General features: G+C 47.9%; 1 protein-coding gene across 1 annotated transcript; it reads right to left on the bottom strand.

The window, feature by feature from the left end:
• Positions 1 to 23880: 23880 nt before the first annotated feature.
• LOC119454610 (phenoloxidase-activating factor 2-like) lies at positions 23881 to 92173 on the bottom strand. The gene is made up of 9 exons (XM_049668130.1): positions 92033 to 92173; positions 73422 to 73614; positions 68644 to 68793; positions 60115 to 60260; positions 58204 to 58260; positions 49718 to 49814; positions 34739 to 34913; positions 30495 to 30652; positions 23881 to 26177 (listed from the first exon to the last, which is right to left on the bottom strand). Coding segments are annotated over exons 1-9 (1170 nt in total). The 5' UTR covers positions 92035 to 92173; the 3' UTR covers positions 23881 to 25985.
• Positions 92174 to 144179: the final 52006 nt, after the last annotated feature.

The following is a 144179-nucleotide window of genomic DNA, read 5'->3' as shown; positions in this document are numbered from 1 at the left end:
ATGTGGATGGTACAGAAGGCGTAAAAAGAAAGGTGGTGTCAAAAACAAAAGACGGTGCACGGCCGTACACGAGGAAAAAGGGGCTGTAGTTTGTTGTGCGTTGAACGGCAGTGTTATATGCAAACGTGACGAAAGGAAGTATAGTGTCCCAGTTTGTGTTGTCGGTTTTCACACACATGGAGATCATGTCGGACAGAGTTCGATGGAAACGCTCGGTAACACCATTGGTCAGGGGATGGTACGCAGAGGTCCATGGTCTTATGAATGGTGTTTGAGGCTTGCAGGACTTCAGCAAGAACATGGGTAAGAAATGTCTTGCCACAGTCACTGTGGCGCAAGATAATGGCTTGCAGGACAAACTCGGCGACCTCAGAGGCAGCACTAGAAGGAAGAGCTGCCGTCTCAGCGTAGCGAGTGAGATGGTCCACGGCGGTGACAATCCAGCGGTGACCCGCGGGTGTAAGCGGAAGGGGTTCGTGTAAGTCGATGCCCATGAATTCAAAGGTAACGGACGGGCACGGCAATGGTTGTAAAGGGCCGGCGGGAAGAGAGGTCGAACGTTTTCGATGTTGGCATGACGCACACGAACTGACGTACTTGGCAACACTAGTAGACAGGCCAGGCCCGAAACAGCGAGTCTTAACGCGGTCGTAGGTTTTATAAAATCCTAAGTGCCCAGCCGTTGCGTCGTCGTGAAAAGCTTGTAAAATTTGCAGTCGAAGTGAGCGAGGGACGACTGGGACCCATCAGTGACCGGTAGAGTGGTAAACTTGCCGCAATAATGAGCCATCATGAAGTTTAAGCCGTGCCAGTTGTCGTTTTAAGCGGCTGTTGGGAGGACGGGAAAAGCCAGTGAACCGGTCGATAATTGTGCGGCAGTACGTATCTGCATGTTGGAGGGAGGCGAGGTCTTCTGAGGACAGAATGTCGACCGAGGTCACGAACCGTACCGGGGCCATGGTTGTGGTCGGTTGGCTGGGCGGTGCCGAACGGAGGGAAGGTGAGACAGGGGCATTTGGCGACAGCGGGCAACGAGATAAGCGTCAGCATCTTGATGTTGCCTGCCAGACTTATATGTCACAGTGTAGTCGCACTCCTGCAAACGCAGAACCCAACGGCCGAGGCGTCCGGACAAATTCTTCAGGGAGGACAACCAACACAGAGCATGGTGGTCAGTCACAATTGTGAATTGGCGGCCATATAAATAGGGGCGAAACTTTTGTATGCCCCATACGATGGCGAGGCATTCTTGTTCGGTGATAGTATAGTTTCGCTCAGCAGGAGAAAGAGTACGACACGCGTAGGCCACGACTTGCTCTTCAGACGAGTGGTTCCGCTGCAGCAGGACAGCGCCTAATACATGCCCACTTGCGTCAGTGTGGAGGATAGTAGAGGCTGTGGGATCAAGGTGACGAAGCACTGGTCCTGATGTGAGGCATCGCTTGAGGGTCTGAAAGGCGTCTTCACATTCATCCGTCCAGGTAAAGCGTGTGGTCGTCGTCAGGAGTTTATGAAGAGGAGCTGCGATAGTCGCGAAACCACGAACAAAGCGGCGGAAGTACGACGCTAATCCGAGAAAGCTGCGAAGGTCTTTAGGTGTGGTTGGTGTTGGGAAATGCTGTACAGCAGCGACCTTGTCGGGATCTGGCTCAATGCCGTGCTTGCTGACCACGTGACCTAATACTTTGATGCTGCGGCTCGCAAATAGACACTTCTTAGTATTGAGCTGGAGACCGGCCTTGGCTAGACACGTGTGAACGTCGTCTAAACGTTCTAGGTGCTGGGAGAAGCTGGACGAAAAGATGACAATGTCCTCCTGGTAACATAGGCAGGTTTTCCATTTGAGGCCGCGTAGTACGGTGTCGATCATTTGTTCAAATGTGGCTGGTGCATTGCACAGACCAAAAGGCATTACATTGAATTCGAAAAGGTCATCAGGTGTTGCAAATGCCGTCTTCTCTTTGTCGGGCTCATGCATCGGGATCTGCCAATATCGAGAACGCAAGTCGAGGCTCGAAAAGTATTCGGCACCTTGTAAAGTATCCAAAGCATTGTCAATACGGGGAATAGGATATACGTCCTTACGGGTAATTTTGTTTAGTGCCCTATAATCGACGCAAAAGCGTACCGAACCGTCCTTTTTTTTAACTATGACAACAGGAGACGACCAAGGGGTTGCTGAAGGCGTTATAACGTTCCGTGCGAGCATGTCGTTGACTTGGTCTTCTATAACTTTCCGTTCAGCAGACGATACACGGTAAGGGCGGGGACGAATGACGCGGGATCCTTCGGTTTCGATGTGATGATCGGCCACGGTTGTTTTACCCAAGCCCTCCGAACACACGTCAAAGCAAGGTTGGTGTTTCCTTAAGATGGTCAGCAAGGCATCAGTCTGAGTTGGGCTCAGATCTGAACTCACAGTGGCCCTGAGAGCACTGGGTGAACCGTCCGTGGGCGTACACTCGGCGAAGGAGGAAACAGGCGAAGCAGTCACGACACATACTGGTGATGCGTCGATAAGCATGGCAATAGTGGACCCCTCTGGTAGCAGAAGTGGCTCTGACGTCGTGCTGTAGGCGGTCAGACTGGCGCAGCCGCGTGAGAAACGCACTAGGCAAGAAGCGATGGCGATTCCCCGAAAAATGCAGCGCTGAGAAGGGGAAACCACTGCGTCGCCGTCGATATTTTCGCTAGATTTAATGGTGAGAATGCGGGCTTGGTCGGGTGGAAGAACAAAATCTGCCGCTGTGACAAGGTGGAGCGGCGAGGAGTCGGCAGCGTCACAGAGCTCGGTGTTCGTAATATGTATAAGTGGTTGTCCGCACGAAATGACAGCAGATGCAGCTGACAAGAAATCCCAGCCTAGGATGATCGGATGAGCGCACGACGGAAGCACAGTAAACTGTATATGATGGTGAATTCCGTCGATGAGGACACAAGCAGTACACTGTCCGGTAGGGTAAATCGGACTGTCATTGGCGCCACATAAGACCGGACCAACATATAGAGTTTGCACTTTTCGTAGACGGAAGCATAATGCGCGATGAATAACAGAAATGGCGGCGCCAGTGTCAATAAGAGCGTCGACAGAAACACCTTCCACACAAACAGCGAGTAAAGTAGTCGGTCGACCAGGAGGAATTGGCACAGTTCGCAAACAAGCAATTTCTCCTACAAAAACTGCAGCGTCTAGTTTTCCGAATGATTGTCGAAAGAAGTGGAGGCAGGACGCAGGGGCGATGAAGTACGGCTGAACGGAGACGGGGAACGACGACGGGATGAGCGAGAAGACTGGGACATGTTTTGGGACAACGGAGGTGAGGGCGAGCGACGTGACGACGATTTATAGGGTCCTGGAACGTAGGAGTCCGATCTGGGCACATAGTCTCTCTCATAGGCGGAATAGCCACGTCGTTCATCATGCTGGCGCCGGCGGCAGAACCGAGAGATATGACCACGTATGCCACAATAGAAACATACTGGGCGGGAAGGGCGCCAGGTAGAGTCGTATGGTTGCACGGGGGCGTTCGCTGCCATCGAGGCCAGGTGGTCGCAGACAACGGCGGCAGGTGCAGATGGAACTGGGACCGCAGGCCGCGAAGCAATCTCGGCGTTAAGAAGGTGCACAAACAGGCGCAGGGGACCGGGCATGTGTGACACTTGGCATGGATGCCTGTTCTTCTTTGATGATCTCGCGCAAATTGGGCGGAGGAGTGCGCAGAGACGCAATGGCGGTGTTGGCTGGACCATGGCCGTGAAGCTCCTCTCGAACAATGATGCGGATGAGCGCTCGCAACTCGTCGTTGTCGGTAAGGTGAGCGTCACAGGAGGCGCATGGGAGACGAAAGACGCAGATCGTGGCAAGGCGTTGGCATGTCGTGATGATGTCAGTAACTGAAGTGGGGCTCTGGACTACAAGAGCGTTAAAGGCAAGGAGTTGATGCCCTTCAGGATAAGGCGGATACGTCCCCCTTCGGGCATGTCACTCTGAGCGCGACGGCAGAGAGCCAGAACGTCTTCAATGTAACAGGTATAGGATTCCTCGGCTCCCTGGATGCGGGTAGCGAGCTTCTGTTTCGCTACTTCGGAGCACCCAGCAGATGTGCCAAATATCTGTCGCAGCTGCGCAGTAAATGCTGGCCAGTCAGGGAAGTCGCGCTCATGGTTGAAAAACCAAGTTTGGGCGACCTGCCTCAGGTAGAAGGCAACGTTGCGCAGCTTAATTGTTCGACTCGTCCCAATGGTGGCAAGCGCTCACCCTGTCGTACTGGTCAAGCCAGTCTTCCACGTCCTCGCTGCGAAGGCCAGAAAAAACCTGAGGGTCGCGTTGCGGTGCGGTGACGGAACAAATAGGCCCAGCTGGCGGAGCTGAGGTGGTAGCAGCAGTGGATGCGGTGGTTTGTGCCATGACTGGTGTTGGCGAGCACAACCGTCGACCAGAGCGGAGCTCCAGGGGTTACCGGTAGAGGAAGAGGACGGGGATATCAACGCACGCTCCACCACTTGTGAGACGACGCCCGGGACGAAGGCAGAGCTCTTCTATTGTGACACAGCGCGAGACAGCCCACGAACACCAACGCGACAAAATGATGATGATTATGAGGATGGGTATATACACATTAAGACGATGATGAACTGCACAGTTAGCGCTCACACTATAAACTCGTGTTTGCCAATAATACTTTCACATCTTTTATCATTTTCTGACACATTGCAGATCTATGACAATATGCCTTTTTTGGCTGTACTGTTGAAGAATTTTTTTGCTGTATTTTTAGTTGTGACATCGCATGTATTTTTAGCTTCGACGCATTTGCAAATCATTTCGGAAGTGCTTCGAAAAAGAATTGCTGTAATAATTATTTTTTAAATTATTATTGCACATTTAATGATTATATGTTTACATTACAGTTTTCTTGCAATTCTTGCTGTATTTGTTTAGTTTGTCTTTAGGCTTAGTTCTGTATGTTATGAAGTTGCGCTACCCTGTTTATTCATGGCTGTGTCCGCCCTATGTAACGCCTTCCGATCTTTTAGGGTACTTGAATAAATGTTCACCAAACTTGTTCTCAGCCAGGCTCACACGAATTCCGATTCACCGGACGGTCCAAGCGTTAGTGCGCTTTACGTTTGAGTGATCCATGTATACATTGCATGATATTGAAGTTGTGACTTGTTCGGTGCATAAACAAACATTGTATAGGAGTCCGTGTTTCATTGTATGAAACATAAGAACAACTGTACACATTGCAGTTTTCTAGAACCCAAGTGGCCGTTGCGGGAAAGTTTCGCCTCATGTCGAATCTAACAAGTTCATTGGGTCTGAATCATATTGTAACGTGGCAAAGAGGAGATAGAAGAGGAGGGGAGCGAAGAACTCAGCAGCAGCCACGGCTACACTTCGGTGGCGACATCATGGCGACCTCTCATCCATCCTAGTCTTCACCTGTGAATAAACATCGATCATCCGTAGCAGTTTTTGGTGGAAGGTGCTGGGTACCCCCGACCACCACGCAACACGGCCAACACGGTTCTCCAACCTCCTGATCTGCGTCGAAGCCGCCGAATCGCTGGATTTCCCGCATTACTTCCGGTGTCTCAGTTGTCCCACACCGAAGCCAACACTCGCACGGAACCAGTGGCATCTTCGACCCAAATAATGGCTAGTCCGTGGCAGCGCCAACATCTGGTAGAGCTAGCAGTTACCGCGACTGCGATGTAGCAGCTACAGACGCTGTCGCATTCCGCAGCCGGCCACTCAACCACTCAAGTGTGTTCAGTCTGTACTTATACTTAGGCAAATTTTATTGTCTATATCTTAATTTTTTATTGTTGTCTCCTCAAAACTCGCCGCCGGGGGATCGTGGAGAACAGACGTGTCTCACATGGGCTCCCTCTTTTCGTGCTTCTCACGCCGGAACGAGGCCAGTGACGAATCCAAGTTTTGCACCGGTGCAACCGGCAAGACGAGAGAAATCGCCGCACAATAGCATATTTCGGGTAAGTGGACTCTATTTCAAGATATCAAGTCGACCGCACACCCGCCCGGTTAAGCCTAACGCCAAAGCAGCTCCCGCAATCCCATCGGAGGAAACGCCGCTGCGGCGCACGCCACGTGAGCACGAGCGCACGAGCAGACGCTCGTGAGGAAGACGCCCACGCTGCGGCGAAGAGCCCCTACGATGAGCCGAGAGGCTGCTGCAGCAAGCAAAATGTCAAACACACAGAAAGAAGAGGAAGCAAATGTATTCCGAACGGACACTACGATGAGCCGAGAGGCTGCTGCAGCAAGCAAAATGTCATTGAACCGGAAAGAAGAGGAAGCAAATGCAATGCAAGCGGACCGGAGGGAAGAAAACACCGCGGAAGATATCTGGAACTATGACGCAGAAAGCGGCAGAACAATCGAAGCGGAAAGCGCCTGGCTCAGGAGAAGCAAAAAGGCAAGAAGGACACCAGGAATATAAAGACGCCGGCAACAAAATCAACTAATGAGCAGATGTCCACTCCAGCATCGTCACAGCAACAACGCAGACCCAGGATGTCGCCCCGGCCACTAGACGACCTTAAGATCGTCTACCGCCCGCAAGCAGGTCTCGACCTCGCCAAATGGAACACCGTTGCAGTTATGCACGCCACGTTATGCGGCCGAGCGAGTGGACTATCGCAGCAAGACTTCAATGACAATGTACGCGTGCAAGTACAGAGAATCCAAAATTTAATCATCGCAAGCACGGCTGACAAGGAAGACGTCAAGATGCTGGTCAGCATCAACAAAATACAGCTTGGAGGCACTCATCACAACGTCAAAGGCAACATACGAACCCCTGACGATGTCTCCAGAGGCGTCATCAATGGCCTCATACCCGGAACGAGTACCACAGAACTCATGGTAGGAATCCGAGCACCGCCAAGCTACACCATTCTTCACGCCCGAATGGTGGGTCAGTCGACCGCGGCAGTCGTATTCTTCGAAGGACTGCACGTTCCCTACTACATTATCTCATCTGTCCGACCTACATTATGACATTATCGCTATCTGTCCGAGACCGATCCCGGATTTCTGCTACAAATGCGGCAAGACCGGACAACCACAAAACTTTGATTGGGAACCAACCTGCAAGCTCTGCGGAGAAGGGCATGAAACTGCAAGTACAGAGTGCAAGAAGAGACTGAAGCCAAACCCACCACCCAACAATATACGGCAACAGCGCCTCAACAGGCTCCAAGAAAGAGACAACCGCTGGAGCCCCAGCAGTGTAAGAGTTCTCGGAGCTGGGCACCTCGGCCTCCAGCTCGAGCAGAATCAGTGCGGGCAGCTCCCCGAGGCACAGCAGGCCCAAGTCAATAATGTGAAATGCCTCGCCCTCCCGCTCTCGCTCGCGCTCCCACTCGGTCAAGTGCGCGAGCTACGCCGACGTGGCAAGTGGCTCGAGCTTCTCGAGTGGTACGAGCAGCTTGGACTCCTCGTTGACCGAAGCCACAGCCATACGGGTCTTCGGAAACAAACAGCAGTACCAGCAGAGCAAACTGCAGAATCAGCACAGCCAATTGCAAAGCCCGCAAAACCTCATAGACAGACTACTCCGCAGAGACAGCAAGAGCTCACCGACAAACTGCTCCAAAAAGTTGTCGCAGTTTCACCTGAAAGGCGAAGCATCAATTGCGATAGCAAATTTGAAGACAGCTATACGGAGTAATGATAGCAGCTTTATCAGCTGTATAAACTTGGGCATGCAGCAGCACCGGCAACACGCAGAAGTGTTGTCGATGCCGTCGGCGTTTTGCCCGCGTTCGCTCAAAATGCGTGCGGCGTTGGTGACTGTTGCCGGAACCTCTGATATAAATAGGCACTTGGTGCCGCAGCTAAACGTCGCCTCCCTTCCCTCCCCCTCCCTCCCCTCCCCCACGGCCTCTCACGCGTCGGAAGAAGGTACGTTTACTCGACATATATGGTGATTGTAGAGGAGGAAAGAGACGCCTACTTCTGCAGCCCTTAAGGGAGCACAGCGCAGAACGCACGTTTGTTCTCCGCCGTGCGTTCACTCCCCGTGAAAGCGCGCGTCCCTCGCACCCTTTCACTCGCACATACAGCGTTCGGCGCGCGGCGACGATTTCATCTCCATTGACGTCATACGGAACCTCACGGCGACGGCGACGGCGACGGCAACGGCGACGGCAACGGCGACGCCGACGGCAGAAATCTGCTTTTGAGTGTCCATATAATTGCTATCGCAATAAAATGCAAGGAACAACAAGAACTCCCAGACAAGCTGCGTCAAAAATGCCAGGAGCTCGAAAACATAGACAGTCGGGAACGACGCTTACCAAGGCGGATGTCGAAGCCATAGTACTACTGATGCAAGGTGCCTGATATTTCAAGAAGCCTTTATGAACAACATTCACGCCAAGATCGATGGGATCGCGCCACGGCTCAACAATTTTATCGCGCATGTAAAGAGTAACTACGTCACCAATGCACAGCTCGACAATTCGCGCCACACGACTCGGAAGAAAGCGCGGGCGAACAGCCACCCTCGCTCCATCTCACCCACACGCGATCACTGACGGGAATTCGAATCCATCGACGATGATGACCCCTAACCACAAGGCGAAGAACGAGCATTCAACTATACGCATATGGCAATGGAACTGTCGATTGTACCGCCCTCGACACGCCAGCCTGCAAGAATTCATCAAGCCGATTCAACAAGATGTCATAGCACTACAGGAAACTAACACACAGAATTTCCGACTGCAAGGATACACCACTTATGCACAAACCCAACGCACTGTCATACTCGTCAAGAAAACTCTCACAGCGCATGAACACGACATAGAGAACACCTAGACAGAACGCACCCTAATCGAAGTTTTACCGGAAAGAAAGACGCTGAAAAGTCTATTCCTGGCCAGCGTGTACAGCCCCCCTCGGAACAGGTTACGCGACTTCGATCACTTTGTAGGAAAAATCAAGAAGTCCACGAATGGCCACCACGTCATAATAGTGGGGGACTTCAACGCCTCGCACACGGCATGGGGCTATCATACCACCACGAGGAAGGATGCTAGGGTGCACGATGCCGCCCAACAACACAGACTCACCCTCTGGAATGATCCTCTCCAGACCACGAGATTTGGAAACAGCGTCTCCAGGGACACAAACCCCGGTCTTACCTTTACGGCGTACGTCTCGTGAGCAAAGTGGAGTCGACTTCCGGAAACCCTAGGGAGCGATCACCATATCCTCCAATCAGATGTAGCACACACCCGCAGACAGACCAAGACCGGAATTGCACGACTAACTGGATGGAAATCCTTTAGGGACAATTTAGATTCCGGAGCGACTATAACCGACATTGACGAGTGGCACAAAACTCTGCTAGATATAACAGAACGCTACACCAAGGTCATAGAACTCGATGCCGATACGCCTGCGGTCGACGCGCATCTCCGCCACCTCTGGGAAGCAAGAAGTGCCCTCCTCAAGAGATGGAAGCGATAAAAGCTCAACAGAAATCTAAAGACACGCGTCGCTCTCCTTACCAACCAGGCTCAAGAATATGCAGACCAACTCGCCAGGCAGAACTGGCACGCTTTCTGTGACAAGCTACAGGGTACTCTGAGCACCAAAAGAACCTGGCACCTCCTACGCGCACTCCTAGCCACGGAACCTACTAAATCGGAACAGAAGCAACATCTCCACAGAGTGTTCCACAACTGCGGCGGATCAGAAGAACACCTTCTCCGAGAAATACAAAATAAGCTCTGCGGAGATGCACCTCCTCGCGCGTCAACTAGCAGCAAAGCATACGCTGGAAAACCGAATGTAGAACTCGACCGCCCCTTCACGCAGGCCGAATTCCACGTAGCCCTATCCAAGCTGACTAGAAATACCAGCCCCGGAAAAGACCGGATTGCCAACAAACATCTACGCAACCTACCGCAGCAGGCAACTGCAGCTCTCCTCCGGTACTACAACGAGTGCTTGGAGAAAGGAGAACTGTCTGCTGTACGGAAGCACTCGGAGATCGCCATGATACCCTAGCCCAACAAACCTCTCAGCTTGTAGAACCTACGTCCGCTCTCCCTCACCGCGTGCATGGGAAAGCTCTTGGAACATATGGTGCACGACCGCATTACCCAGTACCTCGAAGATATCGGCCACCTACCGGACACCATGTTCGGCGTCAGGCAGCACGTTTCAACGCAGGGCGTACTCTTGCAACTGAAAGAAGGCCTCCTCGATCACCTTAACAATCGAATCAAGTACTGCATACTGGCAGTCGACGTCAAGGGAGCCTTTAATAACGTCAGCCACGATGCGATCCTCAACAACCTCGAAGGCACCGGCTGCTGCACTAGGACCTACGCGTACGTCAGAAACTTTCTGACCGACCTCCGGGCAACCGTCGGGATCTGTAGCATCCGCAGTGAAAGCTTCCAACTTCCAAACAGAGGCACCCCGCAAGGGTCGGTCATCTCACCGCTACTCTTCAACGTGGCTATGATGAAGTTACCCAAACTCCTCGAGACCATACCAGATCTGCGTCACGCGATGTACGCTGTTGACATCACGCTCTGGACCGGAGCTGCGAACATTGGAAGGCAAGAATACGTCCTAGTAGGAGCCGTAAACACCATCGAAAGCTACCTCCCAAGCTGTGGCCTCCGCTGCTCCCCAGAAGTCTGAGCATCTCATCCTGAAAGCAAGAACGAGAAGCAGGCCACCCAGCTACGAAGAGCCCGACCCCTGCGTCACCCTCAACGGGACGCCAATCCCGAAAGTCGATACGCTAAGAATACTGGGACTCCTCATTCACAAGGACGGATCCGGAGCGGCCAGCCTATCAAGACTACAACGCGCCCGTTTGCAACTCACGCACATCGCCAATAGGATCTGAAGCCAAAGAAGTGGCCCCAAGGAGCAAGACACGCACTGCTACTATATACAAGCACTGCTCACCAGCCGCCTCACATACGGCATGCTATACGTGGCTTTAAAGAACGCATAAATAGAAAAGATCAACATCATGATAAGGAAAGCAATCAAAGTCACCCTGGCACGCAACACGGAAACGGCGGAAGAAGCGGCAATCACCCTCGCCACCGCAACATGCACAGACGCAGCAGTCATTTTCACCGACTCTCAGGCCGCCTGTAGAAACTTCTCGAGGGGCCGCATCTCGGCTGATGCACTCGTGGTACTAAAACGACGTCGCACTCCGCTCCCGTACACCTGCGTAACGTGGGTACCCGGACACGAGGGACTAGAGGGGAACGAAGCGGCTCACACCGCTGCCCGCGAGCACGTCAGCCGGGCTCACCTCACCCCACACGCTCTCCGACCCACGGCAGAAGAGGCGGAAGCCGTAGCCAACAACTATTCGGCGATATTGCAACACTACAGGCTCGAGCGCCGCGTGTACGCTCCACCGCACCCAAACCTCGGCAAATTAGAAAGCGTGGTCCTCAGACGCCTACAAAGCAATACGTACACTCACGGAACTATATTGCACCGCCTCCACCCGACGCTCCACGGCTACCTCTGCCCTCTCTGCAGCGTTCCCGGCACCCTGGCACACTTGCTCCTGGAATTCCCGTGGCATGAAGACAGCGAAATGCAGCCGGAAACGGACGCGAACCGAGCACCACAAGCAAACGAAGACCACCTAGTCGAAACGTGGGAGGCCAAGCTCGCCTTCAGGGACCTGAAAGACCAACAACTCGTCGCGAGGGCCAAGAGGTAAGTCAAAGCCAGAGGGTTCCTGGACTAAGGAACCTTCCCCCCTCAAGGTGATACCGGGCCTCGCTCGGGACACTGTTTTAACAATAAACGTTTCTTTCTCTCTCTCTCCTCAAAAATTTGACAGTGCTTGGATTCTGTAACTTGCAAACGTAAACAGTTTTATTCTATTGTTGTAATGCAGTGAGCTCATATAAAAGCTTAACACTGTGTTTTTTCGCCCCTTTCTTTCTTGAGTAAGGACGCTGAATTGCCGATAAATACAACCTTCAAATGTCGCAAAAACTAGCCCAACGGTTTACGCTTCTGCAACCTAGTTAATGTTTGCTGTGGGGCTACGCCACCGCACTACGTATTGTAGCATATTAATTTAAGCTTCTCGATACAGGTTCACAGCATACTAACAACGCGAGACACAGGACCTTTAAGTAGACGACGCCCATGTCTGTTAAAGTGCTATGATGCTTCGTACACAAGTGACGGCAGCTCCTCAAAAAAAGTGTGTTGCCGGCTTTTACACATTTGAAAATATTCAGACTGGACTTCGATACATAATTACAGTACACGCGCAGCAAAGGACCAACTAGGTTAGCGCTAAGATTGAAGTTAACAACACAAATTCTATTCGTCATTCAGTAATCAAGCAATTATCATTTCCGGCTTCCTTCGGGGGCACACGTGCGCTTTTGGAATCGTGCTTGCTGTTGCCTTTGGTGCAAGAATACGATTAGGAGCAGGTACCACTTACGAGAAATTACAGACATAATTTCTTCAGAAACTGACGCTTAGCACCGGCAGCGCGAGCGTCTTATTGCGCTGACACGACGAGTTTGCTGCAGCCCAATTCATCGTTACTAGAACCAACTCAGTTTCGCAGCTTCGCATATTTTCCAGCGCAAGCATGCGGCGGTGGTCGCGCGAACTAAAGGCGCTCCATTGGAGACCGGCTACCCGTTGGCCGCGTCGGCTGCTGCTGAAGCGGCGCATCAGCTTGGCATTGCACGCGTTCGCTCATGTGCGTCGATTTATTACTCCACTGAAAAGCCATACTGCCTTCGTAATTACAGTTCATGGTTTTCACTGTGAGTGACAGCTTCGCAAGCGCAGTACGACTCCTAAGGGCGACGTTAACGTTTCAAATTCAACGGCTATATGCTATACTGCGAAGCTACTCCGACATCAATTGTAAGTGAATGTGCCCGCCAGATAAGGCAGTTCGTAATCGATAATGGGGAGCGGGTTAAAAGTAGGATACCTAATGAGGGAAGAAGGAAAAAAATAGAAAACTACCGGATAGCATGAAAAAGCTTCAAAAGTTATTGTTTATTCGGCTTTTGCAAATGAAGAGTTCCCTTACATCCTATACAGGGCGTCCCAACTATGATGCACCAACATTTAAAAATATGTAAATGCCACATGGCAGGATAGAACCAAGGCAATGTTTGCCCTCACTCGGATACACTCAGATTATCTTTTGCATTCCGCCTAAATACATGGTTAGTCTCAATTAATTAATCAACTTGTCAGATATTATAGCAGGATAAAAAGTGTCCGAAGATTGTAGAGCAACATGATCAAAATCCCGATGCAGCTTTCGGCTGCTCAATAGGTGCTACATAAATTGTATTCCGAGCGTTAAAGAAGCCCGTGAATACACGCAAAATTGCCGCGTGACTGGCCACTGTGATGTGTGGTGCGCGACGGTGATGTTTGTGGTGTGCGACAAGGTGCGTTGCATTTCAAACAAGAAGCAGACGACAAGGAGAGCGCGCGCCGCTCTACCGCGCCGCGCCGAAAACGACGACGCCGAAGACCGTCCAGCGCGTGAACACGCGGCGCAAGAAAAGAAATCAAAAGAAGAAAAGCCAATCCAATCACAGAAGAACACGAAGCCTCGAGCAGCCAATCAGAAATCGACGAATCGACCAGAGCAGCAGAAAAGGGAGCCGCGCTGGCAGTAGAGGGAGGAGTTCCAGAAGCGGCACCAGGACAACGTCGGCCACCGGATCGGGAGTTGAAGACGGCCGTCGGGTTCCGGACCCGAGCCACCAGGACTTCACCCGGCCGGGGCCTCCTGCCAACCCGTTCCTGGGCGCCGCCACTCCATCCATTCGAGAACTGCTGCCCGAGGCCGGCGAGCGTCTGCGCCCGTGGGCAGAACGAGAGCAGTCGGGCTACGGGCCCGAGCTCCACGACCAGCTGCCCGGCCAGGACGCCGCCGCCGTCAAGCCTTGCTGCCAAGCCGCCTGCCTTCCCGGGCATCGCCACCCTGCCCGATTGTCAACTGCTGCTGCCCGAGGCCGGTGAGCGTCTGCGCCCGTGGGCAGAACGAGAGCTGTCGGGCTACGGGCCCGAGCTCTACGACCAGCTGCCCGGCCAGGACGCCGCCGCCGTCAAGCCTTGCTGCCAAGCCGCCTGCCTTCCCGGGCATCGCCACCCTGCCCGATTGTCAACTGCTGCTGCCCGAGGCCGGTGAGCGTCTGCGCCCGTGGGCAGAACGAGAGCAGTCGGGCTACGGGCTCGAGCTCCACGACCAGCTGCCCGGCCAGGACGCCGCCGCCGTCAAGCCTTGCTGCCAAGCCGCCTGCCTTCCCGGGCATCGCCACCCTGCCCGATTGTCAACTGCTGCTGCCCGAGGCCGGTGAGCGTCTGCGCCCGTGGGCAGAACGAGAGCAGTCGGGCTACGGGCCCGAGCTCCACGACCAGCTGCCCGGCCAGGACGCCGCCGCCGTCAAGCCTTGCTGCCAAGCCGCCTGCCTTCCCGGGCATCGCCACCCTGCCCGATTGTCAACTGCTGCTGCCCGAGGCCGGTGAGCGTCTGCGCCCGTGGGCAGAACGAGAGCAGTCGGGCTACGGGCCCGAGCTCCACGACCAGCTGCCCGGCCAGGACGCCGCCGCCGTCAAGCCTTGCTGCCAAGCCGCCTGCCTTCCCGGGCATCGCCACCCTGCCCGATTGTCAACTGCTGCTGCCCGAGGCCGGCGAGCGTCTGCGCCCGTGGGCAGAACGAGAGCAGTCGGGCTACGGGCCCGAGCTCCACGACCAGCTGCCCGGCCAGGACGCCGCCGCCGTCAAGCCTTGCTGCCAAGCCGCCTGCCTTCCCGGGCATCGCCACCCTGCCCGATTGTCAACTGCTGCTGCCCGAGGCCGGTGAGCGTCTGCGCCCGTGGGCAGAACGAGAGCTGTCGGGCTACGGGCCCGAGCTCTACGACCAGCTGCCCGGCCAGGAAGCCGCCGCCGTCAACTCGTGCTGCCGAGCCGCCTGTCTTCTCCCACCGAGCCAGCGCTGCCACGCTCTGGTAGCCTTTACGACGTTCCGACACGAGCTTTGGTGAGACCAACACCGCTCATCTCGTCGTCTCGTCTCCGCTACTCCGCGTCGAGACTATAGCACGCGCACATGCCCGCTTCCTGCCCGAACTTGCCCGATATCATTAGGCGTTCTAGCTACATGTTTTCATTTTATCTTTGTGTGTTTGGTTTATAGTTTTCTTTTCGTTCTAGTTTTAATTATTAAAAGTTTGTGTGTTTCTCAACAAACGGCTTTGTCCTCGATTGGGTTCTGGGAGGCTCCGCCTCAGAGAACCGCCAGAAAACATTAACACGAAAGAACCTGCTCATCACAAATTGGCGTCCGCGCGACAGGACAAAGCCGCTTGTTTGGATTTTCTTGTCGATTATAACAGCTTGAAACCATGGCTAGCACGCGAGAGCTGTTAGCTTTAGCGGAACGCATGGGGCTAGAGGGAGCAGAGCTAAAAGCGTGGTTCACCGAGCGGGAGGCGCGAGCGCGAGAAGAACGCGCTGCGGAGCGAGAAAAACGGGCTGCAGAACGAAAAGAACGGGCCGCAGTACGAGAAGCGAAAAGAGAACAGATTGAGCGCGAGGCACGTGTTTTGCAGTTGCGTCTCAAGGTCGCAGAGGCGGAACGGGCACGCTCCCTGAGAGAGATTCGCGAGCTGGAGTCCCATACAAGCTTTATTGAGCAAGCGTTTGACGCGGGATCCAGGCTCAGCAGTTCGAAATCTCTGTCTAGGGAGTGCCCCGAACGCCGTCACGGGTTTTTGTGCACTGAACAAGAGGGCAGCAGAGAAATGAACAGGATAATAACCAGCCTGGAGGCTGAGGATAGCTCAGGGAGCAGACAGCAGGCAACTTCTCATGAAATCGAGGCACCCATGCGCATCTGTGCTAATAAAAGCACCTTGAATAAAGAGGCACAAATGCCTTCAGAAAGCCCCATTGACTGGGCAACGGTGCGCAGTGGTAGTGACCTCAAAGAGGACACCACCGACAAGGAGGTACGCTTGCGAACCAGTGCAGTTGAAAGCACATTGCATAAAGAGGCGCAGATGCCTCTACAAAGCCCGACTGATTGGGCAAAAGTTCGCAATGCCAATGACCTCGAAGAGTGCGAGGCGAGTGATGAAATGCTGCCCCACTCTTCCGGTGTACCCCTTGCAGTGGTGACAAGTGGCCTCGTCAGGTGCGAGGACCACCCAGATGAATCACCTCAAGAGAATTTGAGCTTGCCTGACTGCGTCCCTGAAGACCCGATAGGTCTATATGGAATGTACAAGAGTATAGAAGTACTCAGCCAGGAGACTTGTACAGAGTCAAATGAAAAGGCCAGTTACTTTAAATACAAGGCCCATAGCATGTTGGTACTTAGTGACAACGCATGCACGCAAGGTCGGTACAAGAAGGGCCTGCTAGCTGAGGAGGCCTGCAACTTTGTTAAAGAACACTCTTCGGAGTTCCCTGATACACGTCCTAGAGAATGTGAAGGGGAGGCATCGACTTTGCATTTCCCCATGAACAAGGAAGCGGAGAAGTCCTCTCTTGGGTTAGGTGGGGTAATTTCCGCTAAGACACGTGCTAAATGCTTGCGCGACCAGATAGAGTTCGGCGTTTCAGCTAAACGTCCGAGTCAGGTCTTTCGAAAGAACAGATGTTCGCCAGTTCGAAAACGCGTTGCTATGGCAACACTGGTGTCTTCTCAAACGCACAAGTGACGAGCGATTCGCCTAATGTGGGTTAGAGTAACCTGACGATGCTGTAGATCCCCGGTTGGATTTTTTTTTGGATATCTGACCCTGGACTGAATAGAACTTTTTTAAGTGTATTGTACTTTTGCTTAAGCACGGTTCATCAAAACTTTTAAGGGCTTTCGCTTGTTATGAGCATTCGTGGGTGATGTGCTTGAATGCCTCGTGAGCTTCAATTTAAGACTTGAATTTGTGTGATGGACCCACAGTGAATGTGCCATATAGAGCATAAGTGTGAACTTGTCGCGCACCGACCGGCAGTTTTTCCTGTGGAAAAACTTGTCCCAAAAAGGGGCTTATGTGATGTGTGGTGTGCGACGGTGATGTTTGTGGTGTGCGACAAGGTGCGTTGCATTTCAAACAAGAAGCAGACGACAAGGAGAGCGCGCGCCGCTCTACCGCGCCGCGCCGAAAACGACGACGCCGAAGACCGTCCAGCGCGTGAACACGCGGCGCAAGAAAAGAAATCAAAAGAAAAGCCAATCCAATCACAGAAGAACACGAAGCCTCGAGCAGCCAATCAGAAATCGACGAATCGACCAGAGCAGCAGAAAAGGGAGCCGCGCTGGCAGTAGAGGAAGGAGTTCCAGAAGCGGCACCAGGACAACGTCGGCCACCGGATCGGGAGTTGAAGACGGCCGTCGGGTTCCGGACCCGAGCCACCAGGACTTCACCCGGCCGGGGCCTCCTGCCAACCCGTTCCTGGGCGCCGCCACTCCATCCATTCGAGAACTGCTGCCCGAGGCCGGCGAGCGTCTGCGCCCGTGGGCAGAACGAGAGCAGTCGGGCTACGGGCCCGAGCTCCACGACCAGCTGCCCGGCCAGGACGCCGCCGCCGTCAAGCCTTGCTGCCAAGCCGCCTGCCTTCCCGGGCATCGCCACCCTGCCCGATTGTCAACTGCTGCTGCCCGAGGCCGGTGAGCGTCTGCGCCCGTGGGCAGAACGAGAGCTGTCGGGCTACGGGCCCGAGCTCTACGACCAGCTGCCCGGCCAGGAAGCCGCCGCCGTCAACTCGTGCTGCCGAGCCGCCTGTCTTCTCCCACCGAGCCAGCGCTGCCACGCTCTGGTAGCCTTTACGACGTTCCGACACGAGCTTTGGTGAGACCAACACCGCTCATCTCGTCGTCTCGTCTCCGCTACTCCGCGTCGAGACTATAGCACGCGCACATGCCCGCTTCCTGCCCGAACTTGCCCGATATCATTAGGCGTTCTAGCTACATGTTTTCATTTTATCTTTGTGTGTTTGGTTTATAGTTTTCTTTTCGTTCTAGTTTTAATTATTAAAAGTTTGTGTGTTTCTCAACAAACGGCTTTGTCCTCGATTGGGTTCTGGGAGGCTCCGCCTCAGAGAACCGCCAGAAAACATTAACACGAAAGAACCTGCTCATCACAGCCACTCGAGGCACTTTGCGCATATTCACGGGCGTCTTTCACGCTCGGAAATACACTTTTATGTAGCACGTATTAAGCAACAGAAAGGTGTATCGGGAGATTTTCATTTTTCTCTACAATTTACTGATTTACAGTTTTAATTCAATTAAATTTGGAAAGTTGATTAATCAATTACCAATTATCTAATTAGACGGAACGCAAGAAATAGTCTGAGTATCACCAAGCGATGACAAACATTACCTTCCAGCTACGTGGCATTTGTACATTTCTAAATCTTGGTGAATGACAGTTGGGACACCCCGTATGAGCTTCTTCTTCTTTCTGGAGTTTCACGTGCCAAAACTAGTTGTGATTATGAGGCACGCCGTAGTGGAGGGCTCCGGATTAATTTTGACTACCTGGGGTTCTTTAACGTGCACTACAACGCAAGCACACAGGCATTTTTGCATTTCGCCTATATCGAAATGCGGCCGCCGGGGCCGGGATTCCAATCCCGCAACCTCGTGCTCAACCTGAGCAGTTCAACGCCTTATCTGACTGAGCCACGCCGGCGGATATGCCCGTATGAGCTATTTATTTCCTTGGAGAAAGTTACAGTCGTATTGCGTGCTGGCCCATCCCCAAGTTTCATTTAGTCACCCCTACTATATGCTTCCCCATGCATTTTCTATGGAACCCTATGTATCCCTATGAGTATTCCATCTGATCAATCTTTTAATTGTTCCTTATCTCTTATAAAGCTATCAAAGATCTACATTCATATTATTATAATGGTTAAACATTCGAAGTTGGCAAATTACGCATTTTTGTGCAGATACAAGGCATTACACTTTTCACGTTACAGACCTGTGGTACTCGCCACAGAATGTTTACACATTAAAAGTAGCGCTTAGCTGTCGGCTTGTAGCCGCTTGTTCAACCCGGTGCAAAAGACGTCAGCTTATCGCATGCTGGACACAAGCCGGCTTCATACCGCAGACCAGCGCGAGCTCCTAACACTCAAACCTCCGAACGAACTTCTGCAGGACACAAAAAATGCGCAGCAACAAAACAACCGCACGGGACGCACCCGCAGTATAGTGAACTAGAATATGCTCTAGTGGCACGATCGGAAGGCCTCGCCGCCTCTCTCGGCGGTCGGAAACGCCACGGACCGCCGCTACGGTTTCTCGTGGCGCTACTGCGCCTTTTCCTAGGGTAAGCGCGGACGGGGCATCGGAGCGGACGGTACGTGTGGGTAAAGCCCCTCCATCCACGCGCCACCGCCGGGTCAGCGAAAACGCATATGGAGGGGCTTTAATGTGGGTACAGCTGCGAGAGACTCGCGAGCCACTGCGTCGGCAGCCACGAAGTGACGAATGCACGTGTACCGGTGTGTTCTCCAAAATTACTCGAGTGCCGTGCGGACATTTAGAATTGCGAGTACATGTACATGTACAGCTTCAACAATCTTGCCCCATGCACTCAGTGTCAAAGGGCAACTGTCAGCCTGCAGTTCTTCATGCCATTTTGCCCGCTAATTCTGGCACCGAAATGTTTTAATTCATCTGGTAAATAGCACCTAATTGACAAATTTGCAGAGAATGACAACGTAGCGTAGCTACCGCACAGACGTTGCTCATAGATAGTGCGCCAGATCATGCGTCATGTGTTACAGCTGCCAGTGATAACCGGCTGATGTTTTACATAGCAGGGTACGTAGCTCGGAAGTGCATTCTAAAAACGGGCTGCGAAGAGTGCCTGAAACTTCTTATAATGCAAAAGAAGTCGGCTGAAAATTTGAACCTAGCACAGTTGACACGCATGAAGGACATTCGATAGGGGTGAAATGCGAAAACACCCGTGTACTTAGATTTAGGTGCACGTTAAAGAACCCCAGGTGGTCCACATTTCCGGAGTCCCCCACTACGGCGTGCCTCAAAATCAGATCGTGATTTTGGCACCTAAAACCCCATAATTAAATTAAATTAACGCATGAAGGACAATGGTAGCCTGCTTTTCCTTTCTAGCCTGTTGTATAAGTTCGTTCTTGATCTAGAAAAAAAGCTTTCACAACGTGTTTCACTTTGCTGGAGCTACACTCTGACAGCATACTGGACATCCTAAGCCAACTTAAGGCGAAGCAGAAAAAACAGCTAGGTTGTCCTGACCACTCCGAGGGCATTGCAGTTTGAGGTCACAGTTTTTACATCACCACTCGGCTGCACTTCCTAAGTGAAAGCCTAAACCAGAGTAATGATAAAAAACGCGAAGCACCCAACCCTTAAAGGTCAATAGGTGTTGAGTGGCGTTCATGTCTATCTGATGTGTAATTTGTGCTGCGAATCGTTGGAATACTTTTGAAAAGCTGTTAAATGAGTGAAACAAAGAGATGTATTTGTTTTCATGTTCGATGCTGAGCACTGTATCCTGTACCGTAACCTCCTACACAATAAGCCTTCACCACAACTATATTGAATTGAGAGCCGAACGCATGTGCCTATATTGAGTAATTAATCGCGATCACTGGGTAACGAAGGTTCTGAGTGCGGGTGCTAAATATGGAAGATATATATATACTGGTCGCCATAGTATATACGAACAGCTAAGCCACGCAGTGACTAACCTGACTATTTTATGTTTGCATTAACCAGAAAGCAAACGCGCTTAGAACCGCAGCTGAAACTACTGAAGGAATCCTACAACGCGGCCGAAACTGCTAGGAAAGGTAGCAGTGGCGCCATCTCGCGACGTCCGTGGAAAAAACAACGCCGGAGCTCGGCCGGTCGCACCACTAGAGTATATTCTAGTTCACTATACCCGCAGCGAAGAACGCACGCAACCGGAAGCGCTGCCGGTAGCACGACTCGATCGCAGCGCCGTTAGTTCTCGCGACCGCCAGGGGGCCCATGTTTTCAGCAGAGCTATGAAACTGAGTTGGTTCTAGTAACGTTGGCCCAATTCCGAGTACGGCATATGCGATCACGGTAGCATATTGGCTTGTTGATAGATTATCTCGTAATTTGTTGTAGCGCAGGCAGAACGACACGGACATAGAAGGAGCAGGGGACAACACAGAGAGCACTGAACTACAGTGTACTAGAAGGTTCTAGTACACTGTAACTGAACGACCAGCTGCGAAGAGAGGCGAACGTCCTCCATGTTTCCTCGCACTGAACTTCAGGAACCGCTGTTGCGCACTCCAAAACAAATTTAAAGTTAAAGCGTTTTTAAATTACAAAGCGCGCGTCGCATTCAGATGTCTTATTAAAGACAGGTGAATATTATCATACGAGTACACATGTTTCGTTGTTACATATAAAAAATTATGTGGCGTATATGCCACAAAACCTGGCAGCAAGCAAACCTGAGCGCCGCACTAGCCGCATTGTTGAAATCGCAGTGCTGTCAAATGATCCCTCTAAAAATCGCATTGTGATGCATGCGACTGCACCGATTTTTTTCCGCTCCAGTAGCAGCTTGTGAAACAGCCTTTACTCGTTGGACTCGATGTCCTCTGCATCCATGCGACATCAACGAAGAAAAATTAAGTCACTCTCTCTACAGACGATGTTACGCCCTTCAGACCTACACGCCCCTTCATATTTGCCATGCTACAGATATTGCTGACGTTCTGGTCATTATATCATGGAGCTGCTACGCTGTTGCCTTCCAAACGTGCTAATTCTCGTCTCGCGTCATAGATGTCATTCTCCGCTAATTATCAACTGAGAAAAAATTACACCATCTTCCCGTAGGGGAACCCTGAGTAGTATGCGAAGCAGCCATGGGGTCAACTCAAGGTAGTTTTATCAGCTGTATAAACTTGGACATGCAGCAGCACCAGCAACGCGCCGAACTGTTGTCGGCGCCGTCGGCGTTTTGCTCGCGTTCGCACCGAACGCGCGCGGCGTTGGTGACTGTTGCCGGTGCCTCTGGGGCGCCTACCGTTGCGCGTCTAACCTAAGCTGCTTCGCATGATCGCGCGCGGAGCCACAGGTGTTGCCATTCATTGCGCAATCCGGAGAGGAGCGTCGGAGAGGAGAGGAGGAATGCCGAGAGGAGAGGAGTTGAGACAAAGAGAGGAGGGGGAGGAGGGAGGAGAGGAAATGAGACAAGGAGAGGAGGGGGAGGAGGATGCGCATGCGCAGTAGGGGTGTGGACGCCGCACGACGGAGGGAGGGAGGCAGGGAGTGAATGACATAGCCCCGACCATAAGATGCTTCGCATCTAAAAGGTTGCTACCACTCATGAGCCCCAGACAAACTGGCTTACAGAATGACTTCTTCTTCTTTCTGTGGTTTTACGTGCCAAAACCAGTTCTGATTATGAGGCACGCCGTAGAGAATGACTAAACCATAAATAAATGACAGGCTTTCTATAAACGTATCCACCCACCACGGCTACTGGAACATTACTTTGCGTCTTGTTATACAATGGCACATAATGTTTCGTGTCATGGCGCCGTCGGATTTTCCCTGTTTTATCTATTTTTGGTCTGAACCAATCTTACCTATGGACACCTTATTTCTAGCCACTCTGAACCTACCGTTGAAATAAGCGCAAGGTGAGATTTACATGGCCAACAGCTGCACCTTATATTTCCTGTAACACGCCCACATTTTGACAGGCGTCAAAGCGATGCCATCGCTGTTCTGGTTTCTAGAGCCCCAGTGGTCGTCTTCGGGAAGACTACTTGCGAAGCTTATATCGCGCTGCAATGGTCCTTACATCGTTTTATTGCGATAGCAGTTATATGGACAATTCAACCGGATTTCTGCCGTCGCCGTCGCCGTGAGGTTCCCTATAGATAAAATCTTCGCCGCACGCCGTATGCCCGAGCAGAAGCGTGCGTTGACACGCTCTATCAAGGAGAGCGAACGCACTCAATCACTCACGCGCAAGCAAGGAAGCGGGAAGCCAGCGCCGGAGGGAGCGCGGGGGGGGGGGGGGGGGAGGGGCACTTCTACTCTGCCAACAACCGCGCTCGTCGCTCGCTCGCCCACACCGTCTCTTATCTCCACACGGCTCTGACCTTTATGCGCCGTGCATTCGCCGCTCAGTTTCCGTTGAAGCGATAGACCGCACGTACCTTCGCCCGCGGCGGCGTATGCGCTCGCTGCCAGCGTTTTGACAGTCGTTGTCTGCAGTCATTCAGTGTGATCTATTCATCTTTGTTTGTGCGCGCTCACACCACGCTTGTTCATTCAGTTAGTAATAGTCGGGCCACATTTTCCAACGCACGCTACACATGCAATGCTGCCCGGATCGGCAGTGCAGCACTACAGGTGTGTCCCTTCGCACGCGCAGCCCACGGGAAGCGCTTCTCATCAACACCACCGTTTCACACGCGCCTTCTCGTGGTCATCGAGTCTCTCTTCATGTCGGTCTACTTACGCCGCAGCACACCTGCTTACTTAATCAGCTCATGTTTACTACAATTCATATTGCTACCAAAGCCGCTCACCTTACTTCGTATGACATTGCTGTGTTGCTATCGCATTCATTGCTTCGCCCTTAAGGCGAAACTGTGAAATTTTTTTTAACACACTCACCTGGCAACTGTTTCATTATATCTTGGCACACGTCGCCCCCATCATTTAAGGCCCAGACGACGAACAGTACGAAGAAATAAAGAAATATTCATGGTACTCCTCCTTGCTGGGGGTAGGTTTCATTGGCACATATAAATAATATACATTGGGATAGTCTTCTTGTTACTCTTTTATTTTTTCTGAGTAGAAAACGGGATACAAAAAAGATCAATGATGTCTCTGTACGTATAACGATTAAAGAACAATCCCTTATCATCAATTCATGGCCATTGCAACACAAACAACAACAAAAGTACTGACAATTTACTCCCTATTTTGCTTTGAACATGTATACCATATGCGCAGAAATGTATTGCCCGGATATTTCCACTCGAGAACTTAGATTACGACAGAACTCCACGTCACTATTAGTAATACAGAAACTGAGCGTAATGTTTGGTCGTCGAAGGAATACCTACTACTCATGAAGTAGCAACTAGTGTGAAAGATAATAATCATCGTCAAAATGCATTTCCATCTCTTCAAAAAGAGAGAACGTAACTCTACACATCAATGCGATTTACTGTGAGGTTGCAGGAAGTAAATGTAGTATAACAGAAAAATTAAATAAAAATGTATATCTTGTCTCACGGCTCACACACAACTATGGTACAAACGTGCTATGGTAGAAGTTGCATTTATTTAAAGCATAATTACTAGCCATTGTTATAAATATCTGCGAACAATTACGCGGAACTTGTCGCTAAGATGTATATATGCATTTCATTTTATTGTGAGCGTCATGCCAAAAGGATAGGTATTGCTTCAAAAGGGAACTTTTTTGTTTGTATTTCTTCAATCAGAAGGAAAAAAAAAACTTTAATCCGAAGATGGTTTTGTCTTGCCCCAATGGGGCATCGCTAATGGCCGGGGCCCCTAGTCCAGGGCTCCGCTGGCTCTTGCCATCTTGTCTGCTCTCTGGATCAGCTTGAGCTGGTCGTCGAGGGCCGAGCTGGACAGCAGTGCCTCCCATTGCTCCCTCGTGGTGTTCGTGTCATGGTGTTCCTATGTTGTGTAGCGTGCACTCCCACGTAATGTGGTGTAGGGTTGGTGTGGCCCCACACCACGGTCATTCGTCCCTGTAGGCTGTGGGGTGCATGCAATGTAATATGTGTAGGTTCGTGTAAGTGCCTGTCTGGAGCCTACGCCAGGCAGCGGCATCCTCCGTCTTTAGTATTCGATGGGGTGGGGGATATCGCAAGCGACTCCCTCTGTGGTAGTTCAGGATTGCTGAATACTCGGGGTCAACTTGGTCAGGGTCATCTGCAGTCGGCGTAATGAGTGCTCGGTTATGTGCAAATTCTCGAGCTGCTCTGTCGGCATACAAGTTACCCGTGATGGCAGCGTGACCCGGTATCCAATTGATAGTTATGATGGTGTTGTCTTCAGAAGGAAGGCCTTGGTTCTGATTATCAGGCACTTGATTCTAATGTCATAAAGGTACTGCATTTTCTTCCGTAGTTAACCATTATTTATTCGAAGCGCTGGCATCCTGAAGGAGAGTTCAGTAAATGACGCAGTCCAAAAGTGTTATGGTAATATGTTGTGGCATATTAGAAACGTTCATATAAAAACAATTATGCGACATTTAATTGGCTTCATCTCAGTAGCAGAATGCTAGATTGCGCTCATTGGACGAGTACGTGTGCAATCAACTCTTTGGTGCTCGGGGGCTAGCGCACATGAACTAAAGATTTCACTTGAACTTTTCACAGTACGACCGTAAGTCATAGCATGCGTACTGGCATGATCTTGTATTAGGCCGGCCTCATACTTTTTCTATTGGTTACTGAACAAAAACACAGATGGGTGATGAGAGCAACAAAATCAATATATAATGGTAACCGTCTCGTTAAAAGGAGTATCATATTTTTTTACATTATGTGGACAAACGTGCTACGCATATGAAGTTGGGGTAACTCAACACGCACCTGCTAACTAGGGAAATTGGAGGTACACTATCATGCGCTTGTCCAAGATAAATGAAATGTGTTTGACAATGGTATCGCCCCTTGTATTGCGCACAAATTCCATGCATTCATGTCTCAATGTCGAGCGTACATTGGCGCTAGAGGTATGTGTGTGTAACCTTTGTACAGTATGTGGTGTAGCAAGTCCTAGGTAACCCAAGAACCAGTCCCGATGCCATCCATCCCTGGGCCTTGACGTTTGGCACCAGACACATTGTTGTCATCAGCAGATCAACCCCAATCCTTTCGCTATGCCCTCTATGCTTTCGTGAAGCGCTCACGGGGCAGACCCGTGGCCTCAGTGATAAAGGCCATGTTTTTGGCCACATCCGCGTAGACGGCCGGCACTCCCAGTTGGCCGCAGGGCAGGTCACCGTACGAGACCAGACCCACGAGCACGGGCCGATCCTCGCTGCTTCGCTTGCACACCAGTGGTCCACCGTCGTCTCCCTGCAATTCCCAAATTCAGTGTGCGACATGCTTTGTTAATGCGCGTAAAATCATATTCAGGATAAAATTACACCACTTATTTTCAACGCCTGAACTTTAAGCACCCTGGAAGAAATTCTGTAAACTCTAATTCCAGAATTTGACGCAAACGGGGTCAGTAACAGAACCAAATGGCCCTATGAGCACAGTGAATAGAAAATAATTCAGAAATACCGCCCGAGTAACAATTAACACTTTGTGGTGTGTGGAGTGCGCGACACGGTGCGGTGGGTTGAGACTGTGATATGTGTGGTGCGCGAGGCGGTGCGGCGGTTGGAGACAAGAAGCCGATGACATGTAGTGCACGCGCCGAGGCGAATTCCGTGCTGGATTGAAGGACGACAACGTTGAAAAACTGCACGTGAACACGCGGTGCAAGAAGAAGCTTTAAGTGGTCGGGGCCAAAGTTTAACACTTTGGCCCCAATCAAATGTGCCATGTCACGCAATCACAATGCTAACCTTCTGGGGGGTTAAGAAAATTAGCGCACAACGCCTCAAGAAAACACGTCTTGCTGTGTGTTCTCTGTACTACGCAGTCGGTCACGCAATATTACATTTAACATAAATTCCAAATTTTGTATTGTACTAAATGCTAAGGAAATTAAAGATTCCCTGTCGACATAGCCACTAATTATTGTAAATCAAAGTAAACAGCACAGAAAGCTTCGTTTGCATGGATTCCCACAGGGCGTGGGATCCGCCTAATGTTTTGGCTCGTCCAGTTCCTGTACTTGTGTACATTTTACTCGTATATTGAATAAACTTTGAAAATTTTCAACCTTCCCGCAAAACAATTTTGCAAGGAGATGTAAAGTCACTTGCCGAACACTGTATGTAAAGGAGTGAACACGCAGAAAATTTTAGGCACCAGCGTGTTCAATAACTTCTGTAAATCTGAGATATCCTACTCTTACAGGATGAAAAACAAACTGTTGTTTATTCTTACATTTACGGGAAGAATAAATAACAAGCACCGTGGAGTCACTCCTAGTTTGTGCCTTGATTTGCTATCTTAGCGAGATTATCAACGTCACCAATAATAAAAGTACGGCAGAACTAATCTCACGACAACTGTCGATGGTAATGCGAATAGCAATCGAGCAATGTAGCGACACACCATATTCTTGAAGTTCCGTTTTTAACACGTGCAGCGGTAATTATGAGACTTTCGTTGATTTGGATATATTCCAAGTACCCCGATATCGTCCCACTTTGCTATGGCACTCGCTTGCCAAGGTCTCCCGTCACCATGGAGGCATGACGACGACTGGAAGACGCCGACCATTAAAAGAGGAAGGAGGATTTTTTTTATTTATTACATACTGCAGTCCCTTGTGTCCAAGCAGGTAGGTAGTTTCAAAAACTGTCATACTTCAAAAAGCGACCAACAACGGAATCTGTTTCTAGATTAGTGCAATAATAGTGCTACAATAACAGATGTGAAATCGTACAACAGTGCTACTTCGGGGTAGTAGGAGAGGCTGAAAAGATGCCTGGATTAATTCGTTCCAAACTAAGACCGTGAGTGGAAAATAGGAAGGCTTATAAGTGTCAGTTCTAGCAAAATAAGGTGTTAAAGAGTTAGGCTGATGGTGCCTTGTGGGTCTGGTTAGTAAGGGTAATATATACGGTGATGTATCTATCGCAAGTTCGTGGTTAAGAAACAGTGAAAGGAAGTCGTTTCGGAACTGTCTTAGACGCGCTTTAAGAAGGGGAATGACATTGACTACCATTATTTCGGATGGAGAGTCACTTCGTGACAAATTGTTATAAATAAACCCGGCTGCTCTCCTATGTATTCTTTCAAGAGACTTAATGTTTATTTGAGTATACGGGTCCCATACTGCACTGGCGTATTCTAATTTGGGTCTGATTAAGGAATAATAGCATAGTAGTTTAACATTTCTTGGGGTGGTTTGAAGTTTATGTTTTAGGAAGCAGAGCTTTCGAAAGGCAGATGAGCAAATATTGCTAACATGTATATTCCAGGATAAGTTAGTTGTTAATGTAACATTTAAGTATTTGTAATTGTCGACTTTTTTCAATTACGATGGGCTAAGTCTGTAAGTAAGAGACAGAGGTGTTCTTTTTTTCCTTGTTATAGAGAGGAATACAGATTTGTAAGAGTTAACAACCATCCCCCAATCATTGAACCACTTCAATATGTTATTCAGGTTGTTATTTAGCTCAATTTGATCATCGGAGCAAGAAATTTCTTTGAACAAAACGCAGTCATCTGCAAACAGCCGGATTTGCAGAGCAGTAGTTATTACATTCACAATATCGTAAAAAAAAAGCCAAGAAGAGCAGGGGGCCCAGGACACTGCCCTGTGGTACCCCTGACGTGACTGGGAGACTGCCAGAAAGTTGTCCTCCAATGTCAGTGTGTTGCTTCCTGTTAGGCAGGTATGCAGAAATCTAGTTGAAAAAGATTTCAGGGATGCCAAGGATTCTAAGCTATAAAATTAGTTTATCTTGCAGGACGATATCAAAAGCTTTACTAAAGTCAAGAAATTACGTCCATTTGGCCGTTACGATCAAGAGATAAAGCAAACGAGTGGACTACCATTCTCAGTTGGATACGAATGGAACGACAAAGGGCGTATAGCGAAGACGGCACTACGGAATTGAGATGTCGATTCTTAAATTATGGTGATGGTATACCGAAGACAACGGGACGACGATCACATGCGGACAATGAGGTTACAAACGATGTGGTGATGACTACGGTATGACGACAACCAGAGGAAGAATCGAGAATGACGGTGATCGCATGAGGTATGACACGATGGGATGACGACGAGCGTATGAGGATGACAATGGCGTGACAGTGATTGTATAACGAAACCTGTATGACGACGGTGGCTTGACAGCGACGGCATCACCACGACGGTGTGACAATGTAAGCATAATAGCGACTGACGACCACGGCATTACAAGGGCGCCATATTCATAACGGAATGACGACAGTATGATTACAATACAATGACGAAGGCCGACGTCGATGAGACAACGAAGGCGGTATGACGACGATCGCATGAGACAATGGGATGACGTTACGGAAGAAGAAAAATTATAATGAAGGCGAAGTTAATCAGGGCGCCGTTAATGAGGGTATAGTTAGTTAAGGTACTAGAACTCAAGACCTCTGGTGGGAGTCGCACTCTCGACCTTTGGAATTAAGAGGGATGACTAAGCTAAGTACACTGAGCGAATTAAGGGGAAAGACTAAGCGAATTACGAGGATGACTAAGCCAATTAAGAGGATAAGTAAGAGAATTAAGCGGCCTACCTAAGCGAAATAGACTAAGCGAATTAAGGGGGATGTGTACGTCATGTGTCCGTTTTTAATGCATCGGCACTTGGGCTTTCACCTTCAAGTCGTCTTAGGGATAACAATAGAGACCCGGGAAATCTTATCTTTGATCAACAGTTGTATGCAGCTTCAAAACGGATTTCATATGGGCGAGTCAGCTAGTCCTAATTTCTGAAAGAAACTCGATGCCACAAAGAGTGAAACGTCCTCTATAAAATGACAAAGACTGTCATTAAGGACATGTGTTCCTGACCCTACACATACACTGCAATATAAACAGGCAAAAACAAAAAAGCCATGTCGCTAGAATTGTCATACTTCTTTTTCACATTTCTCAGCGTGTACTTTCATAGCCATTTAAAATAAAATAACACATGTTGAGAGTACCCAATAAATATAAATATATGTCTATTTGGAGTTATATGTCTATTGCAAGTCAGCGGCCAGCCACTTTGTGTTAAAACCTGCAAAACTACTCAGAATATTGAATTAAATTCAATCTGTCGAGCACGATCAAACAATTTGAATGAAAAAAATTGCTTCGGAAATGTGCAGTAAAATTGTGCTACAAGGCCATCGGTAATTAAGCTAATACGGATATCTCAACAACGACGACTTCTCCAAAATAAACGTAGCGGTGAAACTACCAAAGCGCAGCCAAATGTGGTAATAGCTTATTTCGTAAAAACGTCCAACGCCTTCCAACCTGCCTTCCACAGGTTATATATAATATATATATATATATATATATATATATCCCAACGAAGCAACACACATTATCTCATTCAGGAACCTTACTTTCAAATAAATACGAGTTCTAATTTAGTTTCTCCGAATATATAACGTCACACAACTCAATTTGAGAGCCACGGCTTCCGGCTTCCTTATGCCACAACTCGGCAAGTTTCTGCGTATATCAAGAGTGAGTGTTGTATGCTTGAAATTAAGGAAGGTGCAAACCTGGCAGGCAGCCGCTCCACCCTCTCCGGCGACGCACATAGAGCCTTCGTCGAGCTTGAACGATGGACCCAGCCTGGTCTTCCTGAGGGCCGCTTGGCAGGGCGTTCTCTCCACGATGCTAACGTTGGCCTTGGTAAGTACCGAAGACAAGGAGCCGCCTGCACGGAGGAACCGATACCCAAGGTAATTCCAGCAGAACCCACCTCACGATGAGTGTTTACGCTAAAGCGATTAGCATTCAAGCGATGTAGGGAGACAATGGATTGCCACCGCCGAAACGCGTCATGCATGAGCCGACGAGTTCGAGCCGCGATAAGGTCGTGTCAGTGCGTGAGCCATGTACTACAGCTGAGTCAGGCTACTCTGTCCCGCTCCGCGTTAGACACGCTGTGCGATCTAGCACTGCAGAGACCAATGGCTTTCGAGGGTGAACCATTGGTGCAACGGCGCGTACTGACGCTGAGAATTAATCCTTCGTTCACTAACCGCAGCATTCGTGCAGCAGCGCTCAAGCGTCGGGCTGCTGCGCTTGAGATACCGTGTGGCATGGTTTCAATTCGCCATTACCAGAAAAAAAAAAAATCACCGTTCGGCCCGAAAAGCGGAGCATTCATTGGGGTAGCTAATTGTTAGACATCTATACGATGTAAGGTCAGTCATTTTATCGGCTACAACAAATGCCATATATATATATATATATATATATATATATACTCACTAAGCTAACAAGCACGTTGTCACGCTGGCACGGCAAACACGAGCACGTCTCACTCGAGGACTGCGGCCACTAGCTGTCATAACGCCCGCGTGGTGAGTACAAAGGGCAATTCGTGCTGCTCCCTTATCCCATTTGGCGGCATAATCATTGATAGATATGTCTCATGGAGCCCGCACACAACGTACCTTAAACAGCGCCTGACCGCAATTTTCCAGATTTTCAAGTTTTTGGGCGAAAAGACTTGGGGAGTGTCAGTGCATGCCATGGTGGAATTGCACAGGGCACTATTTCTGTGTTTTTGAGATATTTGAGAAACAGTTCGCCCGTACCGATAAACACTTTCAGGACAAATATTCGTATTTGCAGGCTATTCAAGTTTGGGCTGTCGGAGTTTGTCTTGCCTTTCCAAAATTCGCGTCAACAGTGGCGACTATTGCAATTGCCTGGGACAACCAATAGAAAAACATATTGCGGTGGACGGGCTGAGGGTGCCGATTAGGCACTTTGACGGAGCCCCTCCCCATCATCTTGCAGCACTGTCCTAAGAAGTGCCGCAGGCATCATTTCGTGATACGATTTCTGGTTATAAAACCAGCCCTCCATCCAGCCCCGGCTACTCAGTCATCAATTCCTCCATAATGTTTGTTGCAACCTAGGTAACAGATCACCGTATACCAAGAATCAGACAAACATTTGAGCTGTCTTCTCGTGCTCTAAAACAACCATCTCCCCTAGTTTTTCACGAAAAGTATGCCAAGGACGTTCATATTTACACTATTGCAACAGAAACTATTCAGTTTTGGTCCGGAGCCGCGGTTTTACCAATGAGAGCCACCAGCATTAGTTTCAAGACGTGATACATGGACATTGGTGACTGTAGGACCTGTAGTTTTTACCAGCCAAGCTGTTTAAGCCAGCCGTAATTTGTGGTGCGGGCCAAGAAACTGCCGCGCCGTAGCCATGGCAACCCGGAAAAGGAGAAGGAGCATGCACGCGGTCTCCTCCTCGCCAGCTCCCGGCCTTCCCGACCCCCGCCTCTCTTCACTCCGCGGCGCGCTGAACCAGGAGAAAAAAAAAGGCGGAAGCTTGCACTAGGCCGCGCTAAGCTCAAGACGCAGCGAAGCTGCGTCTTGAGCTTAGCGCGGCCTAGTGCAATCGAGCGATAGATATCGAGCGGCTAGCCTCCAACGCGTTCGGCGTCGGCAAGCAGCAGCGTTCTTGGCACTGTGCCAACCTTGGTTAGCCTGCCTGCGTTTGCAGTGGCATGCCAGGTACGCTATCGCTCATAGGCGCCGACGCGTTGAGCGCTAGTCAAGCTAAATGTCGCCAACACGCTCGGCGTCGCCAAGCGACCGCGTTCTTGGCACTGTACGAAACTTGGTTAGCCTGCCTGCGTTTGTGACATGCCAGGAGCGCTGTCGCTCGTAGGCGCCGACGCGTCCAGCGCTAGTCACGCGAAATGTAGAGAAATGGAAGGTACCTCCGAAAATGATCACTCGAGAATACCTTCCTACATGCGTAGTTAAGTTAAACCAAGTTAAGACCTAGCAGTAGCAGCCGGTAAGACTTGAGGATCGACAGTTTCGCTGTGCCTAACCTTTGCGCGACCGAGTGCAAACTTCCCCGATTTTTTTTGAAACAGCACTTCGTCTCGTCAGCCAAGAGCAACCTCGCAGATGTTCAATATTCAGCGACTCGATGGCAAAACTGCAGTCTTTCCTATCTGCTCTTGCGGCGCGGACCATGTGAACTACTGGTACGGGAGATTGGAGGACTAATCCATACCATGGCAGCGAAAGGAAACCACGTGACATTTCAGTACCTTCCAAGTCACTGCGGCGTCATAAGTAACGAGCACGTTGATAACGCGGCTCAGTCAGCGTCTCAAGACAGCAAAGAAGAGACCACACGATTATCAATGACAGATGCTGCTATTAAACTTTGAATGCACGCACGAGATATCGTATTCTTCATCTGGAATACCCCAAGTTATCAAGGCAACCGGCTGCACAACGTGGACTCTCCTCCCCGAGTTCGCATCCCGGCGAGACTGGGGCAATTCGAAGAGAGAGAAAGAAAGGGAAAGAAAGACACGGAGGAGGTTAGCCAGTGTAAATACCGGCTGGCTACCCTGTACTGGGGAAAGGTGTAAAGGGAATAAAAGGTGATAGAAGAAACAAAAAAAAATATGAAGTAAAGCCACTCCTAGCCATATTCGACAAAGTAGGGTAGCTGGCAATGCGAAGCTATCCTACGTTGTCGAATATGGCTAGGAGTGGCTTTTACGGAGTGGTCTTTCCGAATTGGATCCGCACACATCTGGTGTGATTGATGCCTGTGGTAGCGAGGCGATTCTTCAGCAGATTCTGTGTGACTGTTCTCGCTAAAATTTAGAGAGACGAACGCTCTCAATCGTGATAGCGCGCTTTCGTCAGAGATCGTTAACGGAGGAAATCATATTAGAATACCGATCTCACAAGTCATCGAAGATGAGGATGACGAGGACACTGTCACAGTTTTAAAGGTCAATAAACGTGCACAAGCGTCTGTAGCCTGAATTAGTGTTCGTAGTGCTACAAGGGTTGTGCGGTGATAGAATCCGGTGATAGTGACCTGCTGCGATTGCGTGTCTGTGCAACCTTTCGCTCTCTCTCTCCTTTCCTATACCTTTACATCCATCTGCCCCCTTCCCCAGAGTAGGGCGGCAAACTGGATTTCCCCTTCATCTTAACCTCCTTGCATTTCCTCTTCCTTTGTCTCTCTAAGCAATTTTTTTTCATTGTAAACCCGCATAGATAGACGCTGTGTTTCTTGGGCGGAAAATGGATATTTATTTTTTTCTAGGGGTGTGCGAATATTCGAAATGAATAATGAATCGAATAGTGCCCTAGTCGATTTGGTCTTCGGATTGAATAGTCGCATTCGTAAATGCGACTATTTTTCGAATACTTTTCGAATATTTCAAAACATCAAGTGTGCCCAAGTAAACTTATAACTGGACCAAAAGTACGATAAATTTGCACCCCCGCGGGCATAGCATGGAAATAATACATGAGAACTTGCGTAGTGGAGCAGGCTACGTCCCTTGCGTGGCCGTACTTTACAGGCTGTACCGCGATCGTTCGCACACTCTGAAGAGCCCTGTGCGTGCGAAGGAACTACTTGTTTGTTTCTGGTGCTCCATTTGTGCTTCTAATAAACAACGCTTCGTGCGCAATGACAGAAACTTGATAACCTTAAGAATACTGGGATGTGGACATCGTTTTATATAATTGTGATAAGGGCTATTCATTATTCGAAAACTACTCAAAAACTATTTGGTATTCGATTCGCTTCTGCGCCTATTCGATTAGTATTTGATTCGGTCTCAAAAATTACCATACGCGCTTCATGACAATTCTCATTGCATATTGAAGCACTGTTGTGACAACACTTTACCTACAGTCGAAGCCGTGGTCATCGACAAGGACAGACGCCTAGATGCAGTGCAAAAAGCCACAGTAGGAAGTGAGATGGTAACACGTACGCTTGAGGTTCTTGCCCCAGCCACTGATGACGCAATGCTTGGCAGCGAAAGAGCCGTCCTCGGGCTTGGCCAGCACCACGCGTCCGATGGTCGGTGTGGTGGCAACCTCTTCCCGCAGCTGAAGGACGGCAACGTTGCGTATCTGCGCTGACCTGAACTTGGGGTGCACAATCACCTGTGTCCACACGAAGCAACAAGCGATTCTCTGTGCAAGCCTTCCGAAAAGTGTCCACCTATGCACTTAACAGACACAAACATAGTCACGTACACTTGTACTGGGCATTGCATGAAAACATAACCACTAAGGCCACCAAGATCAAGTTTAGCAACGATGTAGAGAAACCTCTGTGCGGCCAGTGTACCAAGTTAAATGCATGTGGATTAAATACAATCGTATTATAAAACATTTTCTTAACATGTGCTCAAAAGCGTTATGTGAAGTTTTTACTGAATGTTCCCCGTGTCCCGAGGTAACCTTGCGTTACACAATGCTTACATTCGACGAAATTATGGGGAATGTTTTGGGTAATCCGTACGCAAAATAGACAGTGTTTCGGTTAATTACGCCCCCTGTAATTATTTACGTAATCAAGCGCTCCGGAGAACAAATAATTACCCTTTACGAGCGGCGCTACACTTACACGCAGCCATTGTATACAGTTGCCACCAAGATCACACTTAGCACTAATAGGCGCACTAATATGTAAAATAAATGTGCGAAGCTATACGTCTGTGGATTTGTTCTTCAGAAAAAGATTTATGAAAAAAAATGTTTCTAAATATTACGCTGCCATTATCAGCAACGTTTCCCAATCACCGGAAAGAACACTCCGTTATACGATCTTCTTATTTAACCGACATAAAGGGCATCTTAACTGCAATGTGTCCCAGAATTTGGACATTACTGGTCTTACTAGGAACGTCACTCTGCCTTCTGGCGCAAATTTTTCCGTTTGTAAGGTTTGTAGTAAGTTTATACGGGGTCCTGGATTACCTACAAAATGCGTACCTTTGTATAAATAGAAGCAGGCTATAGGTAACGTGTAAACGGAATTCAAACTGTGCGGGCAAATTGCAGGCCTCAACTGTGAATTGCATATGCAGCCTATTCGGAGCGTTATAACTGTGTTTTAAGAACAACGCAGAAATTAACATGCAGCCTTGGGGTAACAGTGAACTCCAACAACCTGGCATTTAAAGTGCGTGCGGGTGAATTACAGCGATTTAAAAAAATGCCAATGCCTGAAAACGTTATATTCTGGCAAGGTGTCAAAATAACCTGTCACAAACGGGCAACGTTTTAAATTGTCTGATTCATCTAGACAACTGTCCTTGTTCTTTTTGGAACCGCTCGAAAGAAACAGGTTCGCTGGAAAATGGGCTGTGATTCTGCAAGGTCACACAAGTCTGCTGCTGCTTTGCTAGTTACGACCACATTAACCCAACCAGCAATAAAGCCAAGGGATGTTGCTAGTATCTTTCGTAGAACGATCCCGGAGGCTGAGCAGTGTAAGAATGTAGGACCATTGTGAACATGCACTCCTGGGGCCACTGATCACTTTGAGGTACCTGATATATATATATATATATATATATATATATATATATATATATATATATATATATTGGCGCGTGCTCTATGTAGACATTTAGACTACGATGACGATATGTGCTTTAACGTGCTCCGTGTAGTGGGACAGGGGGAACTCGAAGACGAAGAAGACGTCTGTTGTTCTGGTGTTTTTCTAAAGCTGTTCCGCCGTCTTGTTCAAAGTGTTGTCTCTTGTTCGCGTGGTCACGCGACACTGGTGGAAGTGCTGGGTATACAACCCTGCCTGATGCTCCGAACTCCTCCGGGGAGCCGTTCATCCAGCCCATCTCCAACTCCTGTACATCGCTTCAGTCGGCGGTTGCTAGGCCTTGCCCCGAGCTCAACCCCCTACAAGAACGCTCGTCCGAGCCCTGTCTACCTTTTCCAATGGCAACCGCCAACCTGCCACAGGTTCCACGAGTTCCACAAGACAGCTCTACTCACAGTCCGTCCCAGGTAACCCTTCTGCAACCACTGATTCCCGATCGCTTTCATGGTGGCGCACATGAAGATGTTGAAGACTGGCTTGACCAGTACGAACGTGTTGCCAAGGTCAATGGGTGGACTGCTCAACAAAAGCTCTCCCACGCGTATTTCGCCCTTGACGGTAGTGCTCGCACGTGGTTTGAAAACCGCGAAGTCAGTTTCGCTACATGGAATGATTTCCAACATCAGCTAATTGAAACATTTTCGAGTGTCGATCGACGGGACCGTGCCCAGCAACTAATTGAGCAGCGCTTTCAGAAAGCCAACGAAACTGTAGCGATGTTTGCCGAGGACATGGCCCGCCTGTGTCGTAGAGCTGACCCGCACATGCCTGAGGAAAAGAAATTACGGTACCTTATGCGTGGCATAAAAGAAGAACTGTTCGCCGGACTTGTGCGCAATCCACCGAGTACCGTGGTGGATTTTCTAAAGGAAGCCACTGGTATTGAACGTGCACTCCATCTAAGATGCAGGCAGTACGATCGCTTGCATGCCCACCAGCACTCCTATCAATGCCGCCGCAATGACCGTTAGCAATCATAACTCCCTTCGTGATCTAATTAGGGAGATTCTTCGCGAAGAACTTCAGAAGCTCGGGATACCGGCCATGGGCACACCCATGGCGTCAGTCGCTGAAGTCGTACGTGAGGAAATTAGGCAAGCGTTCTCCGCAGGCGATCCGGGTTACGAGCAGCGCCCCTAAGTTATTCCGACGCTGTCCGACGTCAACCAGCTGTCATGTCCATGCGGTCGCACCATCAGTTACCGAGGGCCACACCATGGTCATCACCAACAGAGGAACCTTTGAGACATCCGCCCGTTGTGCCGATCCCGTCCTACCGCCAGCCGCCGTCAGCTGCATTTTGGTCACCGCCACAAGACGAGCCTTCGAGGCGGCCGCAAATTCGAAGAACGGACGTATGGCGCACTCCACTAGGCGCCCCCTCTGCTATCACTGCGGAGGCATCAGCCATGTCTGCCGCCATTGCTGGTACCGCGATGCCTCATTTCAACCTTATCAATCCTGGTCCGACGGTCGACGCACCAGTGACGACTACATGCTACGCCGCGACGACGCTACTTTTAAAGGTGCTCCCGCAACGCGCACTCTGAACGATGACTCTCAGCCCGACCACCAGACCGATTTTGGCCGGCGGTCACGCTCTCCGTCCCCGGCTCATTCATCTGCACCGAGTGGACGTACTTTTGCTGACCTCCGGGGAAGAAGGTCGCCCAGTCCACGCCGGGGAAACTAACGGCGGCGACCTCTGGGGCTATGGTTGCGGGCCGGCAAGACGACGAAAAACCCCCAATGATCCCGCCGCAGGACGCCGTAAATACCGACAAACTCTAACGCCAACGAAATTGTGAGCGCCGATATTATTGTGTCAGTTGACGGACAGCAAGTGACAGCGCTAGTCGACACTGGTGCCGATTACTCGATAATGAGTCAAGCTCTAGCCGTTCGCCTTAAGAAAGTAAAAACGCCCTGGACCGGACCTCATATAAGGACTGCGGGCGGCCAACTGCTCACGCCTGCTGGAAGCTGTACGGCGAGAGTCACCATAGGAGGTTCGTCCTTCGTGGCAACTTTCGTAGTTCTTGCAACATGCTGTAAAGAGTTAATCCTAGGCATGGATTTTCTACAGGAATACGACGCCATAATTAACATCCCGGACCGCTTGGTTACGTTTCACAGGACTCCGGATTTATTTCCCTGCTTATCGCCGAAACGCAACGCCTGTCGTCTAATCGAAAACGACGTGGTCGTCCCACCTCGGTCATGTATACTTGTTTCGGTTGCATGTGACGTACCGTTTGATTGTGAAGGAGTTGCAGACCAAGTAACTCCCTTGTTATTTACTCGCGGTATCGCCGTTGCACGAGGCATCGTAAATATCACCGATGGGCGCACGAACCTGTTGTTGACCAATTTTAGCACAGAGTGACGGCACCTACCAAAGGGCACGGCTGTGGCCTATTTTGACGATGTCGCTGATGTTCGTGGGTGCTTTTCTGTACTAGAAGAAGCGCATGCGCAAGACCCAGCACCTGTGCTTGACGTAAACGCTACTTTACCGCAACACGAGCGAGAACGACTTCTTGCACTACTGGCCGAGTTCCGAGATTGCTTTGCGACGACGTCAAGAGTCGGTCGGACGCCCCTAACCAAGCACCGCATAATCACAGAGGACGAAGCGAGACCGATTCACCAAAACCCTTATCGTGTGGCCCCAAAAGAACATGAAGCGATACAGCGGCAGGTAAACCAAATGCTTGAAGACGATGTGATTCAGCCTTCCAAGAGCCCGTGGGCATCACCTGTAGTTTTGGTAAAGAAGAAGGACGGCAGCCTGCGTTTTTGTGTGGATTATAGAAAGCTAAATCAGGTTACAAAAAAATACGTGTATCCGCTTCCCCGCATAGACGATTCACTTGATAGGCTTCGAAGCGCTCGTTATTTCTCTTCCATGGACTTAAAGAGCGGGTATTGGCAAATTGAAGTAGACCCGAGAGACCGTGAGAAAACCACTTTTGTCACGCCAGATGGACTATCCGAATTTAAGGTCTTGCCTTTCGGTTTGTGCTCTGCACCTGCTACTTTTCAACCGCTTATGGATACCGTGCTTTCGGGGATGAAGTGGAAAACCTGCTTAGTCTATCTCGACGACGTCATAGTGTTTTCCGCAACGTTTGAAGAGCACCTTGAACGGCTTGAAGCAGTTCTGCAGTCTATACCGCCCGCCGGCCTCACCCTAAAGCCGGAGAAATGCCACTTTTGCTTTGCGGAGCTAGAGTTTCTTGGCAATGTCGTCAGTCACGCGGGAGTCCGCCCGGATCCTAAAAAAATTGCCGCTGTCGCACAGTTCCCTGTTCCTTCAGATAAAAAGGCTGTCAGACGCTTTCTGGGCCTCTGCGCCTATTATCGGCGGTTTATTGCAGACTTTGCTCGCATTGCGTCGCCGTTAACTCGCCTCACGAGAGATGACGTTGCGTTTGTATGGGGCGACGAACAGCAAGCTGCATTTATCGATTTGCGGAACCGTTTACAAACGCCCCCTGTGCTTGCCCACTTTGACGAGACAGCGCCGACAATCATTCACACTAATGCCAGCAATGTTGCTCTCGGAGCTGTTCTTGTGCAGTGCCAGGAGGACACAGAAACAGTAATCGCCTATGCAAGCAGAACGCTCTCACGCGCAGAAGCAAATTACTATACAACCGAGAAAGAATGCCTCGCCGTGGTATGGGTGGTTACAAAATTTGGCCCTTATTTGTATGGTCGGCACTTGAAGGTTATCAGCGACCATCATTCACTCTGCTGGCTCACAAATCTGAAAGATCCTTCCGGGCGATTAGCACGTTGGAGCCTCAGACTGCAAGAGTTTGATATGATGGTCCTGCACAAGTCGGGGAAACGGCATACCGACGCCGACTGCCTGTGTCGGTCACCAATAGAATCAGCTCCTTCGACCGATGAAGAGGAAACAGCATTCCTCGGTCTTCTCGACACGTCTACCATTGCACAACAACAACGTGACGACCCTGAGTTGCTTGGCCTGATTAATTTTTTGGACGGACGAACTCGGACAGCACCTAAAGCTTTCGCAAGAGGATTATCATCGTTTTGCTTAAGGAACAAAGTTCTATACAAAATGAACTTCTCATCGAGCGGATCAAGCTATTTGCTCGTCGTTCCTACTGCTCTTCGTAGGGAAGTACTGGAAGCATGCCACAACGAGGTCACTTCTGGGCATCTAGGATGTACGCGGACACTGAACAGAGTGCGACAAAGATATTATTGGCCAGGACTGCCCGTTGCCGTGAAACATCACGTTCGGACCTGCCTAGATTGTCAGCGGCGCAAGTCACCTCCAACGAAACCAGCCCGTTTGCTACAACCCTTTCAAGTACCGCAAACGCCATTTGACCAGATCGGAACGGACCTCTTGGGTCCACTCCCTACCTCTACTACTGGTAACCGCTGGGTTATTGTAGCAACTGACTATCTCACTCGCTACGCCGAAACAAAAGCTATCCAGAGAGACACAGGAGCAGAGGTGGCCCGATTTTTCATAGAGAATGTTGTGCTGAGACATGGTGCACCAACCATCGTCATAACAGACCGAGGCACCGCATTCACAGCTGCGCTTTTAGATCACGTCCTGATGCTCAGTGGCACAACTCATCGAAAGACAACAGCCTACCATCCACAAACAAACGGACTAACAGAGCGCCTGAACAAAACACTCGAAGACATGCTTTTCATGTACGTGAATATAGAACACAAAGATTGCGACGAGATTCTGCCTTATATCACGTTTGCTTATAATACGGCTAAACAAGAAACTACACGGATGACTCCATTCCGCCTTGTCCACGGACGCGAAGTAAGGACGATGCTCGACGCCAAGCTACCAGACGAACCTGACGACATTGACACGGATGCCGATGCGTTTACGCAACGTGCAGAAGAAGCCAGGCAGCTCACACGCATGCGAGTATACCTGCAGCAAGAATACGATGCAGGTCGCTATAATGCCCGTCATAGGCCTGTAACTTACGACACCGGTGACAGAGTATGGGTCTGGACGCCTATACGAAAACGGGGACTATCCGAGAAGCTGCTGAGGCGATATTTCGGACCCTATAAAGTGCTCCGTCGGCTAAGTGACGTCACATACGAGGTCGTTCCAGATAGCCCGTACTGCACAAAGCGCCGCTAACACAGTTCTGAACTTCTGCCCGTAGTGCGCATGAAGCCCTACGTCAGCGAGTGACTGTACCAGGGACTTATCGTGTTCACCAAGCGAACTTTTTGTTTAGCATCGGGGCGATGCTCTTTTCGAGGGAGAGCAAATGACGCGTGCTCTATGTAGACATTTAGACTACGATGACGATATGTGCTTTAACGTGCTCCGCGTAGTGGGACAGGGGGAACTCGAAGACGAAGAAGACGTCTGTTGTTTTTCTAAAGCTGTTCCGCCGTCTTGTTCAACGTGTTGTCTCTTGTTCGCGTTGACACGCAACAAATATATATATATATATATATATATATATATATATATATATATCGTATAAGAAGCCAACAAGCATTGACACCAAGGACAACATACGGGAAATTACTTGTACGTACTAATTGAATTAAAGAAATGATACAGAAATGGAAATGAAAGTGGATGAAAAAAAAAAAACAACTTGCCGCAGGCGGGGAACGAACCCACGTCTGCGCATTACGCGTGCGATAATCTTACCATTAAGCTACCGCGGCTCCGTTTTCCCGTCCACTTTCTGGGCCATTTATGTTTTACTATTAGAACTAACCCTTGATTTGTTAGCCAGCGCAACCACTCACAAGCCTTGGCGGCGGATGTGGAACATCCTTTCTGCCGCAGGCGTCACGGGTACGTGATCTTTTCGGGGGAAGGCAACTGGTCAATAAACCCACGCATGCTTTCTGAAGGCATCAATGTTGTCGGATTCGAGACCCTCGTATATGATATGAACGAGAAGAAAGGGAACCGAAGGGCCCGATTTTTTAATCATATCATAAGAAGCCAACAAACATAGACACCAAGGACAACAAAGGGCAAGGACAAGGAGGGCACGTACGCAAAATCAATGTTTAGTGGCATATTTTTCGGCCGTGGCACAGCCTTCAACACTCCGATGAAGGCCGTGCCACGGCCGAAACGTCAGGATATCCAATGCATTGTTCGTATGTGTGCTCCTTCTTTCTGAGCTACGTGCATACCGGACCTAAATGACAGTGTATTTGAAGTTATATCTATATATAATAAATACTTAACAAATTAAATTGCCCGAAGTAGGGATTTGAAGGGAGGCCGAATTTTGGATTTGAATATAGCAAAGAAACATATTATTGTAACAAATACGGAACGGACGGTTTTTCTTACACTACGGCGGGCTTTCGAATCAAATGGAATTTTTTTCTTGAGAAACTCCGGAAATATAATAACTCTTGTTAAAATTTCATTATATTTAAGTAAAAAATATGGACAGATCTCTAAGGTTCTGCAGTCTAAAAATGGGGGCCAATCGCTAAGATAGTGCCGTATAAAAAATTAATCAGTTCGTTCCTCCTCCTACTTCCATTACGCAATGAGTGACAGTATAGAGTGCCGTGCGCAATGACTCCACCCCTGTCTCACCCTCAACTCGCTCATGAAGACATCGTCTTTCATCAACTTCAACTGTAGGTTGAATCCCGTTCTAACTTTTTAATAACACGTATTACATGTACAAGCCCGGCGATAATATGTAGCGCTTCGTGATATGGCGACAACCGGTGAGCCAAGCGGCGGAAACCTTCCATTGACACCAATTTCTTCTACCCCATGATTTCAAGGGGGTTTAAACTGTTCTTTGTAAACACAACTACTACATTATCGGTGAAAACGCGTTGTTGGGTGAGCTGCTTGTCATGGTAAACGCAGCCAAAGAACAGACCGAACCATCATGTACACAGTGTCAGTTACAAAGTGCACTAAGAACTTACTAATAAGTACTTAAAGTGCTTCATGATCGTCTCGAACTACGTATTTGGCCTATGTGATTTGCGGTGCTATATTGAGGTACTGCATCATTCTTCTCCTTATTAATACTTGACTTGAAGCGCAAGAAAAGGAGAACACAAGAAAGGAAGACCACACAGGTCGAGCGCTCACTTCAAACTACAGCTCAGAAAAGCACGCCTGCTTATCAGTCGACGCGTGTCAGAAGCAAAGTATATCATTGCGCAAGTGTGCTCCAAACCCCCCGCAAAGTTTAGGATAGTTGTAAAATTCAATCGGGACAACGATATGCGCATAAAAAACACAAGAAACCCAACGCTCCGACAGCGTAAGACATATAACTAAGCTCTGAATCAGGCTCTTATCATGTGGGCACTGATAGTGTTGGATTTGCAGCGGAAAACGCTTTGTCGAGATACGCTATTTCACTTGCGTCAAGGTTAATCGAGGGCTGGCTGACACACGTGGAACCGTTTTTCTTTTCCTTTTATTTAATGTACAAAGCTTCTACAACCTCACTACTTGTCCTAACTCGGTGGCGAAATAGGACTGACGTGTAGCGTAGAACGGGTTTACATCCGCCTTGCCGGCAGTGTACGGCAAGCTGCGAATGTGGTGACCCCTTGGGGAGCTTTTGTGATTTCTGAGCCTAATGGTTAGGCAGTGGCATGTCTGCCCGATGTACTTTTGTCTACATAAAAGGAATGAGGAGGCTCCCTCATTCCTTTTTTATGCAAAAAGAAAATACATCGGACAGACAGGCCGTGGTTTTCTAAGAATAAACTTCAGTTTGAACTTAGCGCTCGTACTGTCAGGTCTTCCTTTCTTGTGTCCTCCTCTTCTGGCGCTTCAAGTCAAGTGTAAATTGTTACGAATTCGCCCATATTTCACCTCTTAAAGGCTTCTCCTTATATTTCCTTATATGTATATCCGCGGTCTCAAAAATTTATTTGCCAAGGCATTAAGTAGCATTTGTATCCCCTGCCCACAGCACGCAATGTCTTATCGACTGCAACTTAGCCAAGCAGAACTGGCGGAAAAGTGGCAACTATTTTCTGCGGAAGTGCCAAGCTGGAGGAAGGTTCGTGAAAACAAAAAAAAAATGTTTGATCCACTCGTACGTAACACGAAGCTACACAGAAAGCCCGTAAGGGTTTCTCAGCCCTCGTGCTGAGATCTGCCAGCCTCCTGGTACAGCTCAGATGGTAGAGTGACCGCCCCGGAAAGGCGTCTGTCGAGTGTTTGATCCTCCCGTACCAGGACGAATTTTTCTTGGACTGCCAAATTTTCTTTGTGATAAAAGTGTACCGGGCTGCAATGTAGCTTCGTTCTACATATCGAGGGATAACAATTTCTCCTTTCAAGGTGGCCCTTACCACGCTTCACACATAAATAACACTGCACAACGCCGGCCGATACCTTCGAACAACCCAAATCTTCCGTCGACTGTAAAATTCGTACTCCGATGTGGCTACCTTTATCGCGTTTCGATATTCTGCTATCGTTCGGTGGATGGAAATTTCTTGGTGTGTTAATACATCGTTAGGGCAGAGTAACCATAGCTTTCCCCAACTGGGTAATTAGAAACCAAGAGACAGTAACAAGCATAATTAACGGTATTTTCCTTTCCACCCCACCCTTCCCATCCCCACCCTTCCTTTTCTTTTTTTTTTACTATTCCATTCCTATGCGGAATTCAAACAGGCACGAAAAAACGGGAAGACTTGAGGCGTCTCTGGGCTTCTATTGCACGAAAAACTGCACAAACATTCCTACAAGATACTTCATCAAATATGAACGTTGCAGCACGTTCACTATACATGGGTTGCATCAAATGCACAAATAACAAAACTCTATCGACGAAAGTTGTGTTCCAGGCGATGAAAGCATTCTGCCTACCAAAATTATGTTGCATTTACCTAAAGGTTTATATCGTTCTGATGGTATGAATGGATGACAGTGGGAAAATTCTGGTGATGGCGTAATTATTTACATTGGGAATATCTTCCAAATATATGTTAATTCTAAAGCCTTAGACGCTTTAATTTACCTGGACAATCTATATTTTCGTCCGGAGGATGATTTACAAGGTAAATATTTCTCATTCAATCACTGGCATTTACCGCTTCGTCTTGCCAATGTGCCGTCTTAAAGTGACCTAATCACTTCGTTTGAAAAAAATACAACTGATAAATTATGCATGATCTAATGCAGCAACTCTCTAGAAAAATACTTTCGTAAATTACAAAGAAATGCTCCATATGCTCCTAGGTTGAAAGCACCTGTAAACCCATCTGTTCTTTCAAAGTGACATTGTGCGCTCTTACAAGCTTTTCACCTATGACAAACGTCATGAAAAGTGATACGAAGCAAATGTTGCGCATAGTATTTTAATTTGTGGAGGTACATGGCTGATGTACTGTGAAGGCACTTGTTTTCTGGCATGATTTCTTGCCAAAATTCTGCCCCTGCAGGCATACCTGCCTGAAACAGCTCAAATTGAATGCTCTGTTTGCCCTTTTTTATCGCTGGTATGTGGTTCTCGAGTCTCTGATAATTGAAAAAGGTAATCAGGTTACGTTCTGTGCTAATGACGGAAATAAGCACGTCACTTTGTCAAGTTCATACAGCAAGTTCCATACATGCACATCTTAAGTAACTACGGTACTTAGGGATCTCTGGGAAATGTATGTGGCACCAATTGTTTTATGCAAGAATTACTCCTACAGAAGTGAGCTGATTTGGTCTAGTTGGTGCATTTTTAGAGGGGAATCCAACAGCGCTACAGACGGGACGAAGTAAAGGCGGCTGACACAGCACTAACTACGAGACTGTATTCAAGTGCCATATGCAGGAGTGAAAACCAGCGCTGAGCACATAAAAATAGCTCGCGACTGTTCTCGGCAGGCTGCCACGCTTTCGATAAAAAGCGCATTTAGCTAAAGTGCGGCAATTCTGAAGGCACGCTAACGAAAGCACCACCTTGTTGGTATATCTGAAAAGCTTCGTTAATTTCACGGGCACGTTGCTCTCTATAGAAACATAAAATCGTACAGTTTTCAAGAATTCGTTGACATCAAGAGGTTTTATGACGTTCAGGTATTGCTGTACAATCATTATTACAATGTTAAAAAAAAGGCAAGCTTGCACTCGTCGCGCAAAGCTTAGGCACAGCGAAGCTTACTGGCTGCTACTGCTAGGTATGAACTTGGTTGCTGCTAGGTCTTAACTTTGTTTAACTTACCTATGCATGTAGGAAGGTATTCTCGAACGATCATTTTCGGAGGTACCTTCCCTTTCGCGACATTTCGCGTGACTAGCGCTGGACGCGTGGGCGCCTACTAACGACAGCGCTCCTGGCATGCCACAAACGCAGGCAGGCTAACCAAGTTTGGTACAGTGCCAAGAACGCTGTCACTTGCCGATGCCGAACGCGTTGGAGGCTAGCACTCGGTATCAATCAGCCAGCTTCGCTGTGTCTTGAGCTTTGCGCGGCCTAGTACAAGCTTTCGCCATTGTTTTTTTCTCCAGGCTTTTCTCATGGCAGGAAGCTGGCAAGGAGGAGACCGCGTGCGAATCTCCTCCTCTTCCTTTTTCGTGTTGCCATGGCTACCACGGCTACGCACCACAAATTACGGCTGGCTTAAACAGCTTCGCTGTTAAAAGCTTTCACGCGGCCGTGCCATCATCACATGACTAGTAGTTTCCTACGCCAATTGCAAAGGCTACAGTAAACCGCCTTTCTTCTCCCCCTGCTGGCTCTGATAGGCTCAGTTGCTAGTCACTTGGTTGAACAATGTAAAAAAGGTGGTTGGTAAACTGCACGTTTTCAGGTCACTAGACAGAACAAAGTACGCATGAGATGCACGACGCTTTTTATATATACCAACACGGGAAAGCTTGTGCTAGCGTGCCCTCAATATATCCACATTGTAGTGAAAGGCGCTATTTATCGAATGCGTGATAATCTACTGACAACAGTGGAGTTTTATCAGTTGGTGTTCTTGCTTTGTCTGCGCAGATTCTCCTTGCTATATATTGCAGTTCATATGCAAAAAGAAAAAAATCTGTCAGCCCTTCCACTAGGGTGGAGATGGAAGAGCAGCGAAGCTGTACTACGGTTCGAATTATGTGTTTCCAATTATGACTATTGAGCTGTGATGGTGTAATTGGTTATATGAACTATTAAAGAAAGAGAAATATATATGATCCGGTGGTTTTCGTTTATTTAGTGACCACAGGAATGGTCGCCTTATGGTCGCTACGGTACACCGCCATAGGGTGTACGGCAAAAGTTGACACATTCTTCATAAACACGTCACCAATGCCGCGCGCGTTCGGTGCGAACGCGGGCAAAACGCAGTCGCCGTCGACAACAGTTCTGCGCGTTGCTGTGCTGCTACATGTCCAAGTTTATACAGCTCCTCAGAATTTTGAGAATGACAGGCCATAAACAACTGTCATGAAACAAAACACCGGCAGCGCATGCCTTTTATTTTAAATCTTCTCAGACTGAAATATTCAAAGTGCGAAACAAAAAAGTTGTCGCAGTTTCACCTGAAAGGCGAAGCATCAATTGCGATAGCAAACTTGTAGAGAGCTATACGGAGTAATGATATTAGCTTTATCAACTGTATAAACTTGGACATGCAGCAGCATCGGCAACACGCAGAACTGTTGTCGACGCCATCGGCGTTTTGCCCGCGTTAGCTCAAAATGCGTGCGGCGTTGGTGACTGTTGCCGGAGCCTCTGATATAAATAGGCACTTGGTGCCGCAGCTAAACGTCGCCTCCCTTCCCTCCCCCTCCCCCACGGCCTCTCGCGCGTCTGAAGAAGGCACGTTTGCTCTACATATATGGTGATTGTAAAGGAGAAAAGAGACGCCTACTTCTGCAGCCCTTAAGCGAGCACGGCGCAGAACGCGCGTTTGATCTATCCCCTACGACGCTGCGCCGTGCTCCCTTATGGGCTGCAGAATTAAGTGTCTCTTCCTTATGTTTAATAAACACCTCCTCCTCCGTTTGTTCTCCGCCGTGCGTTCACTCCCCGTGAAAGACGCGCCCCTCGCTCCCTTTCACTCGCACATACAGCGTTCGGCGCGCGGCGACGATTTCATCTCCAAATGACGTCATACAGAACCTCACGGCGACGGCGACGGCGACGCCGACGGCAGAAATCTGCTTTGAGTGTCCATATAATTGCTATCGCAATAAAAATGCTCGAGCCAATGAGAGTTTCTTTCTACACGTGGACACGACCATCGGAGACTGAGCTCTTAACAGCTTGGCTGTAAAACACTGGTGTTAGCGCTTCAGTCGCATTAATTTCGCCTTGTCTTTAGCGCTGTTCAATTCTGTTAGAAAAAAGTTGCAGTGGCTTAGCTCGGCTATGCCAGGATATACGTAGCGTTAGCAAAGGTTCAGCTGATTATTCTTAGCTTTCCTGGTTGTCTAGATTGTCAAGGATTAGCTTGATTGTCATGCTTACTGCTGCTCCAATGACACACACGCGGTATACGTATTATGTGGCACATGTATTCATTCCTCCTACGCTCAACCGCTAATTGCCAGGCAACTACTTCGGGATCCGATGAGTCAAGCTTCTCCGTTCTACTGCGCTGTTGAGCAGCATTTGCGCTCTCCTTCTCCATGGCTATACCACACTGGCAAACGCCAGTCAGAAGCGCAGCGGCTCCAGCGCAGTGTCAGACGGCGACTGCACAGCGAGCGCGCCGGCGCCAGTGCGTCTACCACGGCTACGACGTCACTCCTCTGGAATGCGCAGACCGGCGGCGGTGAGTCGCGCGCGGCGGCGGCGGAGTGCGCGAGAGGTGCCGGCTCCGGTGGCTCTCCGGTGCGCAAACCGTGTGACATCACTGATCCTTGCGCATGCGCAGCACGGCTCTTGATGTGCCGCGCGAAACGGGCTTGGCTAGGCCAGTGTAGCTAACGCTACAAAATGTCCCTGCGCAAAACCACAGCACATATTTCTCCCAACTACTGAAATTATATTCTGGGCCAATGCATTGATACTGCATGTCTGGTAGTCTCTGTATCTGCCTTTTTAGTGTTATGAGGTTCACAGTAAATTCTGGAGTTTTACGCGCTAGAACCAGTGTATGAGTATGAAGCAAGGCATAGTAGGGGACTCCGGATCCACCTATAGAGCACCTGGGGTTCTTCAACGTGCACCTAAGGCATGGTACATGGGCGTTCTTGCATTTCCCCATTTATCCGAATATGCACTGTCAAGCTTGTAAGAAACTTCGATACATCGCCTAATAAGTTTCCCATTTTTTTTTTTTGCTTTTTGGCACGCCTTGAGTTTTTTTTTTTTTTTTCAATTTATGCGTATTTGTGTATTACCTTGTCTACAGTGTAGTTCTGATGAACAGGAGAGTTTTCTAAGATGCTCCGGTCCAGGACCCCAAGACGAACAAAGAGTTTTGAAGCCTTTTCACCTCTGGAAGAAAAGACGAATATTTGTTATAATTCTCGTTGAAAATGAAATGGTGACAAAAAAAGGAGAGAAAACGACTGCAACTTAGCAACGCGTCACATAGCCCTGGATTCACTGTAATACTCCGTGAGCGTAGCTTCCTGCTTCACGTGCGACGATTTCGCCTTTTCCACGCGGCAGAGAAAGAAGGGAAACAAGTAAGATTTAACACTCAGCGGTCGTTGCTTTTTTTCTTTTTGTTACGCCGATGTAAATATACAGTATTTACGTTTTATTTTCCTCAGCAACTAATAAACTAACGTGGTTGAAAATGTGGGAATTCTTTTAGAAGCGCCGCCACCAGTGCGCGCTTTGCCATTTATGCGGTGCCTCTGTGACGTCCACTTCACCGCGCCTGCATGCGATTGCTGCATTGCTGCGGCTGTTGCACGCGGGCACAGCTCCAAAATACACGCGCAGCATTCTTGTTTATATGGCGCCATCGCCGTGCGGTCCTGGGGGCGGAGACATTATGTAGGTGTCCACCTAGTGGACATGTACATTTCGTCTGCTGCTGAAAGTCTGATTGGCTGGGCTGGGGTACACGTCAAAAATAGACGGGCGCTCCCAGCCAATCAACACTTCAGCAGCAGACTAATTCGACAAGTCCAGTAGGTGTACACTTGCAGAATGGCCCGCCAGGTATCGACGGTGCAAGCCAACGCCCCCTAGATGGCACAGGCCCGTGCAATACGATCCGTGACGTCATTCTACCTTACCCGACTGTCACATATGGTATGTACAAGGCTGCTCACCAGGGGAGGTATTCAGTAGAGTCCACCTGGTGGACATTTCTATTTAGTCTGCTGTTGAAGTTCTGATCGGCTGGGCTGGGCTGCATGTCTGCAGCAACCAGGCGCCACAGCCGATCAGTGCAACAGACGAAATGAGCATGTTCACTAGGTGGACTCTTACAGAATACCTCCCCTGGAAAGCTAACATGTGTGGGCACAACGGTCATTCCTGCAATGGAAGCGCGAATGCTGCTCTGGCTCTGGCAGAGCCGATTGACTGGTGCGTGACGGCGCGCCCACGTGACTTTCTCGCGTTTCGTTCCTAACGCACTGCACGTCTCTGGAGACGCTCTGACCCTTCACGTGCAGTCCCACCGTGACAGCACGGCGACGACGAGCGGACGTGCCTCATGTGTGCGTATAAATTGATATCGAAATAAAGGATAACAATTGATTACAATTAGATGATAGAAAGAAAAATGTCGCAGCTTCGCCTGAAAGGCGAAGCATCAATTGCGATAGCACATTAGTAGATAGCTATTCGCAGTAGGGATAGTAGTTTTATCGGCTGCATAAACTTGGACACATTCGCTTACTAACTGAATTAGCAAGCGTGGTCAGCGCGCACAAGCAAGCATGAATAGATCACGCTGAATGACCGCAGACAACGACTGTCAAAACGCTGGCAGCAAGCGCAGCCGCCGCAGCGGGCGAAGGTTCGTGCGGTTTATCGCTTCAACGGAAACAAAGGTCAGAGCCGTGTGGAGATGGCTTTTAAGAGGCGGCGCGGGCGACCGCCACAGCCGGGAAAAATACAAACGCAGTTGTTGGCAGAGTAGAAGCTGCCGCCCCTCCCCTCCCACCCGCGCTGCCTTCCCGTTTTTTGCTTTCGCGTGGTAGATTGAGTGGCCAGTTCCCCTTGCGCCCAGTTGCAAGATAAGCATTTGGTGCCCGAGCACAGCGTCACCCCGCCTCCCTCTCTCCCATACCCCACGGCCTTTCGCGCGACGGTCGCGTTTGCTTTCCGCCGTGCGTTGGCTCTCCGTGATAGCGCGCGTCCTGCGCGCGCTTTCACTCGCGCATACGGCGCGCGGCGACGATCTTATCGCCCTTGGACTTTATACGGGACCTCACGGCGACGGCGACGCCGACCGCAGAAATCCGGTTGAAGTGTCCATATGATAGCTATCGCAATAAAAATCACCGACGATCACGCTGCTCCCTAATGCGAAATTTGAGTGCTGCTCTATACGTGTTTTCAGCTCGCGATATGTTGGCTAGCACGGACAATCTGTCTCGTCCAGCACGTTGCAAGTGGAGAGAAGTGTGGCGCTACTTCCTCGCTAACCTGCAGATCGCGAGACCCAGCGCGTGAGTGACGCGTGGGCGCGATTCACAGCAACCGCCGCCGCAGACGATGCGCGCTATTCTGGCGTCATCTCGTAACGATCGTCAGCGCAGTGCCTGTCTTGAGCTATACTACGCTTTTCTTCTCACGATTTCGCCATACCTCTGCCGCTTTCCCTCATGCTTCCTCTCCGACCTCCTCCTCCGCTTTCCTCCTTTCCACCACTTTTTCTTCCCCCGCTGCCCTCCGCATTCGCTAATTCATCCACTGCGCTCGTTCGCTCGGTTACGCCGGGAACGCCAACACTCGACGCAGGAACGGGCGTCTAACAGCTGCCCTCTAAAAAATGCATACGCCTGCTGTACCTTGCGTTTATTACAGACGTATTCATGTCCCCCTTGCGTGGAAGAAATCACTTTTGAAAGAAGCGAATCTCGACATTAGAAAGCACGGAACTGCGAGCGTTCACTTAGAGTGCCACAGTGCGTTCGTTCAGGCTACTCTTTCCTGCCAGCGTTTATCGTATTTCAATTGATTCGCAAACTAATGAAGCGGCCTGTATCACACTACTTTTAAAGGCAGCTCGGTAGAAAACGAAAGAGAATGAAGCATAGTGAAAAGAAGCACCTGAAGCACGTTTGCTGATTGTAATAAAATAATGGCTACGGAGTTATAATGTTATCAAACAAATGAAGAGCATTGCGTAAAAATAAAACAAACACAAGCCGATGAATAAAACCGCCTAAAGTCACCGAAGTGGCATAATAGACATAACTGTAAGCAGATCCGTCTGAACTCAGGAAATACATTGTGCATAACGTAAGTTTTATGTAATTTTATGTACAAATCAGTCAGTGCTATCAGGCGCTAATATCCGTGCACTACACAAAAGGTGGCTTTGCTGACATGGTTGCTCCTATACTTCTCTGGACTTCCTATTTCTTTCTACTAACAGCATATCCACTTTAATCATCACGGTAATATAACTATTAGCGTAATTAATTCTATTGTTAGTATTATCTTCAATTACCTTTATTTTTAGCACTGAATTCCTTGCAGAACAATAAAAATCCACGGTTTCACCCGAAAGGTGAACTATCGATTGGGATAGACAATGTGTAGACACCTCTACGAAGTAAGGACAGTAGTTTTACCAGCCGTATAAACTTACGATCTAAATGAACAAGCATGCTGTCAGCGCACACAGGCAAACATGAACACGTCACACTCGATGACCACTGACACTCGCTCTCGAAGCACTGACGCGAGAAGCGCGGCAGCAGCTGCGCGCGAAGTCACCTTCGTGCTGTGAATCGCTTCAACGCCAACTGAACGGCAAGAATGCAGCACGCACAAAGGTATGAGCCGCCGACGCACCTAGACTCAGCCCCCGATGCAGATCGCTTTCAAGATAGGGCGCGCGGCCGCGCAATGCGCAGTTGCTGCCGGAATACAACGCCGCCCCCTCCCTCCCCTGCCCCCGGCGCCATGCGCGCGGCGCGTGAGTGGAGCCGACGATCGCAGCTCAATCTCGCGCACGCAGGAGGTGAAAGCAGGGAGGAATTGCGCCGTCTCCCGCCGCGCGCATGGCGATAAGTGGTTCTTGAGGCAAAGGGAAAGGTTGGCTGCAGAAGATAGCGCCAACCTTTCCTTTCCCTCAAGAACCACTTATCGCCATGCGCGCGGCGGGAGACGACGCAATTCCTCCTTGCTTTCACCTCCTGCGTGCGCGAGATTGAGCTGCGATCGTCGGCTCCACTCACGCGCTTTTACTGGCACCTGCAGCATGCGGCGCGCGGCGACGGTGTTATCGCCCTTGGACTTTATACGGAACATTACGGCGACGACGATGGTAAAAATGCGCCTGGAGTGTCCATTTAATAAAAGAAAAAATGTGTTTAGGATGCTGAATGTTAGTCCATGTCACGCGAGAGAATTACAGGATGCGCTGTCGTAGAATCAATGCACTAAAATTGTGTGATAAAATGTATTAGTCGGCGATCTAAAACGAGTAAAAGCTGCAATGAAACATTGAAACGCTGCAACGTAACACACTTAGGCGCAGATAATACCGTGCGCTTCAATAACGTAACCCATATGTTTTTCCTGAAGATAGCCGCATAATCTTTTTGAAAGCCCATACACTACCCCTGATCATCATCTTTCCTGGAGTACTGTAGCACCAGATTTCTATGTATAGAAAAAAGGTCGCATCATTTACTGGCCAAAAGCTAGTAACGTCACGTCACAAAGTTCAATAACATTTTAACAACTTGATATAGTAATGGCTGCCGGCCAAAGGATGACCTATCTCATGAAAAAAAAAACGAAACAAAGAAAAGAGACCAGCATTGCTACGTGTTTGATCCTTCTCTTTAACCCCATCAAATAATGGCACCTAAAGACCGCGATTGCCAGAATAATCATACTTTGGGTAGCTGCGATGCTCAGACACGAACAATCAAGGCAAACAAGGCATCGCACAATACTGTCACGTAGTAGTGACGCTTAAGAAAACAGTCGTAAAACTGTGTATGACGAACCTGATTCTTTATTGGGCGAACGTGTGCCCACAAAAGCAAGCTACACTCGAAGCACAACAATAGCGGCGAAGACAGTCGGCGATCGTCGAAATCTGATCAGCGGCGAAACACGTCGGCTTTTATACATGCGTCATCGAAGGTTCCAGAGTAATCCCTGGTGCCCACGTGCCTTCCAGAATGTTCTAGACAATTCGCGTCGCTGATACAATCAGATTATATGAGCGTCGGGGACGACAGACGACAGATAGAAGCGTCGATAACGTTCGAGAAGCTTCCGATGCAGGCGCGTGCTGCACCGAGCGATAACGTTTAACATTTGTTAGCCGGTGGAAAACGGCCCCCGGCGAAAGATAAACATGTATACTGTCATACTATGACCGGGTACTTCGCGACACGTCTTTGAGAACGACCTTATATGTATTGCGCGTATACGTAAACACACGAGGTCGCATATGTGCGAACGCGTATGTGTCCACAAACAACATACCGTGCATACATACATACATACATACATACATACTACATACATACATACATACATACATACATACATACATACATACATACATACATACATACATACATACATACATACATATATGCGTACAGACTTACCGTTATAAACGGGGTGATCATTTTTAAGTTTACAGGGATGTTAAAAAATCGCCTGTAGCAGCTAGCATAATTCTTGTCCTTGAGCTGGATTATTCGAAGAGGCGGACACTTCTAGCACGAGAAATCAAACCACATATTCAATTGATGAAATAAAATTGACTAATTAACTTCTTAATTATTTACTTATGGCACACATTAAATTTCTGAGTTGTCGACAGTGATTTTACAAGACGTATCGACCTGAAACGAATCTCGAGGATTACACCACTTTCCATACACATATCGTCCAATATTTCCAAAAATGTTAAACAGAATACATGGGCGTTCGGCTTACTTTTGGGCTTCAGTGCATACAAGATCATTCGCTTGAAAACGTAAGTGGACAACACTTCACCTTCTTTAACAAACTGCGCCGTAGCACGGGACACGAGAAAAGAAGTGAGACAGACAAGCACAGACTAACAACTGGTTTATTGAAAGCACGTAAAAAAAGAATTCGACACCCGTCAACTATTCTATCTAATATGGATTATGCGTATCTAAGATCCACGTGCTACCGTTGTCTCACGTGGACTTCCACGTATAGCCTGGTTATTTTAAGGTTTTGTGTAAAGGTTTTCTTGCTAGGTTGTAACAATAATGGTGACACGTCACCCAGGCTGGACAGGATTAAGGTGGATTACGTGCTTTCAGTAAATCACATGTTACTCTGCACTCGTCTCACTTGTTTCTTCGTGCACCGTCCTACGGCGCAGCTTGTTAAAGAAGATGAACCCGTACCAACTCGCCCATCTATCAACGCTTCGGAACTACAGTGCATTTTTTACGGCGAGCTCAACAGCATATACTTCCAAATTGGTGTCACTTTGGAAAATTTCCATTTGGTAAATCGTGGAATTCAACCGGCTACAATTCATAATTGCAAATGTGTGCCGTGATGCAATTATTTAAGAATTTAATTAGAGATTTTTAATGAGTAAATATATGCTTCGATTTTTGTGCATGTCCACCTCGCTGAATATCCGACTCAAGAATTGAATTTTGAAGTTTTCACGCGCCAAAACACTATTTGATTTCGAGGCACACCGTAGTGGGGGCTCCCGAATAAATTTGACCCCCAAGAAACCGTTAACGTGCCCCCAATGCACGGGACACTAGCGTTTTTGCATTTCACGCCCGTCGAAATTCGGCCGCAACAGCCGGGATCTGATCCCGCGACCTCGTGCGTACCAGTGCAAAACCACAGACGATAAGCCACCGCGGCGGGTCCAGCTCAAGAACTAGAACTGTTATCGCCAAAAGTGATGTTTCTATATGATCACCCGGTATATAGCGGTACTATTGGGGCACATAATTTCCAGTGAACACCTATGTATCTAGGTAAGTAGACAAAGCCGTGAACATAATTTTTAGAACATATGGTGCAGTTATGGGCACGACAAGGCAACACACAACTGTGCATCCGACATAACGAATGACACCGAAGTTCATTTATGTCGCACTGCGACCGCCATAGGACACAGAAAAAGGCAACCTTTACTAAGTCTGGCGCGTTTTACTTCCTCGGAACGCGGCCTACGTACAGCCGGGATTCGAAAACGTGGCTTCTTGCTCAGCAGTGGAACGTCACAGCCGGCGAGCCACCCCGCAAGATGGATTGCCCAGAAACCATATGCTAGAGTTCATGGCAATAAATCCAAAAGAAAACCCACCGATTTTGTTAGAATTGTAGCCCGAGAAATGTGTTCTTCACGCATTTGCGTGGTCCCTGGACCTATCGTGAAGTAAACGTGTATGCAATATTATACGTATTCCAGAGGTAATTATCTCACTCGTTTTCTTTGTATATGTCCAAAGTAAGTATACCTATTTAGCCGTAATGTGTGACAAATTTTCGTTTAATTTCGTGGAGGATATTTCACGCATGCCTGTGTATTTTTTGTTCCTCGTGCAGTTTCTGTGCGTAAGGTACGATGGCCTCCGGTTTCCTGTTCGTAGTTAGTCCCTTGGTATGTGGCACGCCGGTGAGGGATAACGCTGAGAACTGCTGTCTCGCAACCCCATGAATTATTGTCGCAGCGCGAAAACGCTCGGGTGCTATGATTAATGAAGCCGTGTGACGCAGGTTTGACGCAGAAATCCTAAGGATTTCTTAGGACGCAGCTCTTCGGCGTCGTTCCTGCGTTCAGCATTGGCTCCCTCGGCGTAAATGAGCGAACGAGCAGAGCGAAGTATGAAAGAGCAAACGCTGAGCGCCGCAAGGGGATCAAGAAGGCGAGAGTGAGGAGACCGCGAGGAGGAAAGTGGAGTGCCGCACGAGACGTGCTCCACGGCGGCGACCAGCATGTCAGCGCCTCCACCGATACCATATAGAAACAAAGCGCTGGCGTAGGTTTGGGCCCACTGCGCAGGCGCTACTTCGCCTGCACCGCCACCGCTAGACAATGCACTAGGCGCGAGACACACGTTCCCGTTTTGACGCTTTCTTTCTGAACAATGAGCGACGAAACGGCTGGAAGTGCTTCGTCTGCCACTGCTGCTAAACGAGCTACCCGAGCAGAGGCTCGGGCCACCGCCGAGAGGACCCTGTCGTTCGGAATAAAATTATTCGCCACAATTTATCACGAATTCAAAAGACCCAAACAGCTGTGATCAAAATTCGCATTAGAGAGAGTCGTAATCTCGGCAATATTTTTTTTATTTGGATTGGCGTAATGAGGCTATATATATAGACCCAAAGTGACTTAGACAGACAGGCTAAAAAGTTCTGTTCGCATAATTAAACTCAGAACAGGGACTTGTGGGTGTTTTTGACGCAACAAAACACATACCGCACTGTTTTCCATTCCGATGTTGGAATGTCAAGTCCAGGCAAGTTAAAACCACAATTAATCTTCGCTGGGAGTTAACAGAGTGCACAAATAGGCTAATCTAGACCCTAGTGCAACTCTTTGTGTCCTACAAAAAGTTTCGAACCAACTAAGTGTAATGTACCATGACCGGAAGCTAGTAAGAGATTGTCCAGCTTCGATCCGCCAACCACACCGCACCTGTTCTGTTTACAGAGACGCGGAGAAAACTGAAAAATTGATTCATCATGAATGAACACTTACTGAAACTTGTGTACGCAGTCCGCGGTGCTTAGGATGTTCTTGGGGCCTATTATGAACCTGAACAGAGGAATTCCTCTTCAGTGAAAACAGCATCGCCTGTACAAAGAGAAAACAAAGAGGTGACATGTTATAGGATTGCGGCTGGGATGTAAAGAAGTTATAGCCGGTAAAGCTCTATATTGATTGAGGATATCCAAATGATATCGTAAGCGATTATTCAACATATTCTTCTTATTGTTGCATACGCACCACGCATGATCTTTTATCATCATCATCATTACCAGGCTATATTATGTCCACTGCAGGACGAAGGACGACCAATTGCGCTATCTTGCGCTGATTCCAACTTGCGCCTGCAAATTTCCTAACTTCATCACCCCGCCTAGCTTTCTGCAGTCCTCGACTGCGCTTCCTTTCTCTTGGTATCCATTCTGTAACTCAAATGGTCCACCGGTTATCCATCCTACACATTACATGGCAGGCCAAGTCCATTTTTTTCTCTTAATGTCAATTAGAATATCGGCTATCCCCGTTTGCTCTCTGATCCACAACGCTTCTTGTCGCTTAACGTTAGGCCTAACATGTTTCATTTATTTTTATATTCATTTATATTGATATTTTATTTATATTTTATTTTAGATCATTTTTATATAGTTACCTTATTGACAGAGACCTTTATGAGGTGTTACATGGCGAATTATGCACATATAAGCCGTGCGTAAACATTTCTACTTGGGCGGGTCATAACTGCACAAAATATGTACACTGATTGTTGGGACCTGGCTAATCATGTGATTTCTGTTGTAGCTGCACCGTAATTTCATACTTTTTACAGCGAAAGCTCTACTACGGCATGTCTCGCAAGGTGATTCATCCCGTCGCAATGACTTTGAGCCGCCGGAGCGCAAGTGTAGCAGATATGACGTCACATCACGTGATCCACTGCGTAGAGGATTCGCAGCTGCGCTAGCTCGGAGCCTAGCCGCTACGGTACCACGTGACTAGGCGAAGGTTTAACGGCTGCTTCGCCGGCGCTTCGTCGCTCAGTCTCGCCATGGATGGCGCGTCGGCTAGGCCGTCTGTGCGTGCGCTTCACCGCAAGCAACATCCAATCATCCAGTCGATATATCTACACGGCAGGCTGTGAAATCTCAAGCAAAGACCCTCTTTGTCACCATTCAAGAAACAAAAGGACACACCATCAGATTTGCAATGAAGCCGAACTTTAATGAAACACTGTGTGCATAGTCTTTGTAAAACCAAACAGACCTTTCGCTAGTGATAACCAAGTTTACAAGAGTTAAACCTCAGCCAGCATTTATTGTGAAATCAATTATACGGACGTCCAAAGCACATCTGCGCCGTCGCCAGTTGCCATGCTCTCCGCATCGTCGTGCTATCCTGGTACTTACCGTGCATTCCCGGCCAGTACGTGGAGAATTAGAATACCTCCAGAGACCCGCAGTGCGTTTGCCCGCAAATGGGATGAAGCCAAGTAGAAGCACCGACCAACTTTGCTCAATGGGCTCTGACGAAAGCAGGGCAGCGTTCTTGCTTCCAGTGTGGGCATGTGCACACATATTAGGGCTCCTACTGCGTGCCAAGCACTACAGAGTTTGCTACAATAATTACTAGAGGGAACTCTGGCGTTGTGATCGTTCAGCCACCATAGGAACGATGGGTAAGCACATTGATTTGTCTGATCTTCGGGCGTGTGGCTTCAGACGTTCTTGTGACTTCGCTTACGACGCTTTATCTACCATCATTAGCCTGCATTTCGAAGCAGTTTTTCGAACATTTTCGAAGAGACTCGAACATGCAGAAAGAAACAGGTCTCGACGAACATAGATAAACGCTGCTAATTGCTATGGTTCCGCTTGTCCATGCGTCCATGGCGTAAGGTTTCAATACGGGCCTTCTGTGCTAGATTCAAAGCCTTCCGTCAACTCGTACACCATCGAGCTGCGACGCCTGCAATACTGCTGGCACGCTGCCAGCGGTCGGTTCGTGATGCGTGCTTGTTGGTTGATCATCTTGCAGTGGCATGGAGTGTAGCGCTGCAAGAGCGAGTACACAACAAGGAACGCGACACACACGCAATCCCTAAGCGCTCATGTGTGTGTATCGTTACTTGCGCCCATTTTCGCGCTGTGTTATAGGTCGTGCCGTTCTGAAACCGCCTTCAACGCAACGCTATACTTTGCTATTCTTTCCAATAGCAACCGTCGTTCTATCACGGCGTCGACATGCATGCACGGGCAATGCCTGGAGGGTTAGGTCTCCAGAGATACCCAGCATGTTTGGCTGCGAAATTGACGAAGGAACCGTCGTGATCCACAAGATCGCCTCTGCCGGAGCTAGTTCACCATTATGGCTACCGGTGCTGGCATGATCATCGTGCGCAAGCACGTGTTACTTCGGAGCATTTGCGTGTGTACCACACCGCGAGCAGGTCGGAGCAAACGACAGTAGACGCTGAGCTAAATCTGTATATAACCCTTCCTTTTGGCACTTACCAGCGCCGATGGCTTTCTGCCGGCCCCTTCTCGCACACCACCGATGTGCGCCCGTCAAGCCGCTTTCGGTACACCTCATCTCCCAATACACTACTTCTTCTTGACACACATGGAAACAACCATGGCGCTATTCTGACGCGCTGCCGCTGTTGTCTCTCCTACAGCGTCGCGCCATGTTGCCTGCGCGTCTTGCAGAACGTCGCGCTAGGAGCTTCAGCGTAACCTCGCTATCTGTTCCGACGTTCTGCCGTCGGGTGAAACTGCCAACTATTTGTTTTTAGTAATTTTCATTTGTTTAGCTCCATGCATGTGCTATACCTACGAGTATATACTGAAGTCATGAGAATATACACATTTGTAGCCCTGCACCCGACCTAGACCTGAAAGAGTCTTAAAAATTGCGCCAGTTTGTGCCATGGATTAGCGCGGTGGTACTGATAGTAAAATGCTATCACCTCAATTCACATGGTTCTTAAACAGAATATATGTACAACTGTACTAAGGAAGTTCTCAAGATATTTTTGCAATATTCTATACGCCCGGCATAATAATGACCTATAAACTAAACAAAATATAATGAGTGACTTAGCGCTAGGGCTTTGTTTCATGAAGATGAGTTCAAATGGCAGGAAATCTTGTGCATGCGCGCACATGTTAAACCATGCAATCGACGTAAATTCAACATATCTGCGATCAGGTCCATAAAGAACTCGCAAAATGTTTCAGAAATGGTGACGCATGTAAGCTGTTTCTTTCTTTTTTTGCTCAAATAATATAACTGAATGCAAGGAGAACATGAAGCCTGTTAGACGACTCCGCCGATTCATGCACACTTAACGCATATGTGAGCTAAAGAAGAAGTGTCAGACAAAGAATAAGAAAAGCCAGTAGTGACAACAGTTCTAAAGATCACAAACACACAACAAATACAACTGTCATTGAGTAGTTCAAGAAGTACGAGCGCTCATGTGACGTGACGTAGACATTGGTGGAAAACAAAGTGCACTCAAACACAAACCAGAGGAACACGATAATATCAGCGAATAAAACAAGTATAACAAAAACTATCCCTTCGGCAAATACAGCGTAGAATCAAAGGTATAATGATACTATAATCTAATAATGTTCATGTAGGCCCGATTCTTCAAAACCGGTACCAATACATGTGCTACACTGCGCGACAGTGTTCTGTTGCCCATGCACCCAGGATTTTATCTCCAAGGAACATAAGTTTTGGAGTGTAACAACAGATGTTCTGTCTTCTTCAGCCTCCTTACACACATCAATGTCAGTTTTTCCCATCTTGTACAAGAAGCATTTAGTGTACACGGCGCTAACGAAATCTATGAATTGCTGTTTCTATTCAGCAGCTGCTTTTCTAGGTATGGTTAACGTCTATCGTATATAATGCAGAGCTTTCCGCAGCATTTTTAAACCATGGACATGATACCGGAGAGCTTGCTTCAAAGGTCACGCGCATCACTCGCTGCTAGAGATAATAGCTATGGTACTCCATTTTAGTGAGCTTCGCGTGCCATGTCATCTGCAGTTACGTTCCGTGTCATTTTGCAAATAATTGGTAGCCACTGAAACACGATATAATGGACAATATTTTGATGTAGTGTAACCTTTTTGTATTTCGTACATCATTGCACTGTTTACTTTTCCCAAGCTCATTTCCTCTATGCACGACAGCGAAGCTTGTGAATACTTCAGAAAAACCTATCAAAATATTCGTGGAGTAGACATACGAAACGTAATGACGAATCTATAGCACAGAGCTATACCATCGTAGATGCTGTAAAGTGACACTTTCAAAATGTTCTTCCCTCTTGATACGCCGTTATGAAGAACGATGATGCAGAGCTCCCATTCTTACACGAATCGGCTGTGTAGACTTGAAATACGAGCCCTGAAGTAGTTAAGAGGTGTGAAAAAAAAGTCGCAGTTTTGCCGAAAGGTGAAGCATCGATTGCGATAGCAAATTAGTAGAACCCGAAGTAAGAATAGTAGTTTTATCGTCCGTATAAACGTAAATATTCGCTTACTAATTAAATAAACAAGCATGGTATCACGCGCGCACAGGTAAACATGAACACATCTCGCTCGATGACCGCGGGAGCTCGTCAAAACGCTGGAGTGAGAAAGCGCGCCAGCGGCACCGAGCAAATTGACCTTCGCGCTGGCTCTCGCTTCAACGCGAACTTCGGGAAATCACAGTGCGGATGACGCTGCCCGATCGGCCCACGATGGTGCCCCTATTGTATCCATACCACTGTCGAGAACAGACGCAGCCACAAAACTTCGTTCCCTCGCACGCGAGCTTACGCAGACTCGTGGAACACCAGTGACTTCAGCAACGCACGCCTCCACAGATTGGATCCATGTCTGCAACTCGTCTTCCACCAGGGTTACCACGAGCGGAAGCAACACTTCTGTGCCGCCTGTGGCTCGGCGTGGCATTCACGAACGCCTATTCCTTCCGCATTGGAATGGCTGACAGCCCTGCTTGCGACAACTGTGGCCGCGAGGAGACAATCAAGCACCTACTCTGTGACTGTCCCCGCTACAATGTGGCAAGAAAAGTGCTTGCGACTGCGCTTGAAAAACTGGACAATCGCCCCCTCACAGAAGAAAAAGTTTTAGGGACACTGGTGTAGACGACTTCGGCACTCAAGGCCTTAAGGGCTCTGCTGAAGTTTTTAAGGGCTTGTGAATTGTGCGACCGGCTTTGAACGTTGTAGCGCGTAGGGTCGCGTTATTGCGCAAATTTTCTTACTTCAATGTTTTTTTTTTCTTCTATCATCTTTTATTCCCTTTGCCCTTTCCCCAGTACAGGGTAAGCAAGCCAGATTCACACTGGCTAACCTCCTTGTCTTTCTTTCTTTCTCTCTCTCTCTCAACGCGAACTAAACCACTAAACGTCGAAAGCATAGCGCATACGAAGCTACCGACATTCGGCGAATTCAGTATGGCCCTTCGCAGGTTGCTTTGAAGATGAAGCCTCCGCGGGCGCACGCTTCGGTCGCGTCTCACATCGCTTTCAAGATAGCTCCGTGAGCAGCAGCCGCGGAAGCAGAACGCACGCCCGCACCGCCTCCAGTCGCCGTCACCTCCTCCCCGTGCCTCGCGCGTGAACAAAGAGCGTGCGCTACAGGCCACCTTCCTCTTTCGCGTGCGCGAGATGAAGCTGCGGTTGCCGGCTCACCCTCGCACGCTTTCACTCGCACACACAGCGCACGGATCGCGGCGACGATTTTATAGCCGTTGTACTTTATACGGAACCTCACGGCGACTACGACGGCCACGGCGACGGAAAAAATGCACTTCGAGTGTCGAAATAATTGGCAATAAAACTTAACTGTTCGATTGCAATCACTGACATGTCGCACTTACAAGTTATACCGAGAATGTAAGTGCCAATTTTTAGTTTGAAATTAGTAGTAGTCGTGGAGGACCTGAATAGTTTGCGGCAAATATGCATGAACAGGCAGATTACTCGGGAGCTTTACAATTATGTCATGCAAGCAGGCCCCGTTTCGATCATGAATTGCTTGATAAAGAGGTTGATTGGTACGCTGGCCTGCCAAACCAAAATAGAATACTGGTGACATGTTTTGACAAATCTTAACGTCCGAAAAGCTGGCTAGTGATACACGAGATTAACCAACATACTGGCAAATGCCCGAGGTAATCAGGTAATCTGCCAGCCCATGCGATGATAGTGCTGATGCAAACACTGATGCAAAAAATACTGTCCTTTGTCTAATAATTGCACAGTGAGCGCGTGTAATAAGGCTGATGTTATGTCATCCCATCTGAATCCTGCAAAGCGATGAAGAACGTTGATAAGAGAAGTCTATTTCTCTTCTAGTGCTTTTACGTGCGGAGCCCATGACAACCGCCTGTCAAGAACGACGCCCAAAGCTTGCTTTGCCGCACAATCTCCAAGAGCTGTGAGCCAAGCGCTTAGAGCCATGATTTAATTCAACATTTTCTGGTATATCCTGGTGAAAGCAGGAATAGCAGTTGTTTTTATTAGAGAGACTCATGCTTATCCTATTTAGGCACTGATTAATAATGTCTTGAGCCCTTTTGTACGTTCTGCTAAATAATCTGACCACTGGTACCAAGTCGATATGCGTAACACCACGCGTAAGGCACCTGCAAAAAGGGAGTACTCCAAAGCCGTAGGCAAGATATGGGCCAACTCAGCCATTACACAGTTAAAAAGCAATGGACTGGCTACACTTCCTTGCGAAATACTTTGCGTAACTTGTGGTTCTTTGCTTTCACCATCAGCTGTTTCTATAAATATATTCCTGTCCCTTAAGTACGCTGCGATTCAACTAAGTGTTCGTTCTGTTATGCCTAATGCAATCAATCCTAAAGCACGTGCGCGTCGCACATTGCGTCGAAGGCTTGTTCAATGTCTTGAAACGCAGCAAACGGTGATCCTACCGCCACTTCGTTCCTGTTCTATATACGTCCCCAGATCTAGTATAGCATCCATTGCACACCGGCGCTTGCGAAAGCCTGCCATGCTGTCAGGTTCTACTACGGTGCATTCCGAGCCATCTCGTGTCTATCACCGTCTCCATTAGCTTCAACAGGCAGGTCGTAAGACTCGCAAGTCAAATCCGGATATAGCGGAGATTTGCCAGGTTTAGGTACAGGAACCACCGTTGTAATTTTCCAAGATGCAGGACAGGATCCTGCTATCCAGATATCCTTAAGCATGTTCAATAAAATATTGATGCTCACAGGACCGAGATTTTTCAAAGCAGCATAAGAAACCCTATCATTCCGTTCTGCAGCTATTTGACGACAAGATGCAAGTGCGGTCTTGAGTTGACCCAGTGAAAATGGTTCATCGAATTCGTGATGTAGCCCCGACTGATGAAAGAGTTCACAGATGTTTTACCTTTTCCGCAGAATATATGAATCTGTGGAAAAGGTAAAACATCTGTGAACACGCACACACACACCTCTACCACGCGTACACTTTTTCCCGCTTTCCCACTTCTAATGCTAACGCAATGAAGGTAGTACGTGCCGAAGGAGAAAATGAACGTGTGTTCTTTTTCGTTCTGTAAGCAAAGCCATGCCTACCATGTACCGGCCGCCCCTAGTTCACATTGGCTGCCGTGTACTTCCGAATGTCGCTGGTAAGCTGGGTGGCCGTCGTTGCGCATCGCGCGCTGTATTGCGTTAGGAAACAAAGTTGCTGTTGCAGAAAGTAGTTGTTCGCTTTCAGTTAATTTTCAGTTTTGAGTAGTTGTTGTACCAGGGCCTGTAATTACACGCCCTAGCATTAAAGGCACCCGAATTCATAAAGCTGGCAAAACTCGTCCGCGATGTCTGTTTCAGTAGCGTAGCGTTTTGAGCGTGTTAATGGGACATGGTGTTAATGTGACATGTGATCATGTCTGTTTCAGACATTTTCTGAGCTGTAGCTAAGGTTTAGAACGGCTGTTGCTGCGCTACGGGCCCCTTAAGCAGTGCAGAACGTGCCATAATTTTGGTTCAGGTGTTACAGTTGTAAGTGAAGTGCAGAATTCCTGCCAATGCTTTCTGCCTTGTTTTAGCAGCTGCCAACACATGCGATCATGAGTTTTTTTGCGAGTCTGAGTAACCCTCGAGAAGACATCTGCATTGACCTGTGAGAAGACCTGTGAAGGACCTGATCATATCCTCTGAGTTATTCCTCGTAAAACTTAAGCCGCTCGTATTCCGAATGTACACCAGCATAGCCCGCAGGATTTTTCACAAGCTTTGAACAGCGGTTTATGTTGTCTTCGATGAGCGATAAAAGACTCTCTGCGTCAGTAACAATTTCAGCTTTGTTAGTATTGTGGTACAGAAATGCCTGCCATTTTGTTATCTTTGCAGTCTGCCGATGAGACGAACAACGGAGGCTAGAATTTCGATTTTAAATAGAATAGCGATCACTGCTTTATGTTTTTATATCTGCTTTCCATTATGAATGTTATTGCCAATGCTGATTTTCCTGGAAGCTTACTTGCGCGTCACGTCCCGCTCACCTTCTTTTCAAGGCTTGTATTGTATACAGTGTGAATTTTTGGGCATGAAAACATAAGCGTTTGAACTCCCCTTACTAAAATGATTTTGGCAGCACCTCCCTCTAAACATATAGTTGTTTGCTTATTTGGCTGGAGGAATTTGTCATTAAGCTCAGTAGTGTGTTATCCACACGATGATGTTGAGGCACCGCTAAGGACTTCCAGACTACATGGTCACGAGTTCCAAAAAGAAAGACTGAGTTAGTTCTCACATAGGCGATAGGAAACAAAAAAGCGTAATACAATACTACTATAGAGCAGCGAAGTGGATTTTTTGGGATCAAAAACAGCGCTAGTTGGTATGACTTCATGTTGTGATTTGTGCACTTGTCACGAAAAGGTCATCAGAACTGAAAGGAAGCCTATAAACTGAGAGAAATGGAAAATAACGAAATAGGAAGGCAGTGCTCGTCCCCTGTAAGCTTCCTATTTCTTTTTTTTTCTCTTTTTGTATTTCCCATGTTTTCATGACTGCTCTCCAACTCACAAGATGAAATGGATTTGGGGTTCATATGTCCACGCTGCCTTCTGTAAAGTGAACAGGCATAGGTACAAAACACTGCATACTGCTTATTCGTGCTAACTGTTGCGCAAGTACTTCAGCTATATACGCACATTCAGGGCTTGGGTGCGGTAACTATGCACGGTAAGTATGCTGCAAGCCTACGATTGCAAATACCTTGTTCATGACTTCACTGTTCATGCGTTTTTTCTTATTAGGAAAAAATGTAGTGTGCTGAAATTTGAAGATTTCAATGGAATATATACTAGTCTAGTCTTTATCGCTACTTGCTGTGATACACGTCTTGCCAAGGTACATCACTTCCCACGTCTTCTCTAGCAACCGCAGGATGCATGCGTGATCAAAAGGTATTTTCATGTCGTTTTCCAGAAGCGTTTACCTGGGCATTGGTAAATAAACTGCTCAAGAGTTTAGCAGGTGCACTGCTGCTATTTGTAGTATTTATTATATATTCGCACAATAAATAACACATTATTCGTGCATACTAAGGAGAGATGCGCATGCCCATTTCAGATTATGAACAAAAGTGAACGCCGACCAAGAAATAAACAAGTGATAAACTAAAAAACGTTCCGGCTCCTACATGGGAGCAAGAAAGACTTAATTTTTCACTAAATAGTTTCTTCTTGGCCAGCATTCCCTTTTTGTTCATCATGCGTCTTCCAGACCAGACGGGATTCCGGCAAACTAGATTTATTACATTTCAGGTGTAGGTAAGCTTGAAAATTACCAATGGTTTGCTGAAATAACACCTCTCTAGGGATAAATAGTAAGAGCTGAGCAGAGTCCTTAATGTTACTTTGCTGTTGTGAACGAAATGTCAATTCTCGGAACAGGAACCAATGCTGATTGAAGAAAAGATAGGGCACTCATGCAGTAAAATAAGGTATCAACGTAGAGCAATTGAAGCTGCTGGATATTTCAAGCAGGGGGGTATATAGTATCGAAATAGCAGTGCACTTCAATTTAATCACTTCTGACTGCGCACAGACACCAACTTACATCACGTAGCGAGGTTGCTTTGAAATGGTCTTTTATTTTTCTGCGGTTTCATTGAATAAGAGGACAGTTTGTGAGCTTCTATCACACTGAAATTAGTTGTATATTTTTTGACATAGCTCCAGCTATGAAATCTGTCACAGCATGCTATCTTTAGTTCTATAGAGAACGCTTTCCAGAATATTACGTAGAAAAAAAGAATGTTATGCAAGAAGCAGGGCCAACGATGCAAAAGTTACTGGAAATTGGCTTGGTTTAAATAAATAATACATTCTCGTCTGTACTCTTTGCCCACGCATCGCATGCATGTAAAACACACCTGCCACGGGAATTCCCCTTTTTGGGCGAGGGCGTTCTGGACTTCCGGCAGCGGGAACAGGTACGAGTGGGTCTCCACCGTCTTCTCTGTGCGCACGATCAAGTGGAAGCAGCAAACTTGCTCCGGGCCACACTCGTTCTTCGCACCCACCTGTACGCCGCAAACAGTGATATCGTTGCTACTGCTGCTACTAAGTAGAGTGCAGAAGACAGCTTGTTAAAATTCAAACTGAAATTCATAGTTTCTTTTTCCACCAGGAATAGTGAAATCCAGAGGCAGCAGCCTAGGCCAACAGCTGTAGCAAAATACCTTGGTGGACGTCAGGAAACTCTTGCATGGCATGCGTAGCATTACTTTTAAAGTAAAATATACACAATAATGCTTTCATTAGAGTAACAATTTCAGGCACGTTTTAACCAAGAACTATAGAAAAAAAAGGATGTCAAAGCATATTAATGTAATGCAGGCACATAGCTAAAGAAACGTTGCTGCCAATTTAAGGAAATAATACAATGCGAACAGCAAGGTCATCCTACAAGATATAAAAGCGAGAAGCATAGATGTCATATTTCAAAGCAATATCCCAATCGTGAGAGGATAACTCACAAAAACAAAAAAGGAATAGCTTGACTGCAATAAGCATATCAAAATTAAATGACTCTTATCTTCATTCGAAGATAATAACTGGTCACACTCAAAAGAAATAAAGGAAACACCATTAAAAACAAGTAAACAAAGAAAGCCAATACTATATAGTCCTTTATTTAGGAAATATTTTAACAACAGCGCAAAGGTTGTTTACTCTCACCGATTTCACCATGGTCCCAAGAAAAGAATGACCAGTTACCGCAATTAAAGATTGCCTATATCAATTTCCATGGCCATAAATTGAAAGCAAGTGACTGCAACGGCGCTTTCATTGTTGTATCGAGGACAACAACCTTTAATTTCGGTGATATTGCCGGCTCGTTTGTATTTTCTTGGAATTTTACCTCTTTTCTGTCACGCAGCATTCCACCTAAAGTTTTAGCAGATAATATGCAAGGTATCAAGAGCAGTAAAATCATTTCAGCAATTCATTTTTTCAAGGAGGTTAATGATTACGATTGCTCATCTGAGCAGGGGCGATGGAATGAGTAAAACCTAAGAATGTCCTGAGGTTATGTTGTAACTTTTATTCGTATTTTTTATGCGAATGAACATGACACACTGAATCCAGATATTCCTAGCTATTTATTTAGTCAGGTACCCTAAAAGCCCAAACGGCATCACATAGGGATGGGGGGGGGGGGGGGGGGGGTTACAGTGAATGGGGCACAAAATACACAAAATACATAACTAAACAAGAAAATATGATTCAGAACAAGAATGAGTAAACACGAATTAGCGCAAAAACAATGCCTTCTTAGAGAGTATATACAATCAGCGAGACAAAAAAAGTAGTATAGTAATCACAAGGCTCAACGTTCCTAAAACACTTACCATAATCGGCGGTATTACATGTATCTGATAGAACAGCCCTAAATTAGACAATAAGTTTTGTATACATCACGGAACATAAAAGGAATTACAGCAATTGGAACGTAACAGCAAGGAGGAAGAGGATGAAATTAATTTTTTTCATCTTTACATTTTTCTTTCCTTTTTTTCCTTTTCCTTCCCCCTTTTTGAGAGGGAAGCGGGTAAGGATTACTGCTAACCATTAGTTAGCAGTAATTTCTAGGAACAACTTTAAACTATTTACAAATGAGTCATGATTAACTATGCATCCAATGTCAACAGGAAGCAGATTCCATTGACGGATAGCGAGGAGGAGAGGTGAGTGGAAAGACAGATTAGTGCGGGCGAAGATAGGTTCTATTTTAAGCTGGTGATCAAGTCGCGAAGACACATGTTGAGCTGGCCTGATATATCAATACTGCGTAGTGGTTTTGATGAATTCTGCGAAAATCGTACTGATTACGAGATGATCTCATAATTTTTAGGGAATGAATAAAAGAATTAGGAAGTATAACCCTTCAGGAAAGAAATAAAATCAAGGAAGAGCCATGGACAGGTGGGCCGAGGACGCGCAGTTTCGGGAACGGTGACCAGCTATAACCGAAAAGAAACGTGCTCCAGGAACGAGCCGGCGGGCTGTGAGTGCACGTGTGCAGCGGTCGCTCTTATTGGTATGCGCTTGCAAAAATTACTTTAACCTGCTCGGATTTATTTCTACGTGCCTATTTACCGCGCTGTTTCACGTTACCATAAAAATTGTTATTAACGTCACCAGCGCTGTTTTTATCTGCGTGATCAGGCGAGATCAACATAGAAATTGTGCAGAAACGATCGACTATAATCGTCAATGCGAACATGTAGCCCAAAGGATTGAGCGAGCAAAGAACCAACGAGTGAACAAAATAAACAAAAAACAAACGAATTATTATTATTATTATTATTATTATTATTATTATTATTATTATTATTATTATTATTATTATTATTATTATTTATAAATCTCTTGCGGAGTTATCTTATTGATAGATCATGTTGTGTTAACGTCAACGGCCAAACGTCTTCTTCGTTCGTACACAGTAATCAGCGGCGTTCCTCAAGGATCAGTGTTAGGACCACTCCTTTTTAAAATTTTTTATTAATGACTTTCTTTCCGCCATTCTACATTCTTCATTCCTTCTGTATGCTAATAACATAAAAAAATTTTAAGGCAATTTTTACCGTTGACGACTGTCGCATCCTGCAGTCTGACCTGCTTTCTTTTTCTAAATGGTGCACAGAGAATAACCTCACCTTTAATGCTGCTAAGACTAAAGTCATGACTTTCACCTGCAAAACAGCAAGCATTTCTTTTTCTTATTCAGTAGATTCTGTATTATTGTGTAAGGTCCGTGAGATCAATGATCTCGGTGTACTTTTTGATGCAACCTTACATTTTTGAGGAGTTCACACTGAACGCATTGCAATGTGGGGCATGCGCACTCTTGGCTCTGTTTGCAGACTGTCGAGAGAATTCGATTCTCCTACACCGTTCCGTAAGTTGTACACAACAATCTGTCTTCCTGAACTCGAATACGCATCGGTCGTCTGGAACGGCATTTCTATATCCAACAGTGACATTATAGATCGGGTCCAGAAAAGGTTTCTTAGCATATATCATCACCGCTTTGCTAACACGGACTCTGGGCCGTGCTCTAGCACTGTTGGATTAGTTCCATTGCCCTTACTTCGCTGCCGACGTAATCGCGCTCACCTGCTTTTCCTTTTCAAACTCCTTCACGATATCCTCATATGCCACGAACTCCTCAGTTGTATCAAGTTTCGTATTCCGGGCAAGATTACCAGAGAACACAGACCTTTCCACGTTGTTGCCTGTCACCACCAACACTCAACCGTCCACAGAATAGAGAGTCTTTATGACGCCCACTTTCATGACCTTGATATTTTTCACAACTATCTGTCTTTGTTCTGCTCTGAGCTTTCCGTTGTTGTGTCTTAGTCTCACATATTGTTCAACTTCCCTTCTGCTCCTTTTTCTTATGCATTTTGCGCCTACGGTTACATGTATGTACACCGTTTCTTTTCAAGATTGTTATTTGTTATTTTTTATTCATTTTTTTTCTTTTACTGATATTCCCCTGCTGTATTTCTTTTTCTATGTATACGTGCGCCAGCACCTATACCTCACGGTTGTTCCTGGGCACGATAAATAAATGATTGATTGATTGATTGATTGATTGATCAATATTAGCTAGTATTACTGGGTCTCCTGTCACAGGGTGTCTAGCCAAATCTCATATCTTATACCTAGCGTGCTCATGTAGCTATCATTTTACGTAGCTCATCCGTATATGTATCATGTTGCAATCGTATCCCAGTATTTTACTCTTTCATGTTCCGTGGAAGCTGCAGTTATAACGGGTGCAAAAGTCATTACTCTAAAGAGCATTTTTTCTGGGAAATCACGGAAAATATTATTAAAAGAAAGTGTTAGGAAAGGTGCAGATAAAGCTAGAAACAGAAACGGCATGGTAATGACATTGCCATATTTTTTTTAAATAAAATGTTTCATTGGGATAGCAATTATATGGGCAATCCAGGCGAATTTTCGCCCCTTATGTCACCGTAAGCGTCGCCGTGAGGCTCCGTATACGCCTAAAGTCCAAGTGCGATGAGGTCGTGGCCATGCGCCGTATACTGTAGCTGAGAGGGAAAGCATGCGATCTCGAGCCGAGTAGGATGGTATCTTTCTGCGGCGTAATCTTATCGCGCGCGCAAGGCAGGAAAGCGGGGAGGGTGCGCGCCGACTTTTCGCGCTCGCAATGTCGGGAACGGGGAGATGAGCGCACGATAGGAGGGGGGCGTGAAGGGTGGCAGAGTCAGCACTTCTGCTCCGCCCATCGTTGCACGTGACATGGCTGAAAGACGCCGCGCGCTTGCTATCTTGGAGGTAACCTGCGGTGAGTTCGAAGGCTAGCCAACCCAAAATAGCTGATGGTTTCTCGCACGCCTACTTCATGTTGAAGCGAGAGACAGCGCGAAGGGGAATCCACTGCTGCCGCTCTTCGTCATGCCAGCATTCTGACAGCCAGTGTCATCGAATGAGATGTGTTCAAGATTGCCGTTTCTGGCACGACGCAATCCTTCTGAGTTTTGTTAGTAAGCGAATGTGTACGGAAGTATATACAGCTGTCTAATTATTTGATATTATAGAATGGTGCTACGCCCTTCGGGAGAAACTGACATTTTTTTGCATTGCAATATGCCGAAAAGGTGCTCACCTCAGGCGGCCTCTCCTTGGCATCGACAGTGTCATCCTTGCATTCGTCCTTGGGCACGCACATACAGCCATAGACCTCCTCGGCGGCCCCCGAATTGGCCGCAGCGGTGGGGGTTCCATTTTGCTGCGGGGCGCCCTCTGCTGAGCTTATACCCGTCAGCAGAAGGCAGGCGCTGAGAAGCATCCACGTTTTCCTGCATTACCCCAAAAGACATCGCGCTGGAACGGGCCTCATTTGTCCAGTAATCTCGATTCACCAAGCTCGTTATACTCGGTTCGCTTTGTTGTGTTCGTGGTAATATGCATATGCTCTTTATTGGTTATTAAATTTCTTTAATTGCGGTATTAAGGCTTTGTCCCACGACTAAAGCCATATACCTACGCAGCCGAACCATGGTGTCCCCACTAATTTTGAACAAATTATTGAATATACATTGGTAATACATGATTATGATACCTATGGCGTCCGATTATCAGTCATCCTGGGCTACTAACATAATTTCTCTCGGCTAATTAAACATCAATACAATCATTAATTCTATAACGTTCACTACAACGCACGCACCCGGGCGTTTTTGCATTTCGCCTTCATCGAAATGCATCCGCCGTGGCAGGAATTTGATCCCTGATTGGAAAGTTACGCACGTGCAAAACCAATTTTTGTTCAAATATCGTAGCAGGAGTGTCATGTATGTGGAGAAAGTGGCTTTTCTTTCCATGAAGAAACAGTTTAAAATGCACCATTGTGTGGTGGATAGCAGCCCTTCGTTATCACCAATCAATATATTTAATCGCGATCATCACCATTGTTTTTTGTCATGAAGCTTGCCATGCGACATCATTGTGTTGGTTGTACTCCACTGTTACATAAACGACGAAAAAGAGAAACTGACACACGTGCAGTGGCAGGTCGCGAAGTTGAAGGGCAGTGGTACAACACTTATACGTCCATCGCCGAAAAAGTTTTGAGCGGCTTAGGTAACAAATAGAAAGCAGATACAAAGGATGGTGCGATAAGAGGAAGGTAACCATGATGCCTTATATACAAAACATTTCACATGGCCTCAAATGATTGCCGAAAGGCACGGCGCAAGGTGTGTGTTTTTTTTTTTCAGCTCCTTTGGGGTGATGAAATGTTTATGCATAAAATTAACTGAGGCCACAGAAAAATCTGCCAAAACACAAATGCATGCAAATAGATTTTTGAAATGTGTCTACAACGTTGTCTGCAAGATTTCTTTAACTTGCTGAAAATCATCCATAGGCCACACAGTTTAGGACAGGTTAAGAGAGCCCAGGTGTGCGAGATAAATACTCCAGTCACCAGGACTTTAGGCGGCACACTGCGCACAATGAGGCTGCAGGCCTATCTTCACAAAAGCAAGACTCTATCTCGCTGCAGCTCCACACGGCAATGGAAGGCATCGCTGTCCAGCCCCAACTCAACGGACCAGCTCAACCCGGTCAACCGAACAAGAAGGCCAGCTAAGGCCGCTGGACTTCCGGACTGAGGGGACCACCCACTGCAGAGTGGAGGAGCTACATGCGCTCATGGGCTCTTTTGCATAAAGTTTATTCTCTCTCTCTCTCTCTCTCTCTAACAGAGCCCATGCAATCTTGGAAGCTCATTTTATGCTAAATATGACTCTGGAAACCACGTTAGCGCACCTTCTGTGGCACTGAAAGAAACAGCTTTTTAATTGATAGACGAGCGTTAGATCAAGCTATACTTGTCACTGTGAAATAAGATGTTTTCAAATTACTATTTTCGTCTGCCGTTTCATGTTTTCTGTTCACTTTCGGCCGCCCTATCTTGCATATATTTGACGTGCGTTAGCGAGTCACAAACATTTAAAAGCTTGCGCACAGAGAAGGTATTCTATAACAGTCCACCTAGTGGACACGTCGATTTCGTCTGCTGCTAAAGTTCTGATTGGCCAATGAGAACTTCAACAGCACACGAAATGTATATGTCCACTGCCGTAGTGAAAGGCTCCGGATTTATTTTGACCACCTGGGGCTCTTTAAGGTGCATTACAACGCAAGCACACATTCGTTTTTGCATTTCGCCTCTATCGAAATGCGGCCGCCGCGGCCGGAATTCGATCCCATGATCTCGTGTTCAGTGGCATAGCGCCTTAGCTGACTGAGCCACCGCGGCAGGTGAAAGAAACTCAACGTTTGCCGTTCGAGGCTGGTTGGGCCAAGTCGTCTACTGCGCCAGCTCACATCACATCGCATGCAAATAAGAAACAGTACAAATCACGTCACAACTGATTTACGAGTACACCCATTTCTATTTATAGACATCATTATATACCGGCAGGCATTACACCCGTGAGCCTTGAGAGTTTTGCATGAATTCAGAGCAATGGGGTGACACAGGTTTCAAACTAAGTACCATATCCATGTGTTCTTAGTACCAACCCACATATATTACTTCGGCGTGATGACAAAATCAACACTCCATTCAAATAATGCCTATACACCTCACTTTAATCTTCATTAACCAAGCACGCATGCCCCCTGTAGACATCTGGCACTGAAGACGTAGCTAAAAGACATCTTTTAGTGAAAAGTTAGGTAAAGATAGTTACTGATCTTATGTTATAAGGTTTGTACTCTATTTATATTGTCATCGCCTTTTATGGCTACGCATCAAAGTGCTGACGACATTACACTGTTAAATACGGTAATAGAATCTCAGTGTATATCAACATGCATCGCTACGAGCAAAGTTCAGAAAGCCAGCACAGTTTCGTACTCATAATTATTAATCGATGAAAACAAACATCCTGTGACATCACATTTCCTACTCTAATGACATTGTACTTTTTCAAAGTTTCCATTGATAACGTATTGATGCATAATTTTCATCAACTAGTGTTTTACCCCACGATATGTACTCGCGCTTCTATCACACGGAACCACATTTCAACCTAGCCTTCGCGACCAGTGAATTCCCCTTGGACAGGCCATCAAAGTAGCGCGGCATATTAAGCTACAACAGACGCGTGCTTGTATCAATCTTTGCTTTCGCCCAATGTGTCCTGCCAAAATCTGTCAATAGCCACGAGGCGTGCATGCGCTATCACGTTCTAGCCCACCGATGTCCAGTCAGGTCAGCAGATGGGCACATGTGCCTCAAGATGTGCGGTGAACTTGCACGCGTGAAATCGCTGCTACCCCCCCCCCCCCTATCCTACTGAAAACTGCTTCCTCTAGTCACTAGGTTATGCGTTACGGCGCTGCTAATGGCCAGCGACGTATGAATCCTGGTTGCACATAAAGCGTAAGTTTTCGTGACTCGTACATGTGGCCATTGTCTGCTTCTTCAGTTTCGTTACAACTTGACAATTTATCGGCTAAAGTGGAAATCAAGACCAATTTTTCAAGTGCAGCTTGTATTGTCTCAGAAGTGTCGGTGGCGGCACACACACAAAAAAAGAAAAAGAACGCCGCTTCTCCCAGCGTAGAACAGGTGCCGGGAAAGCATTCCGGCGCCTGATCACGTGACGCATGCAACCAATCAGGGTGATTTGTTGAGTCGTGAGGAGGGAAAAAGAAAGAAAGGGGGACGGTGTGCTCCGCCGGGCTTCCCTCGCTTCAGGTCAGTTTCGGCGACCAGATGGGAAGGCCGCGCGTGGTGCGTTCCGTCGAGGAGCCGGCTGCGTTTGAGCAACGGCGCCGAGAACTCGCTCGGGAAAGGGCTCGTCGTCGACGTGCCGATTCTAGCTTGAGTGCTTCCGAAGCCTAGGCGAATTGTCAGCGAAGAGCCGTGGGGAGGGCGATGCTGAGGTCAAACGTCAGCGAATAGCCACCGACCCTGAGTTAAGGGCTAATGAAGCGCAACGCCTGCGACAATGTCGTCTTGCCCGTTAAGAACCCGACAACGGTGGTGAACGCCTCGTAACTACGGGAGATCGACAAACTTCCCTTACCCCCATTTTCTCGACAGGGGAAGAACTGGTGGTTTTTTATCCATCTAAGTCACTTTTTTATGTCTATTTATGCGATCGATTTGCCTACAGCATCAATCATTCATAGGTAGCATGTTAGACAGTACAAATTTTGCTGCCCGCAAGCGTCGTATTCCCATTGTACTTCGAATCTTGCGCGTTTCCTTTACTGCACGAAAAAAAATTACACTAGAGCAGTAATAGTTGTGGAAAGAAATTATTTTAACATTTCTCAATAAGAGGTGCCCTAAAAATTCTTTATTTAGGATTTTGTGTTTGAAGAAATACTTTGAAAGTTCGTTATTAATTAATTACTGCTAAAAAGAGCTAAGTTCATTAAAAATACTTTCAGTTGCCCAAGAAGGGCTGCGAGGAACGAAGTTTCTTTTACTCTCGTAGCACAGACGTCGACTTATCAAGACGTGAAACAGGTTACCTGAAACGCCCGGTATAGATGCATGTGATTTTGGCAAACCCAAATGTTTTTTTTTTGTTTTTTTTTTATAAGACTCATGCCGAACCACAGGACAAGGGTGGAAGCTTGGGCAAGTCGGTAGTAGTTGATGGTGGTGTTTGGCACAGCGCGCGAATGTATTAAGAAAAGAAAACGGCAGCGCCCTTTCTCCTCTGCACTATATTTTTCTGAGGCAATTCTGAGACCACAGGACATTCCTGGCACTTGCATAGGTGGGAGCCAGAAGAGACATCGTCATGACATATTCTCTGTGATCATCCGATCTTAAGTTCATCTTAATATGCGGACGACGCCTATAGTGTCATCCTCCTATAGGGCTGAAGCATTTGTTCAAGCAAACATAGCTATAAAAATGTTAGAACCTTGAACAAATAGTAATCATCTTCGTATGAATACGACAAAAAAGGAGTAATTTTTCATCCTAAGGGTGAGCAGCCAACTACCGGTCACGAACTTTTGTTGAGATCAACAAAGTCGAAGGTATTAAGGTGTACACATCTCTAAGACGTTGCAGTGGGATGACCACGTAAATCATATCGTGAAGAAATATCGTGCGTAACAGGCATACTTCAACAAAATCGCTATGTATTTCCGATGTCTGAAAAACTATTTACTATGCTTTATTTTCATCCTACATAACTTATTCTGATTTAGTTTGTGGTACAACGGCCGACAAAAACTTTACTAGTCTTTTAAGAACCGAAAAAAAGATTTTATGAATCATTAGTGATGTGCCAATGGCTTCATTCCACTTCAAAATAATCTTCAAAATAAATCTTCAAAAACCTAAAGGTCATTCTAGTAACTAATGTGTACCAATATAAACTTCCACGCGAATATAAACTCAGCATTAGGGAAAAAACGTACGCTGTTTTTAGACATATCTAACCTAGTATTATTAGGTAACGCGACCTATAACAAGAGGAAAACTGAGCGCTGGAAAGTTTGAAAATGTCGCAATAATTACGGATTTCATATGCTAAGGAATAAGCTGCTTCGACTGCTAAACGTACAAATCAAAACAGAAATCGATCTTCTAGACCTAAACTTCCTTAGACTGAAAGCGTTGTTTTAGTAAAGCTTATGCGCACGTTCCTAATACACAGCACATACGAGTATATGCACTGCTTCATCAGATAAGTGTCTCTATTAAATATGTTACTTCAGTTCTATTGCTAAATTCGCATCGTGTCATTCGTAAAAATGTCATGTTAATAATGTTTTCTTTTTACCCTTTTTGCCTGTGTTGCTTCGTTGCCGTCAATGCCAACGGGACCAAGATTTATTTCAAGCCATAATTGAACGGCTTTTATTTTTGGCCCCTTTCACAATGTGTACGTCATGTTGTGAAGAACAAATAAAATGAATGAATGTATGAGCTTCATTACCAATCCCGGTCGTTCAACTGTTCTCAGAAAACGTTGATTCTAAAGGCTTTCGTTTTGTGTGTTAAAGATTTTGTAGGGTTGTGCTAAGCATATTTTCCGAAGTTTTCTCAAGGCTATTGCACAATAGCCCAAGTGCATTAATCGTTGTCCATTCACAAAACCCTTTGTTTATATTTCCTCATGGACAGTTTTGGTAGTTCTGAAATTATTTATACTAGGATGCGAACAACTTTCAACGCTTTGTACCCAGAGTGTGGTATTGCTATGTATGCCACAAGAAATTTTATACCTACCACTGAGCACGTATTATGTATCCATATGGTTCGTCCTCCTATACTGATGAATGTAGAAAGCAGGTACTCGTAGGTGCGGCTCCGCAACGACTACATTGAAATACTGGTTGTGTGCATAGTCTTACGCAGGACAATCTCAACGTGAACCAACGAGCGAAGACATTGCGGTTCTATAATAATTGTCTGACAAAATAGTTCAGTGGAAACCCGCTAGATGGAGAGTAGTAATGAAATTGAAAATGAGACATCCACCTAATCATCGCAAGGAAACCCAAACGGTTTGCTCGAAAGAAAATCCTTGCAGTTGAAAAAAAAATTCGTCCCGGTCCGGGACTCGAACCCCGGACCACCGCCTTTCCGGGGCAGCCGCTCTACCCTTTGTTGGACAAAGGGTAGAGTCCAACACTCTACCAAAGTGCTTGACATAATAGTTCAGCGGAAACCTGCTAGGTGGAGAGAAGTAATTTCACGAATTACTTCTCGGAATCTAATCGGAATCTTAATTGCTTCGCTCCACCGAGCGGGTTTCCGCTGAACTATTATATCAAACAGTTGCCTTTGCTTCGAGTTCTCGATTAATTCGACTTCGCCCTGCCATCTGCTAGCCGCCTGGTAAGCCCAGATGGTAGAGCGGCTGCCCCGGAAAGGCGGTGGTCCCGGGTTCGACTCCCGGCCCAAGACGAATTTTTCTTCAACTGCGAGGCTTTTCTTTCGAGGAACCTGTGCGGGTTTCCTTGGTGGCAATTGCTACGATTGGGCGGATGTCTCATTTTCCATTTATAATAACTGTCGTAGCTTTCATTTCTAAAGCACCCCTCTTTAAAACTATAAGCTATGCCAAATGCAGGACAACCTTGGGTGGTCGCTAAAGCGAAGTTTCCACCGAGGTCATTTTGAAAAAATGCCAACAATCCGGCTGCTGCAAGCTCGGCGCATATCAGACAAGCAGAATACCTGTCTAGTTTGAACAGCCATTAACTTTGAATTGGTAAATGACAGCTCGGTTTACACGGCTATGGATAGTTCTACATAAAGCTGTCATTGGACGGGTGATGGATAGAGCAAATTTATATTTTGCAGTATTTCGTGACATTTTTACATCACTATACTTTCCAGTTATATTATAATAATAAAAATTGCAACGAGCACTGTTTGACTCCATTTAAAAACTTTTTACACCCCACGGGGCTCATCTTTGTCCCACTATAATATTAATCTGTCTTGCTTGAGGTTCCTAAGTGATAACTCTGCACTCGTTACACGCCTGTCAAGAGTATATATATGTCAAGCTGATAACACTAATGCGTTGATTACTTGTAGGTGCTGGGCGCGCAGCGTTAAAGTAAAACAAAAAAGTCGTGCAAGATGGATTATTGCTGCGGGACAAGAATAAGCCTCACAGGTTATGCCGGTTTTCAGATTGATATATTCAGTCATGATCGTCTATTTGCGCTTTGCCAGAGGACGCCCCAGAGTTCATGAAACCACACGGTAGTATGTAGGCTTTGGTTCTCCAATGAGCAATTCATACAACCTGACGCGTGCGGAATAAAAACCCTGTCAGTTTACTTTCCTTCCTTCTTTCTTTTTTTTTTTGGAAGCCGCTATGGGCCGCTACTCGTGACGGAGGGCTGTTGGCACGCGTGGCCGCAATTCTGGACGTAGTTCCGATACCACCCGTTTCGTTGACCCACTAAACGTCCTAACCTGACCTAAAACAGCTTCACCGTGTCCTGACTCGATCGCTCTGTATTTAGATCTTATTCTATGAGGAGAAGGGAACGAATAAAACTGGCGAGGTCGCTCTCTCTGATGGTTACTGGGGCGCTCTGTGAAGCGGCAGACTGTACGGACATGCCCTCGGTTCCCAAGTGACGGCCGCCGTTCAATGAACCCCACCCGCCGATGTAACTTTCTGGGTCATCCCCCTTTCACCGCAACGCCACTGAGATTTCTAGCCATGCACGCGAACAGCCTACAACGCGTTACAAACGACCATGATGCTTATCTTCCGTCGAGTCCGCCGCATTACATAAGGCGGCCGACGCCAAGAGCGCTCGCTTGGCATTTCTTTCACGCTCCACCTTTTGCGAGCCTAGTGCGTGTGAAACACTTTCCCATAATCAACATACGTGATTTTTGTTATGAATTTGTCGACACCATTGCAGGCGTTCAAAACTACTGTGATCTACTATAAGAAGGCAAAATATATGCGGCAAAACGAGTAAATAGTCGGAATCTCCTTTTGGAAAAACAACGCCTTATGCGTTGACTTCGCGGTTCAAAACGAGCGACGCTACTGCGATAAATTTATGCTCCTTGAATATATTTCGTTTTCAACAAACAAGTTTTTCACAGGACGACCATTTTTATATTGAGATACCCAGTCAACGTTAAAAGGCGCCGTTAATTTTTGCATTTTATCAAAAGTGTTGTGAGTGAAATATTCATTTGCACATATTCGCGAATTTTTTTCTGTCCAATGTCTTCTGCTGCATTTTTTTCCCTGTTGACCAGCAACAAAACCAGCAGTCCATGCGAGTGTGCCCAAATTCTCATTGCCACTAGACTCAATTGCGATTAAGGGTTCTTTGGCTCTCACTATGTACTTTACTTATACAAGGTAAAAAGTAGAAAGTTACCTATCAGTTGCTTGTAGTAGTAGAAGTACAAAGTTACTACAAAGAAAGTGGTCAGATAAGGAGACACAATCTCTGCAATGCTATTCACTCCAAGCATAGAGGTATTCAAGCTCTTGGACTGGGAAGGCTTCGAGAGGATCAACGCCGAATATCTAAGCAATCTTTGGTTTGCAGATGACATTGTCCCATTCAGCAACAATGGGGATGAATTACAACAAATGATTGTGGACATTAACCGAAAAAGTGTAAGAGTGGTGTTCAAGATTATTATGAACGAAACAAACCTAATGTTGAATAGCCTGGCAAGGGAACAAGAATTCAGGATTACCAGTCAGCCTTTAGAGTCTGTAAAGGAATACGTTTATCTGGGTCAGTTACTCACAGGGACCCTGATCACGAGAAAGAAATTTACAGAAAAATAAAATTGGGTTGAATTGCATACGGCAGGCATTGCCAAATCCTGACTGGGAGCTTACCACTGTCGTTGAAAAGAAAAGCGTACAATCACTGCATTGTACCGGTGCTAACATATGGGGCAGAAACTTGGAGGTTAACAAAGAAGCTCGAGAACAAGGACCACACAGAAAGCGATGGAACGAAAAATGTTAGGCCTAACGTTAAGAGACAGGAAGAGGGCGGTGTGGATCAGAGAACAAACCGGGATAGCCGATATTCTAATTGACATAAGGGGGAAAATGGAGCTCGGCAGGCCATGTAATACGTAGGATGGACAAATGGTGGACCATTAGAGCTACACAATGGATACCAAGACAAGGGAAGCGCAGTCGAGGACGGCAGAAAGCTAGGGGTGTGATGAAGTTCGGAAATTTGCAGGCGCAAGTTGGAATCAGTTAGCGCAAGACAGGGGTAATTGGAGATCGCAGGGAGAGGCCTTCGTCCTGCAGTGGACATAAAATATAGGCTGATGATGATGTTAGTTACTTGTAGAAAATTGAAAATGCTGGCTACCATTGCATTGCCCCTTTCTCTGTAAACAATAAAGGTTCATTGAACAAAAAAATGATGCTTTGACGTGTCATAAGGTGACATATGATACAGTCCGGTTATAAAGCATATTTCTGAAACGTGCTAAAAGAGTTACAAAAAAAACTTTGTTACTTTTTTTATCGCTAAAATTTACAGCTGATTTAAGGAGCGAACGAAATCTAATATTACGTGTGTATGTGCGAATTATTTAGGCCATTTTATTGATTTCTGCCTTTTAAAAAGCCGTGCTACCATGGTTAGCGCTTTGTGAATTGGCGAGAAAAAGGAAACGAGCGCTTCTGGCCTCATTATCTTTAAAACAACGGGTCTTTAAAGTTAGGCTGCATTATTAAATTTGCTTTTTATTAGCCTTAGTAGCCGGAAGCCTCAGTTTACTATATGTACCATTTGCGCAAACGTTCCGGCAAAATATCTATGTCAATTGGCGATATTTAAAAAGCGTGACGGGGAACAGCCTGCTATACGGACTCATGAGTGCTGAATAATCCTTGAACCCGTCCTGGACTCGAACTCGCCGAGGCAACCAAATGTCTCGCATCTTCATGTCGTCACACTCAAGCACGCAAGCTGCACATTATACTGCGCAGCTTGCGTGCCCACCCCCCCCCCCCCCCCCCGCCGTTTTGATCGCACAGGCTGACATTACCGCAGTGCGGTGAGTTCAACGCCAGTCGTGACAGCCGGCAACATTTCATGATTTATTTTGTTTATGTCTAAGCGCATGCTGTTCAAAATGACCGCCGGAACTGGTTTGCGCGGCGCTCAGATCTAGCTGCGGTGCTGGAAGGCTCCTGCTGACTGCCCGCGGCGTCGGCCCCGCGTCAGAGCACGCCAGTGGTGGCCTATTAAATCCGGAGCCGCTTAATCGGTTCAGGCTGCTACTGTACTATCGCTTTGAGTTGATCGACAAAAGCGACTGTTGCTTTAAAGGGTTCCTGAACCACCCCGTGGGCTTGATGGAAAAACACGCACCGTAGGCTGCTGTGAAGATCTCAGCCAAATTATGCAGTAGCGCGCGATGTCTGGAGCTCGTAAGCGGAGCGCGAAGTGACCTTTTTCTAAAACACTCTCTTTTCAACAGAACCTTCTCATCCATCTTTTGAGGCTGCTATGGGGTCTTTTTAGGCTGCTATTTTGAGGCAGGTTCTCATACAGGGCTGATATTTCCCAATAGCTGACATCAATCAAGAGGGTATTTGGACCGTTGCATTTTCTCCTACTGTTACTGTGTAAGTTTATTGACATAGCTTAATAAACAGGCTTAAGTAAACAAAATTCTGCGCTTCAAATTTCGATATGAATAATGTACTTCCGGAAGTACGACTATCACTTTCACTTTTTAGCACACGAAAAGGGACAAGACACAGAGGTACGACGCGGACATCCAAATTAGTTACAGAATGGGTTACAGAATGGGCGTCGTTACAGTTACAGAATGGGCGTCGTACCTCTGTGTCTCGTCCCTTTTCGTGCGCTAAAAGTAAAGGTCATGAAATACCAACATGTCCAAACTTACACTCTTACGACTATCAATCGTCTGCTAAGAGAAGGGAAGTGCAGTCGAGGACGGCAGAAAACTAGGTGGAGTGATGAAGTTAGGAAATTCGCAGGCGCAAGTTGGAATCAGCTAGCGCAAGACAGGGTTAATTGGAGATCGCAGGGAGAGGCCTAAAGGAGGATACTGGGCAAGAACATTTCTGCATAACTATGAAGCCCAGTACTGACCTAACAGCATGTCAAGTGGCTTGACGCCACAAAATGCACGCACTAATAATAAATGTTTGATGTAATAGTTCAGCGGAAATCCGCTAGGTGGAGATAAGTAATTAAAGGGAAACTGAGGCTTCCACCCAAATGTAGCAAGTTGCTACAATGGAAACCCAACCGGGTTCCTCGAAAGAAAGCCTCGCAGTCGACAAAGTCGACTTCGCCCTGCCATCTGCTAGCCGCCTGGTTAGCTCAGTTGGTAGAGCGGCTGCCCCGGAAAGGCGGTGGTCCCGGGTCCGAGTCCCGGACCATTACGAATTTTTCTTCAACTGCGAGGCTTTCTTTCGAGGAACGCGGTTGGGTTTCCATTGTAGCAAATAGCTACATTTGGGTGGAAGTCTCAGTTTTCCTTTAACTAATGATAAATACATTGTATATCGGGCGTGTTCTTAGACTTTACAGACTTTCTTAATATCGCTTGCGGCAGGTCGCATAATTGTACTATTTGAGCTGGATCAAGAAGCGAACTTGACTTGCGCAAGAAAATGCAGCGCAAGAATATGAAGTCCGCAACAAATTATTAAAAATTACTACTTATATATTTGAACACTTACTCTAGCTCACATTTCACCATTTATGAATCCTAACCGTTGAGTTCCAAAAACGGTGGCATCTTCAGAATTCATTCGAAGTAAAAATACGTTGCAAATCCAAGGCTACAATTCGTCAATTGCACAATATCCTATAAAGTAATCACTAAAAGGTAATTAGTTAATTTTTGAGAATACGCAAATTACACATTACAATTTGTTACCCAACCCAACCACATTACCACAACAACCCAACATTACCCAACCACCCAATTGAAGAATTACGGTACTGCTATCTGCCAAAGGTGTTTGTTTTGATTGTAGAGCCTGATAAAAAAATTGGAGGACGCTTAAGCTTCGCGTTTAAGAGTGGAACGCGATAGCGTTATCGGGCGCCGTTCGCATCGCATTTTTCATTCAGTAGGCTTTGCTGCAACGCCGAAAGTGGAAAAGCCAGCTTACAAAGCCCAAGCTTACACCGATCCCCTTAAAGTCGGCTTCACCTTTAAATAGAAATGCATTGCTGGGAAGACGTTCTTCCAGGGGCAATATAAGTCATCTTATATTAAAATGTGTAGGCCCTAGCACCTTTTTTTATAATTTAATAATTGTTTGCTATTTCCCCGAAGCGCGCGCGTGTCCTAAACGCATTCGGCTGGCGAAATCCCAGTTTGACCTGCCGAGGATGGGAGCGCCATCTGGATAGCATTTTCGCGAGTAAACTACCCGAGCGCGCCGCTGAAAAATGGGTTTGTGTTTGAGTTTCCTCGTACCAGAATTATAATTTCTCGTAGATTCAAATTAAAATCCGACACCACCATGCCTGTAGGTTGTGGATAAGTCGTACTTTACCATTTTTCTGACGTATTTCACTGTAAGAAAGTCAATTTTTGTTCACCAAAACCTTGCGCCACGCGAAGGGCCTGCACAGTCGGGGTGGTTGGGGATGATTTTCTCCGCCACGGACGCCGACGCCGAATTTTCTGCGACACGGGGCCCTTAACGCTGTCGCAGCAAAAAAAAAAAACATCTAGTATGTAAATGTATCGCAAGGTCCGTTACGTGGATTCTTTCATACTGCTTTAGCCTTTTCGTTCCTTTTAAACTGCTCCAAGCGCATGAATATTGACATGGGTACTTGTTTGTCTTTCTCGGGTGAGCGCGTTCCACCGTCGAACAAATGTTATTTGTTAGGCGGTAAAACCGTTTTGCTACTGCGTTATTGACCATCACTACCACGTGACAATATCATATAATGGTGCTAATGCAGCCTAAGGCGCAAATCAAATAACTAAATAGAAAGGACTATTTACGTCAATGGCATCGAGTCTGACATAAAATAAAAGACGCGTCTAGTACACAGTCTACTTCATAAGAAAACTGGGGCTTCGTGCCTCCGCGAAAAGTACAAATAAAGCAATAATTTATGCGCAACCGTCCTGTTCCCCTTCTTCCCCCCAATCGCACGTTACAATAAACTCATACATACGTGATGTCGACAGCCAGGTACAACACTCGGTGAATTATAAAAAGGCTCCAACGGAAAGTATATGGTGCCCAAGAAGCGCTCGTAATAATTGTTTCGCGGGAACTCGCTGCCTTCGGGTCACGCCTTAGCTGCCAAGAACGCGTAACCCCAGCGTCGTTTCTCGGCCGCGTCGACGCCACGTTCAAGGTCAAATTGTACACGAAAAGTAAAAGTCGATTACTACACCGCCAGATACGGTCTTCGCCGGGAACGACATTGGCGGAGGCAAGAAACGGAGGGATTTCCCCGCACCCCCTTTTCTTGCAACCCACAGATGTAGAGCTGGCGTTTTTGCTGAACAAATGGCGCGCCTGACAAAACTTATCAGTATTGTCGCCTTCCTCCGCATATTACGTCGATGGGGAAAACCGGATGAAACCGTGGCAGGTCCTCGAGGTGCGCCCGCGCTTGAAAAACGGCCTCCTCGCCCTTTTTGTTTTTCTAAAAGCACCGCGCTTTCTGTCAAACACGTCTCTTTCTCCCCTCTTGATTTGAAGCAGATAGGAAGTAGGCGACCGACAAGGTATTTCGTGGAGTGACTGCACGACGACTTCGCAGTCGCTACTTTCTTCTGTAACTTTACGCTTTTAAAAAGCTTTGAGGAATATGCAATTGCATGGGGTCATTGCCAAGATCTAGAGATAGGCTGTTGACCTGAGTCAACTGCAGATTACGTGTGACGCAGTTGCGTGTCTTCTTTTTTTTTCAAAGCAAGTGGATGTGAAAATTTCGACTTTCTCGATGTAGAATTGAATGAATTTTTCATAAATACCCTTCAAAAGCTTACTGCAAATCATTGTAGGTTTAACTTACACGGAAAACGAAGGTTCGCTGTGTAAGATCTACATGATACTTTGTTAATGGAGCTGACATCGCCAGGTTTACGCCCCAGTGATGCACTGCGGAATAATTTTTCACATCCACATTCTGTACCGCGCCAATAAATTTAGGTGCGCGAGTGTCTTCACATATTTCCCGCATAGTAGTGCAGCTGGGAGTCGCAGTCGTGACCTCACGCTCAACAGCTACGAACCACATCCCCTGAGACACGGCGGCTTATTCGTGGATGCTGTCATACCTTTTCATGTCCTCTTGCTGGGTAATACCCTGTCGGTGTCAAACAAAAATGCCATGGCTTTCGCTTCTTTAAATGTTCACCATCGTGCATTTTTATTCATAAATAAGTAACGGCAGACGAAATAGCGCGTAGTCATCTCTTTTCGCCTCGTTTGTTTGCACTTTCGGACAACTCAGACCAGACTAAAAAATTATTTTAAGAGGACTTGATACTGAAAATTCGGTAAACTAGACTCATTACTATACATATAACGTGCAAATTTCATCTACACAATAAACAAATCATTGCTGACGTTCTTCCGCCACCTTGAGTCACGTTCACAGTTATTACTTGCCATATATTACCTCAAAGCCATGCATGGAACTCACTAACACATGCATATATTGAACTTCCGTGTAAAATACAAACTCTGTTAGTTTCAGAAATTTAGCCAAAGGAAGCTTGAAATTACTAGTTTACTCACTTTTATCCTAAAGAATAATGAAATCGTTGGCTATTTTTGCTTGAATCTAACGTTCGCTATCTCCCGAAGGATGTCACAAACCTGCAAAGCACTTAAGAATGGGTTTTGTATGCACTTAATAAAATCTGCGTAGTTCTGCCTTCTGCCATTCTTGATCAAGCTACCTCATTAATTTTAGGCCGCTAATTGGACGGCAGTAACATTACGTTTTGCATCCCATCTTCGAGCTCTCACAAACACTATGGAAATATGAAGTACTATAGGTAAAGCACTAGTTCTTACGGATTCGTTGTGATTAACAAGACGGCACATTAAAATACAACGCCTAAAGAAGTGGACATGGGACGGGCGCTTAAAAATGAGAATGTTCTGAAAACGCCCATATCCTTCAACAATTAGAACTCATGCGCAAGGAAGCAATCAGAAGGACATGGCCGACGCTGGCCAAGTTACACACCGCAAGGATTTTCTGGGACAAAAAGGCAGTTGGGCACAACACACAGGCTTAAGGAGAACAGAAACGATATCAGTCATGTGCACCTTTTTTTGCAGTGCAGGAAGTGTCAGTGGGAAAAACGACATTTATGACACAACCTTCCTTGAATAGGAAAATGTAATAATAAAGAAATGATGCCGAGACTGATGCACAAGGTGTTTGTAGGCTGGCGAGTGTCTCCTTTATGTATTTTATCATTGTGTAATAGTGCCTCTTGGATATAGGTATCTGATATTGGAGTCTCCGCGGTCAGGCGTCACTGCATGTTGTTGTTTTTTACACAGATGTCTCGGTAACAAGGCAGCAACACACTAGGAATGGGAAAAAGGCAAACTCCTAAAAGCGCCGCCCAAATTTTACAACTGTATTTATCGGTTATCGATTTTGTAAAATATAAAATCACTGCCCAAGCACTCCGTACACATGGTTAATCGGCGAAGCTGAAACGTGCGGCCCCAGTGTTTAGCAGTGGGTTAATCCCGACGTTGTATTGAAGCGTTTCTCAATTATTGGTTACATGTTTGTGTTTCTAGTGGAACGCAAGCGCCAATGGCGGGCGGATGCAGCTAACCACGACGCCGAGATAACTCGAGATATCGAACGCATGCGGCAATGGCGAGCCGAGGAGGCGGCGTTGCGGGCAGAGCGCGTGCTTGGGTACGACGCAGAGAATGACCTCACTAACGGCGCTGCCAATGGCGAGCGCGCTTGGGTGCGACGTAGAAAACAACGTAATTGACGGCGCAGCCAATGGAGACATTTATGGAAACATGTGGCGAACGCTTTTTTGTTTCGCCTAGCCATATACAGCTTTCGCTGTAATAGACGTATACACGTGCGAGTATTGTTTCTATTTAGGTGTCTCGTTTAGTGTAAGAATGGAGGCACACGTTCGCGTTCAAGTCGAAGCAAATATTTGTATAATACTGTTTGGGCACCTGCTGACTTTAAAGACTTCAGTTTGAGGCACGGCTTTAAAGAGGCAGCTGTTACATCGTACAAAGGTAAATAGGAGAACCTTCCGTATTGCAACGAGGTTATTAAATTTCAATATAAATAGGAAGTCATTTGTGTGAAGTTGTCATGTCTACTTGAAAAGTCGTCTTCTCCTTTTTAAGTCCTACTCGCGCTAATACAAATACGCATTCTGCTCAAACAAGAAACTCTTAGAAGGGAGGTCACGTCACCAAGTAACCTACTTTGGGCTTTGAAACGTTCAAGGTTGTTCTTGGGTTTCCGTCTCTGTTTTCCTTCTGGTTTTCCGCTCGAATGCGCTGTCTAAGGACAGAAAATTCCCATGACGTGGCCTGCCTGAGTGACAACGTTGGGTACATTAGTGCTATCGGGCTGACATGCGACTCCGGCTGCCTCAGAGTGGCACATTTGCATTCCCTCGTGTTTCGTTTCGCGTTGGCTTGATTCCCAGCATACGTCTACTTAAAATATTTGATTTGGTTTGCTCGAATGTAGGACGTATCGGTGCCCAAACTGAAATCTCTAGCATCAGATATTATTGCACACAAAAATAGACATTCCATAGTAAGATACCTAAAATTGAAATTAATCTGTTTTTGGTACGGTTTCCACTATCCTAATTGCTACATTTACAGCTTGCTGGTGCTTGCTTTTAAAGAAGCCACTGGCTAAGTTAATGCTAGCCGAATGAAAGTCTATTTTCTGTACTGATCAAACCATCGAAAGGAATATCCATAAATAGGAGCAAGTTGCTTAGTTCTGAAGCTCTGTAACTGACGAAAATTCAGATATTTTACACACGATACTCGAGTTATATTTTCATTAGATTTATAATCAGTACTCCTGTTTCTCGCGGTGGTATTCTTATATCTGTTGGCTCCAGCATTTCCACGAACATGTAAGGTATTCGCGAAAGTTACCCCGGGTATATACTGATCGTTACACTGCCAGCTATATGTCATCGTGTTTACTGCTGTGGTTCTACAGAGAGGAACGCATTTACGTACAGTATCATACCACAGAGCCCAACAGTCCTTGCATTATTATGCATAAATCTGTACTTTTCTCCAAGATAATTGTATATTATTTTTTATGTTTTGACTGAACGCCATGAAACACATGAATTATTTCTTCTTGCTGATTTTCCAAGGCACATGGCCACGGCCAACTTCATATAATTTGAGCTTCAATGAAATAGACCAACTTTCAAATAAATGTAGTGTTGCGAGTTTCTCATCACTCGCTACGACGTTTTTCATTGTTATTCTATTTCGCTGTTTCAGTTCATTAGTAAATTTGATCGTTCTGAGATAGCGACATCAAAACACCTCAAGCTATTTTGCCAAGAAAGCAACGTTGTTTTTCACGTAGTGCTTGGTGCCAATGGCAAGTACTAGCACAAGATTTCAGATCGAGCACAATATGTATAGATTTAATAGGGTAACATTCTTGCACAGGCCGTTGCTCTCGGACAAGTTATGGTATTGTGCTGGCGGCTTTCACCAAGAAAAGTTTCATGCGAGCGATGTTTCTTGTCTTCCGCAGACGTAAAACATCCACGTATATATATAACTACCAAAACCTCTAAAAAAAAGTTGTGTTGCCAATGAACAACCAATAAATTTGTATATGCTCTGTTGTATTAGAAGGTTTCAAATTAATGTTCAATTGCTGGCTCGTGTTCTATTTTATAAAATGCTTTTGCAAAATTTCCCATTATTTCTTATTATACGAGAGTAACGCGACTGCGCAATTTGAATTCCTAGCTGACGTAGGGAAGAAAGTTGTCATTATTCTCAGAGGATCGCATCATACTGACTACCTACAGAAAGCATGACAAACTTCCACTTTCTCTATGCACCCAATTCGTAAATATTCTTCGCACAACCCTTCTCAGCACGATAAACTTCCCGGAGTGATTTCTTGCATTGAAAACAGGAGCCTCCCTCATGCGTTGTCATTAAGTACATCCAGGAGATAGGAACCGCTGCAGCGCGAGGCGTCACTCACATTTTCGCTCCTTACTCAGTCGCCCGCGCCGCCACCAGCAGTGATAGTTGTCGCTGCCGTAACGGTGCCGGCCTGGCGCGCGATGAGCTCAGCGGCGATTTTCGGTGGGCGGACCGAGAGCGCGCACCGGTTCTTCCGAGAACGGGGGCGCCGTCCACGACTCGCGGGGCGCACACGAAGCAAGGCGGACTGGTCCGGCCAGTTTCTCTCGCCGCCTCGCGAAGGCGACAGCCGGCCCTATTCGGCGAGGGCTCAGTCAGTGCGACAGCCGCGGTTGCACGCAGCTAGTCGCTGAGGGCGCAGACCATCGCTCAGCTGTAGGTCGGGGCGTAGACTCCAGTTTAAAGACTGCCGATCAATTTCATTTACTCAATTAATTTTTCAATGAGCAGTTTCTGCAGCCTTTTATAAAGCAACAGCCAACAAATAGTTTACTCGTTTTATATTCTAAGCGTGCCGCTTGAGTCCAGTCGTCGGCGTTCTGACAAAAACCGATAACGACACTGCCTTCTCGTCTTCCTTTCCAACTCCTTTATATTAACACTTCAATGGGGGAACAACGGTGACTGCGCGCGCCTGCATGGCTGTGTGGTCTAAATGATGGCACATTTTTGCCCTTTCGCTGTATGCTTCCAGCGTGCGCATTTATTTCTCTATCTCATGGCACAACTACAAAATGCGCAACTACAGTATTGACGCAGCTGTGAGGAAGATCATCCAACCGCTGCGTATTACATAGAACGCATATTCTTTCCCCCAAAATTAGCAAGCTCCGTGTGAACTTATAGTGCCGCGAAAGTTACTGCGTTATCTGGAAAATTATTTATTCAGCGTTTGGTGTCCCACAATAAATATTCTACACATGCATCATCTTCAAGGAATCAGCAAAATGACTGGCGTTTCACCTACACTCTCGAAAGAGTCGATCCTATTTCCTAACCGTGTCTAAATTGGCACAACGCAATGGTCTAGGTCTATAGTTCCTCTTTCATGCTTTAATAGACATGTATACTGTCTAGTTGGCTACTCTGTGGAGAATTTGTAGTAATAAATGGCTGTCACTCACTCACAAAGAATTCATTTTTAGTTTAGGACTGACTGAGGCTCACCCAAATGACACACTCCTTGGCTCAATGGAACTTACATCCACCGAGGCCAGGCGCGCAACCTGTCTCATTGGGATGCATGCTCACCATGTTGAAAAACAGGGACTAATGGGCTGACAAATTCGCACACTTGCGGGCTCACTCCGGTGCGCATTCTTCACTCCTGTTCATGAAATCAAGAACCCACTTGAACTCAAGTAATCATGAGCTCAGACTCATTCAAAATCATATAACCGTACATTGAGACTCGCTTCACTCCGACTCACACAGGTCTACAGCATACGTGGACCCAGTGTCATTGTAATCTCGGAGGCCCACGGGCTGCGTGCATATTCTTACGGCAAATCACTGCACACCTATATTCGACAGCTTCCTTTTCCGTACGTCTGCTACAGCGCTGACAAGCTCAACCGCGCTCACCCGTTCACCGCACCAGCGTCAAAAGAATAGCAGTGAAAGCGTTGCGCATTCCTCTCACACTTCTGCGACAGACAGGACTGATGGACACATGGTGACATATTTGGCAGAGAACGAGGCGCTCAGACGCAGCAATTGCCGGCCAGGTAGGCCAGGCTCACCTCGCCTGTATATATTATCAACGCCACCACCACCACCACCATGTTACAAATATACTAAATGTCTTGATTTCGATACTAATTAAGGATATAAAAAAAAATGTCTTGAGAGTGCCCCTTGCCTCAAGGGAAGGGGCACTGCACCCGTAAGTTAACCGGGACGGTTTGTGATCGCGCAGCACAAGGTTACAAATGTGGTTCTAATGCCGCGCATGGGCTCAATATCAGCTCCCTAACCAGCCCGTACCGTCTAAGGGGCCGGCCGAAGACGCTGTCAAGCACCAACGGACGACGAAACGCGCCTTCCCTTCACGTAGGATCACTGTCGAGGGCACGGAGAGCTATGAAAGCAGCCCTAAAAAAGCAATGCAGACAGAAGCCATGGCTATCGGCACTCCCAAATTATGACAGAAAACTTGACTATTTTTATTTTATTTTATTTATTCATTCAATACTGCAGGCCCGAATGGGGGCCCAAGCAGGAGGGGCAGAATACATAAATATTTACATACACACGTGTATATATATATATATATATATATATATTGTAGTGAAGAAGAGAGACACGCTAGTGGATACAGCGCTACTGGCTCTAAACGCTAGTGGGTCGAGCGCTCTCGATCAGCAACGGCTCTCGTGCTTGGAAGCTGTTACTGCGCTGACCGTTGACGCTGCGCTGCTCCAAGCTCTGCCAAATAAACACCTTTAGAATATATGTATTAGATTTCATACTCTCTGCCGATCCAAGCATAGTGCAGGATGTAGAAGTGTTAGGTAAGGTAAAGTGCAGTGACCACAGGTTAGTGAGGTCTAGGATTTCTCTCAATTTGAAGAGAGAGAGAGAGTGAAATTAGTCAAGAGGAAACAGGCCAACCTAGAGGCAGTAAGGGTAAAAGCAGACCAATTCAGGCTGGTGCTTGCAAATAAATATGCAGCTTTAGAAATGGAAGACAAAGACAACATAAAGGTAATGAATGAAACCATAACTAGGTTGATCTCAGAAGCAGCAATTGAAGTGGGAGGTAGGGCACCAAGGCAACCAGTAGGTAAGCTCTCCCAAGAAACAAAGGACCTAATAAAGAAACGACAGAAGATGAAAATGTCCAACTCAAGAGATCAGATAGAATTCGCTGAACTGTCAAAACTAATCAACAAGAAAAAAGTAAGGGATATTTGAAATTATAACGTGGGAAAGATTGAGGAAGCCGTAAAATATGGACGCAGCATTAAATCAGTAAGAAGAAAGCTTGGCATAGGACAAGGCAAGATGTATGCACTGAAAGATAAGCATGGTAATATCATCAGCAATTTCGATGACATAGTAAAAGCAGCGGAAGAATCCTATACTGCCCTGTACAGTGCCCAAAACAGCCAAGCTACTTTCATTCAAAATAGTGATGAACCGGATACAGAGGCTCCTTCTATAGGCCTAACTAGCGCTGAAGTTAGAAGGGCCTTGAAAGACATGACCAGGGGAAAGCTGCTGGAGAAGATGGAATAACACTAGATTTAATCAAAGATGGAGGAGATATCATGCTTGAAAAGCTTGCGGCCCTTTATACGCAATGCCTCACAACTTCATGTGTACCAGAGAGCTGGAAGAACGCCAACATTATACTAATCCATAAGAAGGGAGACGTTAAAGAACTGAAGAATTATAGACCCATTAGCTTGGTTTCAGTATTGTATAAAATATTCACCAAGATAATTTCCAATAGACTCAGGGCAACACTTGACTTCAGCCAACCAAGTGAACAGGCTGGCTTCAGGAAGGGATATTCTACGATGGATCATATCTATGTCATAAATCAGGTAATCGAGAAATCTGCGGAGTACAATCAACCTCTCTATATGACTTTCATAGATTATGAAAAGGCATTTGATTCAGTAGAGATACCAGACTTCATAGAGGCATTGCGTAATCAAGGAGTGCAGGAGGCATACGTGAATATCTTGGCAAATATCTACAAGGATTCCACAGCTACCTTGGTTCTGATGGCTGACTGCGAGTCGCTGATGACGTATCTATATTTGGGGGAAATTAAGGCCTGAGTGATAGCTACTTCTTCTGCAATTTCACTGTTATTAGAGCGTATCGAGCATGTGCTTATGTACTCGTGGTCGGAGTTTATTACTACTGCGACGTAGGATTCGTGACTCGGGTACTCCGCTGCGTCCACAAACAACGCCTCCTTAATTGTCTCTACCGCATGCCTTGAGTAGAGCTTTAGCTCTGCTCTCCCTCCTTCCCTGATCAAGTTCGGGGTGCATATTTTTAGGCAGAATGGGGACCTGGATTTTTTGCCTGATTACCTTGGGAACCGACACTTTACATCCTTGTTGATTGTGATAGGTTATCCCTAATTTGCTGAGGATACTCATACCCGTACGCGAAACGGCTAGTCTCTCCAACTGAGCAATCTGTTGAGCCTCTATCAGCTCCTCTAACGTGTTGTGTACACCCAGTTGAAGTAGTCGCTCGGTGCTGGTGCTATCTGGAAGGCCTAGAGCTTGCTTGTACGCCTTTCCTATGAGTGCGCTGATCTTAGCTTTTTCGGCTGAATACCATTTGAGGTATGCCGCCACGTATATAATGTGACTTATGGCGAAGGAATATATAAGTCTGATGACGTTAGCTTCTTTCATTCCCTGGTGTTTGTTTGTGACTCTCTTGATTAGCCTTATTGTGTTGGTGACTTTAGTTAATAGCCTCTTGACGGTTTCTCCGTTGTTGCCCTTGGATTCTATGATGAGTCCTAGGATTCTGATCTGTTCCAATATGGGGTAGTCCTGCCGTTTTTGGTGCGAATTTGGATTTCTTCGTAGGTTCGGTTCCGGTTGTAGCCCTTGGGTGGTCTGCCTTTGAGTGTGGGTCGATAGAGGAGGAGTTCGTACTTATCCGGCGAGCATTCGAGGCCAGTACCTTCGAGATACTCCTCGATTATGTCGACGGCCTCCTGGAGTCTTTGCTCTATCTCTCCGTCGCTACCTTCAGACACCCAGATGGTGATATCATCTGCATATAAGGAGTGATGTATTCCATGTACAGAGTTGAGGCGTTGCGGGAGTCCTATCATTATTAGATTGAACAGCATGGGCGATATGACTGAACCCTGCGGGGTGCCAGCGCTACCCATGTGTCTCTCCTCAGATCTGAGTTCTCCCACTACAAGGGATGCCGTTCTGTCCGTTAGGAAGTCCTTGACATAATTATATGCTCTTCATCCTAAGCCTAATTGGCTTATCTGATTTAATATAACTACATGCGCTGCTTTGTCGAAGGCTTTTTTGAGGTCTAATCCTAGTATCGCCCTAGTCGATCTTGTTTTATTGATCCTAAGCTTAATTGGCTTATCTGATTTAATAAAGCTGCATTCGCGGGTTAATTCTAGTTGTAAAACATAAATACCCCAGAAAGTGGATGGGAAAAAGAAGCCGCAGCCGCTCAATGGTAAAAGCATCGCGCGCGTAATGCGAAGACGTGGGATCTTAGAAGCGTGAATTGCTGGGCTAGTTGGTTCATGTTCTAAAGCGAAAAAAAACAGCGAAAAACCAAGACGCAGGACCAGAGGGGGGCAAACACACACACAGTCGCCGGACTTACAACTGATTTATTTGAAGCATCCACGTACTTCTAAACACCGCTTTTCCTGCTTAATCCCACGTGTAGAAGAACCCAATCAGCCACATGAAAGAATTCAAACTAACCCCGATAAAAATCGACACTCTTTCTCCGTGATAATAACGGAACGGTCGCTTACGCAAAGCCGCTCGTTCTTTTTGATAAAGAATGCTTCCAGCAGTTCGCGTTCATGCTTAGACTTCCCCCTGCCGATGACGCTAGTACTGTGAAACAAAGGCGAGCAGTGGTCACAAGCCCTCACATGCAATGCCAAGTTACTCCCTGTACCCGATCGTAGCGTGTTGGCGTGTTCTCTGAGGCGTTCATTTAAGCATTGCCCTGTCTGGCCGATATATACCTTTCCACAAGCCAAGGGGATTGAATAAACCACCCCCAACACGCACTTAGTGAACTCTGTTCAGTGGTTGGTTTTGCAGGCTGAATCTCGTTCACGGCCGGAGATGCGGGCACAAAGGCCAGAAAGCTTTCGGGGGGCTGAAAACACCAAGGTAACACCGAATTTTTGGGACACTCTTTTCAGTCCATGGGAAATTTTATGGAAGTAGGGAATCACCTCAATGTTTTTTGTCTCTTCTAATGGGCGATCTGAATTCTCACGCTTTTTCTTCATTTTTCTTGCGAAGGTTTCACCAACCGTCAACAGAACAGACGAAGGGAAACCGGAAGCTTTTAGCCGACCCACCTGCTCCGCAAGACTTTGCTGCATAACGTGCGGGCAACTTTTCTTCAGTGCATTCAAAAAACACATATTTGCAATGCTGCGTTTGACCAACTTCGAGTGGGCAGACCCGAAAGGCAAAAGTGCCTTTTTAGACCTGGGAGCATATTTCCAGCACACGTGTCCGTCAGGTGAAAATGTGAGTTCTAAATCTAGGAACCGAATGTTCTTGTCAGCTGGTATGTCATTGGTAAAAACCACATTCTTTGAACAGGCACTAAAAACATTTAAAATCTGATCTGCCACATGTGATAGCTGGTCAGTTGGAGAAAGATTTAGTATGATTAAAAAATCATCGACATATCTGTACACCCTGACAACAGGCGTGTGCTTCACGTAACGCTGAATCGGACTTGGCCAAAAACACGTTACACAGAGCAGGCGCGACACTCGAACCAATGCAGATGCCTTGTTTTTGCACCACACACTTGTCGCCGTGCTGCATGATGGTGGATCTTAGGTACACACTCAGAAGCTCCAGAAAAGACTCGCGTGGAATTCCGCATTTGTTCTGAAAGGCAACAGTCCCGTTATCCTCGATTAACTCCCGCACTGCTTCTAAAAGTTCGTCCTGGCGTATAGAATAGAATATGTGCTCAATGTCGAGCAAGAAGGCGGCATTGGCACTGGGAAAACCGCTGCTGAGGTGCTCCACAAGGGACAACGAACTCTGTACTGCAAAAGGATCCGGCGGCGCAAGTCCCTTTAAGGCACGTTGCAAAAAGCTTGACACGAGATTCTGCCAAGAGCCCTCCTCAGTCACAATGGCCCTAAATGGGCAGCCGGGCTTATGCGTCTTCGTAGTGAAGAGCACACGCAGGACGTTTTGTTGGCATTTACGCATCTCCTTCTCCAATTTTTCCAAATTCAGTCCGTTGATCAAACGCCGGCCTAGCGCCTGCGTTTAGGTGGTTTAACTGCCCGAAGGTGGGATCGTTCCCCACCTACGGGCAGTTGTTTTAACACGATAGCGTTAAGGGTCCCGTGTCGCAGAAAACCCAGCGTTGGCGTCTGTGTCGGCGTCAGTGTTGGCGCCGGCGTCTGCGGCTGAGAAATTCATCCCCAACCACGCAGGCCCTCCGAATATATTTAGGTGTATGTAGATGCCTCGCCTTCTTATATGACTTGCGGTATATGCTGGTTATATTGCCACACCATTCTATCACTAATGTTTCTCATACCTTGTCTTGCATTCTTGGCAAAGCAATTCCTCGGAATTTTGAGAATGACAATTCACAAACAAATGTCATGAAACGAAACACCCACACCGCATGCCTATTATATTCAATCTTCTCAGACTGAAATATTAAAAGTGCGAAACAAAAAGCTCACCAGCCCTGTCGAGAAAATGGAGGTAAGCGAAGCTTGCCGTCTGTTTATCTGACTTACGTCAAGGTACCGTAATGTTCACGACATGTCACGGTAATAAAACATAAACTTCTATTAAATGTATACATCGAGGGAAAGAAACGTACAAAGCAACGGAAGCAAAAGTTCCACGAAAGGGAAACAAATATAGAAAGTAAGGGAACGAAAAGTAGTAGGAAAGGGAAGGGAAAGTAGTAGGTCAAGTACACACACGAAAATCTTTGCTTACCCCCATATTCTTGGCAGGGCAAGGGCTGGGGATTCTCTTTTTTCATCCATTTTCATTGCCATTTATAATTTCTTTAATTCAATTAGTCAGTACAAGTAATTTCGCCTTTGTTGTCTTTGGTGTCATTCTTCGACAGCTTTTTTATGATATAATATATATATATATATATATATATATATATTGTGGGGCGATGACCGATGCGATGCCTTTATTTCCGAGCAGTCGCCCGAGTCAGAGACGAAGCACCGCACGAGACAAAAGATGCTGATGAGTCGTATGTACAGATGACGACGACGGTATGCACAAAATGCGCTCCCACTAACTTCCCCCCCTTCAGGAAAGCGGTCAGCAAGACCGCAAACTAGAAAGGGTAGGTACGGCGAATATAGGGTTTCAGGCGAGATACGTGAACGATTTCCGTAGTGCGGCGGCGCCGGTCAGTAGCTGAGCTGACAGGAGTGACGCGGTAGTTAACGGCAGAAGTTCTTTGCAAAACGGCGTAGGGGCCGAGATATCTGTGGAGAAACCTTTCACAGAGGCCCGGTGCACGAACAGGTGTCCACAAAAGAACTTCGTCGCCTGGGCGGAACGAAGCAACGCGACGCTTCGCATCATAGCGAATTTTCCTTTTGTCCTGAATGGTAGACAAAGTTCGATGAAAACGCTCCGTAAGACCATTTGTTTGCGGATGGTACGATGAAGTGGTCTTATGGATGGTGTCCGAGGCCTGGAGGACTTCACGTAGAACATGAGGAATAAGGATTATAAACAGGGATATGGTGCCTCAGAAAGGCTGGCCAACGTTTCGATAGGAGGACCTATCTTCGTCAAAGGCGGCCTCGTCATCCTCGGCGGGATTAGCTTTAAAGGGTTAGTGGAGTGACGTCACGTCGATGTCCGCTGTGGCTGTCTGTAAAGGGGGAGACTGAAAAGAGAATGAGCGCCGGCGCTTGACTGGCTAGGCGCGGTTTCTAAGACGAGGGGACAAGAGCGGGAGAGCGAGAAAGTGGCAAAAAAAAATTATAAAAAAGAAAAAAAAAAGAAAGAAAAAAAACCGTCAGAGGGGGTTGGGGGAGCGAGAGGCGAGTAAGCGGTCGGAGGAGTCGTGGTCGGCGTGCGTTTGGGGTCCCTGAAGAGCCGGTCAGCGTGCAGGTCACAATACGAGTTGAAAGCATGACTTGAGTAGCGTAGCATCAAGGCATCGGGTAATTTTGTGGTTGACAGGGAGCAGCTTGGTCCGTCAAGGGACGTTAGCCTCACTAGTTCGCCCTAGGCGTCGTCGCGGCAGTATACAGAATTGGCGAGACCTTGTGTGGTCAAGGCGCCGAAAAAGGTATCCTGGCGTCTGGGATTTTTGACTGTCTCGGTGTGGATCTCGTGTGGAGAAAAAAAAAGAAAGAAAAAGAAAGAAAAAAAAAACGCGCGTTTGAGAAAAAAAAAGAGAAAAAAAAAACCGGCGCAGGAGGGTAACAGTGTAGAAAAAATATAATTAGAAATTTAAACATGGGGGGGGGGGGGGGGGAGACAGGTGTACCTGGAAAAGCGCTCGTATGGTTGATCAATGCGTAAAAGCATGGAGGACGATAATCAATTGAGTGGTAGGGGAGATGCAGGGAAGAACTGGAAATGGAAGAATAGGTGAGGTTGAGGGGGAAAAAAAGAAAAAGAAAAAACGGCACAGGTGAGTGACAGCGGAAGAAATATAATTTGAAACATGAACACTGAGGGGACAGGTGTACCTGGAAAAGCGTTCGTATGGTTTATCAATGAGTAAAAGCATGGAGGAGGATAATAAATTGAGTGGTAGGGGAGATGCAGTGAAGAACTGGAAATGGAAGAATAGGTGAGGTTGAGCATCGAGATTAGCTGGAGGTTTAACTTGTTTTGCGCCTTTGTTAATGGTATAACAATTTAAGGTTTATGTTACTGCTCTTAGCGATTCTAAGTTGCCACGCGATAAATTCATCCCCGTGGGGTGCAGGCATTTAAATTTGTGTATGAGGTATGATTCTGTATATTTTCTCTCGCGAGGTGAACGAAAATTTGTTTGTAGTATATAGAGTCTTGCTTCATCAAATATATGGCCGTGCTCATTGAAGTGGCTGGCTACTGCTTTAGGTAAATTGTGTTTTGTATCTGCGCGATGGCCGTTAAGTCTCGTGTGCATTTCTTGTCCAGTCTCACCTATGTATTGCTTGTTACAAGTGGCACATTCTAGACAGTAGACTACGTTGCTTGACGTGCAGGTGAAATTCGAAGTTACCTTGTGAATGTAATCTGACGCTGTACTTTTTACTGTAGTAGTAGATTGAATATGTTTGCATGTGGAACACCTGGAGCGGCCACAGGGACCGGATGCTGGCTTCGTGTTTGTCCTTAGTTTGGCGTGTACAAGAATGTCCTTGAAATTACTGTTCCGTCTGTAGGCTACTCTGGGAGGGTGGGGGAAAGATCTTATTAAGTTTCTGGTTGCTGGTGAGAATTGGGTGGTATTTCCTGAGGATATTGTTCACGTTGGGGAGTGCGTTTGAGAATCTAGTGAGGCTAACGTCCCTTGACGGACCAAGCTGCTCCCTGTCAACCACAAAATTACCCCATGCCTTGATGCTACGCTACTCAAGTCATGCTTTCAACTCGTATTGTGACCTGCACACTTCAGGGACTCCAAACGCACGCCGACCACGACTCCTCCGACCGCTCACTCAGCCTCTCGCTCCCCCAACCCCCTCTGACGGTTTCATTTTTTCTTTCTTTTTTTTCTTTTCTATAATTTTTTTGCCACTTTCTCGCTCTCCCGCTCTTGTCCCCTCGTCTTAGAAACCGCGCCTAGCCAGTCAAGCGCCGGCGCTCATTTTCTTTTCAGTCTCTCCCTTTACAGACAGCCACAGCGGACATCGACGTGACGTCACTCCACTAACCCTTTAAAACTAACCCGCCGAGGATGACGAGGCCGCCTTTGACGAAGATAGGTCCTCCTATCGAAACGTTGGCCAGCCTTTCTGAGGCACCTTATCCCTGTTTATAATCCTTATTCCTCGTGTGCTACTCCATTAGTCAGCCATCTTTTTTGATTTTTGATTCACGTAGAACATGCGATAGGAACCTCTTGCCACGGTCACTCAGGAGGACACGAGGTGCGCCGTGGCACAAAACGATACTGTGCACGAAAAACTCGGCGACTTCGGAGGCAGTACCAGAGCGAAGAGCGTACCGTGTTAGATGATCCACTGCGGTAACGATCTAGCGGTGACCAGTGGGCGTGAGTGGGAGGGGCCCGTACAAGCCTATGCCCACAATTTCGAAGGGGGTGGACGGGCATGGTAGAGGCTGCAGAGGACCGGCTGGAAGGGATGTCTAGCGTTTTCTGCGCTGGCATGACGCGCAGGATCCAACGTATTTGGCGACAGAGGTGGAAAGGCCCGGCCAGAAACAACGCGTTTTGATGTGGTCGTAGGTCTTATGAAAGCCCAAGTGGCGAGCCGTCGCGTCGTCGTGAAATGCTTCTAATACTTGGAGTCGAAGTGAGCGAGGTATGACTGGTACCCATCGGTTACCGGAAGGATGGTAGATTGATCGAAATAACGCTCCACCTTGAAGCTTAAAACGCGAAACTTGTCTTAAGCGACTGTTGGGGGGTCGTGCCAAGCCAGTAAGTCAGTCGATCAGCGTACGGCAGTATGGGTCAGTACGTTGGAGTGAGACGAGGTCAGTAGACGGGAGAAAGTCAACTGAGGCAACCGCCTGTCCCGGGCTACTGGACGTGTGCTGAGACGTGTGGCTAGGTGGTGACGTGCAGACCGAAGGTGAAGCATGGGCGTTTGGGGACAGCGGGTAGCGCGACAAAGCGTCGGCATCTTGATGTTGTTTGCCGGACCTATACGTGACAGAGAAGTCATATTCCTGTAAGCGCAGTACCCAACGGCCGAGGCGTCCAGACAAGTTTTTCAGCGACGACAACCAACAGAGAGCATGATGGTCGGTCACAACTGTGAAATGGCGGCCGTAGAGATAGGGACTAAATTTTTGTATTGACCACACGATGGCGAGGCATTCCTGTTCTGTAATCGTGTAGTTGCGCTCAGCAGGAGAAAGAGCACGACTTGCATAAGCCACGACTTGCTCTTCGGACTTCTGATTCCGCTGCAGCAGGACAGAGCCAATTCCATGCCCACTGGCATCAGTGTGTAGAATAGTCGGGGCGGTTGCATCGAAATGACGGAGCATGGGCCCTGACGTGAGAACTCGTTTGAGGGTCTGGAAGGCGGCTTCAGAGTCGTTCGACCACACAAAGGACGCGCTCGAAGTCAGAAGTTTGTGTAGAGGAGCGGCGATGGTGGCGAAGTCACGGACAAAGCGGCGGATGTAGGACGCCAGTCCTAGAAAGCTGCGGAGTTCTTTAAGTGCGGTTGGTGGCGGAAATTGCAGTACTGCAGCGATTTTATCGGGATCAGGCTGGATGCCATGCTTACTGACGACGTGGCCCAATACTTTAATGCTTCGGCTTGCAAAGCGACACTTTTTAGTATTGAGTTGGAGACCAGCTTTTGCTAGACACGCGAGAACTTGGTCTAGACGTTGTAGGTGCTGGGAGAAACTCGACGAAAAGATGACAATGTCGTCCAAGTAACAAAGGCAGGTCTTCCATTTTAAGCCACGGAGTACTGTATCTATCCTACGTTCAAACGTAGCTGGTGCATTGCACAGTCCAAAAGGCATCACGTTAAATTCGAAAAGGCCATCAGGTGTAGCAAACGCAGTCTTTTCTTTATCTGGCTCATGCATGGGAATCTGCCAATATCCGGAGCGCAAGTAGAGGCTCGAGAAATACTCGGCACCTTGTAAGGTATCCAAAGCATCGTCAATATGAGGCACGGGATAATACGATAAATACGAAGGGATAAAAAGGGAATACATGGGATAAATACGAAGGCATGGGATAAACATCATTACGGGTAATTTTGTTTAGCGCCCTATAATCTATGCAAAAGTGCACAGAACCATCCTTTTTTTTAACAAGCACAACAGGAGAAGACCAAGGGCTTGCTGAAGGCCTTATAATGTTGCCTGTCAGCATGTCGTTCACTTGTTCTATAACTTTTCGCTCCGAAGGTGACACACGGTAAGGGCGACGGCGAATGATGCGAGAGCCGTCTGTTTCAATTCGATGAGTAGTTACAGTGGTCTGACCCAGGCCTCGCGAAGAAACGTCAAAACAAGCTTCATGCTTCATTAAAATGGTGAGGAGTGCATTGGTCTGGGCCGGATTGAGATCTGCGCACTCAAGGTGGCCTTAATAGCACTAGTGTGGCCTTCTGCGGGCGTACAATGCGCGGAAGATGTGGCAGGCGAAACACTGACGACACATACCGGCGCAGAGTCGGCGAGCTTGGCGACAGTAGACCCTTTCGGCAGTAGTAGTGGCTCAGGAGTGGTATTAAAGGCTGTGAGGCTGGCATAGCCACTCGAGAACCGGACCAAGCAAGAAGCGATCGGCGAGTCCTCGAGAAATGCAACGCTGAGAAGGTACAACCACTGCGTCTCAGTCGACAATGTCTGTTGACCCAACGGTAAGAATACGTTCTTCGTCAGGTGGGATAAGAAATTCCGCTGCTGCAATAAGGTTGGGACACGGGGAATCGAAAACTGGAGAAGTCTCGGTGTCGCTGATGTGAATCCTTGGGTCGCCGCACGAAATTAGTGCAGAAGCAGCAGACAGGAAGTCCCATCCTAATATAATGTGATGAGCGCACGTCGAAAGCACCGCAAGTTGCACATGATGACGAATACCGTCTATCAGAACGCGAGCTGTGCACTGTCCGGTAGGAAAGATGGGAACGTCATTGGCCCCACATAGGACCGGACCAACATACGGCGTTTGCACTTTTCGCAGACGGAAGCACAGTTCACGATGTATAACAAAAATAGCGGCTCCAGTATCTACAAGGGTGTCCACAGAAACACCTTCCACACAAACCGAGAGCAAATTGGCGGGGCAAGCAGGAGGAATTGGGCCAGTCCGACACGATGCAGTTTCTCCTCCAAAAACTGCAGCCTCTAGTTTTCCGAGCGGGTGTCCACAACATGGGAAGCAGCGCGCAAGGGCGATGAGGAACGGCGGTAAGGTGAAGGAGAGCGACGCCGGGGCGAGCGGGATGCTCGAGCCATGTCCTGGGAAGGTGAAGGAGGGCGACCAGAGGAGGTTGTGTACGGTCCGGGAACGTAGGAATCTGGCCCTGGTGTCCTGTCTCGCTCAAAGTTGGCGTAGCCTCGCCTTTCACCTGGGTGACGCCCGGGAACGTAGTAATCAAACCTAGGTGCGCTGTCTCGCTCAAAGGTAGCATAGCCCCGCTTTTCATCCTGCTGACACCGACGGCAGTAGCGAGAAATGTGGCCGCGAATACCGCAGTAGAAACAAACCGGGCGCGACGACCGCCACGGAGAGTAGTGCGGCTGTGCAGGAGTATTCGCTGCCAGCGAAGCTAGGGGGTCGCCGTAAGCGTCGGCAGGTGGAGACTGAACGGTCGAGGGAGGCCGGGAGGCAATTTTGGCATAACTTGGCGGACGAAATGGTCCAGTAGACTTTTCCATTGGGGCGTTTGTCATCGACGCCAGTTCGTCCTTGATAATGTCACGCAGTCCAGCAGGAGCGGGGCGAACGGTCGCAAGCGTCGCAGGTCCGGAAAGGTGTCCGTGAAGTTCCTCCCTGATGAGAGTGCGTATCAGGGCTCGCAATTCAGCATCACCGTTGAGACGAGGGTCGCAAGAGGCGCGTGGCAGGCGAATAGACTGCAGTGTGTCTAGACGTTGGCATGCTGTGATAATATCACCAACGCAGGTTGGGCTCTGCATGACGAGAGCATTAAAGGCGACCGTGTTGATGCCCTTCAGTATGTGGCGAACGCGGTCAGCTTCCGCCATGTCACTCTGTGCGCGGCGGCAGAGAGCGAGGACGTCCTCAATGTAGGATGTATAGGACTCGTCCTGGTCTTGTACGCGCGTTGCCAGCCTCTGTTTAGCGATTTCGGAGCGTCCAGACGACATGCCGAATATCTGGCGAAATTGCTGGGTGAACGATGGCCAGTCCGAAAAGTCACTTTCGTGGTTAAAAAACCACGTCTTCGCAACTTCGGTTAGGTAAAAGGAGACATACCGCAATTTGTGCGTGTCGTCCCAATGGTTGGCGTCGCTGGCTCTGTTGTAGTGATCGAGCCAATCATCCACGTCGCCGCCGCGGAGGCCGGCAAAGACGGGAGGATCGCGGTGTGTGGTGTTCACCGTCCAGGTAGGCCCAGCTGGCTGAGCAGAGGTGGTAGCAGCACTGGTGGATGGGTTGCTTTCTGCCATCACCCTGGTAGGCGAGAGCAAACGACGACCGGACCGGAGCTCCAGGGGAATCGGGCAAGTAAGAGGACGTGGGAATCGAAGCACGCTCCACCACTTGTGAGACGTTGACCGATGCGATGCCTTTATTTCCGAGCAGTCGCCCGAGTCAGAGACGAAGCACCGCCCGAGACAAAAGATGATGGTGAGTCGTATGTACAGATGACGACGACGATATGCACAAATAGCGCTCACACAAGATGATGAGTCGTTTGTACAGATGACGACGACGATAGGCGCAAAATGCGCTCACAATATATATATATATATATATATATATATATTATAAGGAACCGTTTATTCCAGCCGAACTCGAGCTACGAGGAAGACGAAGAAGCTGGGCGGCTGATGTTGATGAATACAGGTGAGAAATTTCTACAAGTGATGATGATGTGTAGAGATGAAGAAGGGTCAGTCGTGGGTCGCGCTCACACTAATTCCCTCCCGCGGTGGAAGAGGCCACCTGGTCGCGCGGCATTATGGTGAAATGCAGCGAGTGTACGGTTTTACGCGCGATACATGCACTATTTCTGTACCACGACAACGGTGGTCGGAAGAAATTCTAGGGGCGAGACGCGGTAATTAACCGGAGATGTCTGCTCAATGACCGTGTAGGGTCCAACAAAACGACTGGCGAATTTTTCGCACAAACCGGGAACGCGCACAGGAGTCCATAGAAGAACTTCGTCACCATGGGAAAAAGTAACACGGTGAGTCGAGTCATAGCGTTGCTTCCGGACATCCTGAGCGATGTCGGTGTTAATGCGTGCTCGATGACGGCAGGCTTCGAGGCAAGACAAAAATTGTTCTGAGAAGGGCGTTGCTGGGGACACTGGAGCCGCAAGGAACGAGACGTCCAGAACGAAACTAGGTGAGCGGCCATAGACGATGGAAAATGGAGAAAAGCCGGTGGTGTGTTGCACAGCAGTATTCTAAGCAAATGTCACGATTGGAAACGGCACGATTGCATCCCAGTTGGTGTGGTCGGGGCTGATGTACATTGCAATCATATCCGATAGAGTACGATGAAAACGCCCTGTCAAGCCGTTGGTCCGTGGGTTGTAACTCGAGGTGGTCTTGTGAACGGTGTTTGAGGCGCGCACAAGTTCGGTAAGAAGATACGAGAGGAAGGCTTTGCCGCGGTCGCTGAGGAGAACACGCGGAGCTCCGTGACGTAAGATGATGTTGCGTAGAAAGAAATCGGCGACTTCAGGAGCACTCCTAGATTGTATACAGGCTGTCTCGGCGTAGCGTGTCAGATGGTCTACGGCCGTAACAGTCCAGCGATTGCCATTGGAGGTCTTGGGAAGAGTACCGTACAAGTCTATTCCGACGACCTCGAAGGGCGAAGCGGGACAAGGAAGATGTTGCAAAATACCAGAAGGAGGAGTCGTAGGTCGTTTGCGGCGTTGACAAAGAATGCTTGATGTGACGTACCGGCCTACGGCAGAAGAGAGGTCATGCCAAGAGCACCGACTGCGTATTCTGTTGTATGTATTGTGGTATCCGAGATGACCTGTCGTCGGATCATCCTGAAAATGTCGCAGCTTCGCCCGAAACGCGAAGCATCAATTGCGATAGCAAATTAGTAGAGAGCTATTCGGAGTAGGGATAGTAGTTTCAACGATTGCATAAACTTGGACACATTCGCTTACTAACTGAATTAACACGCGTGGTGTGAGCGCGCATAAGCAAACATGAATATATCACACTGATTTACCGCAGACGACGACTGTCAAAACGCTGGCAGCAAGCGCAGCCGCCGCAGCGGGCGAAGTTTCGTGCGGTCTATGGCTTCAACAGAAACTGAGCGGCGAATGCACGGCGCATACAAAGGTCAGAGCCGTGTGGAGATCGCTTTTAAGAGACGGTGCGGGCGACCGCCACAGCGGGGCAAAGTACAAACGTAGTTGTTGGCAGAGTAGAAGCTGCAGCCCCCCCTCCTTCCGTCCCACGCTGCCTTCCCGCTTTCTTGCTTTCGCGTAGGAGATTGAGTGGCCAGTTCACCTTGCGGCCTGTTGCAAGATAAGCATTTGGTGCGCAGCACAGCATCACCCCGCCTCCCTCCCTCCCATACCCCCATGGCCTTCCGCGCGATGGTCGCGTTTGCTTTCCGCCATGCGTTCGCTCTCCGTGATAGCGCGCGTCCACCGCGCGCTTTCACTCGCGCATACGGCGCGCGGCGACGATTTTATCGCCCTTGGACTTTATACAGAACCTCATGGCGACGGCGACAGAGACGGCGACGGCAGAAATCTGGTTGAAGTGTCCATATACTTGCTATCGCAATAAAATGCTTCAAGTACCTCGCGTTGTAGAGTACGTGGTATGATGGGTACATGTTTGTTGTCATCGACGTGATAAATATAGCGATGCAAAGCGCCATCGTGAAGCTGGAATTGTTTAAGTTGTCAACGGAGTCGGGCGTTCGGAGTTCAAGTATTTCAAGTAGTTCTTGTATGCGGTCGAGAATAGCTCGGCAGCATGGGTTGGCACGTTGGTGGGAAACAAGGACAGATTGGTGATTAGGTTTCAGCCAGTCGAGCGATGAGACGGACAAGGGTGATGAAGTGGGTTCAGGCTGTACATCAGTACTATTAGGCGATGCTGAGTTATTGCTCTGCAAAGGGCAACGAGATAGAGCATCTGCGTCTTGGTGACCCTTTCCAGACCTGTATGTAACATCGAAATCGTACTCCTGTAAACGGATCACCCAGCGACCAAGGCGCCCCTATAAGTTCTTTAGCGACCATAGCCAGCACAGTGCGTTATGGTCGGTGACGACTGTAAACTAGCGACCGTGGAGGGGGCATGGCCGAAACTTTTGCACTGCCCAAACAACAGCAAGGCACTCTTGTTCGATGATGGTGTAATTTTTCTCGGCAGCAGTCAGCGTCCGACTGGCGTGTGCAACGACTCGTTCACGCAAGGTGGTGTCACGTTGCAGGAGAACAGCACGGAGGCCATAACTGCTGGCATCAGTGTGAATTATAGTAGCTGCACTTTGGCCAAACTGTCACAGTACCGGGTCGGACGTCAGGGCCTGATTGGGTGTCAAAAGGGCACTTTCACATTCGGTGGACCAAGCGTAGGGCGTGTTATTTGAGAGGAGTTGATGGAGTGGAGACTCAAGCACAGCAAAGTTGCGTATCAAGCGCCGGAAGTATGAAGCCAGTTCGAGAAAACTGCGCAGGTCTGTTTGGCGCAGAGGAAGAGGAAACTGAAGGATGGCGCATAGTTTCTCAGGGCCGGCCGAAAGCCTTCTTTGCCGACTTAGTGCCCCAGAACTTTGACAGTCTTGCCTGCAAAAGTACATTTCTCCGTGTTGCGCTGTAGGCCAGCGTTTTCGAGGCATGTTAGCACTTGTTCAACACGCTGCAGGTGTTCTGGGAACGTGGTTGACATTACTACGATGTCGTCGAGATAGCAAAGACAGGTCTTCCATTTTAAACCGCGCAGGACATTATCTATCAAGCGTTCGAAGGTGGCAGACGCATTGCTGGGCCCAAAGGGCATCACATTACACTCGTATAGCCCATCTGGGGTGGCAAAAGCGGTTTTCTCCTTATCGGACTCTGACACCGATTTCTGCCGCTAGCCGGATCTAAGATCAAGACGCGAAAAATATTCGGCACCCTGTAAAGAATCTAGTGCGTCGTCGATCCGTGGCAAAGGGTAAACATCCTTGCGCATGATTTTGACCAGGGCACGGTAATCGACAGAAAAACGCAGTGAACCATCTTTCCTGTGCGCTAGAACAACTGTAGAGGACCAGGAGTTCGAGGAAGGTCGTATGATATTCCGTCGAAACATGTCCGATACATTTTCCTCGATGATTTCGCGGTCCTTATGAGACACGCGATATGGCCGCCGGTGAACAATGCGGGAGCTGTCAGTGCGTATGCGATGAGTCGCGGCAGTCATCATACTGAGGGCCGGCGAATTAATGTCGAATAAGGAACGGTGTTTTTCTAATAGTGCGAGCAGAGTGCGACTATGGGCAGCGGTCAAGTCAGGGCTTATGAGTTGCCGACAGCGGTGTGGAAGAGGCAGTTAGTGGCGACGACATGGACTCTGGTCGCGCAGGCGAAAGAGCAACAACTGCATTAGGCTGTGTATAGACAGCGCAACTGACACTTGATCCACGGGGTAGCAGTCAAGGTTCGGTAGTTTGGTTTAACGTGGCGAGGAATGCAGAGCCATGAGACAAGCTAACAAGGCCAGGAGTAATAGAATCAGAACGTCGCCATCCCGAGTGTCACTTGAATGGACACTTATAATTTTCTGTCTAGATGGCCAAAGAACATAATCGGAGGAGGTGACGGGGCGCATGCGCTCTCCATAATCAGGAAGAGAGTAACCGGTGGTATTCAGGTGTACGAGTCGCTCACGAGAAGAGACACGTACCAGCGGACACCGAAGACAAGAAATTCCATCCTAAAATAACTTCGTGGGAACACTCGGGAAATACAGCAAAAACAACGTGCTGACGTATTCCGTCAATGAATACTCGAACTGTACATTGCGCGATGGAACGAAGAACGACGTTGGTCGCTGCACGAAGAAATAGGCCACAATAAGGCGTCCTCACTTTCTGGAGGCGGGAACAAAAGTCTGCGCGAATAATCGAAATGGCGGCACCGGTGTCAATGAGAGCTTCGATGGGCACACCTTCCCGAAACACTGACAGCAAGTTTGACGGTCGCTCTGGAGGAATTATAGGCTGTCCGGTGGATGCTGTTTCCCCTCCTAAAACTGCATCGGATAGTTTTCCGAGTGGGCGTTGGAGACATCAGAAGGAGGTCGGAGATGTGATGCGGAACGACGACGGGGAGAAGGCGACCTACGCTGAGATTTTACAGAATTGAGAGGCGTGTTCGTAGGGTACGGAAGATAGGGTGATCGGTGAAATGTAGAGCGGTAGGAGGTTCTCTGGAAGTCCGTTGCTGGACGGACGCCTGTTCACTCTTCGGGTGTATAGCCACGTTGCTCATCCTGTTGACGCCGTCGACAGTACCGGGAGATATGCCCGCGGTAGCCACAGTAGCAGCAATTGGGTCGAGCAGAAAGCGGAGCGGAGCGGCAAGGCTGTACGCGCAATGGTGGCGACAATGAAGCCACAGTCTTACATAGTGGTCCGTTGGTAGAGGGGCCACGATGACCGGAGGGAGAGCCGCGACGTCAGCATATGTTGGCACATGTCGAGTGCAGGGGCCGTCGGAGCACGTTAGACGTGACGCAGAGGCAATCTCTCTTTTTTAGATGCGAAGCAGCTTATTGGTCGGGGCTATGTCACTCCCTCCTTCCGCCGTGCGGCGTCCACACCTGCACTGTGCTTGCGCATCCTCCTCCCCCTCCTCTTCTTGTCTCATCTCTCCTCTCCTCTCGGCATTCCTCCTCTCCTCTCCGACGCTCCTCTCCTCTCCGGATTGCGCAACGAATGGCAACACCTGCGGCTCCGCGCGCGATAATGCGAAGCAAGTTAGGTTAGAAGCGCGACGGTTGGCGCTGCATACTCGGCTGGGGGGCGCCACAACGCGCAGAACTGTTGTCGACGCCGTCGGCGTTTTATCCGCGTTCGCACCGAACGCGCGTGGCGTTGGTGACTGTTGCCGGTGCCTCTGGGGGCGGGCGGCTCGGAGGTTTTCGACGAGATCAGCCATTACTCGTCAAGCAGCGTCGGAAATCTTACCTATGCAACGCCGAGATGAGTGCCACGCACAGCGCCAGCGTCAACACCAGTGTCAGCGCCGTGGTCGACCCCATGGCTGCTTCGCATACTACTCAGGGTTTCCCTACGGGAAGATGGTGTAATTTTTTTATTCACAAATTCTCCAGTTTGCTTACAGGAAGGCAGAAGAGAACCTTGCTTGATTATCTCGCGTAAGCCGATCGGAGAAGGGGCGACTCCAGGTTCCGACACAGAGGAAGAGCACCGCCCGTGAAGTTCCTCCCGAACGATATTACGTATCAGCGTGCACAATTCCACTGTTGAAGGCAGACGGAAGGCTGTGTTATCCGTGCATAGCTGTAGAGATTGAGGTTATTCTAGGCGCTGGGAAGTGGCTATTGCATCTTGGATGGTGGCAGGATTTTGCGTGGCGAGAGCGCTAGAGGCGACGGCGTTTATGCCTTTAATAATATGCCATATATGGTCGGTCTGGGACATAGTGGCGTTGACACATTTGCACAAAGCTAGCACATCCTCAATGTATGATGTGTACGATTCCCCGGGGAACTGGACGCACTCACCGAGCTTCTTCTTCGCGACCTCAGCGCGAAAAGCGGAAGCGCCGAAGATCTGGCTAAGTTGCTGCGTGAACGTTTCCCAGTCTGGGAGATCAGGCTGATGGTTCCAAAGCCAGGTTTTCGCGACATCGGTTAGGTAGAAGGAGACATTGTGCAAATTCTGTGTGTTATCCCACTTATTGAAGTCGCTTGCGAGGTTATAGTTTTGGAGCCATTCCTCGACGTCATCTCCCCGCAAACCAGCAAAGACTGGTGGGTCACGGTGGCGGTTGTGGATGGCTACGACGGACGGCGAAGGCTATGCTGGGGTGGTAGTAGCGGACGTGCTCGGATTGTCTTGAGCAGACATGACAGTAGGTGGTGTGCGGCGACCCGAGCGGAGCTCCAGTGAGATGGACGAGAGGTCACGGTGAACGCCTTCCACCACAAGTTATAAGGAACCGTTTATTCCAGCCGAGCTCGAGCTACGACAAAGAAGAACAAGCATGGGCTGCTGATGATGATAAATACAGATGAGGAAATTGTACAAATGGTGATGATGTGTAGAGATGAAGAAGAGTTAGTCATGGGTCGCACTCACAATATATATATATATATATATATATATATATATATATATTGACACGTATACATGTTTATCTTTCACCGGTGGCCGCTTTCCACCGGCTAACAAATGTTAAACGTTATCGCTCGGCGCAGGACGCGCCTGTATCGGAAGTTTCTAGAACGTTATGGATGCTTCTTTTCGTTGCCTGTTTTCACCGACGCTAATGTTATCTGATTGTGTGACCGACGCGAATTGTCTAGAACTTTCTGGAAGACACGCGGGCATCAGGGATTAATCTAGAACCTTCGATGACTCAGATATAAAAGCCGACGCGTCTCGCCGCTGATCAGATTTTCGACGATCGCCGACTGTGTTCGCCGCTATCGTTGTGCTTTGAGTGTAGCTTGCTTTTGTGGGCACAGGTTCGCCCAATAAACAACCAGTTTCGTCATACACTGTTTTACGACTGTTTACTTCTGCGTCACAGCTATGTGACATCTGGTGGAGGTGCGGGGTAGCGATCCCCGTACCTCTCGCACGATATCGGCAATGGAAGCAACTTGAGGCTAAAACACTAAAACTCTGCTCCTGCAATACAAGGACTGCTTCTCCTCGTCGTCAAAAGTTCGACAAACCCCTGTCGCCAAGCACCGCATCATAACCGACGAAAATGTCCGCCCACTCCGTCAGAGCCCGTACCGAGTTTCGGCGCGCGAACGCGAAGCCATAAGGCAACAAGTCGACGAAATGCTACGCGACGACATCATCCAGCCGTCCAAGAGTCCGTGGGCTGAAGGATGGAACTCTACGTTTCTGCGTCGATTATCGTCGCCTCAACAAGATCACGAAGAAGGACGTATACCCGCTCCCACGGATTGACGACGCCTTGGATCGACTCTACAACGCAAAGTATTTTTCGTCGATGGACCTCAAAACCGGCTACTGGCAAATCGAAGTCGACGATAGGGATCGGGAGAAGACTGCCTTTATAACACCAGACGGACTGTTCGAGTTCAAGGTCATGCCGTTTGGTCTTTGCTCGGCACCTGCGACTTTCCAACGCGTCATGGATACAGTACTGGCAGGCTTGAAGTGGCAGACTTGCCTCGTCTATTTGGACGACGTCGTTGTGTTTGCCTCAAGCTTCGAAGAATACCTGCGGTGCCTTGAAACAGTTCTTCAAGCAATCAAAACCTCCGGACTCACGTTAAAGCCAGAAAAGTGCCGCTTCGCATATGAGGAGCTCTTGTTCTTGGGCCACGTCATCAACAAGTCTGGAGTGCGCCCCGACCCTCAGAAAACTGCAACCATCTCCAACTTTCCTCCGCCGGCCGACAAGAAAGCAGTGCGTAGATTTCTTGGACTGCGCCTATTACAGGCGCTTCGTCAAGGACTTTTCACGGATCGCCGAGCCACTGACGTACCTCACGAAGGCCGACGTCGAGTTCAAGTGGGAGACGCCGCAAGTCGAAGCATTTGATGAATTGAAGCGATGACTGCAATCGCCGCCAATACTTGCGCATTTCGACGAAAACGCCGATACAGAAGTCCACACCGACGCAGGCAGCGTAGGACTCGGCGCCGTTCTTGTGCAGAGGACTGACGGACTAGAAAGTGTTGTAAGTTACGCTAGCCGGTCGCTATCGAAGGCGGAAGCAAATTATTGCACAACAGAAAAGGAGTGCCTCGCCATCATCTGGGCTACATCAAAGTTTCGTCCCTAGCTCTATGGCAGGCCCTTTAAAGTTGTGAGCGACCACCACGCCTTGTGTTGGCTAGCTAACTTGAAGGATCCTTCAGGTCGCCTCGCACGATGGAGTCTTAGGCTTCAAGCATTCGACATCACCGTCGTTTACAAGTCCGGGCGAAAGCACTCTAACGCCGACTGCTTGTCTCGCGCCCCCGTAGAACCGCCGCCACAAGACGACCAGGATGACGACACTTTCTTGGGACCCATCAGTGCCGACGAATTCGCCGAACAACAGCGAGCCGACCCCGAACTAAGCAGCCTTGTAGACTACCTGGAAGGCAAGACCGTCATTGTGCCGAAGGTGTTCAGGCGAGGATTAGCGTCGTTTTTCTTGCAAAACGATATTCTCCTAAAGAAGAACTTCTCGCCCCTCCGAGCCAACTACCTCCTCGTGGTACCCTCAACATTGCATCCAGAGGTTCTGCAAGCTCTCGATGACGATCCAACGGCTGGACACCTCGGTTTTTCCCGCACGCTCGCGAGGATACAAGAAAAATACTACTGGCCTCGCCTCTCTGCCGACGTCGCCCATTACGTAAGGACATGCCGAGACTGTCAGCGACGCAAAACACCGCCGACAAGGCCAGCCGGACTTCTACAGCCGATCGAGCCACCTCGCCGACCGTTCCAGCAGATCGGGATGGACTTACTGGGGCCTTTTCCGACGTCGACGTCCGGGAATAAATGGATCGTCGTAGCTACGGACTACCTCACCCGCTACGCCGAAACAAAAGCCTTGCCCAAAGGCAGTGCCGCCGAGGTAGCCCGATTCTTCGTTGAGAACATCCTCCTGCGCCACGGTGCCCCAGAAGTCCTCATCACCGACATAGGTACGGCCTTCACGGCTGAACTAACTCAAGCCATCCTGCGCTACAGCCAGACAAGCCATCGCCGGACCACCGCCTACCACCCGCAGACGAATGGCCTCACCGAGCGCCTAAATAAGACCATCGCCGACATGCTGGCAATGTACGTCGACGTCGACGTCGCCGTACGTGACCTTCGCATACAACACGGCCATGCAAGAAACGACGCACATGGCGGCGTTCAACCTGGTCTACGGAAGGAAACCGGCAACGACGCTTGACGCCATGCTACCGGATGTCTCCGACGAAGAAAATATCGACGTTGCCACCTATTTGCAGCGTGCCGAAGAAGGTCGACAGCTCGCCCGCCTGCGCATCAAGAACCAGCAGAGAACCGACAGCCGACACTACAATCTTCGACGACGCTACGTCGAGTACCAGCCCGGAGACCGTGTTTGGGTCTGGACTCCGATACGCCGACGAGGACTCAGCGACAAACTCTTACGTCGCTATTTCGGACCATATAAGATCATCCGACGTATTGGCGAACTAGACTATGAGGTCGTGCCAGACGGTATTTCGCAATTACAGCGGCGCCGCGCACGACCTGAAGTCATCCATGTGGTGCGTCTTAAGCCTTTCTACGCCCGCTGACGAACTTAGGTCCTTTGTTGCTTTGTTATTTTTGTCCCTTTCTGTACGCGTGGTTTTCGTTTTTGGTTTCGTGTTTGTAGCATCGGGACGATGCTTTTTAAGGGGAGGGTATTGACACGTATACATGTTTATCTTTCACCGGTGGCCGCTTTCCACCGGCTAACAAATGTTAAACGTTATCGCTCGGCGCAGGACGCGCCTGTATCGGAAGTTTCTAGAACGTTATGGATGCTTCTTTTCGTTGCCTGTTTTCACCGACGCTTATGTTATCTGATTGTGTGACCGACCCGAATTGTCTAGAACTTTTGGAAGACACGCGGGCATCAGGGATTAATCTGGAACGTTCGATGACTCAGGTATAAAAGCCGACGCGTCTCGCCGCTGATCAGATTTTCGACGATCGCCGACTGTGTTCGCCGCTATCGTTGTGCTTTGAGTGTAGCTTGCTTTTGTGGGCACAGGTTCGCCCAATAAACAACCAGTTTCGTCATACACAGTTTTACGACTGTTTACTTCTGCGTCACAGCTATGTGACAATATATATATATATATATATATATATATATATATGATCAGCCTGTTTTTCTGTCCCAGGCAGGCCGAAGGCCTCTGCCAGCGATCTCCAATTACCCCATTTGTGGTACGTCCCACCAAATCGCGCCTGCCAATGTTCTAATTTCATCACCCCACCTAATCTTCTGCCATCATCGACTGTGCTTCCCTTCCCTTGGCAGACATTATGTAACTCTAATGGTTCGCCGGTTTTATACCCTACGCATTAAATGGCCTGCCCAGCTCCATTTTATTCTCATAGTGTCAACTAGAATATCACCTATCCGCGTTTGCTCTCTGATCCACAGCGCTCTATTTTTAAGCGAAGCTTTATAGGCTGACAGGTGTCGGCGGTGGTGGTAGTGGTGGTGGTGTCACGCTGAAAAGTGGGCCGAACTTGGCGATAGTGCAGAAAGGGTCCAAGCTTCCGGGGTTTTAAGTGCCAAAACCAGTTCTTATTAATAGGCACGCCGTAGTGGAGTTCTCCGGATTAATTTTGACCACCAGGGGTTCTTTAACGTGCACTACAACGCAAGCACACGCGCGTTTTTGCATTCCGCCTCCATCGAAATGCGGCCGCCGCGGCCGGGATTCGATCCCGCGATCTCGTGCTCAGCAGCGCAACGCCTTAGCTGACTGAGCCACCGCGGCGGGTGAAATTTTGTCTCCAAAAGTTACTATAGATATAAAGGGTGTCCCAACTATCGTACAAGATTTAAATATATGCAAATGCCACGTAGCCTGACAGAACCAAAGTAATGTTGTTTTCCGTCGCTTGGAGATCCTCAGATTATTTTTTGCATTCCGCCTAATTACATAATTAGTCTTAATTAATTATTGAAATTTTCAAATATTTTAATTATATGAAAAGTATCAATGATAAAATTGTAGAGCAACATGAAAAACTCCCAATACAGCTTTCTGCTGCTCAATACATGTCTCATAAAAGTGTTTTTCCGAGCTTGAAAGAAGCCCGCGAATACACGCAAAGTGCCTCGAGCGGCCAGTCGCGCGGCAATTTTGCGTGTATTCACTGTCGGTGTTATATGGTAAATATCGGTTGCCGTTTATGGTTATGGGAACTATTTTCGCATTCTTGCTATCTGATGGGAGCCCTGTAGCAACTGTCTGAGGATGTGATATAATATTTAACACGATAGCGTTAAGAGCCCCGTGTCGCAGAAAATCCGGCGTTGGCAACAAGCGTCGGCGTGCGATGTCGGCGGGTGGCGGAGAAAATCGTCCCCAACCACCCCGACTGTGCTGGCCCTCCACGTCGTACAACGTTTTGGTGAACAAAAATGGAATTTCTCACAGTGAAATTCGTCCGAAAAATGGTAAAGTACGACTTTACCATTTGGCGTTGGATTCGCCGTTGGATTGTTTACCAATCGGCGTCGGATTGTAATTTGAATGTACGAGAAAACATAATTCTACTACGAGGAAACTCAAACACAAACCCCTTTTCCAGCATTTCTACCAGACCTACAGCCACGCGTTCGGGTACTTTATTTGCGAAAACGATATCCAGATGGCGCTCGCATCATAGGCAGGTCAAATTGGGACTTCGCCTGCTAATTCGTTTCGGACACGTGCGCGCATCGGGGTAATAGCAAACAATTAATAAAGTAATAAAAAAAGGTGCTAGGGCCTTCACATTTAAAAATAAAACCACTTATATTGCCCCTGGAAAAACGTATTTCCAGCAATGCATTTCTGTTTAAAAGTGAAGCCGACATTAAGGCGATTGGTGTAAGCTTGGCCTTTGTAAGCTGGCTTTCCTACTTTCAGTGTTGCAGGGAATTAAGCCTACTTGCCCTATGCGAACGATGCGATGCGAACGGATCCCGATAACGCTATCGCGTTCTACTCTTAAAGACGATGCTTAAGCGCCCTACAATTTTCGCTGTTAGTTTGCAGTTGGCAAAGTGCCGGCTGTTCAAGACAGTGTGCATTGCTGACAGTGTGCGTCAAGTGTGCATTGCTGTACTCCCATCCTGCGTCTCTTCCTTCACCTTGTGCTTGAAAGTGCGCCAGTTCTTCCTTAACGAGTTGACGTACCGACAAAGCGATGTCATGGGAGTTGGAGATGTCCAAGCTTGCGACCGTGGTCACGTTGTCAAAATACTCGTCGCGTCTTCAGCACCTCAAAAGCACGGAAGTGACGTCTTAGATCAAGAGTACACAGGTCTTCGTTTGAAATAAGAAAATGGTAGACATCGTCAGCGATGCCGTTCAGGAGATGTCCAACATTATATCATACAACATGCTCGTGTTAACAATTCTGCACAGTTTCAATATTGCTTCAATGTAAATTGTGCATGTTTGCGACGGGCAACTGTGCTCTTCGCGAAAGCGTATGCTCAGCCTTCTTTTGCTAGAAGTCATAACGGTGTTCTTTAGTATTTTGGAATTGATCTCATCGACACCACAAGAATTAGATAAGTTAAGATTGTTTACAAGAGATGCAATGCGCCGATCCATGTCAATGGCGCGTGTGCTGATAGCCCAAGTCAGGAACATCAGAACATCATATTCATTATATAAATTACATTATTGTCATGATCTTGTCTCTTACACAGTCGTGATGTCATCGTAGTCAATTAACTGTTTCATATGAGGATATGTATGACATGCATGCATGATATGCATGAATAACATGACAAAAATGACAGTCATTAGTGACATGCATGCCATGATGCATGCAAGCATACCTAACGTAAAATATACACCATATGACATGAATAACATGACAAAAGCACGTCGTCACATGCATCTTTATCATGGTATTTGTCAACTCATTCATATCTTTCCATGCATTGCTAGCTAATAAACTGTCATTAGCGTTATGTCATGGATGCATGTCTTACATAGAATTCATGGTAATGACTACCATGCATGCCACTCTTGTAATGTCATGAAAAACCATGTCATTCATGTGACGCATGCGTGTTATCATGTGTCGTTCATGCCATGTCATGTTATGTCTATCATGACATGAATGACATGACGCGTGCATATAATAAATGTCAGGCATGCAATTTCATTCTTGTCATGGCACGCGTGTCATCTCATGTCAGTACATTTAATGTCATTCATGCCTTGACAATGTCATGCATGTCATTCATGATGTCAAGCCACGCATGTCATGTCAGTAATGTCATGTGGTTATGTCAGTCATATCACGTTTTACTATTCATGACAGATGTAACTCGTGTCATGTCGCGCGTGTTACAGAAGCAGCTGATTGTGATGTTGATGGCATCGAAGGTAAGGAAAGTCTGCGTCGTATCCGCGAAATTGGCTACTCGGCAGCACGGTGGAACATATGACGTCATTTTCGATCACGTCATGGCACTCGGCGAGTAGGGGCGCGAACAGCGACACGAAAACGTAGTTGCAACTCTGCTCCCTATCGGAGCATGTACAGGGACAATACTTCAAAGTGGTCTGAGTGGAGGGGCGTTCCAGAATACGAAGGTGAGATTCGGGGAACAACCAAAGCAAGCAGTGCGCGTGAACATTTGGAACAGTTTCATTTCAGAATTACAGGAAGGGATTGCGTCATCCATACTTCTGTGTGTCTGTTTTGAAAGTAGGTGCACTTCATTATTCCCTTTATTTGCAGCGTTGAACCGCTGTACATACGCTTATTATTTTACGTTTCGTTCTGTTCTTCTATTAGGCAAATAAATCAGGTGTGAGTGTGGCATTCGTGGTGTACGGTCTTGTCTTGGTTTTGTCTACTCTTATTAGCATTGCAATGGCTACATCTAGTATCAACCAACTAGACTAGGAACAATTATTTATAGATACATGAAAAAAATTTGTGACTAGTTTCGCCGTTTCTCAGCGGCCGCAGCTTCTGCGGTAACCAAGGTGGGTTCAAATATCAAGTAGTGCTAATTTTCTTCCCTGTTTAGAGGCGTTATATCAAAACGTCCGCTAAATTTCCCCGCTGCCCTGCGAAAACCAATGGTCATGGTAGTTCTATATTTCCAGAGAAATTACACAACGTTATTAGTCACAATGTACGGATATATTCAAGCGTGTATGTCACAGCCTTTGTAGAAGCATACTATAGAAGCGTTGCAGAAACTTACAAGCATATATTATGAACCTCGCGAGTAGTCCGCGCAATTTTTAAAGTGGTCAGCGTGCTACAAAAATTACATCCTAATTGATATGATTATCTATGCGGGAGAAAGTAGTAGGAGAGAAATTCCTTAAGCAAGTGTTTGAAAGTGGTATAAGTTCGTTCTAAACTATGTTTCTTAAGGGCGCGATAGAACTCTACGGCATGTCAGTTTACATTTAGTGAGAATGAGGCGCATGCCCGAGCATCTGGAAAGCTTGGCGTCCCAGGCTTAAATGAGATTGTTAGAACGTTTTGTCCAACCTTCTATTTTTTCCTATTATATAAGTTATAAGAGGAACCTACGTGTCTTCGGTGACATAAACGAGTCCCTTCATTCGTATTCCTCGAACGTAGGGGGCAGGTTATCTGTTATGCGTAGGCTAACTTGAAGTGTGTGGTTTCATTACGGCTTATCACGTAACCCGCTGTCCTGGAAAAAGTAATACTCGCCGAGATCAAATTTGATGAGATAGCGGAGAACAATATCGCTGATGTGCAAGCGAAAGTAAAAGCTTGTGGATGAAGTATGTTTCTGGCTAAAAATACTTAAATAAGTGTTCAAAAGCGTTATATGCTAGCCACGTTGAACACGAATTATAGACAAGTGAAATTCTTAATGCAACTTCCCAAAAGAAACTGCCTGGCAAGAAACTGGGTTGATTCTGGAAGGTCGCAAAAGCCTACTGTTATTTTTTATAGCAATTGAATATTTGCCGGAAACCAGGCCATTTGCGGTATAATAGGTGCCTGTCTCGCCTCGTTCGCAGCCTCTTCAAAAAATAAACATCTCTTCATGTCAAATATAGTGAAATCGCACAAACTATTAGCACAAACTACCGACCCGTTATTCATTATGCCATTAGGCATTTTTCTGCCAGCGCCAACTAGTGCTTTGGCATTACTGGCGCAGGCATTACGTCGCACTGCAACGAGTGAGTTTTGCACGATATTGTATCACTTCGGGATTGGTCCAGAAAAAAATAAATTATGGGGTTATACGTGCCAAAACCACGGTCTGATTATGAGGCACGCCACAGTGAAGGACTCCGGAAATTTGAACCACATGGGGTTCTTTACCGTGCACCTAAATCTAAGTACACGGGTGCTTTCGCATTTCGCCCCCATCGAAATGCGGCCGCCGTGCCGGGATTCATCCAGCTCGTAATAGAATGGGTTGGGACATTTCTTTCCCAGAGTACCACAAATCACTGTTCCCGCCACCGTCGTCGTCGGCGTACTATCGTCGTCGCCTTGCTGCAGATTCTCACACACCCCCACGTCACACACACAAAATGTTCGTCCATCTGGTAACGCTTTGCATATGCCCAAAATATGGTTGACAGTCATCTATACAAATCGTCTCGCACAACATGGACTACCGCAAATGGATATTTTTTATACGATTCCTTATTTCACTGTGGCGCCCGTCACAATGGTCAATCTTTCCGTAGAGTCAGACAGCAGTGTTACTTGACGTCTCCGAGCAGCGCCTTTCCCTCTCTATTGCTAGCAGAGGAAAGCATGCGTACGAGGCCAGATAGAAACCGAGGTTGTAGGTGGCGACCTCTGACACCTCTATACGGGCACTTCCTGACGCGCGCCTCCTTACAGGCATCCGTTTAGCGGCGCTTGGCTATTTCTCTCACGTCGCGCAGCACATAGTATGAAACTCATTGGGAAGCATTCCGACGTGCTTTTTCTGGCACCTCATATATAGGGCTACCGCTTCCGTATCTCAAGGTCTCGCACAGTTAGCGCGCTAACGTGGTCGGAGCAGCAATAAGAACGGGCAGCTCCCGCTGGCGCGAAGCAAAATACAACGTTTAATTCAAACACCCGGAAAGATGAAGTTCCATGCTATACCGGCGCTGCGCCTTCGCAAGCGGTGCTGCAGCCAGGCAAGTTCGCGGTGTTGAGTCATAAGCCTTCCTAGAAATCGGCCTCTCAGCTCAACCAATCTCTGGTGCCTGTATATAACTCCTAATACTCGGCGTCCGGCTTCGGCATTCCCAGACGCACTGTTCGCGCTTCGTTCATCTCACAAGCACGCAATGGGCCCCGTGGATTTTCTATTGTGTTTCGGCCTGTTAGCCGTAACGAGAGCTGCGTATGCTTACACGCTGCTGGAGTCGACGCAAATTGTTGAAGGTCAGTGGATGTTTCTTTCTTCAAATTACAGCTTGTTTTGATGGGCTTGAGACATGTTCGATAGGGCCGATACGTTTATTTTTTTATTCGAGGTATGTGCAACGCTGCTATTTCTTATGAAATGTTCGAAATTGACTATGAAAGTCAAGGTGCGGAACATAGTTCATATAAAAGAAACGAATGCAAACACGGCAGCACGCAGTGTGATGCATAACACTAACAAGTGTTTATTCGCACCCATAAGGCAGTGCGTCCATATGCACTTGTATCCACAAAGAACAATGGCAATGTAAAAAACATTCAGAGCCCTTCCACTACTGTGAAGATGGAAGCCAGCGATGATGTGACTATGGTGGGTGTGTTGTAGTGAATATTGCTATAGTGAACTTATGTATTATCATTATTGATTATATTGAGCGTCTTCGGCATGTTCGTCAAAGAGCAAGGACACCGGCGTCTTGTTTTCTCCCGGCGCGATTGCCAAGTAGTGCGTTTGCTGCTCCAAGTCCGTATCATCGTCACAGAGTAGCGTCTGAGCCACAGCGTTCATAGCCGGGGCACACTGCACGGCAGCGTCAGGATCCTGTGAGATCTCTCCCGCTCCTGCTCTCAGCGGCTCATACCCACATATCCACCGCGGGTATGAGCCACACGTGATTTCTTCCTTACCTTGCTTATTCCTTTCTCTCTTCCTATCTCTCTCTCTCTTTCTTTCTTTTTTTCTTTGCTACCTTCCTTCCTTCTGTCTTGTCCCTGGCTCATACCCGCATATCCAATGTGGGTATGCGCCACACGTGATTTTATTATCGTTAATCGTGACGTAACTGACGAGCATGTGATGTTTTACTACTACTGGTGTTTATTATACTTGAGGAAGAGACGCTTAATTCTGCAGCCCATCAGAGAGCACGGCGCAGCGTCGTAGGGGAGAGGAGAGTAGGAGCTAGGTAAAGAAAAAGAGAAGATAGATAGTTCCGGGGGCTCGTCCGCACATGGGTAGGCAGCAGAGGCGGCAGGGACCGGCAAGGGCAGGTACGCTCAGCGGTATGCTGCTATCCCACTCGCCTCCACAAACTCCACGAGGCTGTGTAGTGCGGGGAGATGGTAGCGGGATGGGAACAGCAGGTTGGTGAGTGAGTCAGCAGGAAGTCCCTGCAGTCTATAGGCTCGGATGACCTTCGAACATTCCTGTGCTAGGGCTGGACAGGCGCAGAGGAGGTGTTCGAGTGTCTCGGGGTCGCCGCATCGTCGGCACGAGGGGGAGGCGCTGCGGCCTTTGGCATGAAGCCTAGCTGCTGTCCATATGCAGCCAGTCCGGAGTCGCAGCAGGGTGGCTCTGTCTCGCCTGATGAGGCCAGACTCGGGGAGCAGCTTGGGTCTCTTGCCATTGGCCACACTCGGGTCGGGGTGGTCGCCAGTAGAACCTGCTTCAGTCGTGGCCTCGAGTAGTCTGAAGCCGCCACTGATCGAGTGAATGTGACTGCTGGGTGGTGGGCAGCTTTAGCGAGGGTGTCCGCCTCCTTGTTACCAGCTATGCCCACGTGGGAGGGCAGCCAGTGAAAGGAGACGGACACTCCGGAGGAGGCGAGCGCCAAGAACTTCGCGGCCAAGAGGGACGCCGTCAGTCCAACTCGATGGCAGTTGGAAAGGGACTGCAGCGCCGGTTTACTGTCGTCTAGCACAGCGACCGGCTGTGCAGGTGGGTCCTCAGCCAGGAGGTCAGCAGCCAGGTGAAGCCCCACCAGTTCCGCCGCTGTCGAACTCGCTGGGAACGGCAGACGGCATTGCCAGCTGGTGGCTCTGGCAGGGATGACGCACGCCGCTGCTGCTGACCCATCCGGCATCACAGATCCGTCGGTGAACACCTGCAGCCGACCCTCCAGTTGTTCCTGCAGTTTGCAGGATGCTGCCTGCTGCAGAGTGGCCGCAGGCGTCCGGCGCTTTATAGCCCCATCGAGGGAGAGGTGGACCTCTGGTGCCCGGTGGTGTGGTGGTGGTGAGGGAACCGCCACTGGTGGGTGAGTCACCATCTGCTCGTACAGAAGGCAGAGGCTACACCGGACACCTGATGGCAGGGGCCTCCTAGAACGCTTCGCAGCCCACCATCGTCATGGTGATGTTTTAGATGCAAAGCAGCTTATGGTCGGGGCTATGTCACTCCCTCCCTCCATTCATCCGCCTTGCGGCGTCCACACCCGCACTGCGCATGCGCATCCTCCTCCCCCTCCTCTCCTTGTCTCATCTCCTCTCCTCTCGGCATTCCTCCTCTCCTCTCCGGATTGCGCAACTAATGGCAACACCTGCGGCTTCGCGCGCGATAATGCCAATAAGCTTAGGTTGGAGGCGCCACGGTAGGCGCAGCATACTCCGCTGGGGGGCGCCACAACGCGCAGAACTGTTGTCGACGCCGTCGGCGTTTTATCCGCGTTCGCACCGAACGCGCGTGGCGTTGGTGACTGTTGCCGGTGCCTCTGGGGGCGGGCGGCTCGGAGGTTTTCGACGAGATCAGCCATTACTCGTCAAGCAGCGTCGGAAATCTTACCTATGCCAGTCATCCCGTATCCCGTATCCCGTATTACCTATGCAAGTCATGCCCGAATATCACCAGCGCACTCCGGCACCGGCGCCACTTAGCTACGCTCAAGTTGTCGCTAGGCCGGCCCAAGCAATCTCAGCGGCGGCCCCGCTTAGTTACGCCGAAGACGTCGCTGGACTTCCGTCATTCGAAGCGCCTGTGCCGCCTACGTACGCCGATGTCACTAGGCTCCGTCTGCAGCCCCCCCCCCCCCCCCCCATCCAGGCATATCATCAGCCGTAGGCTACGTCCACCGCGTCCTGAGCCATGGGTGGGACCCTCTCCGGCAAACCGTTGGCGCACTTCCGACAACAGTCCCATATGCTTTGCGTGCGGTTATGCCGGCCACGTTGCGCGTTTTTGCAATCGCGTGCAGCCGCCTCGAGTCGCATCACCCGTCATGAGCCAGTCCAGCCGCCCTAATTACGAACCACCGCTGCCTGTGTCACCGACGTTCCGCCCAGCTCCATCTACTCGCCGTTCACCGTCTCCACGATGTCGCTCATTGTCGCCGATGCGGCCACGTCAGGTCGCACGAAATCAGGAAAACTAGTCGTTGCAGTCCACGAGGCAAGGGCTGCGACGCTATCGAACAGTGAAAGATCTCAGCAGAGACCATCGAACATAACAGACGTGTTTGTAGACGGTGTTCGCGCATCTGCCCTTGTAGACACTGGAGCTGCCGTATCCGTTGTGGACGCCAAACTTAGCCGTTTTCTACGAAAAGTGACGACGCAACTTTCGGGGCTATCCCTTCGTACGACTAGCGCACAAAGTATTCACCCAACAGCAGTATGCACAGCTCGCGTTGTCATTCGGGACGCCATGTATGCCATCGAATTCATCATCATTCCTGCTTGCTCGCATGACATCATCCTGGGATGGGATTTTCTCTCCCGCCACAACGGCCGTCATTCATTGCACACCCGCCGAAATATAACTCTCGCCGTTCTCAGAGATGACGCCGGCGGACAGACCATCGCTTTCGAACAATACTCGTCACCGACGACACCCAAGTGCCTCCGAACGCGTCAGCGGCTGTGTCAGTGTACTGCGACGGTCTCTGCGACACAATTGCACTCCTTTAGCCATCTGACCGCGTTCGCACTTTGCGACAGTGCAAATCACTCACGGCGACAGCGCAATTTTTGTGTAACCTGAAATGGCACACGTGCTTGTGTTACCTCGACGACGTCGTCGTTTTCGCTCCAGACTTCTCCACGCATCTTCAACGCCTCCGGCATGTTTTGACGCGTTTGAGCAACGCCGGCCTACAGTTGAACCTAAAGAAGTGCCGATTTGCAGCACGGCAGCTGACAATACTGGGCTACGTCGTGTCCAAGGATGGCATTCTCCCAGATCCAGCCAAGCTTCGGGCCGTAGCCGAGTTCCCCAGACCTACGTCCGTCAAAGAACTGCGCAGTTTCGTAGGTCTGTGTTCCTACTTTCGACGTTTCATTCGAAACTTCGCGACTATTATACCGCCACTGACGAAGCTCCTTCGCAGTAAGGGGTCCCTCGAATCGTGGTCGTCAGTGTGCGAGGACGCGTTCGCAAAGCTCCGCCGTTTGTTGACGTCTCCGCCCATACTACGCCATTACGACCCTACGGCCCCTACAGAGGTACACACGGACGCCAGCGGTGTTGGCCTTGGCGCTGTCCTTGCGCAGCGCAAGCCAGGGTTCCCTGAATATGTCGTGGCGTATGCAAGTCGTACGCTTACTAAAGCCGAGGCCAACTACACCGTCTCCGAAAAAGAATGCCTGGCGATCATCTGGTCCCTTACGAAGTTTCGTCCTTATTTGTATGGCCGCCCGTTCGATGTCGTTACTGACTACCATGCACTGTGCTGGCTGTCGTCATTGAAGGATCCCTCAGGCCGTCTCGCCCGTTGGGCACTTCGTCTGCAGGACTACGACATCCGCGTGCTCTACCGCAACGGACGCCAACATGCCGACGCCGACGCCCTCTCACGCTCCCCCTTAAGGCCCAACCACAGGCACGCTTCACCACGCGCCGGCACGCGCAAATGCGTCAAATGCGTCAAAAGCGTCAGTCGCGAACGGGGTGGCGCGTGCCGGCGCGCGGAGATTTTGCCAGCTGCCGATGCTAGAAAACCAGCGGCGCGAGCCGACGCGACGCCGGCGTCCACCAATCAGAGCCTGCAAACCGTCGCCGGCGTCCACCAATCAGAGTCCGCGAAGCCTCTGGCTGCTACGCCTGATGATGGCCGCCGATGCGAAGGCGCCGACACCAACGATCGTCCGAGTGCTTCGGACGCTCGACGCGCGCGACAGTGTTTCTGAAAGACTAGTGTTGTGATACTAGGCCGACACGACCCACGACCGTGGGTGGTGGAAGTGCGACGAGAATTCGTGCCGGCGTTCGAACGACGCCGCCGAACCCAACCTGCCGGCCCGCTGGATTCCGCCGATCTCAGTGCGATCGTCTGCTAAAACATCCAACCTAATCACGATTGCAGACGATTGCGGCAACGCCTGTGCTTGTTGTATGTATATTTTCTTGTGCTCGAAACGAATGGAAACTTGCTTTCGAAGTGCGAAGTCTGGATAATCAGCACTCGTCTACCGCCGATGTTGTTTACATTACGCGTAGGCCTAGCGCGTCCGTCGAGTTCGACCGGCGGTGAACGAGCCCAGCTGAGAAACTCTGCCGAAGGAAATGAAATTTCAGTTACGTTTTGCGCTGCTGTGATTTGAAATATGGCTCTCCTGACTTCGTGCTGTGTGTGGTGTGGTGTAAATGAACCGTGTGGAACTTCAGGTGGTGAACCGCGGCGTGTTTCGTGTGTGAATTATGTGGTCTCGGGACTCGGGTTTAACGGGCGAGCTCTGCGCTGTTTCCAGCGGCAAAGATAACTTGCGAAAGCGAAAGACACTAGTAGCCGAACAATGGGAAATACGCGTACATCTTCAGCCATGCCATCCGTTTAGTTGAAAGTGCACTCTTCGATTCGGCGTGTGAAATCTAGTTCAGTACAAGTTCACAGTACTCCTTCACTCACTTCTTTCAAGTGCAGGTGTCTTATGGGCTAGTTGGCGATAAATCGCTCGTGCAGCGCTCAAGAACGCTGACACACTGAAGGAAACGTGATACAACACTGTCATGTGTTCTTGTAGTTGAGCACTTGGAAAAAAAAAATCTGTTTGCACTATGTGCACCGTGTGCAATGCATAGGAGGACCTTATGCATGCTACTGCGTATAGCAGGATTGCTTCGATGCCTGCTTGACAAGCAGCACGTACTGAGTCAGTGAAACTGCAATTGGCTTTTGATATATTTTTTGTTTTGTTTATGGAAAGAGCAGGTGGTGTGAGTGCATGCATTGCAGGGAAGGGGTAAAGGTGTCATCAGTGCATTTCGCAGTCTGTATGCTTAAGCTGCCCAAATCTCTTCAGCTTGCACTAATATGCATCTCGCTGTGATACTATAAACTGTAGTCGGGAAAAAGATTAACTCAAAACCAAGTTCCTAATGCATCTTCGCAGAATGTGTTTAATTCACTAGTTAACACTTGCACTGCAACATTATGCCAATACGCAGTGCAGCATATGCGCATGAAATGAATACATTTTGTAAAGGTGGACGACTGGGCCTACAATAACAAACTTTGTGTTAGCACTGAAATAAGTGCTGCCATGCATATCAGCCACACCACAACCTCTGTGCACCCAACCTACTTCCTCAGTGGCACCCCCATGAAGACCGTTCGGACCCTTCCCACCCTGGGTGTAATATTCAGCCCTTCTCTCGACTTTTCCACACAAGTCACTAGGCTCGTCGCATTCTGGGATTTGTGACCTGTCTCTCCCTTCCCTGGGGACCTGAGGTTTTCAGAGCACTCTACACTTCTCTCGTACCACCACAGCTTGAGTACTGCTCATCATTTTTAATTTTTCATCAGTTTAGTCCCCTTACCAAACTCATCTCGCTGACAAACTTGAGCTTGTTCAGCGCCGGGCAATGCACACCCTCTACTCCCATCTTTTCGATCGTCGCAGCTCATGCCAGCCTACAAGGATCACCTCAAAGCCCTTAAGTGGCGCACCCTGCAATACCAGCGCAAAATTGCACTTGTCCGTCTATTCTGCAGGGCGCTGTGTGGCTCTCTGGAAACACTTATATTTCTTGTTCTGTCCGTCTGAACAAGCCATCAGGACAGCCTGAGCCCCATCACACCTGTACAGTCCAACGCCGCAACTCCATTCTTATACAGAGCTTTCTCTCCATTAGGACTCCCATTCCTTGCGACCATAGTGAAACGGCACTCCTGTGCATTGTGCACCGTCGACTTCCCAGTTATTGGCTTGTATGTGCGTGTGATGTGTTCTGCAAGTGAGCAAGCGTGTTTGTGTGTGTGTGTGTGTGTGTGAGCGAGCGAGCGCGTCATCTAGAGCAAATTCCTGCTCTAGATGGCTGACTATCAGACGCTCTAGCGTGCAGGCATGAGCCTTACTTTTTTAAAAAAGCCTTGCGAGCTGTCTAGAGTGCCATGGTACTGCTAAGGTTATTATTATTATTATTATTATTATTATTATTATTATTATTATTATTATTATTATTATTATTATTATTATTATTGTTATTATTATAGTTATAATGATCCCTACAACCACATTGATGGTGTTGAAGCCAGCATGACACATAATTCAAAATATTTTTGGAGCTTCGTGCGCTGTCATTCTTCCAAAGAGAGCACCAAAGAGGTGTCTTCTTGATGAAAATGGTGATGATGTCTTGAACACTGGTGATGCCTTTGCAGAACATTTCTGTTGTGTCTATTGTGTAAAGGATGCTTCAAGTAACCTTCCTTCTCAGCCTGGCACAGTGTTTATGCTATCAGTCAATGAAGACCTTGTTTTCAAGTGTATGAAGTGCCTCAAACCTTCCCTTTCTTGTGGTGTTGATGGTATTCCTCCCACATTGCTTAAGACGTATAGAAGCGTCCCTGTTGTCCCAAGCATCTTCCATAGTTCCCTAAAGTCTAGCATATTTTTTAGCACTTGGGTAGGTAGCATGGATATTGCCCGTGCACAAATCGGGTGCTGCGAGTGCAGTTACTAACTACCAGCCTATATCTATCTGCTGCATTGAGTCAAAAGTGTTTGAATCAGTATTGCATTCCCTGCTTTCTGTTAGTGCTAAGAACATTTTAATAGATGGACAGCATGGCTTTGTATGCAGACGACTTAAGGATATTTAAGACTGTCAACAGTGTTCACGACTACATTGACCTCCAAAAAGACATTTTCTCACTCTCAAGCTGGTGCAGAAACAATAATGGTATGTACGCTTAAAAGCTTCCAAAACTATGGCATTAAGTTACACGCGCAAAACATACCATGTACAATTTTCATACGCCCTTCGGGATGCTCCACTGTCCAGTGTCGATGAAATCAAAGATCTTGGTGTGTACTTCGACAAAACACTAAGCTTCTGTTCACACATTAAATATGCACAAAGTGCCCTTCACGCTCTTGGAATTGTATGTCGTATATTGCATGATGACCACTCACCTGTTCTGTTTCTGAAATCGTATGCTGCTGTGTGCCTTCCACTACTAGAGTATGTCTCTGTAGATTGAGGTACAACATGCAAATCTAATTCTGACATCACTGCATGCATCCAGAATAAATTGATATCTGTCTTCCAACACCACTTTTGCCATTCTGGCGACCATAGTCCAGCACTCTCAAATGTACCTCAACTCACACCTCTAGACTCCCTTACACCTTACCCCTTCGATTAATGAAGTTGTTAGTCACTCATCCAAGACTTATTAAATCATGCCTTTTCGTTCCTAAAACTGCGCAATTTGTTGTGCTGCAACAGTATACCAGGTAACATTCCGCATTCTCTGCCTGGCCTTGTTCCAATAAAGACTGTCCTATATATGGCTCGACGCCAAAAAACATAATAAGAATTGTGCCTGCATTGACATATTTCAGAGTTCATTTCCTATGTATTGTATATATGTAGATAATCATGTTGTATGATTAACTGCAGTTTACGCTTCCTTGTTTTCTTTTCCCTTATATGTTTCTCTATCTCGCATTGTTTTGTCTTCCACATTTGTGTTCTCTGTACATTTTGTCTCGCATATTGCTTTTTAAGTGCACCAGTCAGAGGCCCTCTAGCTGTTTCAGGGCCCTATAATAAACATTTGATTGATTGGTTATTGTTACTGTAATATGAAATTGATCTTTAAATATGTACTAGTATATTAGTTTAGTTCAGTAGCTTTTGTGCAATATTATTATAGTGTGACAGTTTTTTAAAGCATCCATTAAGTGTAATAAAACGCTGTTTGCTTGATCATATGCATTGTGCCATTAATTTCTTCTGGGGTTTAATAATGGTTGGCTGCCATGTCCAGTGTTGTGCAATATATGGCACAGCAATTGTTACATGCCTCACATAACAAATTGAATGTCTTTCTCATTCGAAACATCATTGTAGGCTGAAAACAATAAACAAACTGGTATTTCTTTCCGTTTTTTTTTGTGGGGACTTGAAGTGTATAAATTTTAAAAATAACCTGTTTACATATATTTTTTTCATATTATGCAAATGAGCTGCCCATACATTTGAATAAGTGCTTCAAGAGTACGAATAAGTGCTTCAAGGCCTCCCGATGCGGTGTTGATGCTTCAAAACAACCTAGAAAAATTAAAGGTTCCATGGGAAAGATTAGACAAACAAGAATCAGGAGACAAGCTACGAAACTGGTAAATTTTGGCTGTTCGAAATGTCTCTTTGTGAGCGCCACAAGTGTTTAAATTATTATTATTTTTTTGCTGATTTTCTCAGAACCCACTTACGCGTGTCATTCATGCACCAACAAGCATAATTATATTTATAATACAGATTTTTCACTGATACTTTGCGTAGTTCCTACGTAGTTCTTAGGTAATTCTTACATAGTTGGCTGTGCAACGAACTACAAAAAAAAAGAGAGATCGTACGAGAGCTATTGATGTGACATGCCATGCTCGTGCAGGTGTTTGCAAAGTGATCTTGCAGACGACAACGCGAACGCAATCGCTGATGTCGATAGCTTGTGCAGTTATGTTCAAGGAAACCGTTGCGGCAGGCGTACATTCATTAATCAAACGTGTTTTTTTATATCTAAAATAGCATACAGATCACTGACTTATTGTTTCAAGCTCAGTTTACAGAAGGCTGTTTTAGGCCGCACTTGGACAGTTGAAGACAAAATGGTCAAGCAACAGTGCACCGCAGCCGAGGAGCGAGCGCCGGCACGCGTCAGAGCTAGTATCCTGTGGTTGCGCGCCCTTTTCCTCCAGCCGACGCGAAGCGGCGCGTTCGCATGTCGGCGCGCGCGGAAGCGTACCGACGCATGCCTGTGGTTGGGGCTTAAGGCTTCCTCGTCTCACTGTGCAGGATCAGCTCGACGCCGGCCATTGTATTCTTTCTTGGCCAAGCGGCGTGATTCCCGGAAAGCGGCCTCTTCCTCGGGAGTGCGGTACTTCCTCGCTCTCCCCATGGCTGCTACTACCGCCCGCACACTAGCAACCTCGCTTTCACACCTGCTACACGAACGTTTATGGCAAGCGGAGCAGGTCTAGGACGCGCTGGTCTAGGCGCGGAGTCTTGCGAGGCTATCGCACAGCTGGTGCGGGGTTGCTAGGCAACGAAGTGACGTTATAGCTCACCGAGGTTTCGCGGCTCGCGGCACAACTTACCGCCGGCTTAAAGGGATACGGACACAAAATCTGAAAATTTTACGAAAATGCTGAAAATGAAACGTCAGTGTGTGATTACACCGAAAAGAAGTAGTCACTTAGCTTATTTTTGAGCCCATGGCTTTACTTTTGACGTTTTTGTGAGCGCGCGCCTCGCCGCCCGACTCGCGGGAGTTGGAAGGCTTGACCACGTCACGGCACCTTCGTCGGATAGCCAGCCGGCCGGCCGCGGTCATTCGAAGCGCGCCGACGCCGCCATCGCGAGCATGGGTTGGAGTTCTGGTGCCTCTACCAGCGATGAGTACATGTCTGAAGACGAGGGCCATTCCAACTTGGCGAGAAATATTGCCGCTTACGGTTACGAGTCTTCCGCGTCAAGCGACGAAGAAGAGCAGGCGGCCGTGGAAGTGCCGGTCAGATTTTCGCGAACCGTAGCGCGAAGATTTCGCTCTGCACCAGACACATAAGTATAAACTGCACGCACGCGATCTTGCGCGCGACAGCGACAAGCGACGCGATGGAGATGGCTGTCGCGTTCGCTCGTCGCCTACAAGTCGTGCAAAAAAAAAAAAAAAAAAAAAAAAAACATGAGCAGATGCTTACAACACAAACGCCCAGGCGCAGCTCTGAAGCATTATGTAAAGAGCACAGGGGGCAGACTTTCTCATTTTTATAATCACAATTAGCTTGCATGCGCGGTTCTAATCATGACTGAAACCGAAAAATAACAGTTCAGTTATTTTTGCGTTTATTAAAATTTCTGAGGAACGGGCGATGTCGCGGTAACCATAACAATACTCTACTCAAACCGAAATAAATCGGTACCACGGGAACTCTGAACCGGTAACCAGAGCAATGATAACCCGATCTTCAAAAAGGCGAATCAAGATAAATCAATTGTCTAGTATTGCGCACTAACCGTAACTGAAAACAAGTCGTTCTGCCGGGTTGAGTCCCTGGTTAAAATTACTACTGCGTTTTGCAATGATAAATCTACGCGGGAAGTGAAACATTAAGAAGCATTCGATACATCCTTACATTTAGACGGCTTGCTCAGCTAGGGTCTTGATGTCCGCACAGCATACCTATCGTTGACGGCAGTCAAGGACCTCTCAAAAAGCTTAAGCTCATATCGTCTGACTTCAGGTAGCCATGGCGGTAGCCGTCTTCATGATGACGTAACCCTTGGAGGTACTTTTCCATACCTTCTGTCGGTCAGGAGGCTCGCTCATCGTTGCATTCCGCACTTTCACAAGCGACACAAAACAACGCACGCCGCGACTATGATACGCGCGCCAACTTTCTCGCTCACGTGGAATGAGCTGATCTAGGGTACCTCTACGTAGTACCTCGATGCGCGCGCGCCCGCTCAGGGTGATGCCAGCCTTTGAACCACTCGACGCCGCCTCGACGGGCTTTACCTCGACCGGCTGTTGCGCACTCCCTCCGCAAGTTTGTTGCCCGCATTGTCCTCGCCGCCCTGCTGCGCGGGTGTGCGCGAAGTGTTGCTGCGTTCGCGCTGCTTTCTTCGACGTGGAATGCCTGGATGTTGCGTTCCCCAGTGCTCCAACCATTCGCGAAATAGTTGGAGGATGGTTCATTTTCCAAGATACCCAAAAAGGAGGCTTCTGTGGCTGGTGCGAGTCAAGCGTGACAAGTTCCGACCGACCAACACCTCGTGTGTCTGCAGCCGCATGTCGGTTCCGTGCTACGTTTATTTTGATTTATTGATTTTGAGTGTGGGTAGGTAAATGCCGTTCACTGAAAGCAGCGGTCACACGTGCTATCTGCACTATTAGTCTTGCTCGACGTAAAAAAAAAAAAAAGCTCCGCGAAAGACTGACAAAGTCATGAAGATGCACTAGCGTGCGGGACCGGTAGTTGCCTGCGGCATGTTTGTTTGCGTCCGAGATTGTGCAATACGATGTTGCCGCTTCAGATTAAGTGCCAAACGTGCTTTCGCCGCTTTTTTTATTGCGATAGCAATTATATGGACACTTCAACCGAATTTCTGCCTTCGGCGTCGTCGTCGCCGTGAGGTTGCGTATATATTCCAAGGGCGATAAAATCGTCGCCGCGCGCCGTATGCGCAAGCGATAGCGCGCGGGGGACGCGCGCTATCACGGAGAGCGAACGCACGGCGGAAAGCAAACGCGACCGTCGCGCGAAAGGCCGTGGGGGTATACGGCAAGGAGAGAGGGAGGGAAGCGGGGCGACGCTGTGCTGCTTCACCAAATGCTTATCTTGCAACCGGGCGCAAGGGAAAATGGCCAAAGCTCCCACGCGAAAGCAAGAAAGCGGGAAGGCAGCGCGGGAGGGAGGGAGGGCAGTTTCTCCTCTGCCAACTTCTCCTCTGCACAACTCCTCTGCACTTTGCCCGGCGGTGGCGGTCGCCCGCACAGTCTCATCTCCACACGGCTCTGGCCTTTGTATGCGCTGTGCATTCGCCGCTCAGTTTCCGTTGAAGCGATAGACCGCGCGAACCTTCGCCCGCTGCGGCGGCTGGGCTTGCTGCCAGCGTTTTGACAGTCGTTGTCTGCGGTCATTCAGTGTGACCTATTCATGTTTGCTTGTGCGCGCTGACACCACGATTGTTAATTCAGTTAGTAAGCGAATGTGTCCAAGTTTATGCATCCGATAAAGCTACTATCCCTACTCCGAATAGCTCTCTACTAATTTGCTATCGCAATCGATGCTTCGCCTTTCGGGCGAAACTGCGATATTTTTTCATTGCCTTTACAAGGCGCTAGTTGGCGAACTGCGGTCGGCGTCCAAACATTGTATCAGGCCATTGCCTGCCGCATGTTTGCGTCCGAGATTGTATAGCAATAGTACAATGTTTCCGCAAAGTTCAGCGAATTTTTGCTCTGTCTGAAGTCTTTATCTATATGTACATATGTCACCACAATTGTTTTATAATTTATTGTCTTCTATTTAACATTCATGTTCATTTTTACAAGTGCTATAATGTTACGGTCTCATTAAGAATTTTGGTCACCTATTATCTGTGTGTTAATGAGCAATCAATAAATATTTTCTGTTTTGCTTGGGTAACAAATTTTGTGCTCATTCAGAAACACAAACTGGTCATACCTCGACGAACAGGTGAGATATTACATTTTATTACTGTTTGATCGGTTTTATTCGTTTTTATTCCCTCAATAACCAAACTCATTTTTTTACCGATCAAATATCAGTGCAGGCCAGTGGGCTTGCATTGGGACATCCATAACACAAACATTAAAAAGGCTAAACACGCTGGGATAGGTATTGGGTTATGGGTTTCATCAGTTTGATTCATATCTATAGGTGGAAAGAAGCTACAAAGGAAAAGGACAGATTTATATGTCTAGAATGGAGGGCACGGGCGTGGTTGCAAATAAAATCTCAATCGGAAAACTAGTGGATTATGACATTTTAAAACTTTTTGTTTGCGCCGAGACAATTAAGATACGTGGGAAGAAGGGCGGGCCTGCCGATACCCGCGGCGATTCGTGGAATATGCGCTGACCTGTCGCCCAGATGTAACCCATCACCGCGTTTTGAAACTGTCCTATTGCGGGCTCCGCAGCTTAGTTAACGGCGCTTTTTATCGCAACTTAGCTAGCAAACACCTCGGGCGCATAAAAACTTTGAGGAATTATTTTTCGCTGCTTCTTTGGGAAGACGGGCGCTTGGCGCGAGTAAGCTAACGACGCCAATTTATGTTGGGGCGAGTTGCCATTTCGACCCACCAGTGAGGTCAGTGGATCAGCGATAATTTCTGTCAGGGTTCATTTGATTCCCTGGTATTCTACAAACAGCCTCACTGACCTCATTGACGCATAGCATGCAGGAGTGCCGGTCGACGCCGTTGACTTTGGCTACTGCTGCCCCTTTTTTATCTGCATTAAGGCTTTTCCGACAAACATTTACAAATATATTCATTTGAAAGAGAAATGCACGACCACACTTTTCCTATTTTTGCCAATTTATGCGCAAGTGGGGCGATAAGCGAGCGGCGCTAGCCCCGCGAGAACGAAACCTGTATAGACGAGAAAACGATCGCCTGAAGGCGCTGCTGCGCCTCCTGACAGCGCCCCCAATGTGGAAATTTCAAGCAGCGCGGTCGCGCCGTGGTGTAGTCTCCGCTTTGTTTACATTGTTTCGTCCGCGCTTTCCTTCGCTGCTCGTGCTCACGGCGCTCCATTTTCGACGGCGGCAGATCGCCTGCTTGCTGAACCGCGGTGCAAAGACTGCAATGCGATTGCAAGACGGCTGCCGACGCCAACAGTTTTTTTCATGGCGGCAGCCTCAAGAAAGGGGAGCGTCTGCTTCCACACGTGTGTGGTGTTGAAAAATTGTGGGCGGTGATGTGACAGTAAAAGCCAAGTGCGTGTCGGAGGTGTCCAACAAGATTGTATACGACATCGAGTTAGAGGTACACACCAAGTTAAATCATTTAGTCACTTTTATTTCTATGATGCAGTCACAAAGCGGTCATGCATGCTTGCAGAGATGTGCAGAGACAGTGATGATTGCGGTTCGTTTCGTTGGTCGCTGGGCGTGCACACACGGCTGCTCTTAATTTGGCTCCCAGGGAGTGGCATTAGCACTGTCGGAACAGAAAGAACACATGCATTAGGCACGAATAAGCCAATAAAATTAATTAACGATGTAAGCACTACATATGTCACATGTGCATAATGCCGTATATCATGCTGTATAAATAGTTAATGTATATCATGCCTTATTCAATGCTAGAGTCATGGCAACTCATTGCATTATTGAGCAAGGTATCTTTTCACTGGTCACGAGAAATCACTCGAGCAAACTGCTCCGCGAAATGAACCCAGATCACGGTAACCAGCGATTACCTTGGGACCAGCAGCACGAGCGCAAGAATTAGCGATACATGCCTCACCAAAGCAAATCTAGTTTCTCGTCGGGCGAATGCCCCGCCGCAGCAAAAGTAAGCTCACACCGATGGCCGGCTACAACACGAAACGAAGATTCTTGGCGGGAAGAGTGAGGCAGGAAGAATGTGCAAGGTGGCAATTACTTTAAAACATGCTTGGATATTGTGAGCCCAGAAAGCATGGCCAAGCAACAAACATAACGCGCGCGTCTCGGGCAGCTGCTTTGCGATCTGCCGCCTACCGACCAATGCGATGACCGCAGCTTGCATTAAATACAGATTGCCACCACACAAAAGACAAGTAACGTGCGGCCCTATTTGTTGCCTGTACAACTAGGAATTTAAGTTGCAGCGTGTGGAAAAAGGATATAATTATCTTGAGCCAGTCTTTGCCGATCGCGAGTGAACGAACAGTACAATCAATTAAATTCGAAGGTTTTACGTGCCAAAAGCACAATATCATTATGAGGCACGCTGTAATTAGCGGGTCTCAGGAATAAATTTTACCACCGGGGGTTCTTTCACGTGGACAAAAATCAAAGTACATGGCAAGAACTGTATTCCTGCATTTCGCCTCCATCGAAATGCGGCCGCCGTGGCCGGGAATCGAGCTAGCGTCCTCGAGCTTAGCGGCGCTACACGTATGCATTTACCGCTAAGCTAACACGGCCGATTTCACTGTACGATTCAACTACGCGACACGTCTTAATAATTCGCGTGATACTGCACACGAATGCGAAAGTACGTGACTTTATTCACGCTTGTCGTCTGTCCTCCTCGTACCACCTCTCCAGAATTCTGTAGAACTTCACGGGCGGCTTTCTACTTTTCGAGGCTCCTGTGGCAATCAACAACACAGCAGTATTGCGTGCCACCTTTCCTGGTTGATGAGGTCACGCTCGCCGTCACGAAAACAACGCACGCGGTCGCTCGCGCCGTAGTAGGGTGCCTCGATGCCAGCGCCGCCGTTCAGGGTGGTGCCATCCTTTGACCGCCCCCGCGCCGCCGCTTTCTCGCTCACAGCGAGCGGTTGCGATTGCTTGGTGCCGGTGCTTAGTTCGAGACACTGCGCGCGGATGCTTCGCTGACGCTTCTACTTGCTGGACAGTGTTCAGCCGCATGAATGACAAGCTTGTCAAGTGCATCGAGTCGACATGACGGGCTGTTATGTTCCCAAGTGCACCGGATCGACGCGTAAAGGGCTTCGTTGTTTACGCTTCCCCCGGCACCCAGAGCGAAGGAAGAGATGGGAAGCCCAAGTAAAGCGGTATCACTGGAAGGCAACGGATAACTCCTACATTTGCAAGGTAAGTGTCAAGAAAGTTTAGACCATCGCACCGTGTTTTTCATTTAAATAAGAAAGTACTCTCTGATCCTCGCTCACGTACCTACGTTCGCTCACGAACTAAGCACTGCACCGATGCTGTCTGAGTAGCCTATGGTTTGCGAGCGCGCGTCGCATAGGCTTTTGCCGTTTTGATCGGCGCAGTCTATGCGAGTAGTACCCTTATTTTAAGGACTGACGAAAATGCTTCGCCGCGAAATAGTCTTACATTAGCTACAAATCGTCATGTAAACCACCTATTTTACTTTTTCACGGAAAGCACACATCGTGTGTCTCTTGTTTCTTTTTTTTCCTCAGTTTTTTTTCCCTCAGTGTACGTGGCAAGCGAAGCATTGTGATTTTCTCTGATTTCTCAGCTGATATCTTGCGGATCTCAGGTTGTTACGGTATATAGCTGATTTTTTAGACGAATATATTTGTAGCGTGGTGCTCGTAAGCCGATGGTCATTCGTGCTCATTCCCGATCGTAGTGAGTACTGTGACGGTCTTTAAATGCCTGTGCACGGTATGCCCAGGTGTAGTAGAGTTAAGGGGCATCATGGGACCAAAATGTTTCGGCGCTTTCTGGCATGGTGTCTGTTGTAGCCTGTGCATTTCTTCGAAACGTGTGAAGCGAGGTAACACAACATTACTTCTGTGAAAATTTATTTTTAAGCACTGTAATGGGTTCTCTGTATTTGCAAGGCAACTTTTCATATCAATAATCACTTTTGTTGTTTTACTTGTACTTAGAAACATTTTGAAGAGGACCAGTACAAGGGAAATCGACAGGATGGGCGCCGTCTGTAAAAGTCAACAGCCCTACATCATCATGGACTATATTTTCGAAGTGAAAAACATTGCTAATCTGTATTTGACTGTCTTAGTTTCATTTACGGCTTTTGTACGCGATATGTATGCAGTGTTGTTTATTTTTGCAATGTAGTGTTGCATCAGTGTTCTAATGGTTATTTATAAAATGTTCTGTACTCGCTCGCCATCGATGTGTTTGGCTGATGCGACGTATTCGATGGTAGCTGATGTATTTTGGTGGGATATCTTGATTAATATTAACCGCGGTTGCGTTTTCTTGTTGGTATTCTTGTTTTCGATCTATATTGTGTGTAATAAGGTTGATGTACTCAATTGAACCCCCCACCCCATGTAATGAATAAATTTAAAAAAACTCTCCCTATCCCAAATAGTGTGTCTCGAGCCTACCTTGCGAATTTTTTTTCTCTCGTCTTTCAATATAACCTTCAGGCGCCACACAGTACATATAATTTTTCATGTACATATCTCTTTCATGATTGATTGTACTAGACATTATAAGTAAATGTATTTTGTGCATCGTTTGGTTTCTTGTGTGTACTACGCAAGATTGACACAGACAAGTTACGTTACATTTTTCTCTACAGCACTAACTAAACCTTATTTTCACATCGCAGTTTTTTTACACCAGCTTAATCCTGTCAGAACACAGTTTTGTGGGCAAAAAAAGCAAAATTGCGTGTAGATATTGTCAAATAATTACAACGAACGCGAAGAGCACGCGCGACGCAAGGGAAACTAACCGCCGTGCGCGAGTGACTGGCCATGGTAAAGGAGGCGTGACGTGTAAACCAAAATACAACAGCGAAAAAGAAAAACTTCCACACACAGGGAGGCGCAAACCTTATATATCAAGCATCGAAGCGCAAAAAAAAATCAGTGCGTATTTCAAACATACACATGGCATATTACATGTGATTGAATTAGGCAACTTGGGGCATGTTCCCGGCGCCATACATTTACGTCTTCGGCCTTCGACGAGTTAACGGCTATTGGTTATAAAGATGTGCAGATGCGATACCGATAAAAAAATCCTCATCAAGGCAAAGCACTTGGAAGTGCACCGCGAGCATTTATGAACGCAAGCGTAGCTGCGTTTGATCTCGTGTGATGCAATATGGCGGCGCCAGCGGGGTTGTCTCCACCCTGAACGCCGGCGCTGGCATCGAGGCACCCTTAAAGCCCCTTGAGGCACCCTACGCCGTAGATATAGTGAACTAGATAGGGGTAGTGGGTCGAGGGAGAGCGGGTAGGGGCAGCGCCGGCGAGGCGTAACACAACGAAATATTCGCGCGCCGTGTGGTGGCGCCACTGCGCCTTTCACCTGAAGCCGCATCCCCGCCGCACGCGTTCGGACAGGCCCCCGACGTGTGATTGTAGTTGCACGTGCGAGGTTTTGTTGGTGGCGTGTGCGCGTTGAGTTGGCTGAAATACTGAATTATGAGATAGGGATACCTCGGCGAAAGAACTATTCCTTTGCGCCTGGTTGTAAGACTGGGTTCAGCAGAGTGAAAGATGCCCCGAAGTTGTCTCTGTTCAGTGTCCCCGAGGATGAAGAAATGCGCCTGACATGGGAGCGGAATCTACACCGCAAGAACAAGCCGCTGGATGCCACTGACGCCGTATGCGAGCTACATTTTGAAGGAAAGTTTGTACTGAGAGATTACGTACACGTGATCGAAGGCAAAGAGGTACGTACACCACGCGGAAAGCCCTCTCTCTCGACAGAAGCCGTGCCCACGATTCTGCCTAATCTCCCCATTTACCTTTCGAAAAATCCATCACGCGAACGGCCCACAAGGAAAAGGGCTGCCTTACAACTCCATGCCGACCAGACAAAAGGCGGTGCCTTCAAGAGGACGACCTGCAGACCAGTGAAACTGTGGACATAGTTGACGGCGCTGAAAATCGCGCCTTTGTGCTGAGTGAAATTCCCAAACCCACTGAGCATTGGGCACTGCTCACGTTTCCGATCTATGATGGTGTTGGGTTTGTTTTGGCTTCGTTGGACAGTGAGAAAAAGACTGTCGGCGTTGAGAAGGCTGTGCTGATGAACTACGGCGAGAGCGGCTAGTGCAGTAATTTGCTGCACGTACATACGAAAGACGTTCGTATGTGAGAGTGTGTCACGTACGATGGACGAGGCAAAGCAGGTGCTGGAGGTAGCACATTAATTGCAAGGGAGCAGGCAGGTTGGAACTCCACGGCGACAGGGCTGAGAGTCACTATTGCCAGTACATTGTCTCTCCTGAAGTACTTGGCAGAGAATGTAGGCTTCAAGTACTTGATGACTACTCGTCTCAGTACCGACTCCGTAGAGCACATGTTTGGCATTATCCGCCAGTTCAGCGGCTGTAATGCCCACCCGCGCCAGATCAGTTTCTCATCGCAGTGAACTGCAGTTCATGTTGCCATGTTGTAAAATGACAAACATGTTTGTCATTTTACAACATGGCAAGGAGTGTGGACGGTGAAAATGGCACCCCTGATATCATAAATACACTTCTCATCGTGGACGACAAAACTCCCAACATTTCTTCAGTGTTGATGATCTGCTCGCCCAAGTGAGGTTAGAAAAAGCTGAAGAGTCTCTAGCCATAGCAGAAGCTCCCCGTGCTAGCCACTCATAATTAGTAATGGCGAGGAGTCAGTCGCGGCTAATATATTACGTAGCAGGCTACGTAGCAAGAAAGTGCGTCCTAAAACTTGACTGTTTTTTATGTGAGCACATCCTCCTCGTCAGGCGAACAGAAGCCACACCTGTTACCCTCAGAGTACACTGAGCAGTGTGACTGGGGAGGACTTTTGTATCCGTCGCAAGATTTGTACTCATTTATTGAAGCTCTTGAGAACATATTTACAGAATGCTTAAGCATTTTAGAGCTGCACACGAACAGCATCTGCGATGTTGCGGCTCTGCTCCAATGGTG

The sequence above is a fragment of the Dermacentor silvarum genome, chromosome 5 (genome assembly GCF_013339745.2).
Source record: "Dermacentor silvarum isolate Dsil-2018 chromosome 5, BIME_Dsil_1.4, whole genome shotgun sequence".
Classification (NCBI taxonomy): domain Eukaryota; kingdom Metazoa; phylum Arthropoda; class Arachnida; order Ixodida; family Ixodidae; genus Dermacentor; species Dermacentor silvarum.
Note: the sequence above shows the minus strand (reverse complement) of the source record. Positions and strands in the feature narration are given on the sequence as shown.

What these genes read in the sequence shown, in the direction of transcription:
- LOC119454610 (XM_049668130.1), bottom strand. An exon ending in CCAAGGAGAGGCCGCCTGAG is followed by an intron (nt 68,794 to 73,421) that starts GTGAGCACCTTT and finishes TGCGGCGTACAG; the next exon opens with GTGGGTGCGAAGAACGAGTG. An exon ending in AGAACTACACTGTAGACAAG is followed by an intron (nt 34,914 to 49,717) that starts GTAATACACAAA and finishes GTGTGGACACAG; the next exon opens with GTGATTGTGCACCCCAAGTT.